The 144179-nt window shown below is 42.0% G+C and overlaps 1 protein-coding gene across 1 annotated transcript; it reads left to right on the top strand.

Annotated features, from left to right (window-relative positions):
* Window positions 1-82849: 82849 nt before the first annotated feature.
* Window positions 82850-132797, top strand: LOC147422821 (transcription factor RF2b-like). The gene is made up of 5 exons (XM_086503165.1): window positions 82850-82982; window positions 83097-83856; window positions 84032-84164; window positions 84262-84346; window positions 132152-132797. The coding sequence occupies exons 1-5, from the start codon at window positions 82937-82939 to the stop codon at window positions 132235-132237; spliced, it is 1110 nt and encodes a 369-aa protein (XP_086359291.1). The 5' UTR covers window positions 82850-82936; the 3' UTR covers window positions 132238-132797.
* The last annotated feature ends 11382 nt before the right edge of the window (window positions 132798-144179 follow it).

The raw sequence follows: 144179 nt of genomic DNA, 5'->3' as shown, positions 1-144179 counted from the left end.
AAGCTGCAAGCTTAGTTGCTTCCATATTTGGAGAAGGATAGTTTTTCCATTTATTTTCCATGTTTTGGCTTGCTTTAAGTCTCGCTTGGTAAGCTTCCAAGGCTACATTGATTGGCTCAAAAATTTTGTCTATCAAAATTGATCCTCCGGATTTCACCGTGGTTTCCTTCATTTCACTTCCAGTTTCTTTCACTTTTTCCTGGAATAGTTTCTTGGCTTTCTCCTTAATTTCAGCCCTTTGTTTGTGTTTTCTTATCTCATACCTCTGGCTTCTTCTTCTCTTGGTCTTTTGAGAGAAAATTTTAGTATTCTTTGAGTCATCACAGGAGTTGTGTTTCTTTTTCTTAGCCTGGGCTCTGGTGGTTACCTTGATTGGAACACAAGCTTCATTCTCCAATGAGCTACTAGGCATCACTTGGACTACCTTCACTACTATTTTATCCTTGTTTAAAGGATTTTTTGGACAATCTTCAGGGAAGTGTCCTCCCTTTTTGCAACATTGTATACAAAAAGCTTCAACTGGCTAAATGTTCTTGTAAGGCTCTGGGCATTCATTTTTCCGGTGATCATCTGCACCACAGTTATGAAAATTTTGAGTTCTTGGCTTAATCATGGATCTTACCATTGGAGGTCTAACACCTTCATTAGCTACATAGTACATTTGTGCAAGCTCTGGTGTAGTATAAGTCGCAGGTTCTTCTATTGGTGGTGCATGTGAATTATACCACTCTCCTTCTACCATTTGAGCATGTCTTCTATGGCTATAAGCGGTGCTGCAATAGCCGTTCCTACTTGTGCTGGTTTGGTGGATGTTGTTTTCTCACTTTGATTATCCTTAGGGACATCTTCTTCATTGAAAATATCACAATTGTCTCCCAAGTCAATAGCATCTGACACACACTCTTCTAGGGTCATATGTTTCTTGCTATACAATATAGCATAAAGTTCTTTGTTTAGTAATCCCTCTAGAACAATGATACTAATCTTTCTTCTGCAGGTATTTCTAGTTATGGGCATCTTGCAATGTATTGCTTCATTCTACTTGCACAATCCCTAACAAACTCACCTTGTTTCTGTTTGAAGCTATAGATTTGAGCTACTGTATTATGTTTGATCCGCGTTTTGAAATATACAGCTACAAATCCTTGAGCTAATGTAGTTAAGTCCATGACTGACCTCGATGGAATGTTGGTCAGTGCTTTTCCTTCTAATGTCATTACAAATCTCTCAAATTGAGTATGGAAATCAAATATGCGTTGTTCTGCTCTTAGCACTTGCGTAAAGCTTGCCAAGTGGTCATACGGATCTCTAGATCCATTTATTTTGTGACCCATTTTTGAAAATCAGCTAGTTTAACACATTTATTTGGTTCAACTCTCGGTCTCTTGGCAGTTGGTCCTGTCCCGAGTCCTTCAAACCAATCTGTTGGAAATAGTGACTCATGTAGCCCTAGACTGGCTTTAGTGTCATGTGGTTTGCTTTATGATGAGGTAGGTTTGGGTTTTTTAACATTGCTCCCAAATGATCTCTCGCGGAGTTTCTCTCTTGGTTAGTTTCTGGTCCTTGGCCCAATATCCAATCTCTTATGGAGTACCCTTGGTATTTGGTTTGTTCCACCTCCTCAGGACTCATCATAACAAAGTTATTGTTATAACAATCCCTAAATATGTAGGTTGGTAGATCTGTTGAACCCTTGTCTTTGAAAAGATATAGATGATCTTCATGAGTGTTAAATGTCCTGATTTGGCATGAAAAGTCCATAGAAGATCTTTGAAGTTTCTATCCTCCCAACAATAGACTCCGATCCTAGGATTATCCGTGCTAAGCCGTTTCAAATGCTTCAAATCAACTTGATCGTATCTCTCAAATTCTAAAGTTGGTGGTACTTCTTTTGGTGTCATATCTGGAGTTATGGTATTTACTTCTAACCCCCATTTGTCTATCACATCAGGGTTTTCAACTTGTAAATAATGAGTTTCATTTTTATCCTTATACATTTTTCCTTGTTTGTTTGTCCTGATTTCCTCTTCAAACTTCATGCCATGGTCATCAATGCAAATGGCATACTCTTCATTAGGATCCAAGTAAACCTGAGCTCCATGGCCATTAGTCTTATAAAATGTGAGTATGTGCTTATATCGCACAGTCGTTCGGGTTCCGGAATGAGTTGAATAGGAGGACATTTCATATGTTTATTTGAAAAAGTGTCTGAGACTTCTTTGAAGATAGTGTCCAAGTGATCACCTTGATTCACACTCTCTTCGGTGGATACTCTACTAGCGATCTCTCCAAATATACCTTGGTTTGCTAGTATACGACCAGATCTAAGGTTCATGTAGACTTGTGAAGCCCTAGATAGAGTACTTACCTTCGGATTGACTTGTTATCAGTTTCTTCCACTTAACTTGATTGCAACTCCTATCAGGCTTTCAATTCCTTGTCTGCAACCTGATTCCTGTATCAGTGTTAATCAAATTAGCTATTCTTTCACAACGACTGTATAATTTTTTGCTAACTATTGTGACCGATCTATGTATATCACTTCAATTTGAGCTAAGTGAGTCAGCAATTGAGACATTTAGATTCTACTTTTACAAAAAGACAGAGGACTAATCTGCAACGTGGAAACTGAGTGAACATGTACTAATTTGGATTCGATTGAACCCAAAATTGACCGGTGGTCTTGTATTATGTTGTTCTAACACTATACAAGCTCAAAAGTCCAAAATTATTTCTCTATGTATTAGAAGTGAATAATTGTGATTATTTACTTTTCTCTATTTTCTGCACTTTTTGGCTTGTTTTGCCAACTATTCAACTTGTTAACGTCTCTGGACAAGTTTCACTGAGTTTGAGCAAAATTTGTCCAAGTTATCAATTGTTTCGCGTCCGCACACTCAGTTTTTGAGAACCTGTTTTAAGTCTTACTTTTGTGATCCAAATTTCACCAAATTTGATTTGTGTGTTCTACTTGATATGCTTGACCTTGTGGTTACTCAAATATGCAAAAATGTCTAATTTTGTATAGCAAATGTAAATAACCACAATTATTTACTCCTGGTATTTTTATACAACTTTTTGCCACAATGTTGACACAGAATGGTTAAGCAGCTCAACTTAAGCTCCCTAGCCAAGTTTCATCAAGTTTGGATAATCCATGTTCAAATGGTCAACATTCTTGTGTCTGCAGACTAACTTTATAAATTTGGCCGCAATTTTCACTCCAATGATCCAAATCTTACCAAATTTGATTTGTGGCCTTAATATAACATGCTAAAACTAGTGGTATGCTGGGTTGGTCAAAAAAGTTGAGAAATTTGACAAAAGTAAATAATCGTAATTATTTACTTCTAGCAAATTCTTGCATCTTTTTGGTAATCAAAGCATGTACACTTGTTTAATACTTCAATATAAGCCTCTGAGTCAAGTTTCACTAGATTTGAACAAGATTTTCCCAATTCACACTCAAGTTCTCGACAATCAGTACAGATTTCAGTTTTTACCAAGGTTTTGGTCAGTTTCGTGATCCAAATTCTATGGTCCTTTACAGAAGATGTTTGTACACATGCATAGAGTCTCTGGTATCAACCTTGATCACTTTTAAGTTGAAAGTAAATAATCACGATTATTTACTTTTGGCCTAAAATGAGCACTTTTTTCAACTTTTTCAATGGACAGTCTTTTTATGATCTATTTTAAGCCTCTGAATCAAGGCAAAACTTAATTTGGCATAAAATGTCAAGAAAAAGTAAATAATCTGAGTTTTTGCAAACTCTTGAAAATTTACCTCAAATACGTCCTTAAGCTTACCCATTAGTTCATACAAATTTTAAAGCATAATCTCCAGCTGGATTCAGTGATTGACAATCTTTTGGTGTTGTTTCAAGCAGTAGACCTGAAATTCTATAGCTTCATATAAACAACTTACAATTGATTCTTCTGGAGTGAGCAATGTTCTAAGATCCGACCTCGGATTCTACTTATCCTACTCCTAAATTCTACTCCAATGGGGTTGTGAAAAGTGTCCACACAAACACTCGTTTTCTTGTTTTTATGGTATTTTTAGCCTTGACCTTAAGACTTGTCTCATCCCTCAATCATTCTCAAAATCCAATCTAATCCTACAATCCTAAAAGGTACTTAGCAAGTACATTACTTCCAAGATACCTCTACACACAAAAGACAACAATCTTAAGCTATGGGGTTTTTAAAAGAAAGTTTTGACTCTAGGTGATCCTAGAGGAAGTTAAAGAATAACTACACAAGACGCTCGTATTTTTCCTAGTTTAGGTCTATTCTATTGCCGACAGCAGCGCCAAATGTGGTAGGGGTGTCTAACCTCACTCCTATCTTATTGCAAACATAGCGAGAACCAAGAATATAATTTTCAATCTATGGGACGAGGCTGACTCGACTAGTGCATAGAGGCTACAAGAGGTTGTCAATCTCTTGGAAAACAACAAACAACTCGCACCTAACTCGAGCTACACTCAAATGACAGAAATCACCAAAAGCTATTTGCCAATAGGCAAACAAATCATAACCGTTACAGCATCAAACCACATCCAAACGTTACAAAACTTCTAGGACACGTTATAAGACCTAAGCACACATGTTTATGGTCTCAAATCTCACTTTAGGTCAAGTGCAAAAATCGCGATTATTAACAGCAGTGAGTTTTTGACCTAGTCGTTTTTGACCCAGAATGCATCTAAATGCTTAGCAATGATGCCCCAATATCCTGCCTATACTTATTTTATGATTTTTAAGCTTAAATTTCTACTTATGTTGAAATTAGACCGGGGGTTGGCGACGCCAAAAGCTACGGATTACCATGAAATGCTTACGTCAATGCGTATAGCTCTTACCTGCGGTTGCAACACAACAGATGACATTGCAATGTGACAACCGAGAAGGGAGTAGGAAGCGTGAGAAGGGGAGAAGTAAGCGCCGTTAGCTCACGTTGTGTTCTATTATCCAAAAACTTACAAAATACTTACAAAAATTGGCTTTTATACCTTAGTCATGGTTTCTATGGTCAAAACTAATAATCTGCGAGCTCTAACTAAAGATAGGTTGATACAATCTGGAAGCTTGTACCCCCGGCTCATCAATTACACTATTTATCTGGAAAGTAGGAGTTACAACATTCCCGATTCATCAAAATAATAAGTGTTTTTACAATAAAAGCTCCAAAAAATGTTATCCGAGTTAGCTGATGCTAACAGCTTGTCATGAGTGTGCTTTGAGATTTAGTTATGGCAAGTCAGACTTTGGTGGGCTTAATGTGTGTAGGAGATGCTTGATTGATGATGTGATTAGAGTTAGTGATTCATGGATAATCTCTATTGCATTGGAAGAGCATTCTCTTGAATCCTCTCATTCGATACATCCAATGATACTCGTGCTTCCATGTCCTAGCCGCGGGCTGCCGATCTTAGGATTGATAATTTTATTGATCTTGGTTTAATTATGTTATGTTATGATTGTCCCCAACATTTGGCGTCGTTGTCGGGGATCGATAACATAAGCTAGTGAGTATAGGATGTTTAGAAAGGAGTAATTTTCACTACTAATTTCATTGGTTTTGAGGGTGTGCAACTCAATTTTGGTGTGATTTGATGATACTTGTGCAAGTAAATGAAGCTAATTTTTTATTTATGAATATCTCAAACCCTCAATTTCACTAATTTCATACTAATCTTTACTAATTTTGCTTCATTTCCATGCTAATTGTACTAATTCTATGCTAGTTTTTACTAATTTTTAACTAACTTCACTAACCTAACCGCTAACAATTGATGTGTAATGTATGTTTAATCCCCTTATAAGAGGGGGAATCAACACTTTTATCAAGTTAATTGTGCTAATTTATGCTTAATTTGATGATTTGAGTATTTCATTTTTAGCCTACAATGGTCAATTTTTGGGCTAATTTGGAAGATCCACACATATATGTGCATGATGGAATCATCACGTGGAGCAAGGATTAGATTGGATGCAATCGATTGTAAATGCATTGGCCTACTCCATTCAATTTTTGGGTGACTAATTTGATTCCAATGTGTTGCTAATTTATTGCTAAAATTAAGTGTGTAAATCAATTGACATACTTTGAAAGCTTAATTTGATTGTTTTGGAACGAAATTGATGGTCAATTTTGATTAATGAATGATGTGTGTGTCAAGATTAAGATTGATTTGCAACAAGAATTCATGTGTGTGCATAAAAATCATTGTGTGTGTAATGCACCAAAGTGAGAAAAAATTGCCAAAAAAATTCAAGTGTGTGTGCACATAATCTTGAGTGTGTGCATGCATAGAAATTGATGGAATTAATGATATATGAGTATGCAATCATGTAATTGATGTGTATGTTAGGCTAATTCATTCATTGAATAAGCCTAAATGCCAAAAAAAAATTGGGCAAAATTTGAGTGTGTGTGCCCATCCAAGACCACTTGATTTAATGATTGATGGTCAATTGGGGCACCCAAATGATTTTTTAATGTGAAATGTGCATGAAAAATGTGTGCAATCATGAGGTGTAAGCCTAAATGCATTGCCAATTGAGCCAATTGGAAACTTTTGTGTTTAATTTTTTAGTGTATGCATTGCTTGATTGGGTCAATTTAGTGTTAATTTTTGAGAAATTGAGCATGCATGCATTCGTTTATGTTAGATTGAGTATGCAATTTTAGCATTACGATGAGAAATTGATGGATTAATTGCATAAATTTTTGGCCTAAATTTGGGTGTGTATGCCAATCAACGGCTTGTGCAATCCAATGTGTGAATGAATAATTGGTATTTTTTTACCAATTATGATTATAATTGGCCAAATACTTGATATGTTATCACAAATGGGCTTTGAGAATTGAGATAGATCACTCAATTGGTACTCAATTGTGTAGATTTTTAGTGTATTGACATGCTAATGATGGATCAATTTGATAAACATGGCAAAAATGCATTAATGTGTGTGCCTATGCAATGGCATTACCTATCCAAATTGGAATAAATGATTGGGGTTGATCACTAATCATAATGATTGAATAGACCTAAACATTTGTGTGTGTGTCATCGAATCAATTGAGATGAATGACTCAATTGCACACAATTAAGAATGATTTTATGTATTGCCATTGAGTTGTATGCCAATTTGATTGGATATAGCAAAAATTTTCATTACAGTGTGCATTTGCAAGTGCCATAATCAAGTGTGTGTGTGTGTGTGTGTGTGTAGCCATACAAATCAAATGACCAATCCAATGGGGTTTGAGTGATTGTGGATATCATATATGAGCAACTGAGTTGCAATGATTATGAAGTGAGATCGAATTGGCAATTGAGATGAAATTTATGCACTGCATTTTTTAATTCAAAATTAGGACATTTTAGTGCATGAATAATCCGATAAATAAAAGTTTCCAAGAAATCAAATGAAAATGAACAAAAAAGTTGAGGGCTTATGCATTATGTTCTCCATAACTTTTGATGATGCATGAAAACCATTTCGATCCTCCTGTGCAAAGGACTATGATTTGCGATTAAGGATTGCAAAATTTCTTTATGATGATCGATTGCTCTTGAGAAATGTGCTTGAAAAATGTCCACTTACATGCATTGCATGCCATAGCTCTCCTCATGGTCCGAATCCCACCTTCAAACACATACAATACTCTGTGTGCGAACCTCCTCCTAAGAGAATATTAATAATGAAAAAAAAATCTACAAATCTCATCTGCTTTTTCTCTCTCTCGCACGCAATTCATCAGGCTATATTTGGCTCCGAGTTCTAACACACACACACACACACACACACAAAATGCCCACTTCTTTGCGAGTTTGGCTCCCTACTGGCCCACCACGTTTGGCATGTTCACAAACACACACACACACACACACACACCCATTTTTGGGCCTGCCTCATGATCCGTTGAGTCGGCTTGAATCACACACACACGCACGCTCGCTCGCAATTACTGGCTATTTCCTCGCCTTGGTCTTTTGACACACCCCCCCCCCCCCCCCACACACACACACACACACACACACACACACACACACAATCACTTTTATTGGCTCATTGCCTAGCTTGCTATGCCTACCAAGCTTGGCGAGCAAATCCACATGCATTGTAGCGACGCACTCACTATACCCATACCCTCCATCCTTGCAACCTCAGTTGCCTTGAAGCGTTGCAGTTGAACACACACACACACGCGTGCACGATGTGTGCTCCTACAGCTTGCCTCGGGTGCCCTTGTGACTCCACACACACACTCGAGCCTAAAACAACCCTTAGCAAATCCTACTCTTGACCGACCCCACCCACCACACCCCACTTGGCCTTGCAGATTCTTGATGGCCGTAAAGGGCGCAAGAAAAATCTCTCCATCTCTCAATCTTATGTGCCATCGTCATCACGCATACACACATACCCAATGGTCCCAATCATCATCAAGATCTCTCACTCTCTCAAATGGCCCACCCCACTATTTTAGTTAGCGATTTTTCATTAAACCACCTGGAGCATGACTCGCGGTACTTGCCATATTGGAGTCAGAATCCCGAGTCTTTCTGTAGCCCAATGAGCTCGCTTTTGAATCTTTAAGACCACATCACACAAACACAAACCAAGTCGTTCCTCTCCCTCCCTAGCTCTTGAATACTCGCCTCTTACAACTGAAAAAAAAATTGACCATCATTTTTTGAAAAAAAATGAAAAAAGAAGGGGAAGGGATGGTTCTCACCCCTCCCCTCTTTTCAAAATGAAAAAAAAAACAAAAAAAAACAAAACAAAAACAAAAATGTTGCCTCAAACCACTCCACTGGAGAAAAATCAAAATCCAAGACTATCATCTACAAAATGAGTGAGCACAAAAGTATTTCCCATCTCAATTTTGCAAAATAAAAGTGATAATTTTATGTTGCAAAAATCTTGTGTTCAAGTGCTTGGCAGGTTGCGTATGGTCAAAGCCATTCAATAAATGAGGAAATTTTCTCTATAAATGATGTAGAAATTCTCTTTTATTTTTCTTTGCATACGAGGATTTGCTACAAGAGAGCATGGAAAATTGATTTTGTGCATCCATTTTTTATTGAAGTGAACTTCTTTGGATGGATCGCACTTGAAATAGGAAAAGGTTTATGGGTTCTTAGTGTTTGATACACGTGCAACTTCCCAATATTTCACTAAAAAATTGAACCCTTTTGGAGAAAAACCGGCCTATGCACATGATTGATCAATTGAGAGATGTCAAGGTCCACTTCATCATAAGATTTCCTTCTCTTATTGTTATATATGTCATATTTGCTACATGAGAGTAGACAGGTAGACAACGAGTGGTTGCTACAATTACGTGATCATTTCCATGCATATACTCTCATTCCAGCAAGTTTTTGAGGGCTACACTTTTGAGAGCTACAATTGACATTGCATGGATGTTTGGTGGAGATAGATTGATTGTGAATCCTTTTAGTGCTTGTGTTGAATGACGATATGTTTAAGAGCACTAATGATTGAGTTCTTTTTGAAGGGTTGTAGGTAATCATGAGCGCTCAATGATCCAAAGGGTGTTGACATTGCAAGATATTGCAAAATTTGGCTATTTAGAGCCATTCACTTTCATTTCATCAAAAGTTGTAGTCAACTCTAGCTCATAGTTTGCTCTAAAATTGTAAAATTTCATTTGAGCTAGTTGTTAGCCAACTTTTTTGAAGAGCTTTTAGAAATGTAAAATTTGGCTTTCAAGAGCCACTTCATCTCATCAAAGTTGTATTATTTCTAGCTCTTGGCTTGTTTTAAATTCCATTAAGCTAGCAATGTAACAACTTTTAATCATGCATGAGAGATTGTAAAAATTGCAAATTTGCTTATGTAGAAGCATTTTTTCTCTCATTGTTGATGTATATGCATACATTTGCTAAAAAGAGCATTATGTGCATAACCAAAGGCACTTTTTTTCCCTACGGTTTTTTTTTCCTTTGGTATATTTGGGCATTTGAGACCCTAGCTTTAGGTTTTCAATAATGTTTTTGTGTGTTTTCTTGGTTTTCAACAATTGTTTTTTTGGAGCTTAGGCTTCAAGAAGCTTGGATTGTAAATAAAGGGAATCAAGAGACTTGTCTACCAAGTGGATTCTTTGCTCAAGGATGTCCAAAGAGCATGAATAGGTGAAATCCTTCCATGATATTGCTCTTTTGTACTCTCTATGCTTGAGTTAAGTGAATCTGCTTCTAAGCTATGGTTCTTTCAATTTCAAAAACTACGCATACTAAAGTTTCAACACTTTGCTTTGTAAATATTAACTCATTAAAAATTTGGTTTTATGTCTACTAATCATAGGTAATTGTCCTTGACCTTAGGTTAATGTAGGTTCATTGCTCATTAGACCTAGACTCTTAGTGATAGTCTTAATACTCCATTCATTTTTAACATGACCTAGGGCTATGATTAGGCTTTAGTCCCTTAGTCCATTTTCCATTAGCATCTCATGATGGAAGCAATAAAAAAGTACTGAAAATGAAACAATGAAGCGATAAAAAGTGTCAAGAAAAAGTAGCAAATATGCTACTAGACACATGAAAATATAATTTTTATGTTATGTTGTGTCTTTGTGAGGTCTAACACCTTATTGGCACTTGGCAGGCGAGGGGAATCACCTTGGCTTGCTTGGTCAAGGCCCTAAACTGATGCCATGGGCTGATAGGGCTTAGCCGTCACCTTGGTAGGCTAGTAGATTTTTTGAACACCTCCTTGAGGGTTCAAGGAGCCGAGAGTCGTAGTTAGATTTTCCTTGGGGTGGTAGCCTTGTATTGTGCTATAATTTTTTCTATGAAATACCAAAAACAAAACTTCTATGAGCTTCAAAAATTTGTGACAATGTACTAATAGATTAGGAGCTTTTTTTTAGCCCGTAGACGTGATAGACTTGAATGTTTTATTAAGATTGTTCATATAGTTTTTAGGCTAGTAGGGTTATGAGCTTGCATTAACCTAGGGTCATAATTGATTGCTTGTGTTTCATGCATAAAACTGAAACTTCAAGTGGTTTAATCTTCATGATAGTTTAGGTGTTTTTTTGCTTTATGTTGTTTAGTTTTTTAATATCATTGACCCATCTTATAGAAGCAAAAACTCACTTTCCATGATTGTTCATTGTACTTCATGTTTTATGCATCCTTGTTGGCCTTTGATACTCATAATTTGTTCTTATGTTTTGCAACTCAATATTTCTTCCATGGACGTGCTTTTTACCATGTCTCTGTGCTTTGCTTTAGTGACACACGAGGACGTGCCTCAAATTAGGAAGGGGGGAATGTTAGCAGCGGCTAGTCATGTTACATCGATTATGCATCAAGCGAGAGATGTGCTATGGATGTGCACAATATTTCCTATTTACATTGTATAAGGTCTTGGGCTCATTGGGAGTTCCAAATTGTATATGCTAGCTAGAGGCCCTCTTCACTTGATGCAAAATGAGAGGTTTTCGTGAACCATCCATGTAGATCCCAGCTCTAGAACACCATTTAGTGTAGCCACCATTTTCTTCATTGGCTTCTTTGAGGTGGCTGGCTGCACTAAAGTGATATTAGTTTGTACCCAAACAGAAAAAATTGTCCTTCTCTAAACCCACCATGAAAGCTTGTAGAAAAGCTTGGTCATCAGCCCATAAGTTCTTGCTTTGTCATCATCAATGGATGTATAATCCCTTTACAAAAATTAGCTCTAAAGATTTTTGGTGTTACCAAAGCTTATTATTGCGAGACACAATGATGAGTGCACATGTACAATTGTAAGTAAGTAGGGGCCCATATTCTAAAGCACATTTGAGCATGTATGTACGTATGTAGCATGTCAAGTATGCATGCAAGCATGTAAGTGTATAGCGAGTCTAGAGGCTGCTCCCAAGAGATTTTGATGGATATGAGAGGTTGCATATGAGAGGTTGACAATCCTATGATCGATCACTTTTATAATGCCAATGCAAGTATTAAATCACATTCGGGGTGCATCTGAGTGGAAGCTTCAAAATTTGGGTCCACTGTCTTCTGTAGTTCGTTTATAATCTTGAAGTTGACCATCATGCAAGGCAATCTTCAAACAGTCTTAGAGAAGGGCCTCCCTTTTGATGAACTGGGGCGGGTGTCATTGACTTAATCTATGCCGACAAAGCCGTGGAGTATACAAGATTTATCATTATGAGCAGTCTTTGTATAAGGCCTCAATGGGGAGAGTCTACTTTGGCATCACAGTCCATTGCCTGGGGGGTCGTTTAGGTTATGCTAAGCTAGAGCTATATTGGTATGATTATAAGCATTAGCACTCTATGGGGTGAAGTCAGTAAATTGGGCTAGGGGGTTTAGCTCAAAAGAGTTCAACATTTTTGGTGGGAACCCATCCCTGCTTAAGGTGGCTTGCAATTATTGACCAAGCATGGACTGCATGGCGCCGCCATAGAGAGGGTTGCCTAGGTGCCTAGAGATGAGGGGGGAGCCGAGAATGGGCTATCATGCAAAGAAGAGGATCTAAAATCCAAGAGCTTGCCAAGAAGACAAGGGCGACTTGCAGAGGATGCCATCCGAGAGAGGAGGAGTTCTGTCACGCAAAATTAGAGGAGGAGGAGAGCTCATTGGCAGCCAAAAAGGATGGTGGAGGCCATCAGGAAACGGAGTACTACAGGGTAGTTTTCCATGGAAATCAAGGGGTAGGAGTTGGGAATAGCATTGCCTTGGGAAATCGAGAGAGAGAGAGAGAGAGAGAGAGAGAGAGAGAGAGAGGGGGGGGGGGGGGGGGGGGGGGGGGGGGGGGGGGGGGAGGGGTTTTGCAAGCACAATGCGACAACGGGAAGTTGCCTAGATAGAGCAAGGAGCATTGTGTCGCAGCTGATCAACTCCGACTCCTCAAACCGTGATTGACTCCGACTCCTGAAACCATTTGTTTTCAAAAAAAAAAAGGGGGAGGGCTCTTGACCCTCTCTTTTATAAAACAAAAAAGTAACCTAAGTGTTGTTTTTTTTTTTGAAATTGTGTTCTCCTCCTTTCCTCTGTGTTCATTGCATTTCTCTCTCGCTCAATCAAAGGATGATGACCATCCTAGCATGGGAGACGTACAACTTTTTACACAGGCGAACATTGATGATGCTCTTCAGGGATCAATGCAACACTTTCTCGTACAACGCACGATGTTGGGCATCCTCGAAAATTGATGATGATGATGAGAGTCATTTTTCACATTAGTTCTCTTTTATTTTTATAGTGTACCCAAACATTGTATTATATCCACCAAGATTATATCAGTTTGGCCTTTTGAAGAAGTTTAATATAGCATTTCATTTCCTCTCTCTCTCTCTCTCTCTCTCTCTCTCTCTCTCTCTCTCTCTCTCTCTCTCTCTCTCTCTCTCCCTCCTTGCAAAATAGCGCATGGCCGATATAACATTTTGTTTTATTTTATTTCCTTCTATCTCTCTGCTTGCAAAAAAAAGTGTAGGGCCAAGAGCCCCCCCATCATCCGCGTGCACGCAAACCATGGGAGGGCTTTTAGTCGTCACCTTTTTTCACACAAAAAAAGTGGAGATATTGGGCCCGAGTGAAGGGGGGGGGGGGGGGGGGGGGGGGAAGAGAGAGAGGAGATATGGCTTAGCATATTTTTATCACATTAAAAGGGTGGGAGTCAGAGCCTCCCCATCATTTGCGTGCACACGGATGATAGGGAGGCTCCCCCCCCCCCCCCTTTTTTAATGATGCAAAAGCTCCATCAAGACACATTGGAAGGTATGAATCCAAATTTTGCACAAAAAAATCCAAAGTCCCCCCGATCATCCGCGTGCATGCGGATGATTAGGGAGCTCCCACTCTTTTTTTTTTCTCCAAATGTTTGAATATTCTAATTGTTTATGTACCCAAAAATGTTTTTTGATGATACTTAAATCGATTTGTCAAAAATATTTGTTAAAGTTAGCTAGTTAAAACAATTGTTGAGAGATTTTGGTTTCTCAATTTATGCATTAATTTAGAGATTATTTCTAAATTTGAATGTATTGTGACCTATATTGTACGTACAACAACAGGAGTGGCATGAGGTTTGTGGAGGGTCATTCTCAGTATTGATCAACTCTTTCTTCACTTGGTTGGCCTCCTAATATGGAATTATAGGTTCAAAAGTATTTTTGGGACAAAAGCCATGTGAGGACGAGGACCCACTCCCTTTTTACTTGGTTGGCTGTTGAGTGAATCAAAAGATATAGCATCGGCTTTATGTTCTTAATGGTAGTGGGAACATTAGAGATCTACAAAATGAGCGTTAGCATGAGGTTGAGTTGAAAAAAGAGGGCCAACACAAAAGTACTCGTGATGGAGGACATGGCACCAGAAGTGAATGTGATTAAAAAGTCATAGAAGAGATGATAATGGAGATCATGGTAGACATGACCAACATGAGAAAAAGTATGAAAGACAAAGAGACCATGATAGACAAGACGAAGATGGAAGGGATCATAGCCACATGGATGTTGATCATTGATGAACAAATTCACACAGAGCAAGATGATTGCTAGGATAGATACAATGGATATGTTGGCAATGGCGACCATGAAAAATGTAGAGACTCGATCAAGAGCGATCGAGGCGGTAAATACTTGAGCCATGTGTCTTTATCTCCTATTTTTACTATATTTCTTATGTAAGAACCAATTTGCATCTAATTAAGATTGGTCTAATAGGGCTTGAGACTCAAATTTACTAAAACTTTGAGCTCTTGTTTTTAATGTGAGTTAAAGTTTTTGTTTTAAGCAATTACCTTCTCTCTCTCTCTCTCTCTCTCTCTCTCTCTCTCTCTCTCTCTCTCTCTCTCTCTCTCTCTAAAAATGATGATCCTTGCTTAGTTTATAACCCAAAATACAATGTAGAATAAGGTTTGAGAGCTTTCATTTGTCTTACAATTGCCGCATTCACTCAACAACTTTCATTCTTTCAATGTGTGACACGTGTTCTTTTCTTGGAAAGAGAGAGAAAGTAGCTAGTAAAATAAATGGGTGTGAATGTGTATGCGTAGTGTATATACACACATCTACTTACACAAATGTAATATTGAGCAAACAAACATGGAAAAAAGAAATAATATTGCAAACTTTTGTGTACATTCAACACATGAACTTCAGAGAGAGAGAGAGAGAGAGAGAGAGAGAGAGAGAGAGAGAGAGAGAGAGAGAGAGAGAGAGAGAGAGAGAGAGCTCTTAGCAAGATACTGAGGTATAGGCCTACCTGATCTTTGACAAGCATCACACTGCTTGGCCACTTTCTTGGAATCTTGAGACAAAAAATCCCATCATAGTCCCACCAACAAAATTTCATACTGGTGATTTTGCTTGGATAGTGTTCTCGTGAATTTCCTTAATGTCCTGTTGTCAGAATGTAAGCCTTTTATATTCGTAAACACAATGTCAAAGAACCCCATCCTTCTCTTGGAAATTAAGGATGTAGTTCATTAGAGAAAATTTCTTTGACTGTAGTACCAGGGTCCTAAATGAAATAAATCCCATCTAGGAGCCCAAGGTTGGGTGGACAATTTGTTTTTAAAAATCTCTTTTGTTTGTTAATCACTTGTGGTTTTGTTTAATTCCATCTTTATGTGTTTACAAAAGTGGATGGTGCTTAAAACTTTGTATAGATGGATTAAGCAATGCATAGAGAAGCAACAGTTCCAATATTCAGTAGAGAGTGGATTAATGGGCAGGACGAGAATACCATACACTCTCCATATTTGCTTGAGAAAAAACTGACAACCTAGGAGGCAAATGTTTGTTCTTGGTGTGTTGGACTATCCAATAGACATAATTCCAACTCAAGAGATAAAGTTACGGGAGAGAGTACTTCAAAACTCATGACTTTTGTATGGGGTTTGGATGCTATTGATCCACTACCCAAGGTGACCTTTCAATAAGTACATGGTGACCATATGACGTGGACATAGAATTTTGGTGACCATGTGACAAGATAATGTGAGTGGAGGTTTATTATGAGATGCATGTCACACTACCACTTGGAATGTAGTTTGGTTTTGAGACTCCTTGAGTTGATTTGGTGGGTTACTGTCTCTAGGCATTGCATTTTGATGTTTTGATTTGTGTGTTTTGTGTACATGGTTGTGACATGAGGTAGACATGACCTTTTGATAATCCTATGACTAGATTATTTGATTGGAGGTTTACTATGTACTATGATATGCATGTCACACTATCACTTGGAATCTAGTTTGGTTTTGGGCATACTTGATTTGACTTGGTAGGTTACTTTGACATTACGTGTGTTTTTTGGTATCCTTCACTCAAAAAATTCACTCAAAAGTAATTCACAGATCTTGCTTCTATTTAAGTTGCATTTAAGTCTAATAAGAGAGTGCTTAAGCTTAGATTCCCTCAAGCATAGACATGCATACATGTAACACTTAATTGTTTGGTAATTGAAGGAATGCACAATTTAGTGTAGACTTTTCTCTTGCCACAATGACATTTTAAGATATCGCTAGTGTAATGCGAGCATTAAAAAGCTCAAAAATAATGTTTCAATTGCAAAAGCTTGAAAATGGAAAGCTTCAACTAAAGTATGCTCAAAACCAAATTTTTGCAAGATGATAGATGTTTTTTGTTGTGTATAATATTCTGATGTCTTTGTTTTGGATTAAGATTTTTGTGTCGTTAGAAAAGGCTCTGAATCTAAAATCAAAAATCTCGCAAAACTGGTTTTGATTGCAAAAGCTCAAAATCGATTGCAATTGGTCGGCATCCTTCATAAAGCCCACTCTGCGCGGGCAACTTTGACCTCTTGAATACACCTTGCTGAATTCTCCTCAGGCTGCGTTGGAATGCTCTCTCCTGCTTCATTGTCAGTGACAACATATACTTCTTCATTATCCTCTCTATCAAAATGTATACTCCATGGTCTCCCTCTCGTTTTGGGTTGTCTTGCTTCCATTACATATCCAGGTTTATGTGAGCTTGTACCAACTACACTTGTTTTCTTCTTCCGTTGTACTGTCTCTTTGTCACCTTCCATCACAGCATCCTCATACAAAGGACTACTAGCAACCAAGCCTTTTAATATATTCACAAAAAAACTCAGCTGGATTTGGAGATTCTCTGTGTTTGGAGTTGGCCATCATTGCTTCTATGGAAGGGCCCATTCCGATGTATCTGCTTGTGATGTATCCCAATCTTTTTGCACATTGAATATATGCATTCAAAACGTCACTGACACATGCATCATAAAGTGATATTTTACGTTTACCACCTTCACTTGCCAGCCAACTAGCATGGATGCTCTCTAACAAGTTTATCCTTGGAATTTGAGCTTTCTCCCATAGACTCTTACTGACCTATAAATACAATATGATTAAAACCATATATATGTAAATCTCTATTTTCATGTATTTAATGAGAACCAAGAAATGATTGAGCTTCTCCAATGGGCAATCCATTGCTCCCACCAATTAAACCATCTCTCTAAAGCCTTTTTATTCTCCCCTGTCACATATTTCACCCACCATTCTTGTATTGTGGAAGCTATACGAGAGGCCTCATTTGTAGTCTTTGCTAAGCGCCATGCTTCACACATTTCAATGTGATGCATTTGTCTATTTGTAGCGACATATTTTTTTGTGTGTTTGTGTAGACTTTGCTCCCAATGGAAAAGACACGAGTGCTCCATCCCCTCCAATACATTATGTCATCCTCCATTGTATACAACTCGTACTACCAACCAATTAGCCCCGGCTTCATCAGACATAAATCCAGCAAAGTCAATTGGTTCATGGCCACACCTCTCCATAAGTGTGTTTAAATTTCTCCAAAACAAGATTTGTGTTTCTTTGTCTTCTTCTTTACATTCACATATTGCTATCACTTGCACTGCTCGCATGCTATACACACAGAACAAATAAGTAATAAAAGGTGTCTTATATCAAAACATGTTATCTAACATATTTTTATAAATTCACTTACCCAAGATTATAAACTGAGCAGGACATAGTTGCCCATCCTTCAATCCGATGAGTATGATCAAATTGCACCCAAGCAGTACTCAAATCTCATGTCCCTCCTCACCTCATTCTATTGACTAGTTCAACTCCAGAAGCAGGTCCTTTTCTGGACATTTTGAATACGTAACATTTGTCGTTAGGCCACCCTGGCTTGGAAAATGACTTCCATGAAAGAATAGAAAAACACACCATTTTTGTAGCAATAGTATACTGTCGTATCCATCACCAACAACTTGAACCTATTTAGCTTTCTCATTTGACACAATAGTTTTGAATTCCCTATTCTTAACAATGGGCATCATTTCCTCAAGAAAATGGATAAACTCTACATCAGTGGCTTCTAAATCATCTTCTTTAGTCAAAGATTGGAATAGCATTTGACGAGCAACTAACATTTGTACTTTTCTAGGACCCCCCTTCTCAATCTTTCAAGCTGTCTTAACAAGATTGTGCACCCCCTTCTCAATATTTAAAATTATCTTAACAAGATTGTGCACCTTTTCAAGAGATGCCCTTCTAGTACTTGGTTGTACATTGTGGTCATGCACTCTCAGATGGATCACCAAACTTGTTATTGTTGTTTCCTTTGGCATCACATAATAGATCATACACTTGCAAACATTTGAAAAATTGACCGTTCTGTCACAATAGTGGCAAGTTATTTTAGATTTACCTTCGCTAGCAAGATAACCCATGCTGATTTGTATGGCCAAATGTCCATGAAAGAAGGCATCATTGTATCTCCTTTCAGCAAGGTAAAAAGGGCATGTCACTTTGCAACATTGAAGGCTTCCAAGACAATAACTCAAATGCACAGTGCAATCTATGGCCATGTTGGTCAATGTTGGGTGAGACCAAAGGTGAACGTCGTACTTCTGCTCCATACTAAGCATCCTTTTATTGTTGTGAATTGGAGGAAGCTCAAAACAGACATTGCCATTATAAAAATTTGGGAGCTCGGCAACCTTTTTGGGAGGTCCACAAATCTCTAAAAGTTTAGACAATCTGCACAATTTACCTTTGTCTTTCATCCATGAAATGATGGATGTATCCTTTGAATACTCCTACCTTGTATGCTCCACCCCATCTTGTGTGTCTTGAAAGGGTGCTGGTGACCTGGTTAGTTCCACTGTCTCTAAAACAATTGCATTTGTACCTTCATCAATATCAACATTTAAATGTGATGGAGTCGAACTTTTGTTACACGGTGTAGCAAACACAGAAGAATCACCGACTTCTTCACTTGTTTCTAAATTGTCAGCCACATAAACAAAGTCATCCGAATGAAGAGTGTGGTAAGCTGAGGTCAAAGTATGGTCAATAAGGTAATGCTTTGGATCTTCATGATCCCATCTTGGCAACAATATGACCTTAGACTCAAATCTCCCTATTTGAACCACTCCTTGCAAGCCTTCAAGCCTAATAGAAGGAGGCAAAGGCTTTGAAGAAAATATTCACTAAGTAGGTCACACCATGTTTCCATAGAGATCAACTTAGACAAGTGGTGGATCTTTAAACAAAAATCCCTATATACAACATATATCTAGTTTTTCCATGTTTCGATAGATCCTAGCTTGGACAAATGGTGGACCTTACCACAAAACTCTCCATACATATATCTGGTTTTTCCATGTTTCAATAGAGCATAGATTGGACAAGTGGTGGACCTTGAAACAAAACTTCCCATGTACAACATATATATGAGAATGTTGGAGCTTGCTTCTTCCATATCTCAATCGATCCAAGCTTGGACAATTGGTGGAACTTATCTTCTCTCCACATTCCAATGATTCTTAAGACCAAAAATCCCCATTCCTAGCTTAGATAGCAAGTGGTGTAGCTTGCTTCTCTCCATGTTTCAATCCTAGTATGGACAAGTGAATTTCTATCATACAATGATGTGTAGGTTAGACACATGGCTAATCGTAAGGCCAACCGTTTTGTTTTCCTAAAAACGATAGGTTGGAGAAGTGGTCAATCTTCTATGATTTCCACATGCCTACATTTGACAACCAGTGTCCTCCCAACTCTCTATGTTGTTTAGAGGTGAGCATGGACAAGTGGTGGACCTTGCTTCTCTCTTCCCCCTTAGTTAACTAGTTTATAGACTTACTTTATGTACTTGCTTGGATAATCTAGCTTGAGCTAGTGGTGGAATATATGTTATAATAAAAATTGATTTTTTTTTTTGTTTCAGGAAGAGATGGCTCCAAAAAGAAATGTTACAAGGTTTGTTGTCTCAATCGACTATACTTGCAATGATCTTAGGAATTGGTATTTGGATATACATGGTCTAGAGGGTGCACAATTTCAAAAGGTGCATCTTTTTATTGCAAAAAAGGAGAGTGATAGTCTGTTTGAAGATGTTGGACAAGTAGTGGAAGCATCCGCTTTGCAGTTGATAGTCATCCAGAGGGTGGAGTGCATTGGCATTTTAGTTCCAATGAATCAACAATTTCAACTATCTCCAAGAGCATATGCATTTGCACGCATGTCTCAAAATAAAGAAGAGACCATGTACTCTTGAGGATGGAAGATTGAAGTATCAAGTGCATATCTCACAGCAGATCAACTTCAAAGCTCCATCACTTTCACACTAAAAGAAAAAAAAGTGAAAGCTTCACGACCACCTGCAAAAAAGCAAGACAAAAAGTAAAAAGTGGCACCTAAGGGAACCAGTTCCATTTTGGATGTAGACAATGCATCTTTGACACCATCAAAACAGGGTTCAACATCAAAGATGAAAATTGTGGATCCAAATGTTTTAGAAGCTGAGGCCATGAAAGGATAGGAAAAAGACACAGAGGTGGAATGAACAAATACATAAACTATTTTCCTTTTCAATATAAGAAGTTTGATGTCCCTGTTCAAAATTGTTGGCTTGCTCCGGATCACTATAATCTGCACAATATGGATAAGCTCTCAAAGATCTACTGTGGAGTGTGAGAACTTCATGTTTGTACTTCAGATGGAGAGAGAGATAGGAGTTCGACACAATATAAAAAGAAAAACACGCTATGCTTATTATTGTTTATGTGCAACCTTACATATAAAAGAGATTAGCCATGCAATCTTCTAAAATAACTAAAGCTTTCTTGCATGCCATAAAGGGAGCTTCCCATGGGCTTGGAAACCCAACAATCCCCCCTTCAAGCCCGAACTACATCACTCTCATGATATCTCGAGTTTTTGGTATACTCGACAACCGTGAGTTTTAGGTTTTCTCACAACCAAGGATTTTGGTGTATCCATAAGCCGGTGCTATGATAGCGAACCCTCCCTTGAGCAGATAGGGTGTAGGTTTATAAAATTAGCTACCAAAAATGGAGTTTTTGGTTCACTGCCAAACCTTGGGTTCAAGGTGTACCCAGTAACCTCATGAAAGGCGGGACAAAAATGGGTTGAGAAAAAAATGTTTTTCGGAGGTCTTACCACTTATGTGTGGTAGTGTCTAACCTGTACAAATTTTTATCATGGCATGACTGACAATAGATAAGGTAAAAGAGGCTTTGACTGAAAAAGAGAATTTTGTTGACAAAAGACAAATCATAAGTCTATGACACTTAACAAGAAAAATAAAATAAAATTATGGAATGTGTATATGTTGTTGTCGCATCGTTTTGAGCAAACCGTTGAATGAGCTTTCTTTTCCTACTGCATGAGCTCTGAATTTGAAGTCATGTACCGCGTGAAGTCGTATACCACATTGTTCAAGCAAATATTCATGTATGATAGCCGGTGCTTCACTGTGAGCTATGTCTAATTGACAAGAAAAGCCACAAAATTGACATATATCGCATATGTATTGGAGTTGAAACGCAAAACTTGAAGCTTTGTAGAGTTGATAAAGAATTGATACATGCAGATGCACATTATTCCGAGCAACCAAAACCAAGCATGTACCTTTGCAAGGCTTATCTCCATCATCAAACCCGGACACCACTCAATTGGTGTAGTTGCTTACAGACGTTTTGATATGCAGCACCGATTGCTCACCTACTAGCTGCAGGCAGCAACATTTTGATATGCTCAAAAAACTACCCATGAGCCTTCAATGCCTTTTGAGATGCTGCCAAGGTGTTGGAAACTGCCTATGGGAGTTTTGAGGGCATTTTGAGAAGCCTAATACAAAACTGCCTATAAAGACCACTAGAAGAGCATTTTGAGATGCTCAAAATCACACAACTGAAGACAGCATTTTGAGAGGCAGTTAATGGAGAGCAGTGTCTTCACTCACTGTCAATAGACCCTATGTAACCACAGTAAACAGGCATTTTGAGATGCTTCGAAAATCCATTACTCTGCACAACCTTTTGAAATGCATGCAAAATCCCCAACTGGCTACTACAGACAGCGTTTTGATAGGGGGTGTCGTTGCTTGTGAAACTGCCAACGTTTCAAAATGCCATGCAAGGAGGAACCAGAGGAATGTCACCAAACTTGAGCTCACCTTGCCTGGGGCTCTACGATGCCATAAACAAAGATGGTGTGCCTTTTAATATGCCCACAAATTTGCCTACTTGGAGAGCCTACACTCTGATACCAGTGTTAAGCTTTGAGGGTTATGGCGGGTGCAGCCGACAATCAAGAAGAGCCATGGTGAGTAGAACGAGATGGAGAGAGAGATAGGAGTTCGACACAGTATAAAAAGAAAAACACGCTATGCTTATTATTGTCTATGTGCAACCTTACATATAAAAGAGATTAGCCATGCAATCTTCTAAAATAATTGAAGCTTTCCTGCATGCCATTAGGGGAGTATCCCACGGGCTCGGAAAGCCAAGATTAAGAGCTTGATTTTTGTAAGTTTTAGACCTCATATTAATATCCCGTTCATATGCTACATTGGAGCATAGCTTGGACAAGTGGTGGACCTTACTTCTATTTATGTCTCGATGGAGCATATCTTGCCATGTGGTAGACCTTATTTCTCTCCATGCTTCAATGAAGTGCACCTTAGACAAGTGAAGTACCTTGAAACCAAACTATCCACGTATAGCTTGGACAAGTGGTGAACCTTTCTTCTCTCATGTTTCAATGGATCCTATCCTTGACTAAGGTATATCTTACTTCTCTCCATGCTTAAATGGATTCTAGCTTGAACATTGAGTGGACCTTCAAATAAAACTCCACATGTTGCAGCATAGGATATCTTGACAAATAATGGGCTTTGTGGAGGTTCCCCCATGCATATTTAGGAAAGCTAGTGTTTCTTATCTTCAAAGGATTCTAGCTTAGACTGGTGGTGAACCTTGCTTTTCTCCATGCTTCAATGGAGTTGAGGTTAGACAAGTGGGGGTGGATAAGTGTTCACAACCTTAAAATGAAACCTCTCTTGTTACACCCATCATATATTGTACACATGGTGGACCTTGCAATTATTTTATATACCTATCTTGGAGAAATGGTGGAACCTTGATTATCTCCATATATCAAGCCAAGGTTGGTGAAGCTTGCTTCTCTCCATATTTTGGTGGAGCCTAACTCAAAAAAGTGGTGAAGCTTGCTTCTCTCCATGTTTGGGTGGAGCCTAACACGGACAAGTGGTAGAGCTTGACCTCTCTAAATGTTGCAAAGTATCCTAGATTAATCAAGTGGTGCACCTTGAAACAAAACCCCCCATGTACAACATATCATGGGTTTTTCATGTTTCATTGGAGCCTAGCTCTAGCTCGGACAAGTTGTAGAGCTCGCTCTCTCCATGTTTCAATGGAGCCTAGCTTATACAAATGGTGGAACTTGCTTCTGAAGCCGCGGAGCGGAGCGTGGATCGACTCACACACACACTGCACAGAGATACACAAAAAGCTTACACAGTACGTAGAGAATTTGTTTGAAGGGTTATCTCCCAAAACCTTATTATCCACAAAAGTATATGTGAGTATATACAAAGAGTTAGTGATAAGTAGGCGGCCGGCCGGCCATATCCGTATAAGAGGCCACTTGGGCTTTAATCCCAACAACCTCCCACTTAAAGTCCAATGTGGCACTTTAAGTAAATGTAAATCTATGAACATAAATATACAAAGATTTACATGGCTGCCATCTATCCAATTCCCAATAACTCACGACAATGCACAAAGCCCTCTCCTGGAAGTCCCTTTGTGAGTAGATCAGCAGGATTGTCCTTGGTGTGGATCTTCAGCAGTTGTATCTGCTTGTCTTCAAGTACTTCCCTAATGAAGTGATATTTCACATCAATATGCTTAGTCTTCGAATGGAACATTGGATTCTTTGCCAATTGTATAGCACTTTGACTATCACAATATAACTCTGGCATATCTGCTTTGATTCCCAAGTCTGCTACCAATCTACCAAGCCAAATAGCTTCTTTGCATGCCTCATTTGCTGCAACATACTCAGCTTCTGTAGTAGACTGCGTAACACAATCTTGTAATCGAGATCGCCATGATATGGCACCTCCAGCCAATGTGAAGACATAGCCTGATGTAGATCTCCTCTTATTCAAGTCTCCTGTATAATCTGAGTCAGTGTATCCTCTGACACTCAAATCCTGACTACCATAGCATATGCGCATACTCTTTGTATGTTTTAAGTATCTCATGATACCTTTCACTGCCTCCCAATGTTTCTTGCCGGGATTTGACATATATGTGCTAACCACTCCCACTGCAAATGCAATATCCGGACGTGTAGCAATCATTGCATACATCAAACTACCCACTGCAAACGCAAATGGAATCTTATCCATTTCAACCTTTTCTTCCTCAGACACGGGACAATCTTGTTTGCTAAGTTTCACATATGGTGGCAATGGAACACTCAATGTCTTTCCCTTCTCCATATTGAAACGTTGCAAAACCTTGTCAATATACTCTGTTTGAGATAACCAAATCAACTTCTTTGATGTGTCTCTCTCAATGCGCATACCAAGTATATGACTTGCCTCACCCATGTCTTTCATGTCAAACGATTTTGCCATCTTTGACTTCAAAGCTAAAATTTCTTCCAAGTGTTTGCCAGCAATCAACATGTCATCCACATACAAAATAAGGATCAGCCAACTGCCATCCTTAGCCTTCTTTGTATATAGACAGTGATCGAACTCACTACGTTTGTAGCCTTGAGAAAGCATAAACTGGTGGAACTTATGGTACCATGCCCTCAGTGATTGTTTTAAGCCATAAAGACTCTTTAACAACTGGCATACCAAATCTTCCTTGCCTTTCTCAACAAACCCTTCTGGCTGCTGCATGTAAATTTCCACATCTAAATCACCATGCAAGAATGTTGTCTTGACATCCATTTGGTGCAACACCAAATCCAATATAGCAACCAATGCAAGAAAGCATCTCAATGTAGTCATCTTGACCACTGGAGAGAAGACTTCATCAAAGTCAATGCCTTGTTCTTTCTTAAAGCCCTTGGCAACAAGCCTTGCTTTGTACTTTGGCTGACTATCATGAGTGGTGATTTTATACCTGTAAACCCATTTACAAGGTAGAGCCTTTTTGCCCTGTGGTAATTTAACTAGCTTCCATGTCTAGTTTTTATGCAGAGCTATCATCTCTGACTGCATGGCAAACTGCCATTTTTTCGAGTCAACCACTTGTAAGGCTTCCTTGTAACAAGATGGTTCTCCGCAATCTGTGAGCATGACATAATTTAGAGATGGCACATAACGATCAGGTGGTTTGGAGACACGCTCAGAACGTCTTACCACAACTGATTCTGCCTCTCTAGCCACTATAGGCTATTCCTGAGCCTGACCATGCTGTCTTGATGTGCTAGCACTAGGGCCATCTTCCCTGAAGACAACTCTTCTAATCTCCTCAGTCTTCTCTGGCTTAGCGTGAAACTTGGCTTCATTGAAATGCACATCATTGCTACGAATAAGCTTTCTGGACTCAGGATCCCAAAGCCGGTAACCCACCTCGCCCGATTCTCCGTAGCCAAGAAATATACACTTCTTGCTCTTTGGTTGTAACTTATTCCTAAACTCCTTAGGAATATGGCTATAAGCTTCACAACCAAAGACTCTGAGATGCTTATACGAAGGTGCCTTGCATGTCCATAGCATCTCGGCCACTGCACTCTTATACAGAACCCTACTAGGAGACCTGTTGATCAAATGGGCTGTTGTAGCCACTGCTTCCGCCCAGAATCCATCAGGCAACTCAGCATTTGACAACATGCTTTTGACCTTCTCTTGTATGGTCCTATTCATACGTTCTGCAACCCCATTCTGTGAAGGTTTATATGGTGCAGTAAGTTCCCGCTTAATCCTTTTACTTCAAAAAAGTCCTGAAAAGCTTTGGAAACGTACTCTCCACCATTGTCAGTTCTCAAGCACTTCATCTTCTGACCACTTTGATTCTCCACAAGCTGCAAGAATGTCTTAAAGACCTTAAGCACCTCATCCTTGTGCTTCAAGAAGTAAACCCATACTTTGCGAGAATAGTCATCTATGAATGTACCAAAGTACGCTGCTCCCCCTAGTGACAAACTAGGCATTGGTCCGCATAGATCACTGTGAACAAGAGCTAACCGTTCGTCCCTACGATTCCTCTTTGATCTGTGCGGTTCCTGTTTTTGCTTACCATAAACACAATGCTCACAAAACTCAAAATCTTGAAATGAAAAGCCAGGCAAATAACCATAATGAGAAAGTATTTCCATTCCTCTTTTTGACATATGTCCCAGCCTACGATGCCACAGTGACACACTTGGCTGCTCAATCACATTAATTACATGGTTTTTAACCTCTGAAACATGTAAGGTGTATAGAGTTCCTGACTTGCTGCCATGTGCTACAGTCATCGAACCTTTGGAGATCTTCCAAGCGTTGTTCCCAAAAACTGTCACATAACCCGCATCATCCAACTTCCCTGTACTGATCAAGCTCTTTCGGATTGTTGGAACATGTCTGACATTCTTGAGCCATAAAGAAGAGCCATTCTGAAACTTCAACTGCACATCTTCCACTCCAAGTATGTCACAAACCTGCTCATGCCAAGTCTGACATAATCTTTAGTAGCCACATACGATGTAAACCACTCTTTGTGCGGAGAAACATGTAAGGATGCCCCTGAGTCGATAATCCAATCACTCATAGCATGTCCATCCTCTGCCGTCAAGAAAACAAAATCAAGATTGCTTGTGAGGAAGATGTCATCAGCTGCTATACCAGAATCACTGTCCGGACCAGATCCTGTGACATTCACCTCTTCAATCTTCACTGAACTCTTCTTTTCATCTTGCTCAAAACTCTTTGTTTTGCCTTTTTCTTGTTTCCACTTCGTACAGTCTCTCTTCATGTGACCCTTCTTGCCATAATGGTAGCATTCTATGTCATCCTTTGACTTCGAGTCACGAGACTTACTTCGGTTTTGTGCCTTCTTACCCTTCTTCTCTTTAAACTGTTGTCTCCCTCGAACGACCAAACCACTATTGCCTTTGCCTTTGTCAATGTTCTTCCTGTTCACTTCCTCTGTGAGCAAGCTGCTTTCTACATTGGCACTTGTAAGACCTTCTAGCGCGACAGAATTACCTAACGCTGTACGAAAAGTATCCCAACTGTCTGGCAAAGTGATTAAGAAAAACATAGCCTTCACTGAATCTGGAAAGACTATCTCCTAACTGACTGAAAATTGTGTGAAATTCATTGAGATGATTTGACATAGCTGACCCTTCCTTCATCTTCAAATCCACCAATTTCTTGAGCCAGTAAATCTTAGAAGCAGCACTTTGTTTCTCGTACATACCACATAGCTTTTGCCATACGCCATACGTTGTAGTCTCTTCTGCTACGTTGAAGTAAACATTTTCTGCCAGTGTCAACATGATTGTGGAACAAGCTAACTTGTCAAGCTCTTCCCACTCATCTTCAGCCATACCTTCTGGTCTCTCCCCTTTGAGCTTCAGTGGCTTCACTTGTTTTTTCTGCACCAAAACCTGCCAAATCTGCTTCTTCCAGAATGGACATTTTGTGCCATCCAGCTTCTTTATGTTGTAAAGAGTCTCACTTTGAGAAGATGCCATATCTGCCAAACTGTTTCTCCTGGGAAAAATCCGGCAGAGTTTCCCCTGTAAACTGGCCTCTATACACAGTAAACAAGCTGGACACCTCTCCTCAGGAAATCTCAGTATTTTGAAAATTTTTGACAGATTCTCCCATGTAAACTGAGCTCTAGAAACCAAAAGATAGATCAAAAACAACCATAAATAGCTGACCACTGACAAATCTAAGAATCTCTATAATATGCTATCCTGTAAGCATACACTATCTCCTGTTTGGGTGATCACAGAACCTGTATCTGTCTCAAGACTGAACCCTGAACAATGCCTCAACGGCCTGATGCATAAGATGCAATCCAGTGTCTACACAAAGTCATACATCCTATGGGATAAAAGTCGCCGAAGAGGATGCGTGTAGAGGGGAACTCCAGCAACCTAATCCACCTCACACTGGGTAACCCAGCCCCCAGTGCTTGGCTTCAAAAAACCTCACACACGACCCTCACAGATGGCTCAGCAAACTGCCCAGAACTAGCATACATCCTACAATAGACCAATCACTGTCCTATGACCGTTGCGGTAGTGTGTCTGCTAGCGTGACTCACAACTAGCAGACCCACAATCACAGTACATCAATCTGCAATACATGCCAGTGGTGTCAAGCCGTCGTATGGCCACACCTCCCCTGGAACCTAGCAAGCACAAGAAGTAGCAATGCAGACTGCAATATATATATCTGATGATATATATGTGTACATGGTCTATAGATGATGCTTTGAAGACGAATGAGTGATGTATGTCGATGCCGATATTGATGCCGACCACCTCCTGCTTGCCAATCTACACAAGACGGGTTTCTTTGCGGCTGAAACCTATCTTCTGATGTAGTGCTCAGAATGAAATTCTGAGGGCATAAACGGCTTCGAAAGGGGGGTAAAACCACAGATCACCTGTTGGAAATTTTCTCAGAACGCCGAATGTGAATTTCCAAGTTTCAGATCTAGAATCTGCATGAAAAGTGCGCGCGCGCGATTACGTAAATACGCACTGAACTTGGCTCTGATACCAATTGAAGTCGCGGAGCGGAGCGTGGATTGACTCACACACACACTGCACAGAGATACACAGAAAGCTTACATGGTACGCAGAGAATTCGTTTGAAGGGTTATCTCCCAAAACCTTATTATCCACAAAAGTATATGTGAGTATATACAAAGAGTTAGTGATAAGTGAGTTAGGCGGGCGGCCGGCCATATCCGTATAAGAGGCCACTTGGGCTTTAATCCCAACAACTTCTCTCCATGCTTTAATGGAACCTTAGCGTTGGAGAGGAGATGGTAGACCTTGAAGTAAGACCTTGCATGTTATAGCCCCTCATATATTGTGCACGTGGTGGACCTTGAAATTGTGCTATAAGTCTAGCTTAGAGAATTGGTGGACCTTTGATAATCTCCATACATCAACAAGCCAAATTTGGACAAGTGGTGGACCTACAAACCAAAATATTTACACTACAATAGAGTATATATTGAAGATGTGGTGAAAGTTGAGATCAAAACACCCATGCTACTAGAGAAGATAAGTTGCACATGTGGTGGAGCATTGTATCAATGTCCTATGCCTAATTTTGACTAGTGATGACTTTGAACCTATTCCCCTAGTCTACAATAAAACATATATGGACCAAGAGGTTGGGCTATCTTTGTTGCATCAATGCATCCCATGTTACCAGATACGGTTTCTTGGATAGTTATTGGACCTTGTATCAATGCTCAATGTCCAGCTTGGACAAGGGGTGGACCTTGGTTCTCTCTATGCTTCAAATGGGCAATATATTGGAGACATAGTGTGCTATGTTTCTCAAAGATTTTATTTTTTGAAACCTTTTGAGGCCCCATGTAAGAGACACTCTCAATCTTCCATATGATGGACATCCCAATAGTACTATCATCCTCTGATCTAGTCCTTGTATTTATGCATAATGTTTTCCTTCTTTTGCAAATACAAAGGAGTTAAGTGAGATAAAAATGAGGTGTATTTCATGCTATGATTATAATGAAGATCCTTTTGGGACACCAACTTTTCTTATTCCCAAGAATGTACTTTTTTTAATTAATGGGGTGGCTTTTGAAGTGCGACTTTCATGTATTCAAGGAGTTGGTTATGGGCTATTTGTGCATATTGTCCTTGAAAGTGGTGTGGCTTTTCTAAACTATGGAGGGCATAAGTATAAATTTCAAAACCGGAAAAGGATATGCAAAATATTTCCAAGAGTCTCTAATTTTTTTCTTCTAGAAGATCCAATATAGAAGAAGAGGAAGATCAAGCATACATTCTTGGTTGCATAGAAGAAGGAAATGTGTCGAGCTATATAAATAGCTCTCATGGTACAAGTGTCCAGCTAAATATACGCTATACATTTGATCCAAATTTTCCACCTTGGCACAAATGCACATCTTCGCACATCAAATCAGAAGAGTATGGCTATGTATGCCTTGAGACTAATTGTTGGGTTGCAGCAGGAGAAGAGTTGTTTGCTGACTATGACTTTACCTGATATTTTCAAGTATTGTATGCGGATAGAAATCTTAAATACATATAAAATTTTATTTTCTTATTGATAGAATCTCAACACTTAAGTGTATATGATTATTGTTTACTTTAGGTTTAGCTAGAATCTAGAGTGCTCTTATACTTTATGTGTTTTCTAAGTTATTTGATTACCTTGAACATAGAATCTTAACTCTACTCAAGATTTTTAGAAAATCTATCAAATTTAATCAATACCTAGGTTGAAAAAGTGGTAAGGGTTCCAATATTACTTTCTTCTTTTGATAAATTCTACCTTGAATATGAACCACATCTTTGCAACATTTTTGTGTAGTTTGAAGCTAGCTAGCTTAAACAAGTTGTGGCCCTTGAATCCAAATCTAAGCCAAAGCTCTATTTTTTTCTTGTATTCTAGATTGGACATGTGGTGGACCTTGTGCCTATGTGTTCTTGAACAGCTTTTTCTTGTAGCCTAGATTGGACATGTGGTGGACCTTGTGCACGTGTGTTCTTGAACATGTTTTGGCTTTTAGTATTCACTTAAGTACTAACATTTAGTAGAGTGTAGGCTGAACAAGTTTGCCACAATAGATTGTAGTTTTGACAAGTGGTGCCTTGTGTACCAATGCTAACAATGGTTCCAAGGATTCTTATATTTATTTTACCTTGAGTAAATTTGTTACTTGGAGCTCTACATGTTGAAGATGATGAAACAGGAAACAGAAGGAAGATAGCAACTCATAGTACGAAGAAGATGGAAAAGGAGAAGACACAGAGCTTGCATACGAGATCTCTGTAGTCTATCTCTCTGTATTAGAATAATAGAGTATTTACAAACTCAGAGCTACAAAGCTTCTATGAGACCCTAAGAGATAAGGTGTCCTTTCACACCAGATGTCCAGGGGGAAAAACCCAGTGGGAGAAAAGTGCCCCTGGTGAAGTGCGTATACACACTAACACTACTACATGTCTACAAATCCCCCCTGTAGTGATAGTGTGAATCCGTACAAGGTAGCAAATCATCATGTGTATGAGAGTAAGCCCAAAGCTTTTCGGAAAGCTTCAAACTTTTCTCCTGATAACGCCTTCGTAAATAGATCTGCAATGTTATCCTGTGTAGGACAGTAAGTTAGTGTGATCTCCCCTGCATGTAGCCTTTCCCTGACATAGTGGTAGTGAACCTCTATGTGCTTTGTTCTTGCATGAAATACTGGATTCCTTGCAACTGCCATAGCACTCTGACTGTCAGTGAAAATGGTAGTGGGTGCCTGTTGACACTCACAAAGATCTGCCAATAACCTGCGTATCCATACACAATCAACTGTTGCCGTGAAAGCTGCCCTGTACTCAGCTTCACAAGTTGATGTAGCCACAGTGGGTTGCTTCTTGCTTAGCCAAGATATACATGCATTTCCCAAGAAAAAACAATTCCCACTTGTGGAATGTCGTGTGTCAAAATCACCAGCCCAATCTGAATCGCTGTAACCAAGAAGCTGCATAGAACTGTGCTTTCTATACATATCCCCCCTTGGAAAGAACATGGCAAGATTAGGGGTATCTGAAAGGTAACGAAGTATGCGCTTCACAGCCTGCCAATGATGCATACCTGGGCTGTGCATAAATCTGCTTGCTTGTGAAACCCCAAATTGAATGTTTGGACGAGTGTTGCCTGCCAACTATATCAAGCAACCAACGGCTGCTGCATAAGTATGTACATCAAAAGGTTCTCCAGCATCGTGCATGCTCAACTTTGATCCAGTTTCTACAGGTGTAGAGATTGGTTTACAATTTTTCATACCAAACTTGTCCAAAATTTTATGCAAATATTTTGCCCGCAACATGTATATGCCATCCTCTGATTGCACAAACCGAATACCCAAGTAATAATGTAGCAAACCAAGATCAGACATCTCAAAGGTTTTTCTCAAAGCATCTTTAAAAGCTTCAATTTCATCTACACTATTGCCTGTAAGAAGCATATCATCCACATAAAGTGTTAGCATAATGAGAACTCCATCTCTCTTTTTGACATACAAAGTACTTTCTGTTGGACTATTCTGAAATCCCTGGCCAATCAAATAAGTATGTATCTTCTCATACCATGTTCTTGGAGCCTGGTTGAGACCATACAAAGCTTTACGCAATCTACATACCTTTTGCTCTTGACCTTTTACAACAAAACCACTTGGTTGACTTACATAAACTTCTTCCTATAAATCACCATTCAAAAAAGCAGTTTTGATATCCAACTGATGCACTTTCCAACCATGATGAGCAACAATTGCAACTAGTGATCTAACTGTGCACGCACGAGAAGTAGGAGCAAAGGTTTCATCATAATCTATGCCTTTCTGTTGTGCATAGCCTTTTGCCACAAGCCTTGCTTTGTACTTGTCAACAGTACCATCTTGTTTCCTTTTTACGTTAAAAACCCAATTTGTACCAATAGGCTTTTTACCTGTAGGCAAGTCCGCTAGATCCCATGTATGATTCTTATGAATAGAATCAATTTCTTGCTGCATAGCATCTTTCCACTGAACACACTCTAAAGCTTGTTCAAATGAATCAGGCTCATCTGCATCACAAAGAGTGCTAAAGCAAGCCAAATCTACTTGCTCTCTACCAAAAGTAGTACCAGCACGTGTTTTTCGTGGCAACGGTGCATCCAACTTGCTATCCTGCAAAGTTTTCTGAACCCATTTAGGCAAGGTTCTTTCTTCCCTGAGAACTTCTTGCTCTTCACGCACAATTTCCTCTACATCATGAGGTGTCACATGCTGATCAAAAGATTGATCAAGATTATCAACCTGTTGTGATTCTTGATTCTCCACAAAAGAAGGAAGCAAACCTTCAAATACATCATGTGTCTGCATATGAGGTACATCAAAAGCAACCATAGGTTGAGCAGTAGTTTCTGCAAAAATTACATCACGACTTTCAAAAATCTTGTTTGTAGCAGGGTTGTAAAGTCTATAACTTTACTTCCACTACTGTACCCCACAAATATACATTTGATTGCCTTATCATCAAGCTTCCCACGTAACTGCTGAGGGATGTGAGCATAAGCAAGAAAACCAAAAACACGAAGATAACTGACTGAAGGTTTTTTGTCATACCAAGCTTCATATGGAGTAATGGTCTTCAAGGCACGAGTAGGACACCTGTTCAAAACATGTGCTGCACAAGCAACTGCCTCCATCCATAGCTTATGAGGCAAACTCTTAGCCTTGAGCATACATCTAGCCGTCTCCATTAAAGACCTGTTCTTCCTTTCTGCAACACCATTCTGTTGTGGTGTGTATGGCATAGTGCATTGGTGTTTAATGCCTTTCTTTCCCAAAAAATCCTTAAATGCACCTGACATGTATTCACCTCCTCGATCGGTACGAAGAGTCTGTACTTTGCAACCTGTTTCATTTTCAACCATGGCGACATAATGTTGAAAGATTGCAAACACATCTGACTTTGCTTTGAGTAAATACACCCAACAAAACCTGGAAAAGTCATCAATGAAGGTCACGAAATAAAGACTGTTTCCCATAGATGGCGTCCTCATAGGACCACATACATCACTGTGTACAAGCTGCAACTTTCATGTCCCTCTAACTGAACCATCCTGTGAAAATGCAAATCTGTGCATCTTTCCATCCATTGATGCTTGAAGAGAAGCAAGGTCCACCACTTGTCCAAGCTATGCTTCCTTAAAACACATAGGCAGTAAAGCCCATAACTTCTCCAAGCTTGAAGGGGAGTAAGGTCCACCATTTGTCTAAGCTATGCTTCCTTAAAACACAAAGAGAGTGAATTTCACCACTTCTCCAAGGTTTTTACTATGAATTGACTACAAGATACACAAATTTTCAAAACTATCATCTCTAATAGAATGGCTAAGCGACTAATATACAAGGTCCCCCACTTATTGAATCTTGTCTCCAGTGATCATAGAGAGGAGAATGGTCTACGAGTTATTGTATCTTGTTTTCATTGAATCATAGAGAGGAGAAAGGTCCACCACCTATCCAAGCAAAGCTTCATTGGAACATAGAGAGAAGCAAAATCCCACCATCTATCTCAACTAGTTTCAAAAAAACCACTCTACAAGGCCCATTACTTTTCTAGTAATCCACTCTATTTTGTATACTTGTCAAGCTAGGTTCTAATGGAGAGTGGAGAGAAGCGAGAGCCACCACTTGTGCATAAGCCCTATTGAAGCATACCACTTGTCCAAGCTATAAGGAAAACCACTTGATATAAGGTCCCACACCTATGCTATTTTACAGAATGGATAGTGTTTTTATGATATGTTGTAGCATGGGGATTTCAATTTCAATGTCCATAATTTATCTAAATTGGGCTCCATTGACACACGGATGGAAGCAAATTCTACCACTTATCCTATCAATGAATAAAAACCAAGAGGAGATCCACCACTTGGGTTTCACATGTGGTGGCATTGTATCAATAGGTTATGCCTATCTTGGACAGGTGATGCTCATTGATTCTCTTCATGATAAAAGTAATTCAAGTTTGGATAATTGGTGCACCTTGATTCTCTCCATGCTACAACCATGGACAAGCAGTGGTCCTTCAAACGAAATTCCCCATGCAACAAACAATCATAAGTTTGCAAAAAAAGTGTTGGACCTTGAAATCCATAGCTAATTTAGCTACATGAGCTCTAGCATGGATAATGGGTGATGTTTTTATCATCATTGTTTAATGAATCCTAGCTTAGATTATTTGTGAATCTTGAGACTAAATCCCCATTCTATATTTGAGAATAGGGCCATGGAATTTATATTAATGTCCCATGCTTAGGTTGGACAAGTGGTGGACCTTAATTCTATATATGCTAAGATTGAGTAGACATTAGTCAAAATCCTGTGTTACACGAATCAAGATTTAAACTTTATTTGATCACTTGCACAAGCGGTTATGAGTTTCTCTTTCCATATCCAAATGGATCTTATATTGAAAAAGTGGTAGACTTGATACCTAAGCACCCATTCTACAGTAGAGAATTGGTTAAGAACTTATGCACTTCGAGCATACCTTTGACAAGTAGTACTTACTAATTGACTTAGATCTAGTTGAAGTTTATGATATTGAGACTAAGAGAGAGTGCAACATAAAAAAGGTTAGGTTTTCAATTTGACTTTCTTTATGGCAATGAGTATATTAGAGATGGATTTTTCCATCTAATATTACCACATGATATACATTATAAAAATCACATCTATTGTGTCATTGACATTAAATGTTCTTGTTTTTCAATTTTAGATTCATTACAGGAAAATGGATTGGCTATATGCATGAACGATTTGAAGGAAACTATTGAACTACCCAAACAACCTCATCCAATACCTTTTCCAAGGCAAGATCGGGTAGTCGCGTCCCACCGTCACCTCGGAGGCCCCGCTTGAGCGAATCCTAACATATCAACAAGGACATCAAAAGAGTACTTATCTTGGATCTAGAGGGATTGCTTCTCAAGACAATTGAAACAAAACATGGAGATTATATGCCAACTTGGGCTCAACAAATGCAAGTTGTGGAGGATAAAGATAAAGTTTTTCATGTTGTGCGATCAGATGCATATATTTTTTTGGATTTTTGTAGTGAATATTTTGAGCTATGGATATGGAGTTGCTATAACTTAAAAAGAGTGCAACATATCATACAAAAATACTTCCCTAAGAATTATACCAAGTTCAACATGCTTATGAGGAGTAACAAGAATTGCCAGAATCCAAACATCATGCTAAGATTAAGAAGGATTTATCACAAAAATTCGAGTCATATTTGGAAGATGTTTGAGGGTTTGGATGCACAAAATACCCTATTTTTTTATGACACTCCATACAGGCTGATGTGGAACATGCCGGGGACATATCTTATATTTCCAAAGATGTGAAGGCAAACATCTAGGCAACTTCAAAGCTTCTAACAAGAAACAATGATGCCATGGTTGGTAGGATGGTTGTTTGCATGAGACAAAAGAGAATATACGTACAGTACAATTGTGAATCAATACTATGATTTTGAGACAATTTATGTCCTTGGTGTGTACTTGTCGATGCAAAATCATTGATTAACAATGATCCACAAGATGTCTCATTCATTTTTGTAATGGGTATCTTTCAGTATGTGTATAATTACATGATATAAATTTTATCTTAGAGAAAAGATGTGTCAATTTGATGAACACTTTAATAAAGCGCACCCTACTCTAAGGGGATTTTAATGTATTACTAGAGGGCATCCTATTGTAAGGAGACTCCAATGTATTGTTAGAGTGCACCCTGTTTTTTGGGGACTTCTTTTTTATTCAATTGGGATCTGTGTTAGATCATTTAGTAAACAAAAATTAATTTTTGTTTCTTGAGAAATTTTATGTTAGTCCATCTCAAGGTTTCATCTATTTGTAACTAAGAGAAATTGATGTTTTGATGTCAAAATAAAACTTGCAAGTGTGGTCTAAAATTTCTTGTGAAAAGGGGAAAAAAATGATGTGTTTCCATTATTGCAAGGTTAATGATCACTTGATTAAGCAGTGTCCTAAAATGAAGGCAAACGAGGCCAAGAAGAAAGAGAATGGGTCCACTACACATGAAACTATTGTAGAATCTTTTGTGAAAGGAGATTGTAATGTTGATGTAGATACAGAGTGGGAATCTAGTGCAGAGTGCTTTTATGATCCTTCTTTCCATGATGCATGTATGTCAGTTGCTGCAAATTCACATGCGTGGTAGTTTGATAATGGTTCTACAAAGCACATTACCTCACATCAGGACTTGTTTACCTCTCTCGAGGTTGTCCCTCATGGAAATACAGTCACTTCTACCAACAATCCCTCTTATCAGGTCAAGGCAGTTGGAAAGATTGTGTTGACTACTGCGAATGGTAGTTTGTTCAGACTTGTTGATGCAGTTTATGTACCTCAGATTAAAAAGAACCAGTCAAGGGAGTTGGAAAGATTGTGCTGACTGCTGCGAATGAAAGTTTGTTCACACTTTATGCACTTTGTCTGTATCTGCACTTGCTAGACTTAGTCTTGTTGTGAAATTTGTGGATGGAACATGTACAATTCATGATCTCAGTTTTCGTGATGAAATTGTTGCATCTCGCATTTCATGACGTGGACTGTATAAGCTCACTTTGTATGAGAAGTGTAATTAGAATTTGGCAAACATAGTAGTGGATTCAAAGGTTGTTTCAGATGCAAAACTTTGGCATGCACATTTTGGACATCTGAATTTTGCCAGTTTGTTGCATTTACAGAAATCTTATATGGTTGCTTATTTTCCACCTCTTGAAGCACCTCCAAAGCATGTAAGTCTGTATTTTGGGTAAGATGCAGTGTTCGAAGTTTCCAAAGGATGGTTCAGTTAGGGCTACATGCAGATTACAACTCGTTCATAGTGATGTTTGTGGACCTATGCAAACTCCATCCTTGGGCAATTACCTTTACTTCGTGGCTTTCATTGATGACTACTCTAGGCTTGCATGGGTGTATCTGCTTTAAGCTAATTCCTAAGTGTATATGTGCTTCAAGCAATTACTAGCTATGGCTGAAAATATCTCTAAATGTATTATGGGCATCGTCTGTTTAGATCGAGGGGGGGAGCATATGTCTCATGAGTTTAATGAATTTTTGGCTAGTCGTGGGACATATACACCTGAAGAAAATGGTGTTGCTGAAAATAAAAATAGGTTGCTTACAAAAATGGCATGATATATGGTCAAGAGTCAAGCTTTGCCGCATTTGTTTTGGCTTGATTCTATCATGTGTGCTACTTATGTACCTAATAGGTTTCCTACAAAAGCTTTGTAGTCTATGACTCCTTATGAAGCATGGCATGATAAGAAGCCATCTATTGATCACACGCACATTTTTGGTTGTTTGGATTAGGCTTTGGTGTCATAAGTGCAACACAAAAAAATGGATGATAGGGTTGTCAAATGCATTTTTCTTGGCTATAATACTGAAAGCAAAGGTTACAGGTTGTACCATCCACAAGAAAAATGTATCTTGGTTTCACGAGATGTTGTGTTTGTGGAAGATTCTGTTCTCAACCCTTGTTGTCATGTACTAGAGATTGTCATGTAAGCTCATAGGACATTTATTGAATGTAAATTCCAACGAGGCAAATGTACAGCCTATGGGAATTTTAGAAAATGCTACAGATCATCTTATTACTGATGCAAATGTAAATGACGTACTTGATGTGGAAAGGGCTAAGAATGAGCATGCTAGAGGTATGCCAAAATGGCTAGTGCATACTTTGCATGACAACCAATTGGATCCACCTTTGTCTCATGCATGTTATGCATTAGATTGTTATGCTTTGGCTGTTTCAAGCTTATGCGATGTAGAGGAACCTGTGTCTTTTGATGAAGCATAGAATTTTGAAAATTGGATTGCTTCCATGTAATCAAAATATTATGCACTTACTCGCCTTTGTGGATGGATCGTGCACTCAGGGCATGGCACTTTCCTATACACTATGTGCTACATCTCATTCACCACATCACTCCCAAGGGGTGATTTTTTACAATACATATGTGGTAGAGATGCATGTGAATACACTTAGGACTGCTGGGGCATTTTTTCCCTCACTAGGATTTTTTTTCCCCGTGTATTTTATATACGCCCATCACTCTAGGGATAGCTTATCTTTCCATTGTGCACTAAGCAATACTACTCTCTGTTGTGTGCCTTGAGCTTCTTCATCTTCTCCAAGTTGTGCATGTTTTCCCTGCAACCCTATTTCCAACAAAAGGTGCTGACTTGCTTTCAAGACACTTGTTAGTTGTATGTCCCATCTTGTGCCAAGTGTAGCAAACAACAGTCTTCACATCGACTTTTTATTATTCTTGTTGTCGTTATTGTTGTTGTTGTGACTATGTAAATCATTGTCGTGTGACTTCAAGAAAGAAAGAGATGAAGGCTTAAAAGCATTACTCGAACCATTATTATTTACCTTCCTTTGTTCAAAACCATTTTGATTGGAAGTGCTTGATTGTGGTCGATATTGATTGTAATGTTGTATCCATTGGTGCCATTGGTCCTTGGTTGAAAGTTGTAGCTTCAACATCATGACCTAAAGAAATAGCTCTTTCTAATGTATGTGAATGAAATTTGTTGACTTTAGCACGTAAAGTATACTTCAAGCTGGAAATATATTTTCATTTGGAATAGAGCGAGAAAGCTTACATTTTGAAGAGCAAGTAGAATGTACCAAAATCTATATGTGTCTTGTGTGATAGTTTTTTGTGTCTTAGATTGAAGAGGATCTCATGCATATCTACCTTTCTCTTTGTATTATGAAGAGAGAAAGTACTTCATTACCATTCTTTAAAATTGCTTCCAATTTGGTGGTCATTTGTGTCATTTGCAAGTCACGTTCCACCAAAGAGAAGCATGTTCGGTCATCTGGTTTGTTGCACACTTGTTTTTGTCTCGTTCACTAAACTTTTCTCCTTGAAAGTAGTCATCTAAGGATGATAACCAAGAAAGCATACATGCATCCTTTTTTCCAATATACTTTATAAAAGTAAATGCCTTTTTAAAGATCCTGTTTTGTTTTGTATTGGCTAGAGCATCCAAAGTATGCTTAATTTCTTTGATAAGCCACTTGTCTTTGTTGTCATGTTCATGATTGCGCTTTGTGGGAACTCTAATTTTGTAACTTCTCAAGCTTTTATTGAAGGAGAGTACGTACAATGTGTTCCTTTTCAAGCTTTTCAAAAAGAACATTAGTATTTTGATCCATAACAAGAAAATATTGGGTGGTTATAGTTGGTTATTTCAGCAAAAAATATATATAGATATAAATCTAAAATATATGGAAGAGTTAAAGTGCAAAAATGAAAAAGAGCATAAGAAAACAAATAAGATGATATCTGTGTATGTTGAGCGAGCTAGAAAAATTCCAAGAAGACCTCCAGTGAATATGAAAACCCTTTTAAAAATCCAAAACGATGGATAGAAGTAGTTGTGAGAGCGCCTTTGTATTTTGTTGATGATTCACTTTTGTCGACTTTGAAGCTGATTTTCAACACTTTGTGGTTGTTAATTGAGAGTGTAAGCAATGCATACATTATATTTGTTGCTTTCCAATTTCTTGCATCGTTTTCTTTGAAGTAGGTTCTTCATACTTGTGATTGAAACTATTGAGATGAGGAAGCTTGTTGTTCTTGCATCTTTAACAAAGAGAGAGCCTTCCAAAAGAGATCTTCTTGAGAGTCTTCATGCCAAAATTTATTTGATTTGCCCACAAGCAGCACTCCTCTTTGCTTCTACAAATTGTGTGGAGCGTTTTTAAAGCTCCGATGTTGTTGTTGGCTTCCTGAAATCTTCCCAATATTTTCAACACAACTTTGATTCATCCAATCAAATAAATTCTACAAAACAATTGATTGAATAATCACAACACACAAAGAGAATAACATAAACAAGTTCATCAAAACATAAGACACCATATTGGGTACCAACCATTCCCTTCAATCAATACAATTGAGTATTTTCCCTGTGCCTCTTTATTCATCTCATGGAGCATGAATTACAATAAGATAAATAAATGAAAGATAAGAGAGTATGAGCTACATAATCAAGAGAGTGTATGCCATGATTAAGAGACAAAATTAACATAAAAGAGGGCAAAAGTGTATCTTATATAGCTTTGCTTTGATGGAGATTTTGCTGGCTCTGTTGGCTTCAAAAGGGACGTAAAACATAAGGTCACTTGGTCAGGATACTTTCAGAGTGCTCATCTTCCTCGTGAAGAGTCGCAAAGCTGATTCGTGTTGAAAAAGTGCAGTGTGTGTGAAGATGCGATTTTGAGATACTCTTTCTCTCTTCATGAATGCACCCAAAAATAGAAGTGGTTGCTTTTTCACTCAAACACTAAAAATAGTAGATAAAGGAGAGCTCTATTTACATTGCTTCTTTTGAATGGTTTCTGAGAATAAAACATAAGCAAAATTGATAAAATGTCAAAAAGTAGTAATAGTGATAACAAATAGTAGAAATTTGCTCCCAGCAAGGATTGAGTTGTGGCGCATACAAATGACACAAGAACTATTGCTACAAACGGAAGTGTGGAGAGCCCTGCAAAATACTCAAAATAACACAACATAGGCCGTAAACAACAAATCTACTTACCTGACGAATCCCATAGCACATAATCACAGCTGCACGCGATCAGAGAGAGATAAAGAGCGGAAGAGAGCAAGAGAGCACGTGCATATGCACCTCCTAGAATGGAGTGCTATACCGACATAATGAGAGAGAAAAGAGGAGATGAGAGAGGAATAGACATAGGCATTGGGTGCAATCTCCACCTGTGCAAGAGTGAGCATTTCCCTCTTGCACGTATTTATTTATAGATTCTTTAATGCTAAAAAACGAATACACATTGACCGGCCGGGCTTAAATGGCCATAGCTCATAATGAGCACTTGAATAATAAATGTACATAAAATGTGATATCCTCGCCTAGCCTTAGCTTTTTCCACCTGTCAACTGCAATAAATAGACAATTATCAATTTCTATTATATACCTCTCCGTTAGAAAGCAATTGTCTTCACTTACAAAGATAAGAATCTAGAAACCATACTTGTCAAAAACAATGATTAGTAATGAGCGTCAGAAGTGTCACATATTGAAAGAAAAATTCAAAAAATAAAACATCATTGCTTATGCTTGCCGTCATCCACATACTACATATTCTAGTGTCCTATACCACTAGAATAAGTAGTATATGTCATACCCTGATTGAATCAGGATATCATTGGTCACACTCATTGTTCATCATAAATCTCAAGTCCAATTTCATATATATAGTCGCGATAGTAAATCATCATATACCAAGTCCAAATCCAAATCACTTTCATTATATACCCGGGTTAACAAAATCATACTAGGCATAGTGGTGGCCAACCACTGCAGCATGATTTTCTGATCGGTGTTGCCTAAATCGGCGAATCTGCACCAATGAAATGAGCTACTTAAATTGAAAAATCTACACTTGTGTTGCCTAAACTGACGAATCTGCACTGATATTATTTAAATTAGTGAATCTATTGTTTGTTGTTGTGCTGCCTAAATTGACACATTTGCACGTATTATTGGTGTTGCCTAAATTGACAAATCTACACCAGAATGAGCATTTACACACTGCTTAAATTGGCAAATTTGCGTGCACGTGACCAATGGACTATACCAGGCATAGAAATTACAAAACATTTACCTTGTACAAAATTGAAGTAGGTTAGAATGTTGAAGTATGTACCAAATGTTGACGATCATCCTAAATCAACTTAGCTCATGTAAGTAGTTGCATGACAAGGCATATTTATAATATGAATGATAAACTAATTTAGATATTTGATATGGAAGTAAGCGAGGAGTGAGTTCTGAAATCCTATATGGTGCCACTAGAATCTCATTACCTGAATTTTGGAATTGAAAATAAAAGAGAACTAAGGGAGGAGAGGACGTATCTCGCATGCTGCTTTCTCATGAAGTTTGTAGTCAGTGGTATGTATACATTAAGCTCAGACAGGTAGGTGGGCCACAATATTTCTACATTGTGCTTGTGAATCATTAGATGCTAAATAAGTCCTTAAAAGTAAATGTCAACATCAAAAATCATCATTTTACTCAATGTCATATAAGATAGACATTTGGCTTATCTTTTTTTTTTAAAATATGTTAACCCTCGTGGCTCACGGACACCCTATCGCCTACCACGGACGCCGTATTATTTATTTAGTAGAGTCAGGCACCGGGCTTGTCGGTCCAATAGGAAAAGCGTAAAGTGATCGCCGATGAGAGGCGCACTCTAACTGGAACACACAAGGGTTAGTTGGCTAAGCATGGGCGCCCAAATGTGAATGGGGCGAGCTCATATAAAAGTCACCTAAACCTAAAATTGACCCATTCTCTCAGTGTGCAATAGAAGAAGTGCTCTTGCCCTATCTCCATCCCCATCTCCATTGTGTGCTCACAGGTGTGTGTGTGTGTGTGTGTGTGTGTGTGTGTGTGTGTGTGCGCGCGCGCGCTTGAGGGAGAGAGGGAGGGACTTTGGGAGCTTCCGATAGTCAAACAGTGTTCTATAAAGTGCGCCTAGATCTCCTAAGCGATACGCTCGTTTCGAGCTATCACACGTCCCAATCCGTTTTTTGAACCTCAAAAAAACATCAAAAACAAGAAAAAATACAGTAGAAAACGAGGTGCAAAACACCCACAAAACAAAGCAAGTAACCTTTGAGGGTACTTGCCGACACTTGTAGGGCACCCAAAGCACATGCATCTATGCTTTGCTCGTGTGCTAGAGTCCGAACAACTAGCTAGTGCTTCGATTTACGGGGGTACTCACTATCCTTCCACGCTAGGGTCTACGCCCTCGGCGGGGACCCAAGGTAGTGCAACCCAAGACCCGAATATAGCGGCTAGCGACTCTTCCTCTGACTACGATATTATGGAAGAGCATCTTACACAAAGCCCTGGGGGAACAAATGAAACCGTACCTAGCTGGGCCCAACAACCAGGAACTAGTGTTTTTAGCCATTTGATGGAAACTTTTAGTAGAGCTACGCGCTCTGAACCTACGGCTAGTGAAGTAAACGAAGAGGGTGGGGAAGTAGAATCACCATTCACATCTCTTGTAGACCCCACACTCCCTCAGAGTGTCCACGTAGACATTCTACCTACCTCATTTAATGAGGGCCCTACCGAGCTACCACCTTCCAAAGTCACCTCTAAGGTAGCGGTGACTAAAAGTCAAAACACGGGAAGCAACATTGCATCCACCTCACGGCAACCCTCTAGTACACCAAGTTTGGACGGGGTATTTCTCAATGAAAACTGGGAATATGACCTACACACGGAGACTTTGACCGACCTATACATGGGCTACACATACCATGTGGGTTGGTTAGAAGTTGTACAATCCACATCTAGTGCCACTGGTCTAGAGGAACAACAACACATGATCTGCAATGTCATCCATAGGATTATCCAGTCCAAGAGGCAAAATCGAGGAATGAACCTACCTTCGACGGGTCCTATGCGATTTTTAGACACAGGCAAAGGGAAACAACCCACTCTATCACAAATGGAGACTCCCCCATTGAATCCCATAGATCCCCCATATGTTGTTTCGCCAGGGGTCTCAATGCAATCTGAGCCCACAAGTGATAGCTTTACTTTTCCAAGTCTAGCTCATCTTTCCCTGGATGACACCACGGATACCATGCCTACCCCAATGATGGGCATGCCAAGAAACACACCATGGACCTCGTTTGTTAGTAAAGCACCGCTACATGGTAGCTCAATGGCTGCAATAGTACCTACAAGTGCGTACCAATCGTATGCACCTATGGGTCCACGTACTCATGTAGTCCCTAACCCTCCCATTGTTTCAACTACCTATGCTCCACAACCACAATACACAAGTTCTTATTTCCATGGGACTATACTGGCTAGCATTAGCATGTCACATCCGACGTCTGCTATGCCTAGGGCCACTCATATGAACTATGGACCACCACATGGCACAACATCTTACCCAACGTGGAACCCAAGGGCTTCCTATGCGCCAATCCCAATGCCAATACCTACTCCACATGTAGTCTCTGGAGCACCTTCACCCACGGTGCCTGCTCACTTAGGTGACTTGGCAACATTTGCTCAAGCTATTGGTCGATCTATTGATGAGAATATGCGTAACACGCCTGATAGAGAGCTTAGAAGTAAGGCAGTACAAATAGCCAAGCTCACACAAAAATTTAGTGGAGACGGGGATGTGAGAAAGCATATCGAAGTGTTTGAACAAATATGTGATTCTCTAGAAGAACACAATGACCTACATAAGAGCAATTCTTTAAGCCTAACCTTAAGTGGAAAGGCTGGGGATTGGTATAGAACCCTAAGGATGGAAGAAAAAACGATTTACCCTACTCTTAGGAGACTGTTCTTAAAAGAATACATACAAGAGGGAGTGCTTTGGGGTGTAGCCTCTCAGCTCCAGAAAGCCCAACGAGAGGAAGGAGAGTCGGTGAGAGACTTTATAAGTTGCTTAAAGCATTTGAATTCTCGTTGTAATCCAAATGAGCGCTTCAACAATAACCAATTGCTTGATAGATTCATTAGGGGATTACGACATGAGGATACCTACAATGGCCTAGTCATTAGAGGTATCACCACTTGGGAAGCAGTCACCACCAATGCGATCCAATTGGAGAAAGAGTGTCTGTTGAGCCTAAATCTGTTAGCTCGCAAGCATCAGGGCATCAGCCAATGACCCTAAAGCCTATTGCTAAAGCGCCAAAGATATCTGAGATAACTTTAGCAGATCTCACCAAGGCTATTCAAGAGAGTCTTAGAGACAATCGTGCTCAGCAAAACAATCATATGTATCCAAGAAGGGAGCAACAATGGTGCTCAGTATGCTATGGACCGCATAGTACCAGTGAATGCCCTACTTTTAGAGTAAATATCAATGGGAACTGCAATTCCTGTGGAAGGTATGGTCATCAAGCTAAGGATTGCATAGTATTTAAGCGTGTGATGGCCAATAGACCAACCTTAGCATGGACAGACACACCTCGAGTGCCTGCATTGATGCCGGCCCCATCTCTTGAACAAACATCACAACATATGGTCCCTAGGGCCCAAAATGTTGTTCAAACAACACCCTTACCACCTCCAGTGCTAGGACCGCAACCACCACATCCGAGAATCACTTCTGTGAATCAAGTGGGTTGTGAGTCATCTATTTCTTGTTTGGAAGGCTATGAGGAAGATATAGATCCTAATATCGCCTATGGGATGGATGTGCTTGAAGAAAGTCCACAATACTACATGGAGGACGATTGGGGACGAGTCAAACCTATATATCAAGTAGCTGCTCTTGCGGTAAGAGGCCAAAATATCAACTACACTGCTAAGAGACCACCTCTTCAATGCTATTAGTGTGGAGGTCCACATCGTGTAGCCGAGTGTCCTATTAGGCTACAAAAGAACGCCACACTAATGCAAACCAATCAAGCGAGCACGTCTACAATGCTGATACTCATGTGTAATCGATGTGGCATAGATCATTTGATTGCCCAATGTCCAAATAATCCAAATGCACCGAAGATCACACCATTAAACTTGATTGAAGTTACCGAGGAGCCATCACCAAGTGCACCCGTGGTACCAGTAAATGTACTCACATGATCGATGCTCCAAAAACAAAATTATATTCTTGAGGAAAGAGACATGGCATCAATTGCCCAATCTCAGAAAAAGAAGAAAACACGAAGAAAGAGATCGCAAAAAGCAGCGAAGTTAGACCCCAGTTCAAGGACCAACATAGGGACTGGTGACGACCGCGTATATATGAACGACGCTGAAGAAGATTTTGATTCAGGTGAAACCATGGAGACCAAAACGACCACTAACATAGAAACCAACAAGGAAGATCTTCATGAGCCACAATGGCCAGGATCCAAAAAGAAGATAGAAACTTACCCAAACCCTGCAGAGGAGATTGAGCGAGTCAAGCAATTAAGGAGTTTGGTAGAAGATACCCAAAGGGATCTAGAACCATCACCTAGGAAGATCCAAATTACAGACACCGTGTTCCCTACCCAACAACAAGCTCACCAAGTCCATAGACCCTTGGACATACCTAGTGTCATCCAAGAAGAAAGTGACTTAAAGTCATGGGAAAGTGGGCGTACTCACTTCTTTATGGAAAGAATATTTATAGAGGGACTACCTGATCCTATCGAAGAAATGGAGATCCCATCTTCCCCACATCAAGGGACTCAACGCCAAAAGGTGCCGTTAAACATTGCCAAATTGATGGATTTCATGTCTTCAGAAGTTAGAACCACCATCATGTCCAAACTATATAAACACCCCGAGCTAGTCTCAAGTCTTCGAGCCTTCCTCAATGGAGAACTGAAGTTGATGAGAACCTTGTTATAGAAATACATGTTAACAAGTTGGGACAATACTTTGAGGGTGATGAATCCAATAAGACCATACCAATCACTACTCTACTAAGGGATTAACTGTGAAGGGAATCCTTGATGGTGGCACTGGGGTTAGCATTGTGACTAAAAATTGCTGGGAAACTATGCGAAGACCTCACCTTGCGACCACAACCATAGTAGTGAAGATGGCCAACGGGTCTATTGTTAAACCTATTGGGATGCTAGAAGATCTCAAGATCAAGGTCTTTGGACATAAAATAAGGATTACCTTTATTGTTATGGATTTCTCCAAACACACTATGGCATCGGAGATGATCTTAGGACATCCTTTCATGAGGGAAGCAAAAATGGTGCATGATTGGTCTAAAAACCATGTCTACTTGCAGTTCCAAGATTCTGTCATTCGAGTGGATCTTGTGACGGGTCGAGCACATCCTCTAGGAAACAAGTTTATAATTGATCATAGATCTGACACCACAATTCACTCGACCCCATTGCAGTATTGTTACACGTGTAAAGCGGACACGAATGTTGGGGAAGATTCTCCTTATATGGATGTACTACCTGGGATGACTGAGTCGGACAATGTGGATTGGGTCCACCTAGCAGCAACCATAGACACTTGGGGAAATAGGAGGACGACCTGGGTAACACCTGAGGGGGATGAAATACCACCACTTGTACCCTTAAACATGCTAGAAGCAATGCATATAGCTTCTAATGATCTACAAGATGAAAGTTTGACTGGCATTGATACCAGTAGCGCCTCACAAGACTATAGCCCACACGATTTGGGGTCAGAATCATCAGTTGAAATTGACTCTGAGGACGAAGAATCTGAGTTAAATCTTAGTGCAAATGTGGGGACAAACCATTCAGGGCCAGTGGTAACCTAGATGATAATCTATCCAAGGGAGAAGAAGACACAAGCAGTGATTCATCTAGTGAGTCTTCACTACAAATTGATCGTAATCAAGAATTAAACAAGAAGAGTAAGAGATATAAGAGGCGACGATATCGAGCAAATGTGCGTGCTAGAATAAATGAAAAGAAATCTATCGCAGAATGGCTTAATTATATAGGGGCATGTGATGCTCATCGAAAGTTGGAAGATAACTGGGGTGAATACCTTCAAAGCGTTATGCGGTGTAGTCCACAACCCATTGACATCGCACAACTAGAGGCTACAGAGAAGCCAAGGTTGAGCCGTACCGTAAGGAGACGACAAAATCGAGAGTTAGCTCAACAACAAAACGAATCAGAAGTTAAATCACAGTCCACAGAACAATAGGACTCCACAGACTTACACCCTGCACCTGAACATTGCAAATCCTATACCACAGAGGAATGTAAGGTTGTGTATACAAAGGCTCAAAGAAAACCTATCGATGGGAGCAATGGAGTCTATGATGGTCCAGCGATAGTTAAGGAAATAGAGTAAGCAGACCCGGGAGAAGAGTCTAAACCTGTCTTCATTGCCCAAGATCTGACAGCGACGACTGAGGAGTGTGTACTTAAAGAACTTCTCAAGGAATTCAGGGATATATTTGCTTGAACATATCATGATATGAAAGGTGTTCCACCTTCCGTGGTGCAGCACACAATCCCCATGAATAGCATGGCTAAACCAGTTCAGCAACGACCCTACCCAATGAATCCTAAATATGCAAAGATCGTTCAAGAAGAGATTGAAAAGCCTGTGGAATGCGGATTCATATACCCTATTAAGCACTCAGAATGGGTGTCTCCAATAGTGATTGTGCCAAAAAAGAATGGGAAACTCAGAGTGTGCGTAGATCTCAAGAAGTTCAATGCCGCCACTAGGAGGGACCATTACCCCTTGCCATATTCGGAACATGTACTTGAAAGAGTTGCAGGGAAGGAAGCTTATAGCTTTTTAGATGGGTACTCTGGCTACAATCAAATCACAATTGCGCTGGAGGACCAAGCTAAAACAGCCTTTATAACCGAATTTGGAGTGTTCGCATTTCGTGTTATGGCTTTTGGCTTAACCAATGCCCCTCCTACCTTTCAAAGATTAATAAACACTGCTTTTAGAGAATATTTGAGAGAGTTTTGTGAAGCTTTCTTAGATGACCTTTGTGTTTATTCCTCTTGGAAAGAACATCTATCATGCTTATGAAAAGTGTTTGAGAAGTGTAGATTGTATCGCATCTCCTTAAACCCTTTCAAATGCCAATTTTGGGTTAAACATGGAGTCATTTTAGGGCATATAGTGTCCAAAAATGGGATTTCCACAGATGAAGGCAAAATTAAAGCCATTGCTGAATTGCCACCACCTACAAATTATAAAGGAGTTCAAAGGTTCATGGGCCATGTTGGTTATTACCGATGGTTTATTTTAAACTTTGCCGAGATAGCTCGTCCTTTGTACAAGCTTCTTATTGAGTTCCAATGGACTGCGGAGTGTGACCATGCTTATGAGTCATTGAAAAAGACATTGACTAGTGCTCCTATTCTACGAGTGCCCGATTGGAATGTAATTTTTCATGTGCATATTGATGCATCGAACTTTGCTATTGGGTATGTTCTAGCTCAACCAGGAGAACATAAACTGGACTACCCCATTAGCTTTGCAAGTCGTCAGTTGAATGATGCCGAAAGGAACTACACCACTACAGAGCGAGAAGGTTTAGGTATGATTTATGCAGTGAATAAATTTCGATGCTACCTTCTGGCCAACAAGTTTGTGTTCTATGTTGATCATCAAGCCTTGTTGTATCTAGTAAATAAACCTTGTTCCACGGGAAGAATTACACGATGGTTGTTAATTCTCCTTGAGTTTGATTTTACCGTTGTGGTGAGACCTAGTAAAATACATGTCATGGCTTATCATTTGTCTCGCATACCCAATGGTGAAGCCCCTACTGGAGTCGATGATGAATTGCCTGATACTTCTCTATTCCTAGTCGAAACCATACCTGAATGGAGTGAGAAAATTGAGAACTTTCTAGTTAATGGTTTTCCACCCAAAGAGCTTCGTAAAGACATAGCTCAAAAACTGTTAAAATAATGTGAACCTTACTCTCTCATTGCGGGAACTCTCTACAGGCTAGGGAAGGATGATATTCTTAGACGTTGTGCCCGTGAGGATGAGTATTTATACATACTGCAAGAAGCCCACATGGGTATAGCCGGAGGACATTTCTCAGGGGAACTAACAACTAGAAAAGTGTTGCAATCAGGCTATTGGTGGCCAACCTTATTTAAGGATGCATCACTTTTTGCAAAAGGATGTGATGAATGCCAACGTTACAAGATCACACAACAAAAGGATAGGATGCCCTTACATCCTGTTAAAGTGACTCAACCATTTGAAAAATACCATTTGAAAAATGGGGTTTGGACTTTGTAGGCCCAATTAGTCCAGCAGCTCGTAGCACTCAATCTCGATATATTATCATTGCCACTGACTATGTAACAAAGTGGACGGAAGCCAAGGCGACACGTAAGGCCGATGCAAGGTCAACTGCCAAGTTTCTCTTTGAGAACATTATTACAAGATTTGGTTGTCCCTTTGAGATTGTGAGTGACAATGGTACTCATTTTATAAATGGAGTAATAAAAGAACTCACTACCAACTTTATGATAGCTCACCATAAATCCACACCTTATTATCCACAAGCAAATGGCCAAGCTGAGAGCACCAATAAGACCTTAATCTCTATCTTAACCAAAACGGTGGAAGCTCATCGCACAGATTGGGATTTAAAGCTTACATCAGCTCTATGGGTTTATCGTACCGCATATAAAGTTGCCATTAACTGCACACCATTCAAGATGGTGTATGGCCAAGAAGCGGTTATGCCATGGGAGTTTGTCGTTCCTAGTCTTCAAGTAGCTTCTCAAGAAGGTTGGGGTGGTAACCCCTCGGTTGAGCGATTATATATCCTTGAAAGGCTAGATGAAGAGAGGCAATTAGCTGTGCAAAATGCACTTGTGGAGAAAGATAGGAGGAAGAAATGGTTTGACCGTCATCTAAAGAACAAAGATATCAATGTTGGTGATAAAGTCCTTATGTATGGAGTGCGTAACAAAAAGAAAAAGTTGAAATATGCGGGAAAAGGACCATATAGAGTATGTGAGATCACCCCACAAGGAACCATTCGTGTGGAGACTCTTGATGGAGTTGAAACCATTGGATTCCTCAATGGGAGTAAATTTAAAAGATACTATGATCCTTTAAGCCAAGAGGAGTTGTGTGCCATCCATACAAAAAAGGCAGCCAAGGCACAAATAGAATTGAAGAAGATACAAGCTCAAGCTGAGGCTAAGAAGCGACAACAACGTATAAGACGAAAACGAGAGGCTAACCTTGGAGTCACACATGCATTCCACATTGAAATCGACGAGGATTGGTTGGACTCTGACACACCTCTACGATACCCTATTGAGCTTAAAAGCACCTATGGAAAAGTTCTATATAATGCCTTATTGGACACGGGTGCTAAATATAATCTGCTATCATATGGGGTGTGGTGTCAGTCAGGGAAGCCACCTCTATCTGAGAGTATTATCCAAGTCAAGGGTGTCAACAAGAAAAAAACTGCGGTTTTTGGAATGTGGCACACTTCTGTCAGTTATGACAATGGGGTTGTAGCTCAAGACTTTTTGGTCATGCCTGTTGGAACTATGGAGGGTAATATAAACCTAGGACGCACGTGGATGATAGCCACCAAATGCACTATTGATTGGGGGACAGGGGGTGTCACAACACAGAAACCAACTCTTAGCCCTACCACGCAAGCCATAGTCCCTGAGATATTGCCTCTTAATGAAATAAAACCCAAAACATTGCATGTCCAAGAGGTTGAACCATATGTCCCCATAGCCCAAGTCTCTAGAGCTTCAACTGATGTAGCTGAAATAAAGCTTGAGACACACAAGACCCATCCCAATATAACAAAGAAAACATACAAGTGGGTCCCTAAAGCTTCTTTAGCAACCATAGCCAATGCTAAAAGACAGCAGCCTGGTAAGAGACGTCCCATTCGCCCCAAGGAATGTAAAGAAATGTTGCGTTGGATCCCTAAAAAACTATTGGAAGCCCAAGGCTACTATGAAGGAAATGATCAAATCTGGGTGCCAAAACGTAAATTGTGCTCTTACTTGTCATCGGGCCCATGTGAGCTCAATCCTGTGGCTCCAAAACAAATTGAAGATCGTGGAAAGGAAAAAATCACGGAATGCGACACACCTGCTCCAGAGCTAGTTTGGGTACCAAAGAAAGAACGATTTGTTCCACCTAGCTCAGGAACAGGGAAATCAAATGAAGCTTCTTGCTCTTCATGTAGTTCCTATACGCAAATAGAAGCTTCGAATTAACCTCCACCTACCATTGTATATATCCATACAAACAAGAAAGAGTTTGTACCTCCCGTTGTAGGTTCACCACCTACAACAATGTTGCAAATAAAATCATGGGAGAGTACCTTACCACCCTTGCAACTAGATGAAACTCATAGGGCAATCGAAAACTATTGGTTAAAGCCTTCACCCATAACAACTTGGAACAATTGGTTTCAAAAGGTGACGACATCATTCCAAAAGGTATGATCTACCCAAGGAAAGGGGGAGTGTTTGCTGACATCCATCATTCACTTGCTTCCCTCTCAACCTTCCTCCTTGACCTCTCAATTTTTAATCCTAGGGCATGTATATATAAAGCCTTATACTAGTTCTAGCAAACAAACAAAAAAAGATTATATAAAAAAAAAAGTAAAAGAGCAAGAGCGACTAGCAACGAGAGAGCACCCTATCAGATCCTACACATAAATCTAAATTCACCATGTCACATCAAGCAACACACAAAAACAACTCATGTTTTAAAGACCTAACCAAATCTATCTATGTTCTCAGAGATGGCTAGTTTACCAAAGGCATGCACTTCTATTTTTTATGAAAGGTACCCTTTTTCTTTTTCTCAAGTGTTTCACATCTGCTACCCTGTACTTTCTTGCGAATGGGATTTGGTAGAGAGACTTGCGCGTGAGTGAAATTTTGAGGAGTTAGAATGGCTGATACGTCTATGGATAACTAGTGGTCCCTACCCAGTAGCGAATGTTTCTCCGGTTGCACATGCTTATTCTTTTTCACAAGATGAGTATCCACGCATCGCGAGGTTCTTGATTAACACGCTTGCGCAAGAGGATGATGAAGAAGAAATAATAGAGACCGAGGAAGACTATGGCCTCACGGAAAATGATTTCGTTTATCTAGATGATGAGGATAAAGGACTAGCCTTAGGGTGGCCACCCGGTTTATATAATATCCTCTTTCCTTGATTCTAAAAGGGATGACAGATAGGTAGGTTAGGGGTCTGGATTGTGTTTTGAGTTTGTTTTCTAGGAGTTTTAATTTTTTCACACTGACATGCCTCCTAGAGATATAGTGCTTGTTTTTTGGATGTGTTAGGTAGGACTTATATGGATTTCCATCCACATGGCTGAGGACATCTGCTTCGACGAAATGAGCAACTCCATAACTCCAGGTGTACTACTTTCCATGATTCATGTTGGTGGATATGTATAATTGCTAATAATGATTTTTCATGGTTTGTTTGAGTGCAATAGTTATGTTTGTTATCTGCCATTATAGATGTATAAATTTGTCTTTGCTTAAGTTTATGGAACTAGAGTTTAATCTTATGGATGAGCCTTGAGATTAGGAGACCGTGACTTTAGGTTAACTCATTTACTTGACCACTAGGCCTAGCTGATAAAATTATCTGAGTATTTGAGACCTTAGGAATGTTTAAGGCATAGAGAAGCTTGCTCACTTAAACAACAAAAACACTAGTGAGAATACAAAGGAAATGGAAGCAAAAAACATAAGTGAATACAAAGGAAATGGAAGCCACAAATGAAAAATCTAATGCTGGAAGAGAAATCCTTGCTTGATTTGGTACTTCACTCACATGTATTGTCTATGGTACTAGATCCCTAGAGGTTCCCAGTGTGGGCGCTTTTCTTTGAGAAGCAAAAAGCCCCAGACATACAAAATAAGCACACGTCAAATGATTGTGAACCAAAGTTAAAATAAAAAAAATAAAAAAAATGAATGACATTTAAAAGACTTCCATCGCGCTTACAGTTAACATTTCAAGCTTTTGTTTGCAGTTGTGAGAGCTAGTTGGCTAATCAAAGCTGAAAAGCACAATTAGGGAATCTTGCATTTATATAATCTTCTTAGCTTAGCTAGTACTAGAGTAGTTGTTTTAACCTTAGTCATAGCTAACTAATTGATAGACTCACCCATAAGCCCAAAACTCTTGATTAATTAATTTACTCAAAGTCGATTTATTTGTCCTTAATGGCAGTCTAACATTTCATAAATCTTGCATTTACTCATTTCCACATGTACTTTACATTCCCCTCATGATTTATGGCCATATAATTTCACTTGCTGAAACAGTGACTTTGCCTTGCAGATTCAAATCCAGATGATCTACAACATGGACATAACAAGCTTCAACTCAATAGCTTCCGAGGATGGAATCTACATCAGGAAGGGGGGCATGTTAACCCTCGTGGCTCACGGACACCCTATCGCCTACGACGGACGCCGTATTATTTATTTAGTAGAGTCACGCACCGGGCTTGTCGGTCCAATAGGAAAAGGGTAGAGTGATCGCCGATGAGAGGCGCACTCTAACTAGAACACGCAAGGGTTAGTTGGCTAAGCATGGGCGCCCAAATGTGAATGGGGCGAGCTCATATAAAAGTCACCTAAACCTAAAATTGACCCATTCTCTCATTGTGCAATAGAAGAAGTGCTCTTGCCCTATCTCCATCCCCATCTCCATTGTGTGCTCACAGGTGTGTGTGTGTGTGTGTGTGTATGTGTGTGTGTGTGTGTGCGTGCTTGAGGGAGAGAGGGAGAGAGTGTGTGTGTGATCGAGCATTGCGACGGTATCTGGAAGCGAGGCGGTTGAGCGCAGTACGGAGGCGGCTCCCTCTTCTTCACGACGAGGAATCCTTCACGGCGAAAAGCGCAGGGAGGTGAGTGACACACCCCTGCTCTCTGTGAGCTTTCTAGGCCTGATAGTTGTGTGCTTGCAGCCTTCGTGGCTCGCACACGGTGCTCGGCAAGTCCCTAGCTCCGACACGTGCGGAAGATGCGCACAAAATAAAGACCATTCACTTTTCAATTGATAAATTAATTCCAAGTGGCAACCCTCCCCTTCTTCTATTTTTAAAATGATATCAGACAATCAAGGTAATTAGTTCTAACAATTGACTCTCCCCATACAAAAATATTTTGCTAATGTTCCATCTCCACCATCATGACTCATCTCTGAATACACTTCCTAAATATAAAGACCATTGCAAGCAATCACTTGCCTTTAAAATCCTCTCTTGGGAAAAACAAAAGACATGTTCAAAGCCTTAAAGTAGTTTGGCTCAAAAACTTATGTTTTAAACATCATATAAAAGCAAGAGTGTTGAAATAGAGATGAACCTACACATCATAGAGAAAATAAAATTCATTGTCATGTAGAGGAGTCTAGTGAATATTCTCTTTGTTGAATCAATGATTACATGAAATCAAGAGAAGTTAAAAGTAAAACCCTACTTGAATTAAGAGTTACTCGCAGGATGGGATAGTCCATCTAAGAGACTGGTGTAATGCATCTATGAGACTTGGAAGGATACAGTACAAAGATCATGTGTCTTCATAACTATATTAAAAAAAAAATCCACTCACGAGTCATGCTTAAACATGTTAATTAAGATAACGGGATCCTTCAGTGTCAATACTCACTGAACACACCTTCGTAATCATGGATTATATGCAAATATGTAGAGATCATGGGCCATTGGTTTGATGCCTCACCTTATCCTCAAAAGCATCTTCATTGCTCATTTGCAATTTTGGTGCGGGCGAAGTTGAATTCCTAGCAGATACATTCGAAGTGGAAAAAAAACACCCTAAAAATACCCTCCTTTTATGAAAATAAAAATTTCCATTAAGTCTAAGCAGCAATGCAAATTGCTTGTATTGGCTTATTATAACCGAGCACAATGCCTTTTGCTCTGCTAGTCAGGTGGATCAAGGCTTACGATGATTGCATCAAAGCTATAGAGCTGGACCCTGAGCATGGAAAGCATTCATTTCATCTTGGAAAAACACCACCATATGCAAGAGTACTCATTAAACTACTATGTCCAGCTAGAGAAAACTGGCGAACATAACTGTCTTGAAAAGACTAGCAGCTTTGTAGCAAAGCAGCTAGAGTAGTCTTAAACCTTTCTCGCTCATAGTGGTTTCTGCAGAAATACTTAATGAGTGCTGACAAGGATTCAAAAGCCACGAGGTCCGTTCTAGTGGTCAATGTAATGGTCATGGCCCAGTGGAAAAACTCCTAAGACACTTTACAAATCTTTGCAGGAGATGTGGTAACGAAGCTATTGCAATGGTGGATGAGGTCCAAGGCAGATTTGCAATGAACAGACACATTGCATGCCATGAATGGTTGGCAATAGCCAATGACACTTGAAAACAACAAATTGGATAGAAAGTGAAGGGGTAATGAGGGAAGATGTCAAAATTGAGCCCAACTGAGGCAAAAACGCATGCAATCTTTGCAAATTGAGAGTGAGATGAAAGCGAAGGATCAGCTACCTATCTATGAGAAGCAACGTGGTTGCATGGTGGGCGCGCCACTGTTTGGCATAGAGGGAAAGAGAGAGAGAGAGAGAGAGAGAGAGAGAGAGAGAGAGAGAGAGAGAGAGAGAGAGAGAGAGAGAGAGAGAGAGAGAGAGATGGCGGCTCAAAAGCTTGCGGTCTGTGGGGTGGGTTGGTGGTGGTAGAAAAGCGAGATAGAGGGTGCTGCCTACCTCATGCAAAAAAAAAGGAGTGGTTGCGCTCAAACTACTTAGTGGAGTACCTGCCACTAGTAGTTGATGAGAAAGAGATAGATATCGGATAGTCCCATGAAGAGAGAGGATGGACAACACGACAAAGGCATGCATGGTGGTTGGGTGGTCCGCAGTTGATTGTTGGCAGTCATCATGTAGGTATGGTGGGTGATCCCCATGCAAAGTCACATGGGCATGGGTGGCACTGCTTTTCACATGACGTGTATGTCATCATATGGTGGAATGTGCTGTTGGAGTTGTTGTGGTCGGTACAATCTTGCTGCAAGTCGGAGTTGCTCGCAAGAATGACCCAAACTAACACACCAACACTAAGTGTCCACATCAGATGATGGCGCACAGCCAGCGGGTAGCATTTAGGTGCCAGTGTTGAGGCATAACAGGTCGTTGGTGCATAGTGCTGCTGGGCAGAGGGGCGTGAGAGAGGTATTGGCGACGTAGATGAAGTTGTCTACGATGATGACAATTTCCAGTATATTGGTCTCACATTAGGGTGGCGTTTTTAATCCCCTTTTCATCAATGATTCAATGTATAACGATCAATGATCCAATGTATAATGACTTGTACATATTGAGGTTGTTTCATTATCAATGAAAATATTACTACTTTCTCCTGTCGATCTCCTTTATGATATCATGAATGTTACGGAACCTAATTTATAATCTCCCCTACAAAACATCTATGCTATTTCCCTTTCTTCTATTAATTTACTAAACGTATATGTTCCTCTAATATGAAAAATCCTCTAATTCATCTTCGCCTTCGTGCAATATATTGTTCAACGAAACTTGTCTCGTTTGTTATAATCTAATTTCTTATAGCTAGCTTCCCAATAGTTCTCTTAGTACTGAGTGTGCCTCTAAGATTAACAGGCATGGTCTCCAAAGAAATCGGGGAGTTTTAATTACATATGTATATTTGACCTACTGCATACCTGACGAATCCCATAGCACATAATTACAGCAGCACGCGATCAGAGAGAGATAAAGAGTGGAATCATCAACATGTAAAGGCCCTCTCCAAAATCGTGGATCTATAACAAAATTGTCTCTCTCATGTGGAGTTTTTTGTAAAATAGTTGATTATTATAGACAAAATAGTTGATTACCATAGACAAATGCTGGTGGCTACATCCATGTCATTTGTAGAGTGGTAGACCATCTCTAACCAAACAAAGACAAATAAAATAAATCAAACTCTCTTAAAAGTAAACTTATATTCTTCAAAAAATGATAAAGTGACGTGCGATTAGCCAGTAAACTCACCATAAACTTCTTGACACACCACAACCCCCATAGTTCCCATAATTCATTTTGATATGTAAGAGGTAAACTCGTGATTATTTCAAAATTAAAATCTTGATATAGAGAGTTAAAAGGGCTAGAGCCACACTTATTTACGAAAAACCAATCCCATTTAACAAAAACCCTTCCAAATTTCCATTGTTTCATTTTGATGTGCAAATGGTAAACTCGTGAATATTTTAAAAGTAAAATAAAGAATTAAAAGGGGTAGGGCCACACTTATTTACCAAGAACAAATATCATTTAAGGAAATTAAGTTTTTGATTAAAAAAATTAAGAGAGGATCATGTCACCCTACCTACCTACAATTACCTTGTCTTTGATGGATGTCGGTCCAAAAAGCATAGTGTTGAAGATGATTGTAGAGAAAAGTAGCTATTATCTTTTTGAGAGAAAATATAGCTCAGGGTCAATCCCTTTAAACAATTAATTAAGACATCACATATAACCATGTATTCTTACCTCTACTCATTTGCAATATTATAGATAAGAATCCAATCGAGGCATTTTTTTCACCTCTAAGGCATGGATGATAATCCAATGACTTACATTGCAATTGCTTAGAGTTGATGCAACAAAATATTGCACTCCCACTTTGAGAAAATTTGTAGCTTGGAACCCTACATCATTTTTAGGAGAAATGATGTAAAAGAGGATGTCTTGCATATACAATTTCAATATTCCATTTGTGCATGCTTTACCCCACTGCATTTGCGGCTTGCAACACTTCTTTGAATACAATGTTTGGAGTTTGAATCAACTCTGCTTCATTATCATCGTTGACCACAACCTTTACAGAAATTGAGGTTCGCACACGTTACATTGCCACATATAACTAACTATGTGAAAAAACGGGTGCTGCCAAATATAATCCCAAGAGGCCCAATGTTTGTCCTTGTGCTTTATTTATGGTCATCCCAAATGCCAGCCTTATAGGAAACTGTCTGCGCCTCATTTGGCAGGGTAGTCCCTGAGAATTTCCAGCAATCAAATCTATCCTTGGAAGAAATACTCGGTCTCCAAAGTTGGAATCGATGAGTATCTCTGCCTCTTTGACTCTACGATGAAACTGTCTACATATTAACCTTGTGCCATTACAAAGTCTCCTTCTTGGATCCAAATTGCGCAATAGCATGACAAGAGCATTTTCTTTCATACACAACACATGTGGTGGATATCCTCCACCTAAATCCAAGCTACTCAACAATTCACCTGTATACAAAGCACTGCTCTCTTCTAATTCGCATAGTGAGTCTGCACTCAAATACTCCCTATAAGGTCCACAATTCTTGCGTAGAGCATAATCATTGACCACATCTACATCCTTGTTGCAAGGTGCAAGAACTCCCCTATCTTTAAAAAATCTTGCATAATCCTCGACTCTCTAAATATCTCCACAAATTCTCTCAATAAGATCTGACAATTGGTCTCTTTGAAGTGGCATGCTCGTAGGCAAAGTGACATTGTCAACCATTCCCCCATCATGTATATTCCCATTACCAATATCAAGAACCCAATGTGAAAATTGTTTTTCAGTTGCATCTGTCATACAACTTTGCGCACACATATTCTGAGTGAGCCCTAATATTCTTATATGTCTCCAAATGTACGAATGACACAATGTCGAATTCACAATATCTGCTCGGCTACCTTTACGTAAAATTGGTAGAATTTGCCTAAAGTCACCTCCAAGCAAAACTACCTTTCCACCAAACAGATTGTCTGTTTGTAAAACATCTCTGAGTGTCATATGTACTGCCTCAAAAGCATGGCGACGAGTCATGGGTGCTTCATCCTATATAATCAAAGCTGCTCTCCTCAACAATTCAACAAGTTGGCTATTCACTTTTATATTGCATGTTGACTCATAATTTAATTCTAGAGGAATCTTAAACCTCAAATGTGCAGTTCTTCCATTGTTAAGGAGCAAAGCTACAATACCAGATGATGCACATGTCAACGCTACCTTACGTTCACCTCAAAGCCATGCAAGCAATGCATTATAAACATAGGTTTTTCTAGACCTCCCTGGACCATCTAGAAAGAAGACACCCCCTCCCTTTTGCTCAACTGCTTGCAGCACACAATTGTAAGCATCACGTTGGCCATTTTTTAGAGACCATTGAATTGTTAAGTATGGAGCCTGATTTACCCTTGTAATTTTCTGTGGTAAAAGCGCACATTTGTAAGGCCCCCATTATGAGGAGAAGCCATCGTGCGTGAAGGAAAATCACTCACCGGAAACCAAAATTTACACCGACAAGAATCAAGGGAACCTTTAAAGGCCTCGGGGGCGGAGGCCGCCGGAATATTCTTTTTTCGCCGGAATATTATGGCCGGACGGCGGCCGGAAAGTGGTCGGAAAACAATCGGCCGGTGGCCGGTGGCCGAATTCAATGGCCGGTGGCTGAATTCAAAAGCAGACTTGTCTTCTCAAGGGCGGCCACACATGGGCGGATTGGAGGGTCCGATTTGGACTTATTCGCACAAGGGCGGCTACACATGGCTGTCTCTCATAAGAGAGGGCAGCCCTTTTGGCCTATAAAAGGAGGCCATTTCTACACACATTTCATAGTGTGAAGTTGATGCAACAAGGTGAGTGTGAGGTGGTGAGAGTGAAGCAAGGCGGGAGCTCCATTAAGGGTATAATCCCTTTGTAAACTACTTCTTGTTTTGAAGTACTAAAGCCATTGAGTGGCTGCTTTCCCGTGGACGTAGCCCACATTGGGTGAACCACGTATATCGTGTGTACTCTCTCTCGCTCTCTCTCTCTCTCTCTGTCTCTACTCTATGATCTCGTGTATATAAATCTGTCTCTCTCCATTAAGTAATCTACTCAATTATCTATTTAGCTACGTCTTATTTCCTAACAACTGGTATCAGAGCAAGATTTGCTCGTAGCTAAATTATCTCAAGGAAAGGATTCCTTGAATTGAGTGGGAGTTATGGCAGAGGAAGGGAAGCTCAAGATTGAGAAGTTCAACGGCAAAAACTACCAACATTGGAAGATGCAGATTGAAGACTATCTCTACCAGAAGGACCTCTATTTGCCACTAGGCGGTCTTGCGAAGAAGCCCGCAACAATGGCAGATGAAGCATGGATTGTCCTTGATCAAAAGGCACTGGGAACAATCGGGTTAAGCTTGGCGTCAACGGTGGCCTTCAATGTTTCGGAGATGAAGACCACGGAGGACTTGATGAAGTCACTTGACGACTTCTACGAGAAACCATCGGCATCCAATAAGGTATTTCTTATGAATCACTTGTTCAATCTAAAGATGGCAGAGAATGGTTCAGTTGCAGAACACCTAAATGACTTTAACACAAACATAAGTCAACTTCGATCAGTGAAAATCAATTTCGATGACGAAGTGCGAGCTCTCCTTATACTGTCATCTCTACCGGATAGTTGGGACAGCCTTGTGATGGCTGTAAGTAATTCTATCTCTGGCACAAATACTCTTAAGTTTGATGATGTTGTGGGTGTTCTCCTAAGCGAGGAAATGCGAAGTAGAAGCACAGGAGAATCATCAAGTGCTGCACTATCAATGGAAACAAGAGGAAGGCTTAAGGAAAGGTTCAAAAACCAAAAGGGTCGTGATCGCTCAAGGCGGAGCAAGTCACTCACAAAGTCATTTCTTGAATGTTGGAACTGCGGCAAGAAGGGCCACGTCAAGAAGGATTGTTGGTCCAAGAAGAAGAAGGAGACAGAGTCTCGAGACAACAAGCCAACATCGGAGGCCAATGTGGCAGGTAAAGTAGAGCAAGATGCTCTAATTCTCTCATTAGACAATGTGTCTAATTCCTGGATAGTAGATTCCGGGGCTTCATTCCATGCGACACCACACAAGCAACATTTCCAAGACTACACCAAAGGTAATTTTGGGTATGTATACTTGGGAGATGATGAAGCTTGTGAGATTGTCGGCAAAGGTACAGTTTCTGTCAAAACTGCTAACGGAAATGAATGGAAGCTTAAAGATGTTAGGCATGTTCCTTCTCTTCGCAAAAATTTGATCTCTACAGGACAATTGGACGATGAAGGTCACAACATTGCATTCGGAAACAAACGGTGGAAGATCTCAAAGGGATCTTTGGTGGTTGCCAAGGGTGAAAAAGTCGGTACACTTTACTTGTGTACTGTTAGCACGCAACCTTCAGCTTGTGCAGCAACTAAAGAAGTTGACAGTGCGGTGTGGCACTACCGACTTGGGCATATGAGTGCCAAAGGAACGCAAATCCTTCAAACAAAGAAGCCTCTACCAGGTTTGAAAGAAGTGGACTTAGAGTTCTGTGAAGATAGTGTTTATGGTAAACAAAAGAGGGTAAAATTTCAAAAATCAAGAAATGAAAGAAAAAATAAAAAACTTGAGTTAGTTCATTCTGATGTTTGGGGTCCTGCAAGTACACCATCACTTGGTGGCTCATTGTACTATGTAACATTCATAGACGATGCGACTAGAAAAACATGGGTTTATGTCATGAAGAATAAATCCGATGTATTTGCCATATTTCAAAGGTGGAAAGCCTTTGTGGAGAATGAAACAGGTACCAAGGTTAAATGCCTCAGATCCGACAATGGAGGCGAATATTGCAGCCAAGCTTTTGAAAGCTTTTGTGCTAGCAATGGCATTCAGAGGCAAAGGACAACCCCAAGGACACCTCAACAAAATGGGATTTCGGAAAGGATGAACAGAACAATCATGGAACGAGCACGAAGCATGCGGCTACATGTAGGCCTACCGCTTGAGCTTTGGGCGGAAGCTGTAAGTACGTCTGTGTACTTAATCAATCGGTCACCCTCAACGGCATTGGATGGGGGAGTTCCAAAAGAGGCATGGACAGGTAAACCGGTGAATTATGCATTTCTCAAAGTGTTTGGGTGTGAGGCTTTCATGCACATAGATAGAAGCCTAAGATCAAAGTTAGATGCAAAGTCCAAAAAGTGTTTCTTCATTGGCTATGGAGAAGGAGACTTTGGGTATCGCCTATGGAATCCTGAAGATGGTAAAATCTTAAGGAGTAGGGATGTAATTTTTAACGAACAAAATATGTACAAAGATTACTTGGAAAGAAAACAAACAAAAGAAACAGGTGATGAGTACATGGAGCTTGAGGATGGTGAAGACTCAAGGACTGCAAACGGTGACAATGTGCAACAACGTCAACCAAATGAGGAGCCTCAACCTATTCCCCGAAGATCTACAAGAGCAAGTAGACCTCCAGAAAGGTTTGTTCCTTCCTTCAACCATCTCTTGATCTCAGATTCTGGAGAGCCGGAATCATATGAAGAAGCTATGCAACATGAATCCAAAGAAGAATGGACGAAGAGCATGCAAGTGGAGATGGACTCACTACATCGCAACCAAACATGGGAGTTGGTTGAGTTGCCTAAAGGTAAGCGGGCACTTCAAAACAAATGGGTGTACAAGCTAAAGGAAGAAGAAGGTGGGAAGAAAAGGTACAAGTCTAAGCTCGTGGTAAAAGGTTTTTCTCAAAAGAAAGGTATTGACTTCAATGAAATATTTTCTCCTGTTGTATAAATGAACTCAATTAGGCTTGTCTTAAGCCTTGTGGCTGCTCATGATCTAAATCTCGAGCAAATGGATGTAAATACGGCATTCCCTCACGGTGACTTAGAGGAGGAAATCTACATGCTTCAACCAAAGGGGTATGAAGTAAAAGGTAAGGAGAAAATGGTTTGCAGATTAAAGAAGAGCTTGTATGGTTTAAAGCAAGCATAAAGACAATGGTACTTGAAGTTTGATCGATGGATGTTGGATCACGAATTCACAAGATGCAACTCGGATCACTGCGTCTACACGGAGAATTTGGGAGATGGGAAATTCATCATCCTAATGTTGTATGTTGATGACATGTTGATTGCAAGTGCTAACATGCAGGACATCAAAGACCTAAAAGAGGAGCTGTCCAAATCTTTTTCAATGAAAGATTTAGGTGCTGCAAAGAGGATACTTGGTATGAAAATATCAAGGGACAGGACGAAGAAGACAATAAAGCTATCTCAAGAAGATTACATCAAGAAGGTACTAGAAAGGTTTGCAATGCAAAATGCAAAACCAGTTTCTACACCTTTGGCTGGTCATTTTAAACTAACGAAGGATATGTGTCCAAAGACACAAGAGGAGATAGCCTATATGTCTAAAGTTCCATATGCTGCAGCGGTAGGTTCTCTAATGTATACTATGGTCTGGACAAGGCCAGACATTGCACATGCAGTGGGAGTTGTGAGTAGGTTCATGGACAACCCAAGTAAAGAGCATTGGCAAGCTGTGAAGTGGATACTTAGGTATCTAAAAGGGACAACAACAAATGCTTTGTATTTTGGAGGAACTGATATTTTTCTAGAAGGGTATGCTGATGCAGATATGGCAGGTGACAAAGATACTCGAAGGAGCACTACTGGCTATGTGTTCACGGTTGGAGGCACAACAATAAGCTAGGCTTCAAAGCTGCAGAAAGTGGTTTCACTTTCTACCACGGAAGCAGAGTATGTAGCAATGACTGAGGCAAGTAAAGAAATTCTGTGGCTTCACAGATTCTTAGAAGAGCTTGGATTCAAACAAGACAATTGTGTCTTGTACAGTGATAGCCAAAGCGCTATCCATCTTGCGAAGAACTCAACCTTTCATTCAAGGACAAAGCACATTGAGGTGAGATATCACTTCATACGCACTCTTTTGGAAGAGGGACAACTAAAGCTAGGAAAGGTGTATACAAGTGAAAATCCTGCAGACATGTTTACAAAGGTGGTCAACAAGGAGAAGTTGAGCTTTTGCTCATCTTCAATCGGCATTCAAGGATAAGAAGCCAGAATGGAAAGCAGTCACAGGTTTGGTTTGGAGATCAGTCTCCAAGTGGGAGATTGTTAAGTATGGAGCCTGATTTACCCTTGTAATTTTCTGTGGTAAAAGCGCACATTTGTAAGGCCCCCATTATGAGGAGAAGTCATCGTGCGTGAAGGAAAATCACTCACCGGAAACCAAAATTTTCACGGACAAGAATCAGGGGCAACTTTAAAGGTCTCGGGGGCGGAGGCCGCCGGAATATTCCTTTTCGCCGGAATATTATGGCCGGACGGCGGCCGGAAAGTGGTCGGAAAACAACCGGTCGGTTGGCCGGTGGCCGGTAGTCAATGGCCGATGGCCGGTGGTCGGAAGTCAATGGCCGGTGGCCGGTGGCCGATTTCAAAAGCGGACTTGTCTTCTCAAGGGCGGCCACACATGGGCGGATTGGAGGGTCCGATTTGGACTTATTCGCACAAGGGCGGCTACACATGGCTGTCTCTCATAAGAGAGGGCAACCCTTTTGGCCTATAAAAGGAGGCCATTTCTACACACATTTCATAGTGTGAAGTTGATGCAACAAGGTGAGTGTGAGGTGGTGAGAGTGAAGCAAGGCGGGAGCTCCATTAAGGGTATAATCCCTTTGTAAACTACTTCTTGTTTTGAAGTACTAAAGCCATTGAGTGGCTGCTTTCCCGTGGACGTAGCCCACATTGGGTGAACCACGTATATCGTGTGTACTCTCTCTCTCTCTCTCTCTCTCTCTCTCTCTCTCTCTGTCTCTACTCTATAATCTCGTGTATATAAATCTGTCTCTCTCCATTAAGTAATCTACTCAATTATCTATTTAGCTACGTCTTATTTCCTAACATGAATATTGCATCGACTAATCACACTATGCAACTCTAGAAATAGCTCTTTGTCTGGGAGCTCAGCGCACACCAACTCAGATGGCCAAAGCAACAATATATGTGCATGACGCTTCCATTGGTTTGTACTCAGATGCTAAAATCAACAATATATGTGCATGTGGAAGACCTCACTTTTGAAACTCAATCACACATACATGACCTACAACATCTCCAAAGACAACCTTTTTGATAAGCAAATGCATCATGTCTTTAAACTTTTGATAGAATACATTTGCACTTAGATCCGAACGATCTACAACACTTTGTCTTGGTAGCAATGCTTCTTCTATTTCTCTCCATCGTGGATTTCCCCTCTTACGAACAATTTCCATGGCATCTTGGTACAATTGGCACATGTATCTTGGCCCTGCATTGAAAGAAGAGGGCAAGACAATTCTACACCTAGCAGTTTGTCTCAAAATAGCATCGATACCATCCCTAGCCTCGACCATATTAGCCAAGCCCTAATAGACCTCAGCACGGAGTGTCCTCTGATTATTTCTTAGCCACAACAAACGTGAGTCCTCCATGGAACTATATGCATCCACAATATATTGTTGGAGCAATCTACCACCCCGTAAGAGACACTCAGTGGTGTCATTTCTTATTTGTATTTAAAAACTATAGTATTGTTTTTGTGTAATTTTCTGTTTAGATCCGCTTTGTAGTGAAGGATATCATCCATCTTCTCCCATTGGAAACAAAAAGAACATACATAAGCGGCATGTATGATCGATGCAAATTAGAAATTCTTTTTAACCCCCCTTCTCGAATATTTAATACTATGTCACGATACCCTATTGTTCTCTAATCGCCTTGCCTAGGCAATATACCAGCGATTTCACCACCACGAGAAGCAAGATATTGACACCCATTACGGCAAGCTTCAGTTATCACCATCTTGATCTCTAAAACAACAAATCCATTAACCATAGCACCTGTAGTGCGAAGAGTGTGAGCATAAGGATTCACCCTATGCATCATTTCTTGTAAAGTTTGTAATACTTCAATGTCCAAGTGTGGAACATGAAGCAATCTATTTTGTAGCTCATGCTCCGTGTCAAAAAAATACAATTGTGCAAATCGAGGAACTTCACTACGTCCTTCAATTGGCATTAAAGGACCATTATTGTTGCAAATGCAAGTGCATTATTGTATCCACGAATATTTTTTAAGAAATTATTGCCTCTTCGTGTAGAGGATTGCATCAAATCTTTCAGTTATGGGGGTGGCTCACTCAAAGGCAACAAATGAATCTTGCCATCCAAATAACAATATTTTCCTACAAAATTACGAGTACTTCTTCCTTCAACCTTCCATGCTACAGCTCCACAATTGGAGCATTCAAAGTATAAGCAGCCTAAGTTGTGTATCAAACACTTTTCAAAAAGAATTGGTGCCATGGAAGGATTTTTCAAGATGGGAGTAGATGCATAGTGAGAGCAAATTGACAAACAATGTCTTGCCACCTTTGTGTAGTCTCCCTCTTCAAACATGACTGGGGGCTCTATGCACATTTGCTACAAATTACTTTGATGGTCTTCAACATGAATATTTATGCATTCATGATATGGACCTTGGCCAACAATGGGTGGCTCTGGTCTCTCATAACACTCTCTTTCATATCTTTCATAAGAAATATGTGGACGTAACCCTAAGCCCTGTTGGGGTATAAAGCCCAATGTGGTCGCCCAGGTAAGTGGGCGGGCCGCCAGGTATGTACACATATTCTTTTGTAAAAACCTAATAAGAACTCACTATGCTCTACACATTACAGTAGAGCGAGTTCACCATGTCGTCGTGCTCTTCTTCTCGCACTCTCTCTCGCGTCGCACTTCCGCTCGTACTCCTTCAACTGGTATCAGAGCCCAGATCGAGGCTCGGGGCAACACTGCAGGAGGCTAGAGTCACCAGCTCAGATTGGAGTGAAATTCGACAGGCAAAGACACGGCCCCTAATCCTGTGGGATAGCCCAAAGGGCTTGGTGTTCTCAGAATTTCATTCTGAGGACATCTCGACCACCGTTCGGCTTCGACAAAGGTCTGCGCAGGCCATTTTCGACTACGTGGTCTCGCCGGGTGCAGATCCGACTCTGCAAATTTGGGGTTTTCGGCCTACGACTGCAGGTGCTGAGGATATCGACACTCCCAGAGTGTTGATCTGTGGCTGTCTACACATCGAAGGACGGCTCACAGTTCTTGGAGGCGTGTCACATACGACACGGGCGCATCTACACACAGACTGTAGGCGACATCCACTAGTTCATCAGGTAGCTTGTGTTTGCTGCTTGATATTCCAGATTTCATCCTAACATTGCAGGTACTTCCACATGGGATGTATTGTCAGAGATGATGTATGTTTGTTGAGGGTTTGTTGGCTGTGAGTCACGCAGCAAACAACCGCCGCATCAGTTACAGCATATAGTGGGAAATTTGTGGATGTATGACTTTGTGGGAAGTCTATGTACTGTCAGATTTACTGCAGCCTTTGTTGAGGGTCGAGTGAGGTTTTATTGAGCTGGGGGATTCTCGAATGTTGAGATCCTTTCGGTGATACAGGTCTTGGAGCGATCCCTCGAGCACCCTTAGATAGGCAGCTAGGATGTATTGACTGTGAGTTAGACAGTTGGGATTGCATCTTTGCTTTACTGCCGTTGAGGCATTGTCACAGTCTATGCTTACAGGACAGTGAGAGACAGTACAGGTGCAGGACAGGTTTACCCGCAGCTTAGAGTGTCAGAGAGACAGTGTTTTTTGAGCTGTTTTTTGGTCTGTTTTTTGAGTACACCAGAGCCATTTTACAAAGGAGACTCTGCCGAAATTTATGCAGAATCTGAAGCTTTCTTGGTTCATTTGACAGGTTGATATTGGTTCAGAGGTCAGTTTACAGGGGAAACTCTGTCGAATTTTTCCCAAGAAAGTAAACCACTGTGAAGCGTAGCTATGGCTGGATCACAGGACACTGCTCTTTACAATATCAAGAAGCTGGACGGAACCAATTTCCCATTGTGGAAGAAGCAGATTTGGCACGGGTTGGTACAAAAGAAGCAGATAAAACCTATAAAGCTCAAGGGGATAAAACTAGAAGATATGGACGAAGATGAATGGAGCGAAATGGGTGAATTGGCACTTTCTACCATTATGCTGACTTTGGCAGAAAGCGTTTACTTCAATGTAGCAGACGAGATGTCGGCTTATCAAGCATGGTTAAAGCTGAGTGATCTTTATGAGAAGCAGAGTGCAGCTTCACAGGTATACTGGCTTAAGAAGCTTGTTGACTTGAAGATGAAAGAAGGGACACCTATGTCCAATCATCTGAATGAATTCAACACAATCTACAGTCAGTTGTCAGCTCAAGGTGTCAAGTTTGATGAACCTGTTCGAGCTATGTTCCTGTTGATCACATTGCCGGAAAGTTGGGACACTTTTCGCACAGCTTTGAGTAATTCTGCACCTCCAGATGGTTTGAACATAGCAGGTGTAGAAGGAAGTCTGCTTACTGAAGAAACAAATAGAAAGACAATGGACAAAGGCAAAGGAACAGCCTTAGTTGTCAGGGGAAGGACCAAAGAAAAGTACAAAGGTGGAAAGAGGAATCAGTCTCGTAGCAAGTCCTGCAGTGCTAAAGGCAAGAGTGACATAGAATGCTACCATTGTGGCAAGAAGGGTCACATGAAAAGAGACTGCAGAGAATGGAAAGCAGAAAAAGGCAAAGAGAAAGCTGAAGACCATGGTGAGAAGAACAAGTCCTCAGTGAAGATTCAAGAAATAAATGTGACAAACATTGTTGCAGAGGATGACAGTCTAGTGTCAGGAGAAATCTACTTCTTGAAGAATACAATGGACTCAACTCTTCTTACAGCATCTGATGGAAATGCACTGAGTGACTGGATTATAGACTCAGGGGCATCACTTCATGTGTCTCCAAACAAGGAGTGGTTTACCTCTTATGTGACCACTAAAGATCATGTTCAGCTAGGCAATGGGCAGACATGTGAGATCTTAGGTGTTGGAGATGTTCAATTGAAGTTTCAGAATGGCTCTTCTTTCACGCTGAAGAATGTGAGACATGTTCCCGCAATTACAAAGAGCTTGATCAGCATAGGTTTACTTGATGATGTTGGCTACGTCACCACTTTTGGACAGAACATGTGGAAGATATCCAAGGGTTCTATGACAGTAGCACATGGAGTAAATTATGGAGGACTTTACATGATTTATGTATCAAATGTCTCTAAAAATGTAATCAATGTAACCGAGCAGCCGAACGTTTCTTTGTGGCATAGCCGGTTAGGACATATGTCCAAGAAGGGAATGGAAATCTTGTCTCGTTCTGGTTATTTTCCTGGCTTTTCATTTAATGATTTTGAATTCTATGAACATTGTCTGTATGGTAAGAAAACACAACAGCCACATAAGCATAGAAGCAGTAGAAGAGATACACAGTTGGCACTTGTTCATAGTGATTTGTGTGGACCTATGCCTAACCTATCTCTAGGGGGAGCTTCTTACTTTATGACATTTATAGATGATTACTCGAGGAAAGTATGGGTTTACTTTCTCAAGCACAAGGATGAAGCGTTTAGTGTTTTCAAAACGTTTGTGACACTTGTGGAGAATCAGAGTGGCAAGAAGCTTAAATGCTTACGCACTGACAATGGTGGAGAGTATGTTTCAAAGGCCTTTCACGACTTTTGTGAGTCAAAAGGTATAAAACGTGAACTTACTGCTCCTTACAATCCTCCTCAAAATGGTGTTGCTGAGAGGATGAATAGGACCATACAAGAGAAGGTCAGAAGTATGTTGTCTAATGCACAACTGCCAAATGGGTTTTGGGCTGAAGCTGTATCAACAGCTGTTCATCTTGTAAATAGATCTCCTAGCAAGGTTTTGCAGAAGGATTCAGTGCCAGAGATGGTATGGTCAGGCAAAATGCCCTCATACAAGCATCTCAGAGTCTTTGGCTGTGAGGCATATACTCACGTTCCAAAGGAATTTAGGAACAAACTTGAGCCAAAGAGTAGAAAGTGCATCTTTCTAGGCTATGGTAATTCTGGTGAGATGGGGTACAGACTTTGGGATCCCGAATCCAGAAAGGTTGTCCGCAGCAATGATGTTCACTTTAATGAATCCAAATATCATTCTAAACCAAAGAGGGTTGAGGAGATTAGAAGAGTTGTCTTCCAAGAAGATGGACCTGCACGTGCAAGACATAATGTCAGGGCTCAAGAGGAGCAAGGACAGGATAGAGTGGAACCACAGGTTGTGGCTGAGCCTGAGCCACCTATTGTGCGTAGATCAGGACCTGTCATGCGACCTCCTGATAGGTTTGTTCCATCTATGAACTATGTCATGTTGACTGATTGCAATGAGCCTTCATGTTACAAGGAAGCAGTGCAAATGAAGGACTCCGGGAATCGGCAATTGGCCATGCAGTCAGAGATGACAGCTCTGCATAAAAACGAGACATGGAAGCTAGTTAAATTACCACGGGGCAAAAAGGCTCTACCCTGTAAATGGGTTTACAGGTATAAGATCACCGCTCATGATAGTCAGCCAAAGTACAAAGCAAGGCTTGTTGCCAAGGGATTTAAGCAAGAACAAGGCATTGACTTTGATGAAGTCTTCTCTCCGGTGGTCAAGATGACTACATTGAGATGCTTTCTTGCATTGGTTGCCATATTAGATTTGGTGTTGCACCAAATGGATGTCAAGACAGCGTTCTTGCATGGTGATTTAGATGTGGAAATTTACATGCAGCAGCCAGAAGGGTTTGTTGAGAAAGGCAAGGAAGATTGGGTATGCCAGTTGTTAAAGAGTCTTTATGGCTTAAAACAATCACCGAGGGCATGGTACCATAAATTCCACAAGTTTATGCTTTCTCAAGGCTACAAACGTAGTGAGTTCGATCACTGTCTATATACAAAGAAGGCTAAGGATGGCAGTTGGTTGATCCTTATTTGATATGTGGATGACATGTTGATTGCTGGCAAGCACTTGGAAGAAATTTCAGCTTTGAAGTCAAAGATGGCAAAATCGTTTGACATGAAAGACATGGGTGAGGCAAGTCATATACTTGGTATGCGCATTGAGAGAGACAGATCAAAGAAGTTGATTTGGTTATCTCAAACAGAGTATATTGACAAGGTTTTGCAACGTTTCAATATGGAGAAGGGAAAGGCATTGAGTGTTCCATTGCCACCATATGTGAAACTTAGCAAACAAGATTGTCCTGTGTCTGAGGAAGAACAGGCTGAAATGGATAAGATTCCATATGCGTCTGCAGTGGGTAGTTTGATGTATGCAATGATTGCTACTCGCCCAGAAATTGCATTTGCAGTGGGAGTAGTAAGTCGATACATGTCAAACCCAGGCAAGAAACATTGGGAGGCAGTGAAAGGAATATTGAGATACCTGAAAGCTACAAAGAGTATGCGTATATGCTATGGGAGTCAGGAGCTAAGTGTAAAGGGTTTTACAGACTCAGATTATGCAGGTGACTTAGACAACCGAAGGTCTACGTCAGGGTATGTCTTTACGTTGGCTGGTGGAGCAGTATCATGGCGTTCTAGATTACAAGATTGTGTTACTTAGTCTACTACAGAGGCTGAATATGTTGCAGCATCAGAGGCATGCAAAGAATCAATTTGGCTTAATCGACTAGTAACAGATTTGGGAATCAAAGAAGAGATGCCTGTGTTATATTGTGATAGTCAAAGTGCTATACAATTGGCTCGCAATCCAGTTTATCACTCAAAGACAAAGCATGTGGATGTGAAGTATCATTTCATCAGGGAAATGCTCGAGGATAAGCAACTTCAGCTTGTCAAAGTTCACACCACAGAAAATCATGCTGATCTACTTACAAAAGGACTTCCCTCAGAGAGCTTTGCGCATTTTCGCAAGCAGTTAGGTGTAGGGTAGTACATCACTTCTCTACATCTCTTGTATATTAGCTTGTATAGTAGCTTATCTCACACTTAAAGTACCACATTGGACTTTAAGTGGGAGGTTGTTGGGGTATAAAGCCCAATGTGGTCGCCCAGGTAAGTGGGCGGGCTGCCAGGTATGTACACATATTCTTTTGTAAAGACCTAATAAGAACTCACTATGCTCTACACATTACAGTAGAGCGAGTTCACCATATCGTCGTGCTCTTCTTCTCGCACTCTCTCTCGTGTCGCACTTCCACTCGTACTCCTTCAAGCCCCTCAATGCATTGTTGTACAAAGAGTTCCTAGCTCTATTTCACACCTAGCTCTTCGAGATTGATCAAGATGTCTAATACGCCTTGCATGCCCTTGGGACAACATTCGCGGTCCTGACACGATATGCTATGAAACTTCAATTATTTAGTGTGCGTGTGTGTGTGTGTGTGTGTGTGTGTGTGTGTGAGAGAGAGAGAGAGAGAGAGAGAGAGAGAGAGAGAGAGAGAGAGAGAGAGAGAGAGAGAGACCATAATCCTAGTTTACATACATGCATGTGCTATCACATGTGTAGAGGAAAATACACCATAACGTGTCTTTGGTGTTTGACATTTCACTTTCTTTAAATTGAAAAACTCTAAAAACTTACATAAAGCAAAGTTCCCATTTTCTCATTGCATAGCAATGTTTTACATATATCGTAAGCGATTTGCACTTCGCTCACGTGCATTGTAACCAACACGATTGTTTGGTTTTGGAAAATTGTGTTTAACCATTGCATTCAGTTTATTTGAAGTGGCTTGAATCTCTGAAACTCCAGAACCTTGTAGCCTTATCAAGGCACCCAATTTACTTGAAGCAGCTCGAATCTCTGAAACTCCAGAACCTTCTAACTGTGTCAAGGCACCCAATTTATTTGAAGCGGCTCGAATCTTTGAAACTCCAGAACGTTGTAGCTTTGTTAAGGCACCCAGTTTGTTCACAGTGCTCCTTAAAGTGGGCTTAAGGAGCGGGCACAATTTCACGCAGGGCATGATCTTGGTCATTGCGTTGGCCCCCAAGAATTCTGAAGATCTTTGTGCAAAAATTCCCAAGAAACTCCAAGGCTTGTCGCTGCCTCGCCTCAATCCTATGGCTGTCTGTAAGTGCAATTGATTTTCCAAGATCTTTGATTGGGTCTCTTTCATCTAATTGCAGCTTCCATGCAAGTCCACCCTTAACATGAGCACTGGAGCTAAGTGTTTGGAGCATCTCCACAGTGCTCAAGTGAGTTGTCTCCACCTTACCGCAGGCAGACTTGATTTCTCTAAGAGATTCAAGAACTTGTCTCTTGGTTAGCCCACCCAATGTTCGGGCTAGCCTCTTTGCACCGTGCACGCTATAAATAGAAAAATGTGTCACAATCTCTTCATCATCATTGGTTGAAGTATATACTTCTATGTGGGAGGAGCTTGCACCATTGGTTGCAGTTGCAAGAGGTACATGTGTAGTGCAAATTAGGTCCATTTTACTGCACAAGGATACACATGGAAGAAAAAAGAAAATAAATATACATATTTATTTTATTGAGAAACCATTGTCTCGATCGTCTCTATAGAGAGAGAGAGAGAGAGCAGGAAGATGTGTTGGTTTATTGGCTGAAGTTTATCAACTTGCTGTAGACATGTAGTAGTGTTAGTGTGTATACGCGCTTCACTAGGGGCACTTTTCTCCCACTGGGTTTTTCCCCCTGGACATCTGGTGTGAAAGGACACCTTATCTCTTAGGGTTTCATATGAGCTTTGTAGCTCTGAGTTTGTATACACTATTATTCTAATACAGAGAGAGAGACTACAGAGATCTCGTACGCAAGCTCTATGTCTTCTCCTTCTCCATCTTCTTCCTACTCTGAGTTGCTGTCTTCCTTCTGTTTCCTGTTTCATCATCTTCAACAATTGGTATCAGAGAAAGGTGATTTCCAGAGCCTCTACTTGCGTTTTCGCGTCCGCGCGCGCAATCGCAGTTTTCAGGTAGTTTTCGGAAAATTTGCTCGTGGGAGCATCCGCGACGTTCCGGGAGTATTCTGAGCAGGCGACCTGCGGTGTTACCCCCATTTCGAAGCCGTTTGAGCCCTTGGAACTTTGTTCTGAGCAGCGTAGCAAAAGTTACCTTTCGGAGGCGTTTAGATCAAGAGGGTGTGCTTTTTGACGGATTTTCTTCAAGTAAACAGTTCTTTTGGGAAGCAGCTTGTCTTAGCTTTCTGCTGAGATTTTGTGTAGAGTTTTGCTTGCATTGGAGAGGAGATTTGTGAATCTCTTGGAGGTTCTTTTGCTCTCTTGTGTGCATCCACAGTATGGCTCAATCTACGGAGAAAGAGATTTTTGGTGCGTTTACATCCGAAGACAAATTGGATGGTACCAACTATTCTCTTTGGTCTTTTATGGCCAAAAATGTTTTGGTTGGTAAAGGATTGTGGGATTATGTATCTGGAGATGAAGTTCGTCCAGGTAGCATTGCACCTACCATGCCTGGTCATGGTGCAGTTGTTGGTGCAGGACCCTCACAAGTCACTCCAGAGCAAAAGAGATGGGATACTAAAGATGGACGAAGGTGACGATATTGTCGAGCATCTTATAAAAATCAAGGATCTTAAAGAGCAATTGCTTAGCATTGATGAAGTGATTTTAGAGAAGGACTTGGTTTCCAAAACACTCAATTCACTACCACCATCTTATTTGACTTTTCAGACTTCTTTGACTCTGTCTTTGCGAGCTAATCCTGAGCCTCTTCATTTTGAAGAGTTCGTGGCTTTGCTATTGCAGGAGGATCAATCACGTAAGAACAAGTCTTTACAGGTGGATGGTATAGATCATGCTCTTGTTGTACATAACAAAAACAAGGGTAAAGAGAGTGCTCATCACTCCAAGTTTGGTGCAGGACAGTCTTCAGAGAAGTCTAAAGGTGATTCCGACAAGTCCAAGAAGAAAGGTAAATGTCACTACTGCAAGAAACCTGGTCACTACATTAGTGAGTGTAAAAAGCGAATTGCTAAAGAAAAGAAGAAAGAGTCAAGTTTGGTTGTTTCAGCTTCTGGTGATTCTTCTACAGCTAAAGAAGAGTCTGCAAACTTTGTGCAGGATTCTTATGCTTTCTTAGTATGTTCAGATTTTTCTGCTTAAAGTGTTGACGAGACACAAATGATTTGGTACTTTGATAGTGGTGCATCTAGGCATATTACTTCAAGGAAGGATTTGTTTTGTTCATTGGATGCAGCTCCAGCAGGAAAGAAGGTGACATGTGCAAATAATGCTTCTTATCCAATCAAAGGCGTTGGTAAGATTTAGATTACCATTTCAGATGGTTCAGATTTATGCTTGTCAGATGTCTTATATGTTCCAGGGATCAAGAAGAATTTGTTGTCTGTATCCTCTCTTGCAAAAAATGGTCTTCGGGTCATTTTTGAGGATGACAAATGTGTTGTACGAGATCGAGAGAATGGTTATTCTCTTATCACTACAGGTACGCTGGAAAATGGACTATTTGTGCTAGATCGTTATGAAAATCAGATTCAGGTATGTATTGCAGAAACAAAGATTGAGGCCATGCAAGATGCTGAGTTGTGGCATGCTAGATTTTGGCATGCTGGTTATGGTAGTTTGATGACTTTACAACGTCATAATATGGTGCATGATTTGTCTTTATTGGAGATGCCACGAAGACATGTATGTGAAGGTTGCGTTCTTGGAAAGATGCACAGATTTGCATTTTTGCAGGATGGTTCAGTTAGAGGGACACGAAAGTTGCAGCTTGTACACAGTGATGTATGTGGTCCTATGAGGACGCCATCTATAGGAAACAACCTTTATTTTGTGACCTTCATTGATGACTTTTCCAGGTTTTGTTGGGTGTATCCACTCAAAGCAAAGTCAGATGTGTTAGCAGTTTTTCAACATTATGTCGCCATGGTTGAAAATGAAACAGGTTGCAAAGTACAGACTCTTCGTACCGATCGAGGAGGTGAATACATGTCAGGTGCATTTAAGGATTTTTTTGGGAAAGAAAGGCATTAAACACCAATGCACTATGCCATACACACCACAACAGAATGGTGTTGCAAAAAGGAAGAACGGGTCTTTAATGGAGACGGCTAGATGTATGCTCAAGGCTAAGAGTTTGCCTCATAAGCTATGGATGGAGGCAGTTGCTTGTGCAGCACATGTTTTGAACAGGTGTCCTACTCGTGCCTTGAAGACCATTACTCCATATGAAGCTTGGTATGACAAAAAACCTTCAGTCAGTTATCTTCGTGTTTTTGGTTTTCTTGCTTATGCTCACATCCCTCAGCAGTTACGTGGGAAGCTTGATGATAAGGCAATCAAATGTATATTTGTGGGGTACAGTAGTGGAAGTAAAGGTTATAGACTTTACAATCCTGCTACAAACAAGATTTTTGAAAGTCGTGATGTAATTTTTGCAGAAACTACTGCTCAACCTATGGTTGCTTTTGATGTACCTCATATGCAGACACATGATGTATTTGAAGGTTTGTTTCCTTCTTTTGTGGAGAATCAAGAATCACAACAGGTTGATAATCTTGATCAATCTTTTAATCAGCATGTGACACCTCATGATGTAGAGGAAATTGTGCGTGAAGAGCAAGAAGTTCTCAGGGAAGAAAGAACCTTGCCTAAATGGGTTCAGAAAACTTTGCAGGATAGCAAGTTGGATGCACCGTTGCCACGAAAAACACGTGCTGGTACTACTTTTGGTAGAGAGCAAGTAGATTTGGCTTGCTTTAGCACTCTTTGTGATGCAGATGAGCCTGATTCATTTGAACAAGCTTTAGAGTGTGTTCAGTGGAAAGATGCTATGCAGCAAGAAATTGATTCTATTCATAAGAATCATACATGGGATCTAGTGGACTTGCCTACAGGTAAAAAACCTATTGGTAAGAAGTGGGTTTTTAAGGTAAAAAGGAAACAAGATGGTACTGTTGACAGGTACAAAGCAAGGCTTGTGGCAAAAGGCTATGTGCAACAGAAAGGCATAGATTATGATGAAACCTTTGCTCCCACTTCTCGTGCGTCCACAATTAGATCACTAGTTGCAATTGTTGCTCATCATGCTTGGAAAGTGCATCAGTTGGATATCAAAACTGCTTTTTTGAATGGTGATCTGCAGGAAGAAGTTTATGTAAGTCAACCAAGTGGTTTTATTGTAAAAGGTCAAGAGCAAAAGGTATGTAGATTGCGTAAAGCTTTGTATGGTCTCAAACAGGCTCCAAGAGCATGGTATGAGAAGATACATACTTATTTGATTGGCCAGGGATTTCAGAATAGTCCAACAGAAAGTACTTTGTATGTCAAAAAGAGAGATGGAGTTCTCATTATGCTAACACTTTATGTGGATGATATGCTTCTTACAGGCAATAGTGTAGATGAAATTGAAGCTTTTAAAGATGCTTTGAGAAAAACCTTTGAGATGTCTGATCTTGGTTTGCTACATTATTACTTGGGTATTCGGTTTGTGCAATCAGAGGATGGCATATACATGTTGCGGGCAAAATATTTGCATAAAATTTTGGACAAGTTTGGTATGAAAAATTGTAAACCAATCTCTACACCTGTAGAAACTGGATCAAAGTTGAGCATGCACGATGCTGGAGAACCTTTTGATGTACATACTTATGCAGCAGCCGTTGGTTGCTTGATATAGTTGGCAGGCAACACTCGTCCAAACATTCAATTTGGGGTTTCACAAGCAAGCAGATTTATGCACAGCCCAGGTATGCATCATTGGCAGGCTGTGAAGCGCATACTTCGTTACCTTTCAGATACCCCTAATCTTGCCATGTTCTTTCCAAGGGGGGTTATGTATAGAAAGCACAGTTCTATGCAGCTTCTTGGTTACAGCGATTCAGATTGGGCTGGTGATTTTGACACACGACATTCCACAAGTGGGAATTGTTTTTTCTTGGGAAATGCATGTATATCTTGGCTAAGCAAGAAGCAACCCACTGTGGCTACATCAACTTGTGAAGCTGAGTACAGGGCAGCTTTCACGGCAACAGTTGATTGTGTATGGATACGCAGGTTATTGGCAGATCTTTGTGAGTGTCAACAGGCACCCACTACCATTTTCACTGACAGTCAGAGTGCTATGGCAGTTGCAAGGAATCCAGTATTTCATGCAAGAACAAAGCACATAGAGGTTCACTACCACTATGTCAGGGAAAGGCTACATGCAGGGGAGATCACACTAACTTACTGTCCTACACAGGATAACATTGCAGATCTATTTACGAAGGCGTTATCACGAGAAAAGTTTGAAGCTTTTCGAAAAGCTTTGGGCTTACTCTCATACACATGATGATCTGCTACCTTGTACGGATTCACACTATCACTACAGGGGGGATTTGTAGACATGTAGTAGTGTTAGTGTGTATACGCGCTTCACCAGGGGCACTTTTCTCCCACTGGGTTTTTCCCCCTGGACATCTGGTGTGAAAGGACACCTTATCTCTTAGGGTTTCATATAAGCTTTGTCGCTCTGAGTTTGTATACACTATTATTCTAATACAGAGAGAGAGACTACAGAGATCTCATACGCAAGCTTTGTGTCTTCTCCTTCTCCATCTTCTTCCTACTCTGAGTTGCTATCTTCCTTCTGTTTCCTGTTTCATCATCTTCAACACTTGCATGCATAGGAGACAATGATAATTTGTATTGTGGCCCTCTCTAGCAATCACTCTCAAGCTCTCGCCAATATCTTCAATTGGAGACCCTATGATTGGCAACAAAGGGCTTCCTATTCAAAAGGGGGCTCATGTCTATTGTTACTATTCACTCTTTATATATGGCTCCTTGGTCTTTGTCGGGGGGGGGGGGGGAGCGGGAGAGATAGATAGATAGAGAGATAGACAGAGAATGTACAAATGACCTATCGACCACTTACTTCACCCACAATAATTTCTAATTCCATTAGAAGAGCCACTACACAATGGTCATAACGTATAGCTCTAAAACAAAGAGTGTATGCTCACCTTTTCAAACATCAAACAGTTTTTGTGAGTACATGATGTGCATAGAGGTAAAGATGGTTGAGATATGAATGGGATTTTTTCATGATGTATTCTCTAATATGGAACTTGGAGATCAAGCTAACATTACTTGTAGCATCTAGCACATCATTTGATTAATAATGCAAAGGTAAAAAATGATATCACGATCGAAAAGTTGTGTATGACGCTTTCCAGAGAGAGATAAAGAGAGATAGGGCCAGATGTTCATGTCCCACTGGAGACAATGATAATTTGTGTGTCAAAGTTGGAGCTTCTGCTTCGATTGGGCTTAGTGTTCAGGAAAAATACATCCTAGCTTAATATCGTTCCTTTTCAAATTCAGAAGTGCCGGTTGAAGGCAAGGGGAAAAGGAGAATTTCCACCCGAAAATAGAGAAAATTAGTGTAAAAGCATGAAAAATAAACCTAATTTTCCATGATTTCCTCTTGGAAAATTTAAGAAAGGGAATTTTGAATGTTTGGAAAAATGATTTTTCCACAAAATACTGATTGGGTTTGGCGTCGAGGATTAATATTGAACCTAGTTTCCAAGATTTCCTCTTGGAAAATTCAAGAAAGGGAAATTTGAATGTTTGGAAAAATGATTTTTCTAGAACACTGATTGGGCTTGGCGTCGAGGATTAATATTTGAGCAGGAAATAGTCTTCAAACTTCAAAGCTCAAAATGAAAGGCCTTTTTGCATGCATCAACGCCAAATTAATGCTAACTTGGAAGCAATTGCAGGTCTCCCATCTCTCTCTCTCTCTCTCTCTCTCTCTCGCTCGCATCCTCGTGCGTTCTGACTTCTCGGCTCCCGCCTGGACTCCTTGAGCTAACCCACATAATCGCCCCTCTCTCTCTCACTCATTCACACACACACACACACACACACACACACACACACACACACACACACACACACACACACACACACACAGAGCTTGTGAATCACACCAGCTTCAGGTGACCCATGTTTTGGGATTGAAGGTGAGCAGTTTGGTTGGAAAAGACACCTTCAATCCAACCACACTGCAGTGTGGCTGCAAGCAAAACATTGCCTGGACTCCTTCAATTGACCCACATAATTGACTCCTTCAATTGACCCACATAGTTGTCCCCGTCTCTCTCACTCAGTCTACTGGTGTCGGTGAGCCACCCGCAGAGAGAGAGAGAGAGAGAGAGAGAGAGAGAGAGAGAGAGAGAGAGAGAGAGAGAGAGAGAGAGAGAGAGAGAGAGAGAGAGAGAGAGAGAGAGAGAGAGAGAGAGAGAGAGAGAGAAGTGGGACTACTACCTGGCTCGAACAGCAACAACTCGGATAGCTTGGCTTGGTTAGCAGCTCTAGGATGTACAACAGCAGCTCAAACAACAACTCTCGTCGACTCGTCTGCACCAGCTCATTTGCAGCAGCTAGGACACCAGCTCGCCTGCACCAGCTCTCTCTCTCTCTCTCTCTCTCTCTCTCTCTCTCTCTCTCTCTCTGAGTTCAACAACGCGGCGTCAATTGGGCGAGTGCAGCTATGCCGACTCGTCTGCACCAGCTCGGACAACAAAGCTATCTCTCTCTCTCTCTCTCTCTCTCTCTCTCTCTCTCTCTCTTTGTGAGTTTAGCAACGCGGTATCGACTGTGGAGGATGATGCACCTCTAGCAGTCTCTTTCTCTCTATCTCTCTCTGCGTTAGCTCGGCGAGCGCAGCTATGCCGACATCTCTCTCTCGTAGTGCGGTAACGACTGCCTCCACTCCCTGCCTCTTCACCTTCCATCGTGATGGCCTTGCGTCACGACCCCTCAACTCCCCCCCGACGACTCTCCCTAAAGCTCTGAAAAGCCCGTTGACTGAGTCGTCCTTTCTGTGCCACGTGGAGAGCTTGAAAAAGGCTCCCCATAATAGAGTAATATAGATGATAGAAACTAATATCTGGATCTCGAGATTAGTTTTTGTCTTGAGATTACTTTTCGGCATGTTGGTTAAGGTATGAGTGTGGGGTTGGGGCTTCACGATCTTAGATTTTCATGGTGAGATTAGTTTCTCACGATCAATGGCCTCGATTATACGACGATGCAACTTTGCATTGGGAATTGACCTTCGCGTGGGTCAAGTGATCCTAGTGCCCATTCCCAATTTCCCATGCCTATGATCCCATGGCAACTTGCAAGTAAAGAGGAGGCTGATGTATGGGATGTACCTCTTAATTGAAGTCTGTCTTTTATTGTCCAGTAACTTTTGTTCCATTTCCAATTTCCCATGGTCGGTGCACGAGAACACCGCCTCAGCGCCTCTCTCTAGGAGGAGTCTCAGTTTTGGCGCGTATAGTCAATGCAGATGGTCATCACCATCACTCTTCTCCCATCGCTGTCGAGCGTCGTCTCTTTTCTCTCGCTCGTACAGGTAACTCCGCGTCGGTGCCATTGTTCCGATCCTCCCCCCCGCCCCTCTTCCACACACACACACACACACACACACACAGACAAGCGCACCCAGAGATTACGAATGATGGGTGATACCAGATCTGCTTACATCAATGTTTCAACTTTTGGTATGAGTCGAGTGCTCCTCGAGCACATTCCTTGATGCTCCTGAATTGTCCGCTCCCAGAGCCTGCACCTTCCGTCTACAATTTTACTGATTTGAGCTCGCTCTAGAATGGCAGGTCATGGACAAGCACCGTATGATGCCCTAGCGGAACGCATTCAGGCCGACTGGACCTCAACAAACGGGTCCGCACAGGTCAACACGGCCAACAACTCTTCTGGCAATGTGCATCGCCTCCCTCCTCCTTATGGGGGTTTTTCACATGCTTTAGCTGTCAAGAGAGAGCCGTCTCCTTCCATATCCGAGACATCCATGTTGGGCGGATCGGACATTGTCATGCATGAAAGTCCAATGCCAGCTCGACCACCTACAAACCCCTTCAGTACTGATGTGAACCTCATGCCTGATAGGCCCCCTCGATATCAAGGTCATCGCAGAGCTCATTCTGAGCTTGCATTTCGACTACCTAATGATATGGTTTTCGAACATGGAGAATCTATGATGTTTGAAACCCCGACTGTGTCAGATGAGGCAAGCGACGACTTGTTTTCCATGTACATTGATGTTGATCAGATCAACTCCCACTCCGAAATGTCCACCGTACATGTGCAGGGCTCGAGATCCCCTTCAGATATGCAGTCCCTGCCATCCCATCATGTGCGAAGCTTGTCCATGGATGGTGCATTTGCTGACCTCAATGTTAGCAGAGGGGTTTATGCTGGTCACATCAGGCCTGAGTACCAGCACAGCAATTCTATGGATAATTGTCTGCTGCAACAAGGGCATCCGTCTATTTCTGAATCCAGTGAAGCTAAAAAAGCCATGGCTGCTAACAAGCTTGCAGAACTCGCTTCATTGGATCCCAAACGTGCAAAGAGGTCTTACTTTGTCCCATCTTTATGTTTGTTGAGTCAACAATTATGTTTACTTCAAACAGTCCGTGATGGTTTGCTTGGAACATCCGTTCTTTCATTGGTAGAAAGAAGTTGCAATACTGTCAGATTTCTAGTGTCTAGTTTGAATTTGGACATTCTAATTGAAGATCATGAGCAGGATATTGGCCAACCGGCAGTCAGCGGCTCGGTCAAAGGAGCGTAAGGTGCGATATATCTCAGAGCTAGAACGGAAAGTGCAAACTCTTCAAACAGAAGCCACTACCCTCTCTGCTCAACTCACAATGTTACAGGTAGAAACATTTGGATACATGTTTCCTATGATTTTGAAAAGAATGGCACAAGTTACCATTGAGCCCAGATAATAACTCGTTTTGTCTCCCACTGTAGAGGGACACTTCTGGATTAATGACTGAGAACAATGAATTGAAGCTTCGCTTGCAATCAATGGAACAACAAGCACAACTCCGTGATGGTAAATTTTGGACATCTTGGAAAGAGTGCTAGGCTTTGCTTGTGTGCCAAGCTCTACATTTTTCTTAACAATCTTATTAATTCATGAATAAATTTTCGGCTTGCTATTCAATTTTTGTAGTTATAGATTTTTCTTGAAATAGAGAGTTGTATCAGAATCTGTAGTGAAAGGAAATACTTGGGGGGGGGGGGGGGGGGGGGGGGGGGAAGAGAGAGAGAGAGATCTTTTAACGTCTATGTGAGGCCGAAGTCGGCCTATGAGATAAATCAAGTATACATGTGTGTAAGTCTTCTATCTATTGGCAAATACAACAATCCAAACCGGGGATGGAGCTCTATTTCTAGGGTCTATATGCTCAGGGTAGTACAACCATGTAGATGCTCCATCCTGTGCTAATAGAGGGGGGGGGATGTAGAATGTGGGACATGGGAGGATTGAGAGCAAGGGCTGCTTGGATGAATGTAGCTAGGTGAGCCATCGTCTGGGCTCGTCTCTCCGTAGCAGCTCGACGCTCTTGGGTCTCAATCTCCTTGATTTGTCTGTGGTGGAGTTGTGGTGCCCGACATTCTGTAACACACGTACGTCGTCTAACCCGGCTCATCTTAGCTTGCTGGAGAGTCACTCCCCTCATTGGTTTTGTGAGTGGAGGTGTGGTCCTCGGGAAAAAAATCTGTAAGTTGTGACCGTCTCCCCCCCACTTGTGACTATATGTGGCTGCAGCAGTGTATCTCTCGGACTCTGTATCTCTAGCAGGTAGCATGTGAGGATTCTAGGTACTAATCCTTTATCAAGTACTTAAACTCATGATTAAGACTTAAGAAACTGAACTGAACTCAAAGAAAGACTTAGAAGACTCTGTGTTTGATTGATTGAATGTGTGATACAACTTACAAGGGCTCCTAATATAGGAGACGAAGAGACATAAATGAAAAGACACGTCTCTTGGTGAAGAAACATGTCTTTAGACGCAAAGACACATCCTTTCGGAGAAGAGCTGCAACCATTGGGCGAAGAGTCGCACCCGTAGAGCGAAGGGGTGTGACCAGTCGTCAAAGGAGTGTGGGTTTTGGCGAAGAGGCACGTCTCTTAGGCGAAAGGGTGTGATCATCCAAAGGTAGGGGTCCTCCTTGGCATGGCACTTCTCGTATCTGCAACTAGGAATAGATGTATTGCTGTTAACAGTCACATTCGTGACATTCCCTCCCATTTAAAATGAGAGTCCGTGTCAAAGAAATGACTTTTGATGTTGATAGAACTTTGGAAAAGCATTGAATCTTCGCAAATCTTCAATCTTTGAGTTATCGAAAACCTTTGTCTTGAACCTTTGCTTCTTGCGAAACCTTTTTATTTTGATTGCTAAGTCCCATATCATTGCATTGTTCAAAGACTTTTTAGAGGAATCTCGCTTAATCAGGTTGATTGCAACAAGAGGTTGATCTTCAAAATCCTTCGTGCAATGTAAGATTTCTGGTTCAAAATCTTTCAATAACTGCGAAATATTTGGGGAAGAGGAAATCTTTTCAAGATACTCTTCAGATGGGGTAACTTCAACCTTAGTAATCATTGGAGAGAATTTTGGCTTGAGACTGTAATAATCCCAAAATTCTTCAAAATCATCTTCTGGCAAAGTTACTTGGAACGGGAACGTGGGGCTCCGGAACGGTACCGGAACGTATAGGCGGAGACGGGAACGCCGGAACGGTCCACCAAAAAACGCTGAAATTAGCCTCAAAACAGCCTATAAGTTAGGAAACAACTATAAGCCAAGCTTCTAACACCTACTTGGACAATTAGAATCATGTTCAAGCATGTTTTAAGTTTCAACATGTCGCTTGTGCGCGATGCGCGTTAGTGGTTGCGGATGTAAATTCAATTTACCGGGGTTGTAGACCCCTCATAACATACTAAGCGCATCACAAATAACATTATCTAGGAAGTGCAAAGATTGAAGAGCTCAATAGACAGAAAGACGGAGTAAAAACTTAAAAGACTATGACTATAAATTCAAGTGTGGCTTATAAGGCCAGCCAAGGCACTACAAAAAGGTAAGCATTGAGAAAAGATAAGAGTCGAGGCTCAAGAGTAAAGACTAGCCACTATGTAGTATGGACTCAAGAGCTCAATACATAGATGGCAAAATGCCATAATGGAAACCTGTCAAGGGCCAAGGCTCAAGGACCAGTGGCAGAAGAGCCAGCCTGCCAATCTGTAGTGGTGTCATGGAGATCATGGATGTCATCCCAATCCTCATCCCCAATAGGCTCGTCCGCATCATCCACTTCATGTAATACCTCTGTAGATCCACCCTTCCCAAGTATCTCCGCCTCTGCCTCCATCTCCCACTGTAGAAAGGGATCTGATACTTTGGATGCCGACTTGCAAAGCATACGCAAGTTTACACTCACAAATACAAGATCATTTGCTTTCTCCACTACAAGTCGGTTTCTCTTCCTGGATGCAACGTGGCTATAAACACTCCACAATTGCTCCAAGCAAGAGGAGCTAACCGCTTGGCTGAGGATGCGGATAGCTAGTCGCTGAAGCTCTGGCCAATCTGAGCCATAGTCCTGCCACCACAAAACTGAGGAGATCTTGGTGCGATCAACTTGGGCATCGGCAAGCCCAAATGATCCTCGCATATCCCTGTACATAGCAAGTTGATCCTTGATTTTGCGGCGCTCTTCTCAATCAGGGTGAAACATGGTCAAGATCTCGTTCCATTGCTTGGTCACCTCCCCATCATGCTCCTGTCCTGCACCTTGAAACTCTGGATCCAGGACAAAAGCCGCACCATGGAAAGGGGAAGCACAGGCGTCCCATCTGCTCTGACAAAGCAAGCTAATCTTCTCAAACCTATCTGCAGCTGGCTCAAGTGTTTGGAGGGCCTCCACCATGCGATCCATGGCCTCATAAACCTTGCCAATGCAAGGTTGCATGCTATCAACTACTCGAAGCAAGTGGAGTACCGGCTGTATCATTTGGTCTATAGTCTTCAGTGACTCCCAAAACTGTGGATCCTCTGACTTGCTTGCATATAAGATCCCTGCGACTGAACTTGCGTAGGATGAGGAAGTGTACTCCATACTGATGAGGGTCTGCCGCACTGCACTCTGACATTCGCATAGGCGATGAACCATTAGGTAGTTGTAGGCAAAGCGAGAAGTTGTCAAGTTTGATGCATTATGCACATTTCTATCGCAAGAGTCACTTTCCATAAAAAATAGAATTAGGCAACGTGTAGTTGAACATGCATTTATTGCTTCTCAAAGAAAAGGTGGTAACAGCAATGCAGCCACTTCTTATGGTTCTGCTACGAGTGACAATACTTCTATTCCTAATGCTTCTGATGGCAACAATGCGTCTGGAAATTCTGGTGATAAGGGAAAAAAGAAGATGTGTTGCCATTATTGTAAAGCTAATGATCACTTGATCGAGCCGTGTCGTAAGTTGAAGGCCAAAGAGGCTAAGAAGAAAGAGGGTGGAAACACTGCAAATGATGGTTCCACTACAAATGCAGCCATTGTTGAGTCTTCTGTGAAAGGAGACTGTAATGTTGATGTTGATGCAGAATGGGCTTTTAGTGCAGAGTGCACTTACAATCTTGATGTCCATGATGCATGCATGTCAGTTGCTATAGATTCACATGTGTGGTATTTCAACAGTGGTGCTACAAAGCACATTACCTCACATCGTGAATTGTTCACCTCTCTCGAGTCTATCCCTCATGGGAATTCAGTCACTTGTGCCAACAATGCTTCTTATCCGGTCCAGGGAGTTGGAAAGATTGTGCTTATTGTGCTGCAAATGGCAGTTCTTTCACACTTGTTAATGCACTTTATGTACCTGGGATCAAGAAGAATCTTTTGTCTCTATCTGCACTTGCTAAACTTGGACTTGTAGTCAAATTTGTGGATGACAGATGTACAATTCATGATCTCAATTTTGGTGATGAAATTGTTGCATTTGGCCTTTTGTGCCGTGGGCTGTATAACTTGCTCACTTTTTATGACAAGTGTGGACAAAATTTTGCAAATGCAATTGTAGATACAAGAGCTGTCTTAGATGCAAAACTGTGTCATGCACGTTTTGGGCATCTAAATTTTGCTAGTTTGCTGCATTTGCAGAAATCTGATATGGTTGCTTCGTTGTTGCTTCTTGAAGCACCTATTAAACATGTTTGTGAAGGCTATATTTTGGGTAAGATGCAATGTTTGAAGTTTCCAAAGGATGGTTCAGATAGGGCCACATGCAGGTTGCAGCTTGTGCATAGTGATGTTTGTGGGCCCATGCAAACTCCCGTCCTTGGGCAATTGCCTTTACTTCGTGACTTCATTGATGATTACTCTAGACATGCATGGGTGTTTCCGCTTAAAGAGAAGTTTGAAGTTTTTATGTGCTTCAAACAATTTCTGGCTATGGCTGAAAATGTATCGAAATGTACTATGGGCACTCTCCGTTCTGATCGAGGGGGGGAGTATATGTCTCATGAATTTAATGCATTTATGGCTAGTCGTGGGATAAAACACCAATGTACAGTGCCTTATACACCTCAACAAAATGGTGTTGCTGAGAGGAAAAACAGGTCACTTACGGAAATGACACGATGTATGGTCAAAAGTCAAGCTTTGCCGCATTCTTTTTGGCTTGAGGCCATCATGTGTGTCACTTATGTACTTAGCAGGTGCTCTACAAAAGCTTTGCAGTCTATTACTCCATATGAAGCATGGCATGATAGAAAGCCTTCCATTGAGCACATGTGTGTTTTTGGCTGTTTGGCATATGCTTTGGTGCCACAAACACAGCGTAGAAAATTGGATGATAAGGCTATCAAATGTAGTTTTGTTGGTTATAGTGCTGAAGAAAAGGTTACAGGTTGTATGATCCGCAAACAAAGCGTATTTTGGTTTCATGGGATATAGTGTTTGTGGAAGATTCTGTTCAGCCCTTGCTGTCATGTGCTAGAGACAATAATGTAAGCTCACAGGACATTTATGACACTTTGTTGCCTCTTTTCAATGGTGAAGGTTTGAATGTAAATTCCAATGAGGCAAATGTACAGCCTATGGGGGTTTCCAAAAATGTTACATATCAACCTATTACTGATGTAGAGATACATGATGTACTTGATGAGGAAAGGGCTAAAAATGAGCAAGCTAGAGGTATGCCAAAATGGTTGGTGCGTACATTGCGTGACAATAAATTGGATGTACCTTTGTTTAGTTGTACTCGCTCAGGCTCTGGCCACGCATCTTATGCATGAGATTGTTATGCTTTGGCTGTGTCTAGCTTACATGATGTTGAGGAACCTCTGTCTTTTGATGAAGCACAGAATTCAGAAAATTGGATGGCTACCATGCAATGAGAATATGATTCACTTATAGAAAATGACACATGGACTTTATGTGATTTGCCTCCTGGCAAAAAGGCCATTGGTATGAAGTGGGTTTACAAGTTGAAACACAAGGCGGATGGTGAGATCGATCGCCATAAGGCTTCACTTGTTGCAAAGGGTTATGCACAACAAAAAGGCATAGAATATGAAGAGACTTTTGCTCCCACTTGTCGTATGACGACTGTGCATTTTCTATGTGCATTGGCAGCTCATTTTGGTTGGGATGTACATCAATCAAACATTGTTACTGCTTTCTTGAATGGTGACATGTTTGAGGAAGTTTATGTAACGTAGCCTCACAGTTTTGTCATCAAGACAAAGTGTGCAGATGTAAGAAGGCTTTGTATGTGTTGAAGCAATCTCCTCGTGCTTGGTATCAGAAAGGTGACACTCATTTGGTCAAACGACGCTTTCGTAACAGTCCAACAGAAAGCACATTGTATGTAAAGCGTGAGGGTGATGTACTTCTCATTGTGGTTCTTTATGTAGATGATTTGTTGATCATTGGACCAAATGAGAGACATATTCCTGAATTTAAGGCTAATTTGAATGCTACTTTCAAGATGAAAGATTTGGGTCTGTTGCATCATTACTTGGGTATACAGTATAAGCAGTGTGATTGTGGTATTGCCTTGTGTCAGAAAAGTTACATAGAGACATTGCTATTGAGGCGGTCCGGGACGGACAAAAAGAAGAGTGGCCTCTAAGCACCCTTCTAGGCTCCCGTGCTGCTCAATTGGGTTGGGGTTGGAAAAAACAACAAACACACACACAAACCCGCAACCTAACCCTACACAAATTTGGGGCACCACCTAGTTTTGGATGCGAACTAGGACGCGTAGAGAGAGAGAGAGAGAGAGAGAGAGAGAGAGAGAGAGAGAGGGCTGCTTTGAAATGTATCGGCCGTGATCAAGCAAACACAATTATATATGTAAGAAAGAGAGAGAAAGGGAGAGGGGGTGCTTGTTGCATTAATACCTTCTTTCAAATCTGTCATGACCAATCAAAGTGAGATTAGTATTTGTTCAACATAGCTTGAGTAAATTACACCACAACACATCACAAAAAAAACCACCTCAATCACTGTCTTAAGGTCAGGAGAGTCCTCTCCACCCTGTCGCCCTCTTACAATATGTGGGATTTATGGCTAAATTGATGACAACACCTAGAGACAAGCTATCAAGAACTTTAAAAAAAAACATCAAAATACTTACACATCATTGTTGTCCATTACTGCACGTTGGAAGAGAGACAAAGTATCCAAGCTTAGTTCAAATCCACCCTTTTTGATTCAGCAAATGTTGAGCTTATATTAGTAGGAGAAATGATAGATTTCCTACTCTCAATTGAATGATCACTCTCTCTTACAATGTCATAGAGTTCCCTTGCTAATCACCCCTAATACAACACATGCATATGCATAAGAGAATGAGCTTTCACTCAAGAGCTCCTTCTACAGAGGTTGAGCTTGGCTTCTCAAGCTATAGCATAGTGCTCTCTCTTTTTGTGTTAGCTACACCCTCTTTTTATAGCAATTTTGAGGGTAGGGTTACTTCTCTAACCATGGTTGGGTTAGATTTTCAGCACTTATCTAATTTCTTTTTCTTGGAATTATCAAGAAGTTGGTGGGGATAGATGAAGAAGAGAGAGAGGAGAGAAGTGGAGGTGATAGGACTTTTCATAGTAGGTTAGTGTTAGTAAATTAGTAGAGTTAGTATTTTTATTAATTTACAAATGGAATTGGATATTTACAATGGAAGTATCCATATAGGATACAAATAAAGAAGAAAAAACTCTTAATAGGTAAGAAATTATGGATTTCTTACAATGTTGATGCTCCAAGTGTCTTGAGTAGGGTCAATTTTGACGCTTGTTGACGGTCCACTAGCTTTGACGATACGTTTTTTCTCCACTCTTAACCTTCCTTGAGAGCCAAGGTGATTGAATATGAGTAATCAATCAACATGGTGCTGTCTTTCAAGAGAAGAGGCTGAATTTTGTGGTTTTCTTGATAGATATGGATAATATGGAAGAGGAAAAATGAGACTAGGTGATCAATTTTGGAATGGAAGTGTGTGTAGGAGACATGAGTTCACCATGGTTTCTCTAATTCTTCAAGGTTGAGAAGAAGGTGAGTAGGGTGCAGAGAGGAGTGGTGAGAGAGGTGGGGATGATGAGTGGAGAAGTGTGTGTGAAAGAGGAAAATGATAGCATGGGCAAATTGGGGTCCACCAATAAAATCATAGCTCACAGCTCGTAGCTCAAAAAAATATGAAAAAATTTGAGGTAAAAGTTCAGCTCACGAGCTACAACTTTTGTTTGTATCACCTTTTTAAATTCGGAGAGCATGTGATCTTTAAAAATTCAGCAAAACCGACTGTTTTTTTCCACTGCACAAAGTCTTTGTGAGGTCCTTCTTTGGATGATTCTTTTGAATACCTCCAAGAGTGAGCCCCCCATGGTGCATGCATGCATGCCACATACCCTTGACCTTATTTGGTAGGTCTATAATTGAAGATATTGTTGAGATCATGATATAAGTGAATAGTACAACTAAGAAAATCAAATATTGAGGGGTCTAAAAAAATATGTACATGTCAAATATAAATAATATAGGTGTAAAAAATATAAAGGGGTCAAAATAAATCTCTCATTATAAGTCTACCATAAAAAGATGAATATTTTTGGTGGTTTAATTTATGAGAGTAATAGAGAATAGATGCAGGAAGGAAAAAATCACAATAGTGAAAAAATATACACATAAATAGAACTAGTTTTTTGGATTTTTGTTGAGATGGAGTTACACCAAAAATAAGAGAAGCTTGCATGAAATTATTTTTATATGGAATAAAGAGTATGCAAAATGGTAAGAAAAAATATGGTAATGGTGAGTCAATGTACATAGCATAAATAACACACCATAGGTAGAAATATTTAAATAAATACCAAAATAATTATGAAAAATCCTTTTATTTAGGCCCTATATACAATGAAATATTTACACACAAATGAGCCATAATATACTTATAATTTTTATTTTTTTTATTTTTTATTTTTTTGGCTCAACTAACCCAGTGACTAGCTAATTGAGGGTTTTTAAGAAGATATGAGAAAAGTCCCCTAACTCAGACACACCTATATACAGTGAAAGGGTGAGGGGAAGCCACAGTGTTTGGGTGATTTTGGTAGGGTGAGGTAGCTCACTATGGAAATTTGGATAGCCGAATAACGACTATCATTAGCCTCCCCCCCCCTTAGATAATGGTACATTCATGTACCATTTATCCGATCATACAACATGTAGATTGTGTAATGTCTGTATTTGTCTGCTCTCATCTTTGAAGAACCTTTGTTGTATGATTAAAAGACCTTGTGTGATATGAAAGGTTCTCAGAGCCAATAGCAAGATGTAATGAAGTGACTTAGTAAACCTCCTCCATTGAGAAAGTTTCCATAAGCAACCCCCAGGATCAAAGATCTTGAAATATCTTTCCCAAAGAGAGATGTATGGTATGGAATCACTTACTGATTTTGATTGAAGAAACTTGTAGATTTTATTGTTGTCCATCATTGCATCTATCACTATGAATGTGATATAAAAGATTGGTTGCTCTTTCTCCTGTGTAAAGTTGATGTATCTGTTACGATCTTCAAGAGCTTGTATGAGCAAATTCCTGAACTGTAGCTCATAAAATTCATTCAACCTGGGTAGGCTCATCAAGTCAAAAATTCTATGACCTTCATGATTTATGAAAGCTTGATCCATGCTTGTAACCGCTATTGGAAGATATTGTAAATAGTTTACCACATAAGTAGATAATAGACGAAGGTTTCTATTGCTTCCAACACATTGGAAGAGGATAGATTTTGGTACTGATTGATGAAATATCCACATGTAGCAATCAACAAGTTTTTTATCTATGATGAAGACCAGAAACATCACAATGTGTGACCTCCATACACCAAAGAACCAAATGTAGAAGGTTTGGAAACATCTGTTCATCACCAAGTATTCATGTCCTCTTTCACTTAAGAAGGTATGGTGTCCCCGATGTCTTCCACTTAAGAAGGTATGGTGCCCCCGATGAAAGGTATATGTGAAGAGAGGAGAAGTTGACTTTGAAGAGGTGAAACCCAATGTGAAGATGATTGGAGCTTCAAAAGTTTGGATTTTCTTGCTAAGAGATTGTCCCATGAATGAAGAGCCACCCACTAAAACACCATTGGAGAGAATGATACCCTTCTGACAGTTTCCTTTTATGATTTTATTTTTTACTACTCTCCCATGTTCTTCATCCCCTTCTAAGCCCCCCTTTTGGCAAGGTTGTAACTCCTCACATTGTACCACCTCAAAGGTTGATGGATTACTATTTGATTTTGTGAAAACTTTGGCTTCTTGCATGATAGGTTCCTCCATTCTTAACATACATGGTCCATACCAATGCTTTTCAACATCCTCAAACACTTCTTGAAGATTATCCTCACATGGATTCAACTCACACTCTTCTACTTTGTTTTGGAGTTGGCATTCCATGTACACAATCATCTCTTTATGATCAATGTGGTCTATGATCTCCCCACCTATGATTTCATCTTCTTCTTCACTCTCTTCTTTTAGACAAGATACACTCTTAGAACATTCCGTAAGATCAAGGTTACCTTCAAGGTCTTCATTCTCCATAGAGTCATGTTGCACAAAAGATTCGTCTGCTCGGACTAGAAATTGATCCTCCGCCAAAAGGTTGGATGTATCCATTATTGAATCATCAATGCCATTTGAGATATCTTGTGTCGATTTTTGCATGCTTGTGATAAAGGTAGAAGAAAGAGATTCCACATTTGAATCTTGGCCACACACTTTAGCACTTGAATAATCAGTTGGCATGTAAGTAACTTCTTCAACATTTGTTGGAGTAGAAGGAGACAAGTATGGCAAAGGAGATGACTCCTTGATAGAAACACTTTCATGATGGTTGGTTCTTTCAGCATGATGGAAACCATTTTTGATGTAGAAGTACTTGTGAAACTTCCTTCGGGCAATAGTGACCGCTTCTTCAAAGGTAGAGGGTCCACTACAAGTAACCTTAGTCTTTAGGAAAGGAGACAAACCCGAAATAAATTGCTCCATTTTTACATAATCTGGAAATGTAGAACTAAACCCATATCCTCCCCATTGACGAGAAAAAATATCCTCATAAGCATAGTAGTCTTCACCATGTTGTTGAAGTCTCCCTAATGAAGCCCATGCTTTCTCCGTTGTTGGAAATTTAGAGAATCTGGTCTTCAAAGCTTTGGAAATTTGGGTATACCCATCTTCAATCTGAGAAGACATACTCCAAAACCATTGCTCAGCGTTGCCTCTAAGGCATAGCAATAGAAAATCCCCTTTTTCAATGTCATCCCTTTTACCAAGGATACGACAAACCATTCTAAAATCAGCAAGAAAATCATCAACATCTTCTTCTAGATTTCTGAAGAAGATTGGGATATCATCAAAGGTATAGCGTGTTATAGTCTTTCAATGCTAGAACCACACAAAGATTAGTTCCAAACAATCATTTTCTTTCATGCACAAAGTTTTGAAAGGTCTTTCAATATGAATTCTAGATTCTTATGTGAAAATGTTTTTTTCCTTTCTTATGTTATGCTAATCCAAACCATATTCTAGATCAATTTTTGTTGCATTGAAATTAAACTCAGTCATACAAATTTTCATGAGAGATCCGCTTTGCCTATCTTGGACGCACTTGTAATGAGAGGCTCAATCCAAGATAGGCGCCCTATATCCTTTCAAAGGTTGTTGAGACAATGTGCCATACAAAATGACACTTTGATGCGGTGATACATGCCCTCCAAAATGGCGCCGGCTGTCCCCATCCGTGACAAGCTGCAATACCACCTGTGGGCCAATGATCTCTATGGCAGACGCCCACTCTCCAGCAAGCACATCGGCGGATTTCCCTCTTTCTGTGGCGTCATGTGAGTAGGCAAAGTACATCTCTCCCTTGCAATAAGCCACAAGCCCATGAATGGATCTCCTCCTTGTGTCGCTCCATCGATCTGCAATGAGTGTCACTCCATACTTGGCCCATTGTCGCTTCATGTTTACGGCTGCCATCTCCACAACGGTCTTCTCTTTATCAAGAAGAGTAGTACGGAGGGCCTCTGAAGTGGGTGGCACGTAGCGTGGCCCGTAATCCCCAATCCTTGTGCACATTGCCTTGAAGTAGTCCGACCTATACAATGTACATGTCACAAAGGTCAAAAGAGAAGATAATGTAGATTGGAAAACAAACATACTAGTTATGGTCATGATATGAAAGAGCATTGAGAACTTGGAACTTACCGAGCCTTTATGAAGGGGATATGATCGTGATAAAAAAAGCGGGCAACGGCGGCATCCACATCCTCCTTCTTTTTGGTATCCCATGACGAATCTAGAGTTCGTTGACGATGGGTGGGATGAGAGGGAGTGCTCATTTGAAATGATGATTGAGCCACCGCACTACTACCTCCAACAGAAGCGTGCGAATGAGTGGTAGAAGAAGGAAAAACCAAGTGATTGGGGTCAATGGCTTTCTGCTTGGGTTGATCATTTGCTTTGGCTCTTATGATGGCATCCTTGATCTCAAGCTCCTTCTTCTCGGCCGTCACATTACTGCAAAGCTTCACTTGCTCCCCCACTATGTGAAGGAGATGTGCTCGAACCTTGCTTGTCCTGGATTTGCGTTGAAATCCACATAGTTTGCACGTCGATGATCTTGCACCGCCTTCTTTGCCCAAGACTTCGGAGTGCACCTCATCCCACCATGAAGGCTCATCCTTCTTTCCTCTCTTACCAACCGAGGGACCTTCATTTGATGCGGAAGCTTGTGCCATATTGATGGCGCTTGAGACTTGAGGCTTGAAACTCAAGAGAGAGATTGAGGGATGGAGCTTGAAAGTTGAGAGAGGGATGGAGCTTGAGAGAGGGATGCGATGAAGGAAATTGGAATGGAGCTTGCAAGTTGCGAGAGGGATGAAGCTTCAACCTTGAGAGCTTGTGGCTTCGAGCTTGAGAGAGAGGGTGAGAGAGGCTTGAAGCTTCAAGCTTGAGAGAGGGTGTGAGAGAGTGGCGCTTCAAGACTCAAGTAGCAATGCGGGAGAGTGAGGGCTATGAAATTGTGAGGGGTGTGGATTAGCTTTTATAGGAGAAAATAGTGAAGACCTCCCCTCCCCCCCCCCCCCCCCCCCCAAAACACACACACACCTCTAGTGTGAACCATCTAAAAAATGGGCGCTCCAAAAACTGCCGCCTGTTTTTGAAATTTAAAAACTGCCGCCCAGATTTGAATTTTAAAAACTGTCGCGAGACGTTCCGTCCGCCCGTTCCGTCCCGTTCCGTCCGGCCGTTTTGGCCCGTTCCGTCCCGTTCCGCCCGGCTGGAACGTCGTTCCGCTGTTACGTTCCGGAACCGGAACGTCTGTCCGTTCCCGTAGCCGTTTCTCCGGCCGGCCTTGCTCGGAACGCCGTTATGGAACGAAATGTCCCCGTTCCGCCCATTCCGTGTTACTGTGTCTTCTGGAACTATAACTTCATGACTTGGTAATTGGCATATCATCATCCAGTAAAGAATCGAAGAAAGCTAGTCGTATTCATACTCGGAATCTGTAACTATATCTTTATCTTTGTCTTTATCAATTGATTCAGGAGAAGTTAATGAATTCAAAAATTCATCAATAATAATATCTGCATCTGCATCTGCATCGGGGATCATATTCGTTTCATAATCCATTGTATCATGCTGTTTGACTTGGAAAAGTGAGTCTTGAATCCCTCTTTCCGCATAAGAAAGCCCGTGTAAATTCAATTCACGTCCATCTTTGAACAAATTGATAGTATGTCCTCGAAAGCTAATTGTTGGATCATATTGGAATAATCAATGCTGACCAAGAATCATGTCGTAATAAGATAAAGGCATGACTTCGAAATCCAATTGATCTGCATAAGTTTGAATCTCGAATGCAACTGTCGAACTGTCTGATCACAAGTCAAAATTGATCCATCTGCTGATTCCATTATTCCACATCATATAAGTGAGATGTCTTCTGAGTTGGTAAGCCAAGCTGTTGAACTATCTGAGTGCTGACGAAATTATTCGAGCATCCGTTGTCCACCAAAATATTGATGGAGCGACCATTGAGTCTTCCAAGAAGGCTCAAAACTTGCTTTGAGAGAGGCTCCAAAATTGAAGAATTGCACTGAGCATGCGTCATAAGAATACTCGTATCCTCTGAGACACGGATCGTATTGACCACAGATTTTCCTTTATCCTTAACAGAATTTGGTTGTTCAACAATCGATGATGTTTCCGCGTTGGAATTTCTTTTCGAATTAGACGGATTTGGTTTCTTTGGACATTGATACCATCTATGGTCACCACCTCAAATTGTACATAATCCTTTCTTCTTTGAAGTCGAAGATCCATTTGACGAAGAGCCTTGCTGAGTATTGGAATGCCGATCTTGAGAAAAATCACATCCTTTACCACGATCAAGTGGAGGAATATGTGAAGAAGATCTGCTTTCAGATTGTCGATCTTGAGAATAGAACCTTGAAGTTGAATAAGGTTGCGTTGCTTGCTGTCTGAACTGAGACTGTTGTTCCTGACTTTGACTATAGTTGTCTCTGCGATCACGCTGTGAAAAATGAGCGCTGTTTGAAGATTTGTCACCAAGGAGAAAATTCCGTGTAGGGCACCGATAATCGCCAAGACGCTCCACATAGGCAATTGCAGCATCCAAGGTGGTAGGGTTGTATTTGTGTACACCGTCCTTCAGGTTGGGTTCGAGTCCGTCGATAAAGCTGTGAAGTTTATAGGAGGGACTAAGGGTCTCTATCTCCAGAGTTAGCCTTTGGAACTGTGTGATGTACGCAGCCAAGGAACTTGTCTCGCTCAGGCGGCGAAGAGAGGACCGGGCATGAAAATCCGCATTGGCAGGTTCGAACGCCTTGCGAATAGCACGCCGGAATTTATCCCAAGGTGTGTTTACCATCAGCAACCCGTCGTTGCCACCAAAGAAATGCTGTTCTTGAGCAGAGAGCTAGCAAGTGCAACTTTTTTACTCTCGATCAAATCTATGTTTGATAAGTAAACCTCCATTTTGAATAGCCATTGGTCCAGCACGCGCTTGTCGCGGCGACCATTATACGGTTCCGGCAGTTTAACATCAAGCTTCTTCTTTTGTGCAACATTAAAATTTTTATAAAGTAATTGAAGTTCGTGATTGTCTACCTCTTCAGTTGGATCTGGTTCGTTTGGTTCGTCCACTGAAGCTTCGGAAGAAGGTGTTGAAGATGCTGCATTAGTAGTTCGAGAAACAACAGGTCGACTTCGAGAAGTGTTTTTCGTGTGCATCTCATCCAATCGAGTGTGAAGTGATGCGAGGCTTATGGAAAGTGTGGCCATCTGCTCCTTGATAAGAGTAAGGGCATTGTCAGATTGACCACCTCCGTCCTGAGAATTCGGCATGGATATGCCTCAAAGGGAATAATGAACAGGTGCAGGTTCTGGTTTGGGAACAGGTTTTGGGATGGGTGCCGAGAGCGAAAAGTCCTTATGGAATAAGTTTGCGCTTTGGAGTTGGGGAATCCTGAATAATTATAACGTCCGGCTCTGAGCAGGAGAATCCGGAATCACAATCACTGCATGTGGAGTGAAATTGTCGGGCAAGATTTTGTCCGGGAAATTTTTTTAATTTTATTTTTTCGGCAGGTTATCCAATTACTCTCGTCGGCAAAGGATAATGCGCGTAGAGTGTGCACACCAAGTCAGCAATGGGAGGAGAAGCTGGAGAGAACCTTCAAATAAAATGGCGCTTCACCGGCTTTTTTTTTGGCACTTTTTTTTATGCAAGTTTAATTGAAAGGTTCAAGTGAAAAGGAGCTTTCACATGGTCTTTAAAAATTATGGGGTTTGCCGGCCACTATTAAAATTAAGTTGTATGAGCTGAAAATGCCTTGCGCTACTTTCTGCTTACGTTTAAAAAAACTCCAGCGAAGAGTTTCCAGCGATTAAACCAACCAGCGCTTCAGCCCAGTGATCTCAAAATTTCAGCGTGGATGGTTTCAGCAGCCAGCGGGTAGTTTTTTTTAGCGAAGGGGTATTCACCGCGTCATGGAAGGGGAAGTCTCGCCCCCCCAAGGGGTGCTAGCCGATAGGTGAAGAGGTGGGGAAGCAATGAAGAGGCACGACGGAGGGGTACCTTAAGAAAGGGGCAGGGCAGCCGGTGAAAAGTCATTGTGGAGAGGTACCATCCGACTATGAAGAGGCATGACCCGATGAAAAGGTGCCAATGAAGAGGTGTGGCTCGAGAGCTCCTACAATAATTCTCAACACGCACATGTATGCTGCCTGTTGTGTGCTTGTTTGCAGGAAGGGATGCGAGGGCGGGTTTGAAAGTGTGTCATCCGAGCAAAGGTGCACGAGGTTCTCCGGATACGCTACGCACACACATCTGTGTTCTGTTTTCTATATGCAGAATTGAGAAAGAAGGTTTAGGTTACCTTATACGTGTAGGTGTGTATGTACCATCTTTCTTTGGCTTCCATGCAACTCCGGGAAGAGGGGGGGAGAGGGTGGTGGTGAGGGTGAGAGGCTCACAACCTTTGGGTCCAAGGAAAAAAATTTGCTCTGATACCACTGTGAGGATTCTAGGTACTAATCCTTAGGATTCTAGGTACTAATCCTTAGGATTCTAGGTACTAATCCTTTATCAAGTACTTAAACTCATGATTAAGACTTAAGAAACTGAACTGAACTCAAAGAAAGACTTAGAAGACTCTGTGTTTGATTGATTGAATGTGATACAAGGGCTCCTTATATAGGAGACGAAGAGACATAAATGAAAAGACACGTCTCCTGGTGAAGAGACATGTCTTAGATGTAAAGAGCTGCAACTATTGGGCGAAGAGTCGCACCCGTAGAGCGAAGGGGTGTGACCAATCGTCGAAGGAGTGTGGCTTTTGGCGAAGAGGCACGTCTCTTGGGGGAAGGGGTATGACCATCCAAGCGCAGGGGTCCTCCTTGGCATGGCACTTCTCGTATCTGCAACTAGGAGTAGATGTATTGTTGTTAACATAGTCACAATCGTGACATAGCACCCCAACTGTCCTTGATTACGAGAGTGCATGATCTCGCGGAGGGTAGGCTGCCCTTTGAATAATGACTTGTATCTGCCTCTAATATCATCATAAGCTCTGCATTTGCAAACAAAATGCTCCTTACTTTCCACCTCTCTGCATACTCGACACTCTCCTCCCCGGGAATGTCATGAGCTTGCCCCACCTCTATCTCTAGTCTGTGTGATGATACTATGAGCTGTCCAATCGCCACCTGTGAGTCGTGTGGCATGTAGGTGTCCATATAGCATGGTTGCTGTATGAATCTGTCCTCGAGTATGGTAAGGAAATGGTCTTTGTAGTGTGACATCTTCTACTGAAGGGGAGATGTGATCCAAGTCTGTCTGATATATAGCTGCCAGAGATCCCGTCGAAGCCTATGTTTCTTTCACTACGTTAGCGATGAACTTGGGGTGAGTCAGGGTTATACTGGAACGGTGGCAACCTCTCAAGATCAAGGCCATGTGCTCCGAACCATGCTCTAACGTGGGTGTACTTAGCTTTGTCATATCTAGAGTCTGCTATCTCTATGGCTGACTCAAATGCTTGCTGTGTGAGTCTGTCAATCGAGAGCTCTCTCAGTGCTCACTCTCTGGATAAAGCCGACCGTTTGAAAGAGTGCCTCCACTACCATGGGGGGGGGGGGGGGGGTAGCAAGCTTTGCTTTGATGATGTCCTGTTGCATTGTGTGCTTACCTTGAAACAAGCAGGAGATCATACATACGCGTAGTCTCTTGATCCATGGCCATTGGCTATTTGTCGACGCGGGTGTCCAGACTCCACAATACTGCTGTGTACATTAGGGCTAGGGTGACTAATGTACCAAATAGCCACCCCTTCGTGCAGGGCGCCTGAAAGTGTGCCTAATGACATCTCCGCTCTAACATGGCCAAAGTTGCATATCCATGGGTGAGTGTCAGTGGCGGCCTGAGCCATGGAGAAGGGGCCTTGTTTGCTAGTGTAAGTGACTCCCAGATAGACATAGGAGGTGACCACCCCGAGTGTACCTCCTGCTGCTGTAAATGTGGTTGGTGGTTGAACTGACCTCGAGGTGTGGAAGATCATTACCTTGGTCTTCCCAAGGTTCGTTGTCAACCTGCTAGGTCAGCCCCTATCCCTCCCGCTCACAAGATGTAGTCGGAGATCTCGTCGATGTAGTATTCAAAGAGGGTCGGGGAGAGGGTGTCACTAATGGGTGACGTGGCTAACCTCAGACACACACGCACATTGTTGAGGACTGCTCGGATAGTGACGTGGTAGATAGTACAGAAACCCCCGCAATATGCGTTGACATGTTGACGTGGCTTACCGTACGGAATTCCGGATTTTGCGGCGCAATTTGCAGAGCTGCTGATGTGGCATTGCGTACAGATTTGTTGAAAATCCGTTGGCTGAATTTAGCAGCTTTTGGGGATAATTGCTTTTGAAAGAGAAGCTTTTCAATTACTACTTTTGGGGCTTTGCTTTTGGGCATCCCTTGTACCAATAAATAAGTGGGCTAGGCCTCACTTCTCAAAGCATCTGGACGCAGAGTCTGAGAGTGAGCACCTACCCACTCTCTTGTACTTTGAACACAAATTAATATAAAAAGAAATACCGAAAGAGGCGCGAGTCTTTGGGGCCAATATCTCTAGGAGAGGGGATCTAGCCCAAATGCCGTCGGGATGGGCGTCCAGTGTCCGGGCGGACGTAGTGTGAACCCGGCCATTATTATAAAAGGGAGGCCAAGGCCTCATTTACGGTTATCGACCCCATTGGCAGAGTGCCAGTGGTTAGCCCGCGAGGCTAGGAGTGCGCGAGGTCACCTCGAGGAGGTGAGGCTGGGTGGTATGGGACGCTCGGTCTTACAGGTGCACGCCTACGTCCTCGGACGTTGGCCCTAGCACGGGGGAGCTGCCGGATGGTGGCTATGGCCGGGTGGTTCGTCCGACGCACGGTTCGTGTGGTCGGGAGATCCTTCCTCCTCGTTCGTTTCATGGTATCGGCATGGAACTACGCCGGTCCGTGTTGACTCAAGTGTGAATTGTGAACTGTTATGAAGTGAATTTCTGATGTGTCGCGGTAGAATCTTGACTTGGAGTGTCCAAGTTTGTTACAGTGGTATTGGAGCGCGGCCGATTTCTCTTCTACCGGGAAATCCGATCCTTATCTTGTGACACTTTCAGATTCCAACAGAAATATGTCGACTTCTTCTGCATCTGGGTATGTGGGAGGAGATCGTGGAGAAGAGCAATCAGAAGAGTACGGCTCACCTTGGCCTACTCAGTCTGAGATTGAAGAGATGGAACGTCGACATTTGGTTGACGAGGCATCGAAGCAGATGATTAAAATTACGAAGGATCCAAAATTTGCAGAATTTTTGACTCAGCAATCCCTCACAGAGGTGGCAGAAGACCACAGAGTCACCCATCAAACCGGCACTCAAGAAACCTCCTTCTTCGAGGACGTTTAAAAAGCAAGATCATCAGGGACAAAAGTTTAAGTTGATCTCCACAAATCAAAGTCAAAAACCGACAAGGCCCATAGTGTTCAAACAGTTACATGTGACCAAGCTCACATATGCATATCAAGATGCACATGGTAACAAATATCAACAAGATCATGATCTTGTACAAACCCCTATCGATGGTACAACTGAAGTCAAAGACTATCTGAAGATGATGCAAAGCCTTAAGCTGCCAGAAGAAGTGATAGAAAATTCAAAATCAATGAAAGCTAAAGTCCAGAAAGCTACACAAAGGTCACCACCAAAATCTCCTTCGAAGAGACACATTCTGCCGGAAAGTACAATGGATCTTTTAAGAAAAACTCTTTTCCTCAGTTAGCTGACGAGCTTATGAGCAGAGAGGGCCCGTGGGAGTTGTAACTTTGCCCAAGCGCTAATATAAAAATAAATACCGAAAAGGGCGCCAGATTTTGGGGCCAATACGTTTGGGCATGTAACTACATGAGGCCGTGCCGACTCTAATTTTGAAGTGTGATAAAGTTGTGAGGTGTCACGTGCGCACTTCACTTGCACTGCGTGGACATGTTCTGCCACAATCTAGCATGAACCAGTAGCTTAGGATTGAGCTTGACACCTTTGTGAGCCTCTAGCAAGACGTGCATGTCGAGGCCGGTCATATTTGCATACCCTCTCTTCCACAGGACAACATTTCATCATGCAGACATTTTACCGTGTGAACCATGTCACAAGGACGTGGCAACTACTAACCTTAGTTGTTGGTTTCTTTCCAATGAATTTTGTTTAATTTTTGAGACCCTCTTTTTGAAGTTGCAAATGGTCGGACATTGTATGGCCAATGTGAATGGCAGTTTCACCCGTAGACGGGAAGTTGGTCAGCACTAGAATTCGAATAGTAAGAGGATGTCTAGGCTCAGAGCAAGATCATTTAGGTCTCTCCGTCGCACTTAGCAAGTTGGTGGATACTAAGAAGTGAACTCAATAAAGGCATAAAGTCAAGGTGAGATCACCAACAAAAAGTATCCGACAATTGGGCATATTGCACTTTTGGATGCGGTCCCAATGAGGATAGATGGTCAGATAAACAGTGGGAGCCCAACGGAAGCATCTCCTAAAAATTAGGAAACTGCTATTTTGGGCCGTGAAATGTGTTCGCGTCATTACCTTCGCTATGACCAGGGAAACATTTTATTACTTTGCTCCAAAGTCAACTGATGCACCGGTTGAGAGATTTTTAAGCAAGAAGCCCAATGCGGGAAAATTGCATGCATGAGTGCCAAGTGGCACTTTTTGGCCAATTTACTAAGTTTGGGAGAACAGAACTCGTAACTGACTCTTTGGAGCAGTTTTGGAGGCTGATAACTGTGATTTTCAGCCATTTCTTTGCATTTTTGAGCTTCCCATGACTTTACCTTGGACTCAGAAGCTCATTTTCAGCATTGGAAGGCATCAGATGCGTGTTTACAGGGCTGTTTTGCTGCGTTTTCAGCGATACGCAGGTTTTGGCAGCCATGGAAATCTTCCCCTTTTTGCATCTATTTGTTCACAGATGCATTACATGTCAAGGGCAGCAGAGGGGGCGCTCGATTTATGCTGGGGGCATGCTTCATTGAGAACCTGTTTTAAGAGCTATGGAGTGCTTTCTTTCCCTCTCATGTACAGTGTGGTGCTAGGAGCGATGCCCTGCACGCTACACATTGCTCTCTCTCTCTCTCCCCTACGTGCAGTTATGTGATGCCCCACAAGAGGGCTCTTCATTTGATTGATGTACAGCTGTGTGGTTTCATGCTGTTGTGCTGAGGCAAGAGCCTCCTTGAGCAGGAACAGGGGTAGCTAGCTGTTACTCCGAAGCAAGCACCGGTGCGGGTCATAACCTCACCATATAGGTGCGTTTTCAGTGCTGTGTATGCGTTGTAAATTGACTGTTTTTCAGCCATATGGACGCCAGAACCTTTGGGATTCGTGCCCCACTGGCAGAGGACAATTAAGGGATTGTTTGGGGCTGAAAACTGGGCAAAAACCAGTAAATACAGCGTGCTGAATTTACTGTTTTTGGGCAAGAATCAGAGGGTTTATGCCAATGGAAGTGAGTTCAAGAAGGGGAATTGGTTTCACGCAAGTTTTGGGGCTGTTATGCTGTCGAAATTTGGCCTAACAGGTCATATCTAGCTGAGATATAGGTAAAGGATTCCCAGGACTCTATTTTGTAATTTACCATCTCAAAGAATAAAGAAATACCGAAAGGGGCGCCAATTTTGGGGCCTACAGGTTGTCGGCATCTGCTCGGGGCATTCTAGCTCCCGAGCCGTGTGTGTATTAAAGTGTTAATTCCCGTCGCAGGTTTCCTTTGCAAAGTGCTCTCTGTGTGTGTGTAAACTAAAGAATTTCGGGTGAAAGCCAACGCCTACCGGCCCGTGGTTCACACGTAGGCAATACATGTGTCAACGAGGTGTTGAATACACCAAGAATGACAAAGAACATGTATGTGTCGTACATGTGTCGACATGTGTGTGCACACCCGAGTGTTGACTGTGAGCATGTACAACATAGTTGCAAACGAGGATGTTTGAGATTTCAAGAGGGGGGTATGTCACCAACGTGTGACTACTATCTATCCTTTTTGTTGATTTCTTTCTTATTATTTATTCATTTTCACTTTTTGGAAACACCCCTCTGGAAATCTAACTGCCCTGCATTGCATAGCTAGTGTGGAATTGTTCAGAGGGAGTCCAGGCCTGAGGGCCAGAGAGCACTAAGGTTGGACAAGGACTATGGTTAGCCAAAGTGGGGTCATTGACTAGTCAAAGTGGAATCCTTTGCTACAGAGGCTACATTTCAGCTCTTCATTTCAGCTCTTGGTGTGGCTGCAGTGTACAAAGAGGGTCTGATGACCTAGGAAGATACAATGGCAGTATCTCCTAAAATTTAGGGAACTGCTATTTTGGACCTGAAAATGTGTTCGCCCACTACCTCCGGAATGACAAGGGGAACATTTTATTACTCTGTCGTGAAGTGAACTGGGCAATTGGTCGGGAGATTTTTAGGTGGCAACCCCGAAACGGGAAATGGCCCGTAAATGTGCCAAGTGGCACATTTCTGTGCACTTTTCTCATGCATGGAGAAGTGGCGCTGATTTTAGAGAAGGGAGGCTCATTTTCAGTTTTCTGTCACACAGGTTGAGAGCTATGGAGTGCTTCTTTTGCCTCTTATGTACAGTGCGATGCCAGGAGTGATGCCCTGCACGCTACGCACTGCTCTCTCTCTCTCTCTCCCCTATGGCAGTATGTTATGCTCCTCCAGTGGGCTTTTCAATTGACCAATGTACAGTTGTGTGGGTTCATGCGCGATTGCAGAGGCAAGAGCCTCTTGCACAGGTATTGGATTAGCTAGCGGCTAATCCCCCACAGATACAGGTGAATTCGGAGAGGTTTGACGTCAGAAATCTTGTCCGATTCAAAGGGCAAGTAGCCCTATAGGTGCGGGAGCTCGATGCTCGAGGACTTGCTACGGATGCGACCGGCACGCAAAACGGAGCCCGAAACAGTGAATTACAGCCTGCTGTGTATTTTTGCAGGTTTAGGGTTTTGGCCCTAAACGGACCCTAATACCCCCCAAGAGGTTCGGGGACGCGAGGGGAGGGCTGTATAGGTGATTTTGCGCATTTTCGGGGCAGAAAACAGAGAATTCAGCGTGCTGCAGATTCTCGCCAGGTTTTGCAAAGTGTCCGAATACGTCGGGAAAGTCATCCTATGCGTGGGGATACTTTCTGTGAAGGGTCCTAGTACAGTTATGCTGTCGAAATGGGGCCAAAACAGTTGAAATTCAGCCAAGATTCTGCGGGGCAGCTTGTAGAGAACCACAGCTTTTATTCCCTCTTTTAAAGAATAAAGAAATTATCGAAAGGGGCGCCTATTTAGGGGCCAATCTGGTGTCGGTCTTCTCATACAGGTGCAGGCTAGCAACCTGTATCCCTTTCCCCTTTGTTGTGTCTTGAAAGTACAGGTAAAGTGGGCGACAAATTAAATGGGTGAAAGCAAATAAGGTTTAAGTCTAAGGTCTACCGCCCTTTTTGGATTAAACAGGTCGGTTTCATGGTTCCATCGCCGGGATTAAATCACTTTTTCCTATAGAAGTGAGCCTTGGTCAGTTTGGGTTTGAAGACACAGGGGGTCATAGACCAGACACAGGAAATTGCAATTATGGCTGAGAGACCAGATGATGTGACTGAAGAGGTTTCCTCTTCATAGGGTCAACAGACACATGAAGTGGGTGAGTCTTCAAGACCACCACAGATGGATGATGATATATTCAGGACCCAGTTGGCTACTAAAGAGTAGATACAATTGCTTAACTACTCTCTTGAGCATCATGAACCATGCTCTTGCCTTGCTCCAAAAAGTCTACATCAAGTCACTGTGGGTTCCATCTGAAAGGCTTCAAGATACAATTGCAATAGTTGAGGTGAATCAACCTATTCAGACTCTTCCATCCATTTGGCATCCAACGATGGATAGTTCTTGAACTTCACCAAATAGCGTCTTGCAACCTTTCCTCTAACCTTTCTTTCTTTATGTGCCAATATTTGTTCAAGAACAAGGATTTCATCCAATTCTTCCACTTCGGGTTGTTCCTCATCAAGCATATTCTCTAGCACATTACCAACAAAGGGTCTTAGAAGGCTAACATGAAAAGCATTATGTATTTTCCAGCCTTTTGGTAGCTTCAACCTGTAAGCTACATCGCTGATCTTTTCTGAAATCTGAAAAGGACCATAATATCGCATACTGAGCTTAGGAAACAAGCGGTCCTTGCCTTTCCTTTTCCTTAACCTGGCCTTTTCAAAGCGCAAAAGCACCCAATCACCAAGTGAAAATACAAGTTCACGACGGTGACGATGAACAGCTTTCTTTTGCTTAGCCCGAGTCTTCTCAAGAGCAATCTTTATCTTCTTGTATGTTTCATCCATATCTTGCACATACTTGTCTGCCTCAAAAATCTTGTCCTTAGTCTGCAAAATGGGCGGGACTTTCTTCCCTCCGTCCACTATCTCAAATGGTGCCTTACCTGTTGAGGTATGCACAGTGTTATCGTAAGCATATTCAACCAATGGAAGATGGTGTTCCCAAGTTGCCTTGTGCTCTGTCACATAACATTTGAGCAGGTCCATAACAATAGAATTTGCCTCTTCTGACTGTCCATCAGTTTGCGGATGAACGAAGAAGAGAACTTTAGCGTAGTGCCCATGTTCTCAAACAATGCCTTCCAGAAAAGACTCGTCATACGTGGATCCCTATCACTGACAATTGACTGAGGCATCCCGTGATATTTAAAGATATTGCTCATAAATATCTTGACCATGTGTTCTGGCTTTATCTTCTTCCTCACAGGAATGAAATGGGCCTGCTTACTGAACCTACAAATGATAGTCCAAATCCCATCATTGCCTGTTTGCGTTCTTGGAAGATCAAAGATAAAGTCCATTGCTATGCTTTCCCATGGCCTATCAGGGATCGGCAATGGCTGCAACAATCCCGGTTGCTTTTGTCTGTCAAATTTGACTTTTTGGCATACTAAGCATGATCTTACAAATGTGTCAACATCTTGACGCAAAGCTGGCCAATAGAAGAATGCCTCAACCCCTTTCACTGTCGCATCAATTCCACGATGCCCAGCATAAGGTGGAGCAAGACTTTCCATCAAAATCTTGGGCCGTAACTGTTTGGTAACGCATAACTTTCCATGCATCATGAGAAAGTCATTCTTAAGCATATAGTGCTCATGATGTTGCCCATCAACAAGCTGGTCATAGATCCTTGCAAAATCTGAATCTTCAGCATATTGTGTCTTCATTTCGTCTAGTTCACAATGGTACGGAATTGACACTGCTGAAATTTGGGGCTTTCGTGACAACGCATCAGCCACCACGTTCTTTTTCCCTTGCACATGCACAATCTGAAAATGGAACATTGACAAGATGTTTGCCCATCGCATATGCTTCTCAGACAACTTCGTCTGTGTGAGAAAATATCGCAAGGTTTGATGATCCATTTGGACAACAAAATCAGCCCCTAGCAGATAGTGTTTCCAACTAGTGAGAGCATGAATTACTGCCAGCAATTCTTTCTCATAGACTTGCAAGTTCCTTTCAGTCTTCAAAAGAATTCTGCTCTCATATGCGACTACTCGGCCATTCTGCATTAGAACTGCACCAAGACTATGTCCACACGCATCACACTGAACCACAAAAGGTTTCGAAAGATCTGGCAAAATGATTACCGGATCTGAAGTCAGCTTCTCTTTCAAGTGTTTGAACGCTAGAATTTCCTTGGCTGTCCACTTGAAAGTAACTCCTTTTCCTTGTAGTGCATGGAGTGGAGAAGCAATCTCAACAAAATTTCGGATGAACCTCCTGTAGTAGGAACATTAGCCTAGAAAGCTTCAAATGTCATGTATGGACTTCAAGTCTGGCCATGATTTAATTGCTTCCACTTTAGCGGGATCCATGCGTACCCCATCCTTTGAAACAATGTGCCCAAGGAAATGAATCTCTTGCAAAAAGAATTCACTCTTCTTCGCATTAATGAGTAGCCTGTTCTTACGTAACTCATTGAAAACTGCAGTCAAGTGATCCCTATGCTCCTCTTCAGACTTCGAATAGACAATCATGTCATCAAAGAAGGTACCCACGAAGTTTCTATGTGGTCTAAAAATTCTGTCCATCATTCTATTAAACGTGGCAGGAGCATTTGTGAGACCAAATGGCATGACAAGAAACTCATAGAGACCAAATGTTGTCCTGAACGTAGTCTTATGAACATCTTCTGGCCTAATGCGTATCTGATGGTACCCACTCTTTAGGTCTATTCTTGTAAACAATGACGCTCCCTCAAGCCGATCAAGAATGTCATCTATCCTCGGTATGGGGAACTTGTTCTTGATGGTATTCTTATTCAAGGCGTGATAGTCAATGCACATACGCCATGAACCATCCTTCTTTTGCACTAAGAGTACAGGCGAACATAAAGGGGATGAACTGGGCTGAATCAGCCCCTTCTCTAAAAGCTCGTTGACCTGACTCATAATCTCTTTCTGCTGGGCTACACTAACCCTGTATGGTGGTCCATTCGGTGGACTAGAACCTGGCACAAGATCTATAGTATGATCCTCAGGTCTCTCAGGAGGTAACTCCCCTGGCAAAGAGTCCGAAAAACAATCACTGAAACCACTCAAATAAGTTGACTTGTCTTTATCTAAGGTAGACAAATTAGATACAACTTGAGGTACTTCTTTTGCAAAGATCAAGTACGCAGAAAGATGATTCTTTATTACAGATGAAATAGCAGAAGCAGAAACAACTGGAACAGACTCGCCTTTAAGCTTTACATCAAGGACATGAGTCTTTCCTCTATGTACAAGGGTAATCTTTTTGTTGTAAGTATCCACCATAGCATGCAACGTGTAACACCATGGGATACCCAGAAACACATCACAGCCCTCAAGTGGCATAATATGAAATTCTTCCGCATCCACATAGCTCTGAATGTGCAGACGAAGCTTTCCCAAAATGGGAGTAACGGGCTCTGAATGACCTGGGCATGCCAAACCTGCTTCCCCTGTCATACCCATCTCCTCTGCACGAATGGCCAACTTTGATGCCAATTCTGGTGATATGAAATTTGCACGGGCTCCTGGATCAAAGAAAACCAGCACTATCTGGTCTCTAACTTTGCCCCAAGCTGTGCACAACTCCGTGGCATCTGTGTTTGGCTGGTCTCCAACCAAATTTGGAACAAGTCTTGCACTTGGCTTTGGCTTCTTCCCTTTATGGTCTGACTTGTCATCCTTATCCTGTGACTTCTTCTGTGGGCATTCATTTGCAAAATGTCCTTCCTGTTCACAAATGTAGCATTTCTTGGCCTCCCTAAGAGCTTTCCGTTCTTCAAAAGTTTTGCCAGAAAAATGCCTCTTTTGTCCTTGTCCTTGTCCCGAAGAAGACTTAGACTGCTTCTTGGACGTATCACCTTCTTCAGTGGAGGGCTTCTTTGTGGGAGGCTCAGAAGGCTTTGCTGCAACATTGCCCTTGGCTGAAAACTGTTTGTCCTGGGACCCTTTCTTGTGGCTATTAAATCCATCGGAATCTCCCTTCGACAGGTTGCTGGCCACTCTTGCATTCTCTATCAACTGAAACATATTCATGACAGTAGTCTTTGTGCAGTAGTCCCTGATTTTCTTGGGCAATCCGCAACAGTACTTCTCAATTTGTTCTGACAATGGCACAAACTTGTAAGAGGTGACGGGCATAAGCTGCATCGAACTGCTGAATGAAGGTCAAAGCCTTCCATTGATCCTCAGTTCCTCTGAAAGTTTCAAACTTCACTCCCTGCCCACCTTCCTTGTAATCCTTCAGCTGACTCAAAGGAGCCACATTATCATAAACAGGTGCCTGTAACAGTGGTGCTCCATGAGTGTTCATTCCAACACTCACATCAACTTTTTTCCTTGTCATATCTGCATTCTGTACGTATGGCTGCGAAAAACCAGCCATACCAAATTGTGTTCCAGGCACTCGAAACTGGCCGTAGGCACCCTGAAAACCTGGTTGGGCACCCATGTTCGCATACATAGGGTTACCCATGCTTGTTTGCATTGTCCCGAACACATTCCCTGGCATATAACCTGTGGAAGGTCCAGCCATAGCTTGAAACACTGAACCACCTCCAAAATAACCAGGATAAGTATTAGGTAATGGAAGGGTCTGACGCATAGCGTGTTCATTACTCCCTTGACCATTCACAAACGGTTCTTGTCCAGCTAAAGCAAGTTGCTTTGGATCATTGGACACCGCTAGTTGCTTAACCACATGGGCTTTCCCTCGAGCATCATGAGTCCTCTGTGCATTGGAAATCTCCTTTTCCTGCAACGACTCAGTCGTGCCCTGTGTAGGAGGCTGAAAACCCTGTGTCGGAGCCTGTAAAAACTCCTGCATCCTTGGGTTGTTAGCCAACTGCTGAAACATGTCCATGCAGCAACGTAGTTGAGTTCTAAACAACCTGTCCTCTTCTTGAAGAGTTGAAGGAACTTTCTCCGTGCCATGTGAGGAAGATCCCTCTTCAGGTACTTGGTCTCTCTTCTCTGCCATATCGACAAGCTCTGTGTTGCTTTCACCCACAACAATCCACACTGCACTTTTTGAAGAAAAAGTGACTATCCCGTGGATGGAACCATATAACCGGCCTGTACAATGTAGAGGGCGGTACTATTTCAATTACCTGTTAACTTTACACAGAGCATTGAGAAGGGAAGAGAACACAGTTGCGTCCAGCGACTAGAATGTCACTGTGCACACGAGACCGACACCCTGTAGGCCCCACAGACTGGCGCCCCTTTCGGTATTTCTTTATTCAAATTAAGGTAGACGATCCGACTACTTAGCACAAGCTTTCACAAAGCTGTCCAAACCTGGCGAGGGCTGAAAACGCAGGTTTTCGACCTGATTTTGGTAGCATAACGACGCAAAAACCCCTGTAGGTCAAAAGCACCTGTCTAGGACGGATTCCCTCGCTATCTGGAAGCTTTCTGGTGAGCTGTCACAGAAATTCAGCGGGCTGTAATTCTCTGTTTTTCACTGCCGGGTGCCCAAAAGCCTGTACACGCATCCCAAGGCTCTCACGAGGCTCCCCCGATGTTCCCTTGCAGTTTCGGTGCGAAACCCTAAACCTGCAGAAAAACACAGCAGGCTGTAATTCGCTGTTTCGGATCGTTTTTAGCGGAGTGAACACGCCTACGCGTGTCCCAAGGGCTCCCGCACGCAATGGGGCAGTTCCCCTGTGAATTGGACGAGTTTTCACGTGTGAAAACTCTCCGAACTCGCAATTTCTCGCGATGGAACTGTGCGTACCTGTGGGGGATTAGCAATTAGCTAATCCGGTTCGTGTTCAGAAGGCTCTTGCCTTGGCAAACGCGCATAAACCCCTAGAACTTTACATGTTCAACTGAGTAGCCCGACTAGTGGGGAATTACCATATGTGCCAAAGGGGAGAGAGAGATGCATGAGAGCAAGTCATCGCGCTACATGAGACAGAGGAAAAGGCAAGCTTTCCATTAAAGCTGTAGACCTGCACCCACTACTCAGACACACTGTAGGTCACTTATGAGTCAAATCAGCCTCCTCTCTCAAATTGGGCGCCCCCTCTTCATGCTATAAGTGGCAAAACTGCTTGGAGCCGCCATGTGTCCAGTTTGCCCCTTTTGAGTTAATTCTCTAGTTCCCACTGACTTATAAAGTTGCAAGTGACTTTCCGAGTGGCCCAGATTTCATTTGGCGCACACAGGCTTCCATACTCATCAGAATTCAGTGCTAACTGGCCCGACTAGTCCCAGACTGACCGACCCAGACTCCCGCTGTGAGAAACCTATTCGGCCGTAGCCGTTTCAAAGTGGCCATGCAATGTCCACTTGCACCTTTTCAAGGGTCCCGGGGAAAACAAGTAAAAATAAAAATAAATAAAAATATTTAGTACGTATTTACGGAAGGCAATAGAAAAAATACACCTCCTGGTGACAGAGATTCACTTTCTGGGACACGTTGTCTCAAAGGATGGTGTCAGAATGGATCCTGCTAAAGTTGAAGCGATCAAGTCATGGCCAGATTTGAAGACGGTGCACGATGTCCGAAGCTTCTTGGGACTATGCTCCTATTACAGAAGGTTTATCCGAAATTTCGCTGAGATTGCTTCACCTTTACATGCTCTTCAAAAGAAGGCAATCGCCTTTAGATGGACACAAAAAGAGATTTCAGCTTTTAATCTCTTAAAGGAAAAGATGACTTCAGATCCAGTCATTGTGTTGCCAGATCTTAGGAAGTCATTTGTGGTCCAGTGTGGCACCTGTGGTAGTAGCATTGGTGCAGTGCTAATGCAAGATGGCAGGGTAGTAGCCTATGAGAGTAGAATCTTGCAAGGGCCAGAAAAGACTATGCAAGTCTATGAAAAAGAATTGCAAGCCGTGATTCATGCGCTCTTAAGTTGGAAACACTACCTGCTAGGTGCAGATTTCGTTGTCCAAACGGATCATCAGACCTTGCGATACTTCTTGACACATGCAAAGTTATCTGAGAAGCATATGCGATGGGCAAATATCTTGTCCATGTTCCATTTTCAGATTGTGCATGTGGAAGGCAAGAAGAATGTTGTGGCTGATGCCTTGTCAAGGAATCCATAAATTTCAGCTGTGTCAATTCCTTATCATCATGAGCTTGATGATATGAGGGAACAATATGCAAATGATGAAGATTTTGCAAGGGTCTTCGGGCAGCTAATGGATGGACGTCATGAACACTATCTTCTCAAAGATGGCTTCATGATGATGCATGGCAGATTGTGTGTCACAAAGCCATTGCGACGCAAAGTTATGGAAGAGAGTCATGTCCCACCGTATGCAGGGCATCGTGGTATCGATGCTACAGTTAAAGCGGTTGAGACATTCTTCTATTGGCCTACACTGAGAAGATACGTGGATGCCTTTGTGCGAGAATGCCTAATATGCCAGAAGGTCAAGTTTGACAGGCAAAAGGCACCAAGGTTATTGCAACCACTGCCTATTCCAGATAAACCATGGGAAAGTATTGCTATGGATTTTATCTTTGATCTTCCGAGAACGCAGACAGGAAATGATGGTATTTGGACCATCACATGTAGATCCAGCAAGCAGGCTCATTTTATTCCTGTCAGGAAGAAGATAAAGCCAGATCAGATGGCACGCTTGTTTATGAGCAATATTTTCAAGTATCATGGCATGCCACAGTCGATTGTTAGCGACCGTGATCCACGCATGACAAGTTTGTTCTGGACAGGCTTGTTTGAGAATATGGGCACAACGCTCAAATTCTCTTCGTCATTTTATCCTCAAACAGATGGGCAGTCAGAAGAGGCAAATTCTACTGTCTTAGATCTGCTGAAGTGCTATGTGTCAGAGCATAAAGGAAAGTGGGAGCAGTATTTGCCATTGGTGGAGTATGCATACAATAATACAGTGCATTCATCAACTGGCAAGGCACCTTTTGAGATAGTTGAAGGTGGCAAGAAAGTTCCTCCCATACTGCATACAAAGGACAAGATATTTGAAGCAGATAAGTATGTTCAGGACATGGATGAAATGTACAAGAAGGTCAAAGTGGCCTTAGAAAAGACTCAGGCAAAGCAAAAGAAAGCAGCTGATCGTCACCGTCGTGAAGTGGTATTTTCACTTGGTGATAGGGTGCTTCTACGCTTTGAAAAGGCAAGGTTAAAGAAGATGAAGGGCAAGAAAAGACTGTTTCCAAAGCTCAGCATGCGTTACTATGGGCCTTTTCAAGTATGCGACATAATTAGTGATGTTGCATATAGGTTGAAATTGCCCGAGAGTTGGAAGATTCACAATGCGTTTCATGTGAGTCTTCTCAGACCCTATGTGGGTGATGTGCCAGAAGATATGCCAGTTGAAGATCAGCCGAAAGTCGAGGAACTTGACGAGATCTTGGTCCCGGAACAGATTTTGGCACATAAAGAAAGAAAAGTGAAAGGCGAGGTTGCTAGGCGTTATTTGGTGAAGTTCAGAAACTATCCACCAATGGATGCTAAGTGGATGGAAGAAGGTGAACTTGTAGAGTCACCAACTGTGTTATCACTTTACCTTGAAGCCTTCGATTTGCAACCTACCTTGACCCCTTGACTTTCAGAACTACATGGATTGTCAGTGTGACAATGGCTTCTGAAAAGAAATGATGTACATGGTATTTAAAGTGAGCTCAAATGAAGTACATGTTACATGAATGTTAGAGCTGTACAGATTGTCAGTTTGGCAATTGCTCTTACGGAATGTCCAAAAGTTTGGTTAGTGCTATAGAAGTGAGTATTTCTTGTCAGTTTGTCAAGGATACAATAATTGCTTCTATTAAAGAGTACATGTGTAACTGCATTCTTAAACTGTCGGTTTGGGTATGCTCAAAAGTGTTACTGGATCCAACATGTACTAAAAGACAGTGGCAAAATGCGTAGCCACCATTTTGTCATTGGAAACTTAATGACTCAAAGCAATGGCAGAGTGTGAGGCTACCACTATGTCATTGGGACAGGGTTCACACGTAGGCAATACGTGTCAACGAGGTGTTGAATACATCAAGAATGACAAAGAACATGTATGTGTCGTACATGTGTCGACAGATGTGCGCACACCCGTGTGTTGACTGTGAGCATGTACAACATACATGCAAACGAGGACGTTTGAGATTTCAAGAGGGGGGTATGTCACCAGCGTGTGACTACTATCTATCCTTTTTGTTGATTTCTTTCTTAAACACCCCTCTGGAAATCTAACTGCCCTGCATTGCATAGCTAGTGTGGAACTGTTCAGAGGGAGTCCAGGCATGAGGGCAAGAGAGCACTAAGGTTGGACAAGGACTATGGTTAGCCAAAGTGGGGTCATTGACTAGCCAAAGTGGAATCCTTTGCTACAGAGGCTACATTTTAGTTCTTGGTGTGGCTGCAGTGTACAAAGAGGGTCATATGACCTAGAAAGATACAATGGCAGCATCTCCTAAAATTTAGGGAACTGCTATTTTGGACCTGAAAATGTGTTCGCGTCATTACCTCCGGAATGACAAGGGGAACGTTTTATTACTCTGCCGTGAAGTCAACTGGGCAACCGGTCGGGAGATTTTTAGGTGGCAACCCCGAAACGGGAAATTGCCTGTAAATGTGCCAAGTGGCACATTTCTGTGCACTTTCCTCATGCATGAAGAAGTGGCGCTGATTTTAGAGAAGGGAGGCTCATTTTCAGTTTTCTGTCACACAGGTTGAGAGCTATGGAGTGCTTCCTTTCCCTCTTATGTACAGTGCGGTGTCAGGAGTGATGCCCTGCACGCTACGCACTGCTCTCTCTCTCTCCCCTATGGCAGTATGTTATGCCCCTCTAGTGGGCTTTTCAATTGACCAATGTACAGTTGTGTGGGTTCATGCGCGATTGCCGAGGCAAGAGCCTCTTGCACAGGTACTGGATTAGCTAGCGGCTAATCCCCCGCAGGTACATGTGAATTCGGAGAGGTTTCAGGTCAGAAATCTCGTCCGATTCAAAGGGAAAGTAGCCCTACAGGTGCGGGAGCTCGAGGACTTGCTACGGATGCGATCGGCACGCAAAACGGAGCCCGAAACAGTGAATTACAGCCTGCTGTGTATTTTTGCAAGTTTAGGTTTTTGGCCCTAAACGGACCCTAATACCCCAGGAGGTTCGGGGACGTGAGGGGAGGGCTGTATAGGTGATTTTGCGCATTTTCGGGGCAGAAAACAGAGAATTCAGCGTGCTGCAGATTCTCGCCAGGTTTTGCAAAGTGTCGGAATACGTCGGGAAAGTCATCCAATGCGTGGGGATACTGTCTGTGAAGGGTCCTATTACAATTATGCTGCCGAAATGGGGCCAGAACAGTCGAGATTCAGCCAAGATTGTACAGGGCAGCTTGTTGGGAACCACAGCTTTTATTCCCTCTTTTAAAGAATGAAGAAATACCGAAAGGGGCGCCTATTTAGGGGCCAATCTAGTGTCGGTCTTCTCATACAGGTGTAGTCTAGCAACCTGTATCCCTTTCCCCTTTGTTGTGTCTTGAAAGTACAGGTAAAGTGGGCGACAAATTAAATGGGTGAAAGCAAATAAAATTTAAGTCTAAGGTCTATCGCCCTTTTTGGATTAAATGAAACCGGCCCGTAGTGGGCCAAGGGCTTTGGCTTTCACCCGAAATTCTTTACTTTAGACACACACACAGAGCACTTTGCAAAAAGAACCTGTGACGGGAATTAACACTTAATCACACACACGGCTCGGAAGCTAGAATGCTCCGAGCAGACGCCGACAACCTGTAGGCCCCAAAATTGCCGCCCGTATGGCTGAAAAACAGTCAATTTACAGTGCATACACAACGCTGAATTTGCACCTGTACAGTGAGGTTATGACCCTCACCGGAGCAGGTGCAATTTTCCCGCATTGGGCTTCCTGCTTAAAAATCTCTCAATTGGTGCATCAGTTGACTTTTAGCAAAGTAATAAAATGTTCCCCTGGTCATAGGGAAGGTAATTACGCGAACACATTTCATGGCCCAAAATAGCAGTTTTCTAATTTTTAGGACATACTTCCGTTGGGCTCCCACTGTTCATTTGACCATCTATTCTCATTGGGACCGCATTTAAAAGTGCAATGTGCCCAATTGTCGAATACTTTCTATTTGCTGATCCCACCTTGACTTTATGCCTTTATTGAGTTCACTTCCTAGTATCCACCAACTTGCTAAGTGCGACGGGGAGACCTAAATGATCTTGCTCTGAGCCTAGACATCCTCTTACTATTGGAGTTCCAGTGCCGACCAACTTCCCGTCTGCGGGTGAAACTGCCGTTGACATTGGCCATACAATTTCCGACCATTTGCAACTTCAAATAGAGGGTCTCAAAAATTAAACAAAAATCATTGGAAAGAAACCAACAACTAAGGTTAGCAGTTGCCACGTCCTCGTGACATACCCCCCTCTTGAAATCGCAACCGTCCTCGATTGCATACCATAAATACATTCCACTGATGATCTTGTGTTGTTAGCACTCTTTTATCATCGCATGTATTCACAAGAAAGACTGTCAAAACATGTGTACAAATGACTTAATGAGACCTTCATACTTTTGTCAAACTGTACACTGCTATTGCACTGAATCCATGAGTACATTTGGTGTGCTAGCTCTATCATTACCCCTCCTTTGCATACATTGGGTTGGGGCCTCAAGGTAAAGTTGCAATACATTTGGTGACTCTGACAGTCATGCTCTTCCATCCACTTTGCATGCATAGGTGGACAGTTCTTGAACTACACCACATAGCATCTTGCAACGTGTCCCTTAACTTTTACGTTTGCAAAAGGCTCTTGCCTCTGCAAATGAGCATAATTCCACAACACTGACGTACCACCCACGACCAAGCAAGCTCAAATTTCAAGATGATTTACCAATGCATCATAGAATCCAAGCAATCGCCTCAAAGAATCGGCAAGCAGCGTGTCACCTGGCAGACCCACATCACTCCTGCAGGAGATCTAGTGGCCAATCTACCACCGTGAGACCTCTCCCTATCTCGTCTTGGTTGATACTTGCAAACCCTAAAAACGCAACAGAAAATCAGCCCTAATTTGACAACTTTTTGGCAGGGCTAACATGCAGAATTTCCTGTCTCTCCTGTGAAGAGAAACCCTCTTCCATAATGCCCTTCCCCTTGTTGGTCATAGTGTAATCCCGTGTCCTTGCACTCTGTGTCTTTACCCAATACAATCGAGGCTCACTCTTTGAGGAAAAAGTGATTGATATCCCGGCGATGGAACCTTGAAACCGGCTTGTAGTGGGGCGGTGGGCTTTGGCTTTCACCCGAAATTCTTTACTTTAGACACACACACAGAGCACTTTGCAATTAGAATCTGCGACGGGAATTAACACTTAATCACACACGGCTCGGAAGCTAGAATGCTTCGAGCAGACGCCGACAACCTGTAGGTCCCAAAATTAGTGCTCGTATGACTAAAAAATAGTCAATTTACAACGCATACACAACGCTGAATTTGCACTTGTACGGTGAGGTTATGACCCTCACCGGTGCCTGCTTCGGAGTAGCAGCTAGCTACCCCTGTTCCTGCTTAAGGAGGCTCTTGCCTCAACACAAAAGCATGAAACTACACAGTTGTACATCAGTCAAATGAAGAGCCCTCTTTTGGGGCATCACCTAACTGCACGTAGGGGAGAGAGAGAGCAGTGTGTAGCGTGCAGGGCATCACTCCTAGCACCACACTGTACATGAGAGGGAAAGAAAGCACTCCATAGCTCTTAACCTGTGACAGGTTCTCAATGAAGCATCCCCCCAGCATAAATCGAGCGCCCCCTCTGCGGCCCTTGACATGTAATGCATCTGTGAACAAATAGATGCAAAAAGGGGAAGATTTCCATGGCTGCCAAAACCTGCGTATCGCTGAAAACGCAGCAAAACAGCCCTGTAAACACGCATCTGATGCCTTCCAATGCTGAAAATGAGCTTCTGGGTCCAAGGTAAAGTCATGGGAAGCTCAGAAATGCAAAGAAATGGCTGAAAATCATAGTTATCAGCCTCCAAAAGTGCTCCAAAGAGTCAGTTACGAGTTCTGTTCTCCCAAACTTGGTAAATTGGCCAAAAAGTGCCACTTGGCACTCATGCATGCAATTTTCCCGCATTGGGCTTCCTGCTTAAAAATCTCTCAACTGGTGCATCAGTTGACTTTGTAGCAGAGTAATAAAATGTTCCCTTAGTCATAGCGAAGGTAATGACTCGAACACATTTCATGGCCCAAAATAGCAGTTTCCTAATGTTTAGGAGATGCTTCCGTTGGGCTCCCATTGTTCATCTGACCATCTATCCTCATTGGGACCGCATTTAAAAGTGCAATCTGCCCAATTGTCGGATACTTTCTGTTGGTGATGCCACCTTGACTTTATGCCTTTATTGAGTTCACTTCCTAGTATCCATCAACTTGCTAAGTGCAACGGGGAGACCTAAATGATCTTGCTCTGAGCCTAGACATCCTCTTACTATTCGAATTCCAGTGTCGACGAACTTCCCGTCTGCGGGTGAAACTGCCGTTCACATTGGCCATACAATGTCCGACCATTTGCAACTTCAAAAAGAGGGTCTCAAAAATTAAACAAAAATCATTGGAAAGAAACCAACTACTAAGGTTAGCAGTTGCCACGTCCTCGTGACAAACCACCTCTTATAGGTCATTTATTAATAAGTGACTTTTCATTTACCCTTGTTGGAATGTAGGTAGGTCATTTAGTAATAAATGACTTTTCCTTTACCCTTGTTGGAATGTAAGTAGGACTAAAGGAACTAAAAAAGAAACCCATTGGGCACTCGGTAGAAGCAGAAAAAGCAGGGACAGAAGGAGGCAGGCACCCAAGTCAGGCAACAGCTCAGGAGCCCTAGCATTTTCTCAGGACAAGATCAACGTTTCCACCCAGCATTGCCAGCATTTCAAATCAGACATCGTTTTCTGATTAAGTTTCTGATCGTTTTCTGATGTACGAAGTTTCCTCGGCCTTTGTTCTTATTATCGGCGTTTCATTCGAGCTTTTGCCGCGATAGCAGGTCCCCTCCATGACCTGACAAAGAAGCGGATTCCATTCCATTGGGGGTCTGGACAAAAACAAGCTTTCGAAAAGCTGAAGTATCTACTCAGTCACGGACCTGTTTTCACCGTCCCTGATCTTCGCAAACCTTTCGAGGTATACTGCGATGCATCTGGAGATTGTGTAGGAGCAGTTTTGAACCAAGAGGGTCACGCGATAGCCTATGAAAGTCGGCGCCTTAAAGATGCAGAGTTGCATGTCTCCATATACGAGAAAGAGCTAATGGCAGTAATTCATGCTCTTTCCATTTGGAAACACTATCTATTAGGAGCTGATTTTATTATCAAGACATATCATCAAAGTCTTCGCTACTTCCTCACACAAAGAAAGTTATCAGAAAAGCAGATGAGATGGGCCAACTTTCTTTCAATGTTTCATTTTCAGATTTTACACACTTCTGGAACGAAGAATGCAGTTGCAGATGCTCTCTCAGGTGTCCAAAGATCAATGCACTAACAACAATTTATCATGAGGAACTAGAATCTCTCAGCGAGATGTATCCTCAAGATCCAGACTTCGCCACAATTTGGGCAGATCTTCAAGCTGGTCATTCAAAGCCACCTTATTGTATCAGGGATAATACACTCTATCGTCAACAAGCAATATGCATAGCTCAGCCCTTACGACAAAAGGTGATGGATGAAGCACATAATTCTCCTTATGCCGGGCATCGGGGAATTGCTTCCACCACTAGTGCCCTCGAAAGGTATTTCTTTTGGCCAACACTCCGTGCGGACATTGAAAAACATGTACGTGAGTGTTTAGTATGCCAAAAAGTGAAATATGACAGACATAAAGTTTATGGCAAGCTTCAGCCGCTCCCTATGCCTAACACGCCATGGGAAAGTATTGCCATGGATTTTATCACGGATCTTCCTAGATCCAAGAATGGAAATGATGCAATCTGGACTATAGTAGACAGGTTCAGTAAGCAAGCACATTTTCTTCCAGTAAAAAAGACGATCAAAGCTGATCACATGGCTAGAATATTTCTAGCTCAGATTTTTAAACACCATGGATTGCCAAAGACTATTGTCAGCGATAGAGATCTCCGCATGACTAGTCTATTTTGGCAGGCATTGTTTGAAAACTTGGGAACTAAGCTTGATTTTTCATCAGCTTATCACTCTCAAACAGATGGTCAAAGCGAAATCGCTAATGCCACTGTTTTAGATCTCCTCAAGTGCTATGTTTCGGAACGACAATCCGAATGGGAACAGTACTTACCAATAGTTGAGTTTGCGTATAATAATACCATACATTCCTCAACTGGTAAAGCCCCCTTCGAAATTATTTACGGGAAGCCACTCTTACTTCCTATTATGGTGACCAAAGAAAACATCTTCGCCGCAGATGAATTTGTGCGCAATATTGATATTGCCCATCAACAAGTAAAGCAAGCGATTCTTCGTACTCGAGCAACAGAAGAGAAAAGCAGACAAGCACAGAAGGAATCTCAATCTTGAAAAAGGACAATATGTCCTGCTTCGGTTTGAGAAAGCTAGATTGAAAAAGCGGGTCGGCAAAGGGAAAGTTGTCAAACTTTACCATAGATTCTACGGCCCTTTCAAAATTACAGATAAAGTCAATGATGTGACTTTCAGATTGGATTTACCTTATAATTGGCAAATCCATAATGCTTTTCATGTCAGTCTCCTCCGACCCTATGTTGGACCTCCTCCAATGGCGCTCGTACAAGAAGATCCTCCAGAAGTCGAAGAGACTGAGGAAATCCTTCAACCTGAACAGATAATACACCACTCGGAGAGACAACTCAAGTCGGGGAGTCTACATCGAAAGTATTTAGTCAAGTTCAAGAATTACACTCCTTTAGATGCAAAGTGGATGACTGAGTCCGATCTCAAGGACTACCCTGACATCTTGCACAGTTATGTTGACGCTCTACAGTTGAGGTCAACTGTTTAGAACTAAGAGGGATATAACTAAGTCAGACTTGGTAAATAATTAATTTATTTACGAGTAAAGAATTATCTAATTAGTTGTGTGCACACCAGAATAGACCTAGCAATTCTAAGGCCTCAGGTGAGCCTAAATGCGGGCCACAACACCTCAGAGGGACCTTAGCAGAAATTACCCTGAAGCCCTAGTGATTGGGAAATCGGGTCTTCAGAAAGGGGTAAGCAGTAGCCTCAGGTTTTAGGCTCAGAAAAATACGCGCGTCAGTACAAGCACATGAATGAGATGGGGTCCTTAGAACAGTGACCCTAAGGCTAATAAAGCTAATAAAGCCTTAGGGTAAGTTTCGTGAAATTAAATTTAACGGTCCGTGCCCGGGCGGGCGGCCGGACAAGTGTGAACAGGTAAAGGCGGTGCAGTGTCCGTGCGGCATTGCGCCGGCAGACCTTTGGTGTTCTCATAAAAGAATCATTGGTAGCAGTTGTTAGTTAGTTGCACATTTTTTTAATAAATGAGCTAGAAGTTTTTAAAGTCAAAAGTTGAATGGTTTTTAAGTTTTTAAAGTAAGTGTGCCAAGTGGCACACTTACCAATGCAAACTAACTCTCTCTCTTCCTAGCGCCCCCTCTCCCTGATGGCTATTTAGGAGCCCCCTCTCCCCCATTTTCAGGGCTGGCAGTGCACCTACCCCCCCTAATGTGAGCGTGCTCTACGCAGTGGAGCCCTCCATTGAAGCTTGAGAGCAGCCCCTTACGACATATGTGGTAGCCTTGTGCTCCCATTGTCAAGAACAAGGGATCTCACAGTCATAGACACCTTCTGGTGAAGTTTCATCGCGAGAAGCTACCGTAGACGCTCTCTTAGCAGAGTGCGGCTGCTGTAATTCTTTGTTTTCAGCCCCTAATCACCTCGATTAGGGTTGTTTTCAGCAGATCAGCCATAGAAATTCTCTTCTCTCTCCTTATCCTAAGTCTACATCAAGTTTGGCGCGATTCCATCGCGAAGAAGACCTCTGTTTCGGCATAGGGGTGTGCACAGGTAAGAATTTCAGGTTATGTGCAGAAAATTACAGCAAGCGATGAGGTGTTTCGGAAGATAGACTCTCTTTTCGAGAGCTTCCAACCAATCTCGTAGAAGAGGGGAAATCCCCTAAGCAGTAAGAAAGTGGAAACACTTTCTCAGTCAGTAGTTAGAACAGAACAGAAGAAAGAATAGAGGACGGGCGTATGCCCCGTTCCTGTGCTTGTAAAGATTCTCCCTTAGTAATAAAGATATTCTCTTTATGGGGGGGGACCAGCCCATCTTCTAGTCCCCAATGAAGTGTCAAGTTTTTTGGCTCCCTCTAATTCTCTTGAGTATTTGAAGTGCAATTAAACGGCAGTTTACGCTTCCGTATTTTTGTGACATGTCGTCTCTTTTCTCTGTCGTCTCTCTCTTTCTTTCAATTCAGTTCAGTTTTTTCAAGCAAAGTAAAGTGTCCCTTGTGTTTGTGCAGAGTACTAAACTTTTCCGTTGCACCTGACGTTGGTATTACGTAGCACCTGACATTGGTATCAAAGCTCTGTGTGTGCTCCGGCTTCGTGAACTCAAGGGAAGACCCGAAGAACCCCAAGAACCACCAAGAACTCAAGAACCCAAAGAACCTCTTCTATTTTTTTTCCTGAAAGAATCTTTGAGTCCCGATCATGGACTTATTAGTTCCCATCTTGATTGTTATGTCTTTGAAGGAAGACGACATGGGATACACGAGAACCAAGGTCTTGAGTACCAGGATCTACTTGCCTCCTATGCGGATATGGAAGGAGTTGGTGACATGATCCCGAACCTCTTTTGCATTCGCGTTTGCATGTAGCATGTATCCACTTCAGTCGACACGAAACCCTTGGATTTACCTCCGAGCACCCTTACCTTTCAGCTTCACCCGCAATGTTTTCACGACAGGACTATTCGAGTGGTAGTACTTGCTCGCAAGGCAGAGTGAGCATGAAGGTTGGTATTGTGTGACAGTAGTGAGCCTACCTAGCAACTCGTGTGGTCGGTGTTACATCGCAACCAGGCCTACATCCGTAGTATCCACCCGTTTGGAGGAGTTTTCATCGGTTTATGCATCCACATGCATCAGAAGCAGTGAGCATAAGAAGTACAGATAGAAGTTCGGCAGTTGTGCCTCACCTTTAACAGGGGAGGATATCATGTGCGTACTTCACTTGCAATACGTGGACATGTTCTGCCACAATCTAGCATGAACCAGTAGCTTAGGATTGAGTTTGGAACCTTTGTGAGCCTCTAGCAGGACGTGCATGTCCAGGCCGGCATAGTTGCATATCCTCTCTTGCATAGGATAACATTTCATCATGTATGCATTTTACCGCGTGAACCACCTCTTATCGGTCATCTTTTCATTTATCCTTGTTGGAATGTAGGTAGGGTAAATGGTTGAAGGAACTATAAAAGAAACCCATCGGGAACTTAGTAGAAGCAGAAGAAGCAGGGATACAAGGAGGGCAGGCACCCAGAGTTAGGCAGCACCTCAGGTCCCTAGCCTTTTCTCAGGACAAGATCAACGTCTTCCAGCCAGCTCGCCAGCATTTCAGATCAGACCAGCGTTTTCTTATTTAGCCTCAGACCAGTTCAACGTTTTCAGATTTTAAATCAGATTCGGACCGGATCAGTGTTTTCAGATTCGGATCAGATTAGCGTTTTCAGATTTTTGCCTTGACATCGTCGACACCATGGTCGTCGTTGACATCGTCTTTGTCATCGTCGTCGACATGGTCGTCATCAAGAACCATAGCATTAGTACCTATTAGCATCAACATCTCAACATCCAGTCATTGTATGAGCATTCGTGCAAAAATAAAGAAAGTTCTTGCTCTAGCATCAGAGCAAGGGCATCCATGAGGGTTGGGACCCGATATCCCTGTGTCGTCTCTTTTCTCTCTCTTGTCTCTCTCTTTCTTTCAATTCAGTTCAGTTCTTTCAAGCAAAGTAAAGTGTCCCTTGTGTTTGTGCGGAGTACTAGATCCCAGCTAAATATTTAAAACACTTTCGTTGCACCTCATGTTGGTACTAGAGCTCTGCTTGCGCTGCACCTGACATTGGTATCAAAGCTTTGTGTGTGCTCTAGCTTCGGGAACTCAAGGGAAGATCCGAAGAGCCCTAAGAACCACCAAGAACCCAAGAACCCAAGAACCTCTCCCTTTTTTTTCTTAGAAGAATTTGAGTCTCGATCATGGACTTATTAATTCCCATCTTTATTGCCATGTCTTTGAAGGAAGATCGACATGGGATACACGAGAACCCAGATCTTTGGTACTTGGATCTACTTGCCTCCTATGTGGATATGGAAGGAGTTGGTGACAGGATCCCGAGCCTCTTTTGCATTCGCATTTGCATGTAGCGTGCATCCACTTCCGTCGACACGAAACCCTTGGATTTACCTCTGAGCACCCTTACCTTTCAGCATCACCCGCAATGTTCTCACGACAGGACTATTCGAGTGGTAGTACTTGCTCGCAAGGTAGAGTCAACATGAAGGTTGGTATTGTGTGACAGTAGTAAGCCTACCTAGCAACTCGTGTGATCGGTGTTTACATCACAACCAGGTCTACATCTGTAGTATCCACCCGTTTGGAGGAGTTTTCATCTGTTTATGAATCCACATGCATCTGAAGCAGTCAGTATAAGAAGTACAAATAGAAGTTCGGCAGTTGTGGCTCACCTTTAATGGGGAGGGATGTCACGTGCGCACTTCACTTGCACTACGTGGACTTGTTTTGCTACAATCTAGCATGAACCAGTAGCTTAGGACCGAGGTTGACACCTTTGTGAGCATCTAGCAGGACGTGCATGTCCAGGCCGGTCATAGTTGCATACCCTCTCTTGCACAGGACAACATTTCATCATGCATGCATTTTACCGCGTGAACGACCTCTTATAGGTTATTTATTAATAAGCGACTTTTCATTTATCCTTGTTGGAATGTAGGTAGGGCAAATGACTGAAAGAACTATAAAAGAAACCCATTGGGCACTGAGTAGAAGCAGAAGAAGCATGGATACAAGGAGGTAGGCACCGAGAGTTAGGTAGCACCTTAGGCCCTTAGCGTTTTCTCAGGACAAGATTAGCGTTTTCAGCTAGCATCACCGGCATGTCAGATCGGACCAGCGTTTTCTGATTCAGTCTCAGATCAGTTCAGCGTTTTCAGATTCAGATCAGATCAGATCAGATCAGCGTTTTCAGATTCGGATCAGATCAGCGTTTTCAGATTTCGGATCAGATCCTCGTTTTCAGGTTTCAGCCTTGACGTCGTCATTGTCGTTGACATGGTCGTCATCAAGTACCACAATGTTAGTACCTATTAGCATCAACATCTCAGTATCTAGTCATTGTATGAGCATTTGTTCAAGAGTAAAGAAAGTACTTGCTCTGGCAACAGAGCAAGGGGGCCCATGAGGGTTGGGACCCGACATCCTTGTGTCGTCTCTTTTCTCTCTTTTGTCTCTCTCTTTCTTTCAATTCAGTTCATTTCTTTCAAGCGAAGTAAAGTGTCCCTTGTGTTTGTGCGGAGTACTAGATCCGAACTAAATTCTTAAACACTTTTATTGCACCTCACATTGGTACTAGAGCTCTTGGTGCGCTACACCTAACATTGGTATCAGAGCTCTGTGTGCGCTCCGGCTTCGTGAACTCAGGGGAAGATCCAAAGAACCACCAAGAACCCAAGAACCCAAGAACTCAAGAACCCAAAGAACCTCTCCCTTTTTTTTTTTGAAAGAATCTGAGTCTCGATCATGAACTTATTAGTTCCCATCTTTATTGCTATGTCTCTGAAGGAAGATCGACATCGGATACACGAGAACCCAAATCTTGAGTACCAGGATCTACTTGCCTCCTATGCGGATACATAAGGAGTTGGTGATAGGATCCCGAGCCTCTTTTGCATTTGCATTTGCATGTAGCGTGCATCCACTTCCGTCGACACGAAACCCTTGGATTTACCTCCGAGCACCCTTACCTTTCAGCATCACCCGCAATGTTCTCACGACAGGACTATTCGAGCGGTAGTACTTGCTCGCAAGGTAGAGTCAGCATGAAGGTTGGTATTGTGTGACAGTAGTAAGCCTACCTAGCAACTCGTGTGGTTGGTGTTTACATTACCTTTTCAGCATCATCCGCAATGTTCTCACGACAGGACTATTCGAGTGGTAGTACTTGCTCTCAAGGTAGAGTCAGCATGAAGGTTGGTATTGTGTGACAGTAGTAAGCCTACCTAGCTACTCGTGTGGTCGGTGTTTACATTGCAACCAGATCTACATCCGTAGTATCCACTTGTTTGGAGGAGTTTTCATCGGCTTATGAATCCACATGCATCTGAAGCAGTCAGCATAAGAAGTACAGATAAAAGTTCGGCAATTGTACCTCACCTTTAACAGGGAGGGATGTCATGTGCGCACTTCACTTGCACTACGTGGACATGTTGTGTCACAATCTAGCATGAACCAGTAGCTTAGGACTGAGCCTAACACCTTTGTGAGCCTCTAGCAGGACGTGCATGTCCAGGCCGGTCATAGTTGCATACCCTCTCTTGCACAGGACAACATTTCATCATGCATGCATTTTACCGTGTGAACCACCTCTTATAGGTTTTATTAATAAGTGACTTTTCATTTATCCTTGTTGGAATGTAGGTAGGGCAAATGACTGAAAGAACTATAAAAGAAATCCATTGGGCACTGAGTAGAAGCAGAAGAAGCAGGGATACAAGGAGGCAGGCACCGAGAGTCGGGCAACACCTCAGGCCCCTAGTGTTTTCTCAGGACAAGATTAACGTTTTCAGCCACCATTGCCGGCATTTCAGATCGGACGAACGTTTTTTGATTCAGCCTCAGATAAGTTCAATGTTTTTAGATTCTAGGATTCAGATCAGATCAACGTTTTCAAATTCGGATTAGATCAGTGTTTTCAGATTTCAGATGTGATCAACATTTTCAGATTTCAGCCTTGACATCGTCGTCGTTGACATCGTTATCGCCACCGTCGTCGACATCTTCATTGTCCTCGTCGTCGACATCGTCGTCATCAAGTACCACAGCATTAGTACCCATTAGCATCAATATCTCAACATCCAGTCATTGTATGGGCATTTGTGCAAGAATAAAGAAAGTACTTGATTTGACAACAGAGCAAGGGGTTCATGAGGGTTGGGACCCGACATCACTGTGTCGTCTCTTTTCTCTCTCTCTCTCTCTCTCTCTCTCGTCTCTCTCTTTCTCTCACTTTAGTTGAGTTTAGTTCTTTCAAGCGAAGTAAATTGTCTCTTGTGTTTGTGCGGAGTCCTATATCCGAGCTCAATCCTTTAACACTTATGCTGCACCTGACATGAAGTATTCTATGTGATTCTTTTGTGTATTGTGCGAGATTTTGACATGGGGTTCCCAAGTCTGTAACAGTCTTAGATCTGCTGGCAATTTGTTAGATAATAAGGGCAAGTAGGACCAATATTTACCCATTCTTGAGTATGCATACAACAATACGGTGCATTCGTCAACAATCAAGGCACCCTTTGAAGTCGTTGAATGTGGCAAAAAGGTTCCTCCTATTTTGCACACAAAGGTTAAATTCTTTGAAGCAAATCAATATGTAGAGAATATGGATGAAATGTATAAGAAAATTAAGCCTGCCTTGGAGAAGACTCAGGCAAAGCAAAGAAGGGTTGCTGATCGTCACGTTAGTGAACTTTTGTTTTCACTGGGTGATTGGGTTCTTTGCGGTTTGGAAAAGCCAAATTAAAGAAGATGAAGGGCAAGGAAAGGTTGTTTCCCAAGGTTAGCATGCGGTACTCTGGGCCTTTTCAAGTACTTGACAAGATCGGTGATGTTTCTTATAGGCTGAAATTGCCTGACACTTGGAAGATTCATAATGCGTTTCATGTGAGTCTTCTAAGTTCTAAGACCCTTTATGGGTGATGTGTCGGAAGATATGCCAAATGAATATCAACCTGAAGTGGAGGAACTCGATGAGATCTTGGTACCTGAGCAGATTTTGGCACATAAAGAAAGAAAAGTTAAGGGAAAAGTTGCACGACGTTTTGGTGAAGTTCAAGAACCATCCGCCTATGGATGCGAAGTGAATAGATCAGAGTGAATTGTTAAGAGTCACCGAATGTCTTGCAGCTTTACCTTTGGGTTTCAACCACGTATGTCCCAACTTAAAATGCTCAAAAGAGGGGTGATCATGGAGCTCGCACATCCCATGTGCATATGGATTTAGTGCAATAGAAGTGTACATTGCTTGACAAGTGTTAAAGGTACAATGCTCACTTCTGTGATAGTCAAAGATAACGGAAGTATGAAGGTTTATTAAGTCATTTGTATCTATGCTGCACCACTTTCTTGTGGATTATGTGCGATGATAAAAGGGTGCTAATTTCACTAAATCATCTATGACATGTATATTTGGCATGCAATCGAGGACGTTTGCGATTTCACCTGGGGGTATGTCACAAGACTGTGACAAACACTAACCTTATTTATTGGTTTCCTTCCCTTGATTTTTATTTAATTTTTGGGACCTTCTTTTTGAAGTCACAAATGGTCGGACATTGTATGGCGAGTGTGAAACGGCCGATGGCTGAGAGTTTCATCCGTAGCAGTGAAAGCCTGGTTGCCATGAGGGTGGCTATGTGCACTTAAAGTCATTTAGGCCCCACACGAGACTTTATAAGTTGGTGGGTACTAGGAAATTAACTCAAAAGGGCAAAGTGGACACTTGGCGGCTCCCAAGCAATCTGCAAGGACAACTCAGCACCCGGGTGCCCAAAATCAAGTAGAGAAGAGAGGGAGGCCGATTTGAGCTCCACGAGTGACCACAGTGTGTTTGAGTAGTGGGTGCAGGTCTACAGCTTTAATGGAAAGCTTGCCTTCTCCTCTGTCTTATGTAGCACGACGATTCTGCTCTTGTGCACCTTTGAATATAGAATCGTGATGCCAAGCTCAAGCTAGGGAATTGTGAAACAGGTGTTCCGGTGCATTTTAGAGGCGAAAAAAAGAGATTTCAGCTTGCTGTATTTTCTCGCCAGATTTGTAAAAGTGCTTTAATGCACGTGGAATACATGGGGATTTTGTTTGTGAGGCTTTCTATTGTTGTTATGCTACTAAATTTGGGCAATTTTCAGCCCAACAAGGTGGGACAGCTCGTAGAAGTCTACATGTTTTCTGCAAGTTTAATTGGAATAAAGAAATACCAAAAGGGGTGCCAACCTTTGGGGCCAACAGGTGTCGCAGTCTGCTTGGGAGCATTCTAGCTACCAAGCCGTAATTTGTTTGGAAGTGTTGAATCCCAGTCACAGGTTAATACGTAAGTTGCTTTGTGTCGTAAAGTACAGGTAAAGTTTATCGGGTGAAAGCCGAAGTTACCACCCTTTAGGGATGCTACATATGCCAGTTCCACACACACACACACACAGAGAGAGAGAGAGAGAGAGAGAGAGAGAGAGAGAGAGAGAGAGAGAGTATGGTCCATATGTGACCAAAGATACATGTGTCCTTGGAGATCAAATATGACCTTTGGGACCAAAGAAATATGTGTACTGAGAGAGAGAGAGAGAGAGAGAGAGAGAGAGAGAGAGAGATTGAGAGATTTGATGATGTGGTTTGCAGCCCTGAATGATGCATTGAGGGAAGAGGTGCAGAGGCTTAAGGTAGCCACTGGGCAGCTTAGGCAGATGATGCCCCAGACAACCTAGCAGCAACAGAATCAGCAGCAGCTCTTTCAGCAGATGCAGCAGCTACAACATCATTCACGTAAAGCTGGATATGCCACTCAAGCGCAAGATCAACAGGGTGGCTTTCAGGGGAGTAACGGTTTTGTGGGACCGTCTGGGAGCTCCGGAATTGTGCTGGAGGTTAGGGGCCCAGGAAATAAAAATTCTTTTAAGACAAAAGACAATACCCTTACAACACACAAATTCCATTCTTTTTTTTTTTTTTTGGGGGGGGGGGGGGGGGGGGGGGTTTGTAACCTTGTACATGAATACACATGTAATGAGAATTGGGCTGTTGTACTCTTGATTTTGCAAATGTACCACTATAAGATCATGGGAGTTGGCTGGGTTGTTACATTTGGTTCCTCTAAATATGACTTCCACAAGGTGTCCATCGCAAAGAGAGCACACCTGGGTTGCCCACAAACAGGGGACATTGTGTCAGTGTGTGTGCTGTGACACATCCTATAGTCTAACCACTACTTGCACACTCCTTTGGGTTTTTTCTCCATAATATTGATATGGCACATGCTCTCTCTCTCTCTCTCTCTCTCTCTCTCTCTCTCTCGCACCCACACAATCAAGAAAGCTTGCTTCAGTTGAACTATCTGTGTCAATTGTATTTGAAGCTTATTTTACAAATCATCCTTAATATCTGTAACAACGTAGAAGGAAGATATATAATCACCTATAAGCCAAGTGGAAGCTACAAAATAGGCAAGTTTCAAGAAAAGAGGAAGGCTATAAGGCAAGCACCTTACAGGAGGAAGGATAATTAGCTACTCATCATGGTCAAAGATGTATAGTGCAAGCCGCATCAAAGATGTGAGGTCCCTTAGTGAAATAATGAGCATGGCCTTACATTAATATTTTCCATCCAAGAGGTTGGCAAAGGAAAGAATTTTCTCAACACATGATCAATACAAGAGGTTGATAAAGGAAAGAGTTTCCTAAGCACATAATCAATACAACAGTAAGATGGATGATGATCTTAATCCAGCTGGATTGCGCTAAAACTTGCTGGTAGTGAAACTGAATGCACAATTGCTTGTGCATATTCTTTCCAACACCTGGAAGTGGTGTTTATATTTTTGGCTTGACAGCAAGGCCATATAATTCTCTCTAAATATGAAGTTTGCCTACCCTTGTGACTATTTGACACCCTCCTTGTCAAGTTGGATCTGCCGTGCCCAAAAATTATTGTTGGGGTTGAATGGGCTACGAAAGCTCCCTACGTGTACAGCGAAGGGCTAAGCATGCCAAGCTTTTACTTTTTCAAGGGAATTTGCTAGATGTGAGACGATGAGTGGGTACCCAAAGGTGCTGCATTTATCGAAAAATGTCGTCGTGCTGAGCTACAGGGGTTTTAATTTCAATGCCCTTTTTTCACCAATGCACCTAGCCCCTAATTGTTAAAAAAAGGTAACCATGCTTTTTGAGTCTGGATGATCATAGTCCTCATAATGTTGCATTCAATGCTTTGGCCAACATCATGTGGCACTCATTAGCCCAAGGGAAAGAAGCAAGCTAAGGACAAGTCCGATGAGGAGCTGTAATTTTTTATCTTTGAACTAAGGATTTGGAAGGCATGCTTTGAGCTAATGTTTTTGTAATGATCGCTTATATCAAATTGGGGAAGGCACAACCAAGAATGATTTAATCCTTTGCTTAGACAATTGACTGGTGTCACACAAGTGTGGGTATCTTCATCCTGTGGACATTTGGTGTGGCACGAACGCTATTCTATTCGACCCGATCCCGCACCTACATTACAATGAACTGTCCCAACACGCCAATTTGATGCTGCCGTTGCATACATGTGTGCTGCAGATCTGAGCCCTCCATCCCCTCATCTTTACTGGCCGAAATCTGGGCTTGCAACCGTTCGATGCTGGATAGCTCAGCAGTGGGAATGTACACAGTCTGCATGCCAATTGCATGCCTCCAACTCAACACGCAAAATCGCAGCTGCACGGATTTTTGACAGGTCAGCAGTGGTCGCCTACCTGGAGTTGACCTCTTGAACCGGTGGCGCTCCTCCCCACGATCGTTGACGGCCGGCGGGCTTAGGGACCATTCCTTCCAATCCTGGTCCCATTGGACTCCCGGCTCTGCCGGTCGCCCTTTGGTCGTAGGGATTCCAATGAATGGTCGGTCCCTCCCTCCCTACACCATCCCCTCCGCTCTCACCACCTCCTCTATCGAGAGAGAGAGAGAGAGAGAGAGAGAGAGAGGTCCGGCAGCCTTCAGAGGTTTATAGTGTTTCTCACTCCCAACGTTCCCATCAGAAGAGAATATTGAAAGATTCCCTTCCAGTTCATACTTATTTCTATTCTTTTCAATTTCCTCTCCGTGTTGCACCTACATTCTCCTCCCTCCTCACTATTTTTTCTTTCTTTCCCCCTCCCTTTTTTTCAATTTTAATTTTTTTTAAAAAAAGAGAAAATATGAAATTGGATTAAGAAAGGGGTGGAGCTTTACAACAGTGCCTCACAGGAGGGAAAAGAGGCATCCCGACTTCTTTACAAAGATAAGGCCAAACAAATCATCATAAGTCTATCTGAGGAATAATATGAGAGCATGGCATCCCGCCAACACTGCCACCTTAGGCACTTTTGAAGAGAGTTAAGAGGCTGATTGTACACTTCTATCATCTGCTTGGAGGATTTAACAGCTATTCTTTTAAGCTCCATGGAGAAAACACAAGAGTTGTCTTTGAGCTGAGATTGGAAGATAGCCTCATTCCTTTGGGTCCAGCAGGCCCATAAATACTCCATTCTCCATAGATTCCACAGGGGGATGTCGAGTCTATTACATTCTCCAAGGAGGATTTCATTAATAGTAAGAGGTTGAGGGTGTAGGCTCGAACAACAGTAACGAATCATCTGCAGCTTTCTCTTGTTAGCTTTGCAGCCAAAAAAGATGTGTGATAAGTCTTCTTCTGACTGACATCTTTTGCATTTTCCATCTCCTATTTTAGCTTTAAGTGCTCTGGCTCCAGTCCATACCCCTTGATGCATAATGGACCAGGCAAGATAGCTATGCTTAATGGGGTAAGCAAAACTCCAAATACATTTAAATTTGTAGCTCCATTGCCTTGAGTTCCATTGCAAGTTCCATTTCTTATTCAGATTCTTCCTTAGTGCTTCATCAAAATTTGGAACCATGCTGTAGCTGGAGATGGCTTTCCAGGCCCATTCTTTGACATTTCCATGCTTAGTCCTAGCTGTCTCTTCAGTTTGGAGTAGACCTTTAAGCTCAGCAATCCTGTTCAAGAGTTCAGAACAACAGCCAGGAGACATATTAGTGATAGAAAGCATTTCAACTGAGACCCATTCACCGTTTCTATACAGGTCTGCCCATTTGTGGAAGCTTGCTTTGAAGCATTTATGAGCCTTGATATTAAGCTTTCTTCCTGTTTTCTGAGGGATGAGACCAATCCATATGGAGTCTTGCATCAGAAAGTCATGAGACAAGGCCTTTTTCAAGGAGATATGCATGCTTTTCCTAATCTCAAACCAGGATTTCCAAAGAGCAACAGTTAGGGTGCTGCCTGCAGGTGTCAGCTTGACAGTGGAAGTGATAGTATCCCACAAGGAGAGATTTTTCCGAGCTTTATAAGACTGTACTGAGAATTTGCTAATATTTCTTTTGATAAGACAAGCCCAGAAATCATCAGAAGACATAGATCTAGCTATCCACTTACCTGCCATCTCGTGGGCTAGCTTTTCTAAATTCAAAATGCCCAGACCACCTCTTATTTTGGGCATACAACAAGTGTTCTAAGAAACTTTTGCAACCTTATGAATTTCATCTGTGCCCCCCCACAGGAATATTCTAGCAAGGGTTATGACCTGGTTCAGCTGTTGTTTGGTGGGTTTCCAGCAAGATAGGTAGTAAATTATGGATGGCAAGATGTAGTGATCGAGCACAAAGGATCTGGCAGCCAGGTTAGGCTGCATGTTCTGCCACATCAAAACCTTCTCCCTGAATCTGTCCATGACCCAGTCCCACCTTTGGGCCATTGTCACCTTAAAGCCCATAGGTATGCCAAGTAATCTGAAAATGTGACCATCGGGAAGAATCTGGCAACCAGCATCAATCACTGATTGTGGGACTGAACCTTTTGAAGCTTTAACTCCTATTTTATGATGGTTAATCTGAGAGCCACTGGCTATACAGAAAGTATGTAAATAGTTCAGAAATGCATCAGCAGACCCCTGATCAAGTTTACACAGAGCATTAGTGTCATCTGCAAACATCTGTATGCATAAATCAACATCTGTGCCTGCAATTTGAATACCCTTGAGCAAGCCTTTATGCATCTGATCCTTTACCAACCATCCCAATGCATCTGAAACTATAGCAAAAAGCAGAGGTGCTATGGGACGCCCTTGCCTTATGGATCTTTTGAGAGTAATGAGGTCAGTTAATTCACCATTTATGACGACTTTAGCATAAGCATTTCCAAGAAGAACATGCACAAACTTTATGAACCTTTTACCAAAACCAATATCATGCAAAGCTTGCAGAATGAAGTCCCACTCAATTCTATCATAGGCTTTATCAAAGTCAACTTTGAAGAACAGAAAGTCTTGTTCAGTTTCATAGGCATATTCCATGCCCTCCCAAAGAGAAATAATTGCATCCAGAATGAATCTTCCTTTAATAAACCCTTTTTTCTCTTTGAGGATGATTGTGTTCATCAAGGGGCTAAGTCTTCTGGCCAGGGCTAGAGCAAAAATTTTGTATATAGAAGTCTTACAGGTGATGGGTCTCCAGTTATTCAACTCCTCCTTGCTACCTTTTTTATGAAGGAGTTTGACCACCCCAGTATTTATACAGCCTGGAAGAGATCCTTTTTTAACAGCTTCTTGCCACACTAGAATCAGGTAAGGGGTCACGAAGTCTTTGTATATCTTAAAAAATTCATTTGGTACTCCATCCAACCCTGGAGATTTACCAGTTTTCAATTTATCAATGCATTCTCTGAGCTCCCCTTCAGAGATAGGTGCGTCCAGGGGGTTGGCCATTGTACTAGGCACAATCTTCCCTCTAAGCAAGGCAATTTTTTCCCTTGCTTCTTGAGTCTTTTGGTCTCTTATGGGAGCTTCAGAGAATAATTTGGTAAAGTGTTCATAAGCAATGGTTAAATTCTCCTTTTGGGTCTGGGCCAAGAGACCTCCCTGTCCCCTAAGAGGGGGTATGAAATCCTTCGCCTTTTTCTTTTTAAGAAGTTGAAACATGTTTTTGGTGGGCCTGTCAATTTTGCCAGCCCAGTATTCCCTAGTGAAAGCAAGGGCACTGTTGGCTTCAAGGATCTCTTCCAGCCTGAGTTCATTTCTAAGCTTAGTGAGTCTCTTAGAGGGGTGGTCAGAACTGGCTGAGCTTTTCTCCAGCATGGAGAGCTCCCCATGTATCATCACTCTTCTTTTTGCTCTAAGGTCTTTGGCCATTTTTTTATATAAAGTCAGAGTATGCTGTATATGTTGCAGGGCTACTTCCCAAGCTTTGCCTGGGGAATTGTTAGAACAGAATGCACAGTGCAAAATGCTTTGAATCTTTTCTTTTATGAAGTTTATACCAAGCAAAGATTGACCTAAGTGAGGCCAACCAGCCTTATAAGCAGTATCAGACCTCATCAAATCAATGAAGACAGGCTTATGGTCAAATAAGGTCAAAGAAGCATCAGATTTACACTTAACCAACCAGTGATCCTGCAGCACATTAACCGACATATAGACTCTGTCCAATCTAGCGGCCCTGAAGCATTCACCAGTTTGGTTGTTGCTCCAAGTAAATCCACAGTCTTCCGACACATCAATAATATTCAAGGCATCCAACAAGTCTAACCAACATACTTTTTCTGTCCCTGCTAGAGTTTGCCCAAGTGACCTTGACCTATCAGAGATATGCTCTACCATATTGAAATCACCTGCAATCAAGATTTTTTTGGGCAATCCAGCCAACTCTTTCCAGCATAGAGACCTTTCAGAAATAACATTGGGTGCATAGAACTTACTATAGTGTAGTTGATTGGATAAGATAAAGTGACTGCAGTCCAAGTGCCTCTAGTGGACGACTGGGAGCTAGCAATTACCTTGGACCATTTGGAAGCAATTCCAACTACACAGCCTCCTTTTCCACCACTGTGGTTCTATTAAGCTTCATTTCCAGATTCTTTCCTGCTATTTTGAGTTCCTGCAAGCATAAAAAGTCAGGTTGCATAGACAAATCAACTAGCCACTTTTTGATTACCATTGGCTTGGCTGCATCCGTAAGCCCTTTACAATTCAGGGTAAGGCCTTTGAGGTTAGGGCTTTTAGAGTTTTTGTTTGGTTTAATCAATGATACATAAGCCCTGTTAGGGTCAGTAGACTTCTCAACTTTTCTCTTGTGTTTAGGACCCTTGATGTTAGGTAAACTCTCTTCCTTTGCCTGGGACATCAAGATGTCTACAAAAGGTATGGGGGAGCTGTCTAGTTCCATCTTTTTTTTTTGATCTTCTAAGTCAAGTTCCCTGGCAAATTTGAGCATTTCTGCTGAAGCATCTTGCTGTAAGCCTTGAGTACTCTGAACATACTCACTTTCACTTTCTACTTCGGATGAGCCACCTGAGTTGGTATGCTGGCTAGAGAGGGGAATTTGCTTCTCATTAGCTGGGCCAGTGGGGAATTGCCTGTCAGGGTCCAGGGGAAAATTAGGTGCCCCATTAGTCTCATTTGAAGGTTCAGCCCGAGGACGGACTGAGGGACCAACAAATGGTTCAAATACCTCCTCCAGGAGGACGTCAAAATAATTACTGTTAGCAGTAGACAGAGCTTTTTTCTTTGCCATTCTAGGTACAGGCTTTTTGAAAGCTTGTTGGTTGACCTTGGGCAATTGAACTTTAGGGTCTTTATCTGATTGATGAGCGGCTTTTTCTTTGAGCACGGAAGGGCATTCCCTTATGAGATGCCCTTGTTGAAAGCAGTGGAAGCACGAATTTGGCAGGTTGCGGTACAAAATTTTCTGCTCATGCAACAGAGCCCCAGTACAGTCCCTGATTGGGATTTTGGATTGAGGGGTTTTGCTAATGTCAACTTCAATGAGAAGCTGCGGATCCCATTTAGGGTTTATTCCACCCCTAGCCTTTTGCCCCAATACCTTTCCAATAGAGTTACCCAAATTTCTCAGCCAAGGATAATATTCCACTGGCAGATCCGGGAAATCGACCCAGACAGGTACCTTGGTTGGCTTCTCTCCTTTAGGGTTGAAGCCCTTGTACCATTTGTAGAAGGAGATAGGGGTGTTTTTGATAAGCCACTGCCCTTCAGAGATTACTTGTAGGGCGCTGTTAGCATCTTCAAAAAAGAAGAGATAGTAGTTGTTCGGTAGATACTGAATATGCTGAGGGTAGAGGTTTCTGCTTTCCCAGTTGGAGGCTACCCATGATTTCAGAGTATCCAGAGAAGGTCTTGGCCCATGGCAGAGTCCTATAACTACTCTATCAGACAGTTGGGAAAACCACGCTTGAAGGTCTTGTTGTTTAATAACAATGCCCTCTACTGATTCAGAGGAGGTACCTGCATCTGTGTTACCTTGAGGACTAGCAGGAGGGGTGTTTATGTTCAGAGTGTCTACATTAACACCTTCTGAGTCTGTACCTTTGTTATGGCCCTGCCACTGAAGCCCATGTGGCAATAGGGGAGCAAAAGGGATATTATGTGCATTGAGAGAATCAATGTCATCCATGGGGAAACCTTCATGAATATTCCAAGTAGGGCTATGGAACTTAGACGGGTTAGGTAACATACCTGCTATCCCATGTTGAAGCACGTTTGTAAATGTTCTATCTTGCTGTCCTCTGATAGCCTCAGCATACGTTTGAACAGGAGACCTTGTTAGCGCTTGAACATGAGTCCTTTGTATAGGTTGAAGGTTGCTTGTACCAACTGCGGGATTGAAGCTACCTGGCATACCACCAGGGGTAGCTCCTAGCTGAGTGAACTAGGGTTGGCCCTTTGGGCTTCCGACCCTCTGAGTGTTTGAAAGGGGGCGATTGAGGCGAACAAGGGAGGAAGGGCTGGTAAGATCCATGAGGTTTGAGGGGAGATGGGACGTGAGCCTGTTTAACAGGGCGTCATGCAGAGCCATGCTTCAACCCGCCCTCGGGGGGAGAGTGTGTGCCAGGCAGGTGCAGCGCGATGGAGCTGGGGAAGAAGAAGGTAAGGGAAGCAGGGGTAAGAGACGTGCAGCAGTACGGCAAAATGCAAGCTGCAGGTCCCAGGGTTACGAATTTGAGAGCTTTCTACTTCAATTCACCTTCCTTTCTTTTTACTTTAGCCAATTCTCTCCAATTCATCTTTCCTTTCTAGGTAGTTTTTCGTTTCTTCTTTCTTTCTTCTTTTGCACTCACAAACATGGGCACATGCATGACAAAACACGCACACAAACATGCACACACAAGCACATGCGCATGAACATGTGTTGCTCTTAGTGTCCACACCCACTTGCTTTTTACTTGGTTGGCCTCGTTTTATTCAAATCAGGCTGCATGTTGCTCCACGTAGCATAATACAGGCCATTCATGTAAAAAAAATCATCGGACACGTAAATCTGCTGACAGCAGCTACAATCCCATGTTTTTTAAAAAATCGCCATGCTTTTTTTTTGAAGAGCCGCTGACACACACGATGCCAACGTTGCATAGTTGCTTGCTTTTCCTCAGCCAGTGCGATACATAGCTTTGCTTTTCATTAGCCTGCTTTATTAGCCCACAGTCTTGGGACCTATTTAAACTTATGCGAGGTCTCCAACCTGCACAATACACCTGCCCTACTCGTGAATTGTTTGTGAGGACCTACACCAGAAGGACCTGCCATTAGTCATCAGCCTGCTTCTGTGAGGACCTACAGTAAGAGGACCTACAACCACTTGTCAACTGCACCAACATAACCTTGTAATGCACCTTTTTTTCCTTCTTAATTTAAACTTCTCCACTCTTGTCTTTATTAAAAAAAAAAAACCTCTGCAGGCTGGCGCAACATCCAATAGGTAGCTGCTAATAGTAGTGGTTTTGGAAAAGCGCACAGCATGACGGTGCGAGACCTATGGGACCACACTCCGGATGGCGGCATGGATTTGTAATGGATCTTATAGGTTGGATGTGAGTGCTTTTGAGGATAGCTTCAGAGATAGAGACATTGTTTTTTACTCAGAAACGCATTTGATGGCTCGACAATTGATGCCACGTGTGACTGGTTATTTATGGGAAACAACTTGTAGACCAGATGCTAGATCCCAGCACGGGAGCCCGGGTTCAGGAGGTGTAGCTGTCTTATTCAAGGAGGAATTGCAGTCGCTATTACAGATAGTTCGGAGAGATGACCAGGCGAGATACATGTGGGTGAGACTAAGAGCTGAGACGGGCAGATTCTTATATATTGCTATATGTTACTTTCCCCCTAGTACTTCAGTCTATGCCTCACCCAGAGGACAATCTCCTTTCTCTATACTTGATGATGACATATGAGAGTTTTCTAGAGATGGAGATATCATTCTCCTGGGAGACTTTAATGACGGTGCGAGACCTATGGGACCACACTCCGGATGGCGGCATGGATTTGTAATGGATCTTATAGGTTGGATGTGAGTGCTTTTGAGGATAGCTTCAGAGATAGAGACATTGTTTTTTACTCAGAAACGCATTTGATGGCTGGACAGTTGATGCCACGTGTGACTGGTTATTTATGGGAAACAGCTTGTAGACCAGATACTAGATCCCAGCACGGGAGCCCGGGTTCAGGAGGTGTAGCTGTCTTATTCAAGGAGGAATTGCAGTCGCTATTACAGATAGTTTGGAGAGATGACCAGGCGAGATACATGAGGGTGAGACTAAGAGCTGAGACGGGAAGATTCTTATATATTGCTATATGTTACTTTCCCCCTAGTACTTCAGTCTATGCCTCACCCAGAGGACAATCTCCTTTCTCTATACTTGATGATGACATATGGGAGTTTTCTAGAGATGGAGATATCATTCTCTTGGGAGACTTTAATGCCAGGACGGCCAACTCCCAAACGGTATTCTATGATACCTCAGAGGAGATACTCAGAGAAGTGGGTATTTCGGAGATGGGGCTTGACAGACACTCAACAGATAGGGAGCATAAAGAGTATGGGAGATATCTCATGGAGATGACGGCTATGCATGGTTTGGCCATACTTAATAGAATAGAGATTTTTCCTTCTTCTGGGGGATTTACATGCTTTCCGCACAGACATGGGGCTAGTACAGTGGATTATGTCAGACTTCACCGAGCTTCATTTCTAGTATTCAGGATCTTAGTGTGGGATCTAGACCTGTTGGAATATTAGTGGACCATGCTCTTTTGACTTTTTCAGTCTCCTTCCAGTACAGTGCTTCTCAGACACCACAAAGGATTGCACACACACGATATGCTTTTACACCAGAGACCGACTCGGTGTATGTAGAGAGATTTACAGACGAATGTAGGCAGCCGAGCCAGTTTATACTGTGGAGGAGATTACTACTCTATTGACTGAGATCTTGCATGGGGCAGCAACAGAGGCATACCCACATACTCGACCAGATCAGAGAAGACGTTCTGGGAGCATACCTCAAAATAGTTGGTATGATGATGAGTGCAGAGAGATGAGAGCTCAGATTCAGTGCGAGCTTGTACTTGGGGTGATCACATATAAACAGTCTCGGATTGCTCTTCGGCGTCTAGTACGACGGAAGAAGCGGGCCTTTTTAGCCCAGTTGGAACGTGATTTGTATAAGCTCTTTTTGAGTCGAGATTCAGGGGAGGCCTGGCGTTTCTTCCATGAGCACTCCCCCCCTCCAGTGATTACTTCTTCTGAAATTTGGGGTCAGTATGCAGCATCATTATACAATACCGGGGCAACCGCCTCTACCAGACCCCCCAGAGCCATGCCGTGACACCAGTACCTTCTTTACCACTGAGATAGTGAAGAAGGCCATTGAAAGGATGAAGACTAGGAGAGCATATGATCATGATGGTTTGGTGGCAGAGCACTTGATACATGCTAGAGATTTACTGTCAGAGGTTCTTGCGCGGTTGTTTAACCGGGTCATGCGTGAGGGACTGCCCAGGTCTTGGAGTTTATCTACTATTGTACCTCTCTTTAAAGCAGGGGATCCCAAGGTACTAGGGAATTACCGTACTATTATGGTAGGGCACACATTAGTGCGTCCATCCTGGAGTAGCACTGAGTAAATGGGCAGAAAATGAGGCATACGAGCAGAGGACAGGCTGGATTCAGGAGGGGTTTCTCCACCTTGGACCATATTCTTACACTCAGAGCCATTATTGAGGAGGGTAGGGCACGGATGTATTGTTGCTTTGTGGATTTCCGCAAAGCATTCGACACAGTACCGAGAGCCAGATTGATGCGCAGGTTACAGGAGTTGAGAGTGTCCACAGAGATCATTTGGGGGATCATGGCTTTATATGGCTCCGTGATTGGCCACGTACGCACTCCTGAGGGGATTTCTGACATTGTGCATTCCACTATTGGTGTGAAGCAGGGGTGTCCTCTGTCCCCTACACTATTTGGTATGTATGTAGATGAGGTTTCTGACTACATTGACAGAGAAGGCGATAGAGGTGTAGGTTTTCTCTGGTCTTTCGTATACACTACCTTATGCTCCTCCGTGGTGTAGGGTTTGAAATGATCCGGTGTACGGTGTAAGTCTGTGGGGTCTTGTTGTTCTGAGGATTGTGATTTGTCTTTCACTTCCTTTTGTTGTTGAGCAAGCTCTCAATTTTGTGGTCTCCTTATAGTTTGGTTCAACTTTGAATTGGGGTTTGACTTTGCTGCTTTTTGCAATCTCTTCCTTCGTGTTTTTTTCTTCTTATGAGATTGGGCAATTGATGTTGTGTCTCTTTCCTCAA

Source organism: Adiantum capillus-veneris, chromosome 27, assembly GCF_014529385.1.
Source record: "Adiantum capillus-veneris isolate H3 chromosome 27, ASM1452938v2, whole genome shotgun sequence".
NCBI classification, from domain to species: Eukaryota; Viridiplantae; Streptophyta; class Polypodiopsida; order Polypodiales; family Pteridaceae; genus Adiantum; species Adiantum capillus-veneris.
The sequence above is the reverse complement of the archived record's forward strand: the minus strand, read 5'-3'. Positions and strand labels throughout refer to the sequence as shown.

Excerpts from the sequence above, each read along its gene's own strand:
- LOC147422821 (XM_086503165.1), top strand. The coding sequence starts at position 82,937 with ATGATGGGTGATACCAGATCTGCTTACATCAATGTTTCAACTTTTG. Across the intron at positions 82,983-83,096 it reads CATCAATGTTTCAACTTTTG|GTCATGGACAAGCACCGTAT; the intron begins GTATGAGTCGAG and ends CTAGAATGGCAG. Across the intron at positions 84,165-84,261 it reads CTCAACTCACAATGTTACAG|AGGGACACTTCTGGATTAAT; the intron begins GTAGAAACATTT and ends CTCCCACTGTAG.